Below are 144179 nucleotides of genomic sequence, written 5' to 3'. Positions count from 1 at the left end.
GTTCATGCAGCAATCGTCGAAGTCGTCCCTCGGCGTCCTCGTAACCGAGTGAACGAGCACAGCAAAAGTATGAAAGAGCGAACGAGGAGTGTGGATGAAATCAACGTCACCTAGAGGAAATTCGTCTAGGTGGCGTTGATTAGAGACAGCGATAGCGAAGAGAGCACGAGGGGGAACGCGGAGGAGGAGGGTGAGGCGACAGCGTAAGAAGGAAGCCGCAGCGCTGCGCACGACGGGCTTCGTTGCGACGACGGCTACGAGATGGCGCCAGAGTAGCGCGCTTCGTCTGTGTGGAAACAAAGCGCTGCATGAGCTGAGGTCTGTCTGCGGTGGCTGCTGGGAATCGCGCCCACGCGTCGCGATTAGCGAGGCAGTCGCGCCACACTTCGCTCCTTTAGCAACATGCCGCACATGACAGAGTGTCCCGCGCAAGTCAATGCACGGAAAAATGCAAACACCTATACAACTGCGCTCAAGTTTTGCATTAGGGAGTATCGTAATGATCTGTGGACTTTTTTTAAGTTTTGCATTGTTTTTTGTTAGTCCTCTTCCGCATAGGCTGAGCCACTAGCTGCAATTCAGGAGCTTTTTTTTTTTTACTGTAGCCTGGGCGTTCCTTCTAGCAATTCATGTTTGTGTATGTGTATAGCTGTTCGTCACTCACATTAGACTGCTAAAATGTAAATTTGTATATCCTGCGACGGCCTTAACATGGGCACTAGTACTCTGTATGAAATGAATAAACAAATCTGAGACTGCTGTGATCGTCGCAACACATGGAATATGAGGCACGCCGAGTGGTGGTGCCATTCCGGGTAAATGTTGTTCGTTAGTTCGCATGAGAATCGCGCATGGTGCATGAGCGCTCATTGCATTCCCATTCCTTCGGGATGCCGCCGCAGCCCGCCATTGAATCCAACATCATTGCAATGCTCCGGATCGCCTACATACGTCATCTACTTGTAATGCTGTAATTACTTCCCACTTTTGAACTTCGCCTACACTTTACCGATAAAGTGCCGCGAACTGCAAGCAATATAAACAAGATGCCTTGTTTAGTTCACTGAGGACCCGGGGAAGCATCCCGAACCTTGTATAGCGCCTAAAGATTCAATAATTACTTGCTGAGTTTGTAATTAGCTAGGAACGCGAAAGTTTCGCCACAATGCACTTAACACCTCCACCATTTCCACGAAAGACAAACTTGAACTTTCAAGTTTATACACAGTCCTATAAAAACTCACATATATTTCTCTCGATTTAACTCACAGCCGTAAAGGCTAGTGCGGGTACAAGGATATAAACGAAACAATGCAAGTATATATATCTATATATATATATATATATATATATATATATATATATATATATATATATATATATATATATATATATATATATATATATATATATATATATATATATATATGATAACAATAATTTCATATATAAAAAAACACACAACGAAACGATTGTAAATTTGCAAGCACTCAATAATGCACATGTGATATCATTTCACAAACGCAACTTTATACTTTAAATTTTTATATATGTTTATAAGCGAAATAATTTCTTTTTTTAGTTCTTGGATTAGTAACTATACAATTCCAGATGAGAGCTCCGGCAAATTCTAACGATATTCTGCCCTATGTCTTTCTGCCAAGAGGCATGTTCAAACACATATTACCTGCAGCTCTTGTACTACGGGCCGGCAGCGTAAATATACTGATGAGTAGCGGTTCATTATTCATCATTATTCCATGTATAAGATGAGATGTCTTGAAGGTGTCAGATGAGCCTAACGGAAGAAAGCGAATATATTGTAATAGAGGTGAGAATTCTTTGCGCCTGTTTCTGCAATCGAGTTATTGTTAATAAATATCTAGTATGTGTATTGCCCCCTGATTGGGGGGAGTAATGCAAGTGACAATGTATAAATGTGAAGTAGAGAGTGCGTAAAATATGTGTATCAAATCGCTCACGCGCTTTGAGTATAATGTGACACTCGTACGCTAATTAGTAGGATACCCTGACGTCCATTAGCTTTTGCCAGTGCATGTACGAGTGGTATTGTTACGTTAAACTTTTTAACCAAAGCTGCACGGTGAAGTTGTGTATTTCCTAAATGAATGCACAAGTTGTCATAATTTACATCTTTCTTTTTAGAATGAAAAACCGCGCAATTCGTTTTCTGCACATTAATTCCCTCTTCCTAAACCATGACAGCCCTGTTCATTTCATCACCAACAATAGTTTCTAGCTCTGTAATGTCATCGTCAGCAGATATCAATGTTGTGTCGTCTACATAACTGAAGGTTTCTGAACGCATCAATACCGAAGAAACATCATTAACGCACAGTGTAAACAAGACAGATGCGTTAACTGAACCCTGACATAAACTAGTAATGACAGTGCACACAGAAGACATGACGTCGTTCATCACAGCACGCTCTTGCCTAATTGAAAGATATCTTTTAAGAAGTTCAAAAATCTTATTCCTAAATCCATAACAAGTTTGGTCAAAAAGGTGCCTGAAAGAAGTCCCTTGCCCCGTGTTCAGGCTAAAATGACCTCTTTCCAATGTTCGGGGAGTGGGGAGCGAAGCAGATGGCATACTCTGGCCCTCCACTTCTGACAGAGGAGGTGGGGGGGGGGGAGGCAGTGCCCCCCTATCGAGCCCCCCCCCCCGGTAAATCCGCATGTGGCTTGTTATCATGTAGAGAGCCATTTTTACAAGTTTGACTGGTCGAATTTGTATAATTGTGCCAGGGCAGCGTGCTCAACTTTGCGCCGCTCCTATTATGCACGGCTAACGCTTCGGAGCACTTGCACAGGTAATTAAATGCCAAATGGTGCAATTAAGCCACGCACTTCGAACTTTACCTACGCATTACTTTTAGCGTGTCTCCTATGTTCGCTAAATATAGTGCGCACGATTTTTGCTCACCGCGGACACCAGCTACGAACCCGAATAAGAAGGAAACGATGTTCATTATTTATTCACATTTCTGCTTCAACCAGGAAGAAGACAATTTTTTCACTGACTACACCTAACATTTTCACTCTTTTAACCGAATTTGAAGTTGGTGTGTTGTGCAGTTGGCGTAGGAATACGGGTAATATTTTGAATAACGGTACGGTTGACACTCTGGAAAGCTCGAATTAGTAACTTTATACAAAAGCTGTAATTACCCTTCGTAACTTAAGCACTTATCGTCCGTAACTTACAACATACTTCCTACTTTAACAAAATATTGATATTACCCAGTCTTCTTCGGCAGGGGCGTAGCCAAGGGTGGGGGAGGGGGGGGGGGGGGGGCTCTTATGGGGCTTATGGGGCTTCAGCCCCACCCTCGAAATTTTTTCGGGTTGTCATGCACCACCGACCCAACACCTCTGGCGCCGGAAATCATTCTGAATTTTGTCTAGAATGTCTAATTCACGCTCGAAGAGACATTTCAGCGTGAACATTGCAAACTCGGGCTCGATTTTGTGGCAGCGCCCACGCACCGGGAGTCACATGACGTAAGGAGCGCCATCGGATCAAAAAATTTCAAGGGCGTTTTGTTGGCGAGCAGGCTCTTCGCGGTACCTCGCGGAGGCCGCAGAATCTACGGAGCGCATGAATTTCAATTCCGAAACTTTATGGCTACAAAGTTCTCATAAACATTTGATGTGAAAGGTGCATTGACACTTCCAAAGTCGTGCTTTAGATATACAATGCCGGAACTTCGTGGGTTTAATGTTGTTATAAAAATTTGTGTTTTTTTCTAAATTCATGCATCGGACCATAAAACAAGACAAGCCAAATTAACACACTATCAGACAAGTTGACAAAGCACGCAGCGAGGTCCGATGAGACGAAGTGTTGCGGTTGTTCCTTTGCGCCCTCATGTCAGAGAAAAGAATATCAACATTTTTTCACCTGCTCCAAAGCATCCATGTCAGGACACTATAGCCAGTAAAGGTAACTGCGTACCTAATTATTTTTCTACTTCGACTTTTAGTCGCGAGGACACGTTGAGCCTCTTCAATTTTCTTGTTCTCGCTACCCGCGGGCTGCCAGAGCCAGCCCGAGCGCTGTCAAAAGCGTGGCACTTTGAGCGAGTTGGTATGTCACGACTTTTTTAGGCTTGTAGCGCAGCTCAGAACGAGCAAATAAGTAAGGTGGAAGGGGTAATGAATTGGAATGGAGAACAGTTTGAGTACTAACTTCCAACTGACGGTGTCATAGGTCTTGGTCATGCATGTGTAAGCTCACCTTCATTATCGGTATCAAGCAATGAATCGGCGTATCTCGGACTGCCGCCACAGGCTGTTTGAATATGTTTTTTTTTTCACGTGGTTACTTTTGCTTTTGTTGCTTGGTTTTGTGTTGTTGTCTCTTCATGTCACATGGTTCGCTGAATGTATAAGTATAGCATTCTGAGTCACGAAATAAACCATCAGTTGGAACTTAGCGCTCGCCCCGTTCTCCGTTCCTATTCATTACCCCTTCCAGTTTCCTTTCTTGCTCGTTCTGAGCTGCGCTACAAGCCTAACAAAGCTGTGAATCTGTGATTGCCCAACATATTTATTTGCCTTGTTAGACGCATTATATACAGTGACTTTTTCTTAGATACGTAGATTCATTGGAGACTTATACGTGTACTTATATACCTTTTTGCGAGGTTTTGAGTATACGTGCAGTGAACTTCGTTTCCAGTGACACTTTTCTTTCCCTTTATCAAGTTGTATCTTTACATTCGTATATTCTATTGCATCTTCTCATTGCTAATGTACGAGGGCGAGTCAAAAGAAAGTAAGCCAACCCACCCCGCGCAATAATGGTTCGCTTCATTATCTGCGAAGCATGCGCGTAGCACACAGGTACCTCGCATTTACAAAAGGTACACGCAGGTTTAAGGATATATGTTCTATAATGCTATCATACACTGGGTTGAAAAGCGTTGCGGGACATAATGGACGCTCCAAAAGTTGAACAGTGTGGTGTCGTGGGGTTTTTGACAGCTGAAGGTGCTTCCCAAAAATATAGTTAAAGGCCGTATGGATGCCGTGTACGTTGAACATTGCATGTCATTGGCCACTGTGAAGCGTTGGAAGAAACGGTTAAATGAAGGACATTAAATTTTCAAAGACGATCGAAGACCGGACTAAAGCCACCATGCAATCATCCCCCAACGCAATTGCAAAGGTTGATGAGCTGATTGGACAAGAACGAAGGATAAGCATTAGGGAACTGGCAGAGAGTATGAACATTAGTCACGGCTCGGTTCACACCATAATTCGTGAAGGTCTTGGGCATCCATTGCGCACCCAAGAGCCGATGCTCTTGGGTGTGCAATGGATGCCCAAGATTTTGAACCATCGCCACAAGACGGAGAGGTTCGGCGCTGCCTTGAATCTGATACGGTATCAGAATGAGGGTGACGACTCCTTGTCTGCAATTGTCACCGGGGACGAATCATGGTGCCACTACTACGAGCCTGAAACACGAAAGCAATGCTTACAGTGGAAACATTCGAATTCACCCCCAACCACCCCTCCTATAAAGCAAAGGCCGTCATTTCCGCCGGAACGGTGTTGTTGGCTTTTGTTTTTTGATCGTCCGGTGCCATTACTCATTGAATTTGCTAAACCTGGAGAGACTATCAATCGTTTCCGATATTGTGATACGCCAGATGTGCTGCGTGTTGCAATCAAGAACAACCGACGTGGAAAATTGAGGAATGGGGTCATCTTGCTCCAGGACAACGCCCGTCCCCAGGTCGCTGATGTGGTTAACACAAAACTGGCAAATTTCAAGTGGGAAACGCTGCAACATCCGCCATATAGCCCAGACTAACAGCCCACTAACAAATAGCAAGCTACGACAATCGCCTAACCCGCTGCTTCCTTACGATTTCACGCAATATCTCATGTCTTTCCAGGCCGCTGCACTGGTTGACCTGTTCAAGGTGAGAAGGACAATACAAGCTTCTTGTATCGAATCAACATTCCTTGAATTTTTGGTATAACACATGAATAGCCAGCTACGAAAGCCACGTAACCCGCTTTTCTTTCTGGGCCTTGGCCCTGAGGAACCTGTTCAAAGCGAGAAATCCCATTGAAACTCGTCCCGGTGTGATCTCTGAGAATAGCCAGAGAAAGCTATTAACTAAAAAAATTATTAAGATCCCACGACTTGTGGAAATCACTGTTATCTGAAGCATTTCGCAAGTAGCTGGCCATCCAGGACCGTTTCAGATTCGGCTAAGCATTACGTTACCGAATGGACCAACATGTTTGTGCAGGGCGAGCAATTCTGTATGTGTGTGTGGGGGGGGGGGGGGGGGAGGCGTGACGGGCCGTACAGCGCAGCAGAGACAACGGCTGCGACGATGGTATGGCGACAATAGCTTGACGAGTGATTAGTTGTACTCCGGCCAAGAAAACGTTTCAACCTGTTTCGTTGTGACCTTGGCCGATCCCGAAGTCGGTCACACAGTACCTATAAAGAAAGAACAAGGACCGCTAGTTGAATGCCGTGACAGTACACTTAACACAAGGCGGCCCGCACTATAGATCTTAGCTCTCTGAACGAATGGCTCACTCCAGGAACCCATCTACATTTCCTCCATACCCTCACTCAGCAGGTTCTGGACATGCTGGGCATGGTCTGGTATGACAATGGCAATCCCAAAGTAAGATTTTGTGTGGGTGCGATGAGACTCCAGAGCCCCCTCTCTGTGTCGTTGCCCATCCTTTGACACTCAACGACGCGCTCTACAAGCTAAACTGAGCCTATTAGATAACAGAGCGCTCTCGAAGGAAAATGTTCTGGGACCATGGCCTATGCTTTCTTGCATGGGAAAGGCAAGGAAAGCGCTTCTGCACTTCGTGAAAGATACTGGATTGTGCGAACGCTTGTGACAGCGAAAATTGCTCTGCGACTGACTCTGTGAATGACTGACTCCTTATTATTTTTCTTCTTTCTCCTTACCTATTGTTCCCCCCTTTCCCTATTCCCAAGTTCAGGGTAGCTAAGCGGACACGTCCTTGGTCAACATTCCTACATGTCCCTCTTCGTTTCTATCTCTCTCTGCAACGGCAGATCTCGGTACTAGGGGATGCGTTACATTAAGGTTTATTCTATTTGTTTCTCTGCTACGAACAAAGAACTGGAATGTGAAATGATGTCGAAGGAAGGGCAGCGTAGCACAGCGCTTCAATATGATACCTGCGACGAGCGGTGAATGAAATAAATTGAAGCATTCTTGCTTCTATGGGCAAAATTAATGGAAACTGACAAAAATACAAACTGCAATATATATTGTTCCCAAAAGCTAGTTAGTCTTGCACGTACTTCACGTACACTTCACGTAAGCACGTACTTCTCCTGTACACGTTAGAGAAGCACATGTTACGCCACGATGTTTATGAAAGCAAAGGAAACTACAGTTCTCAAATTTTTTGCAACTAAATACACTAGAATTGCAGATAGTTGTTTCACTGTCAGGGCCATATTCATCTGAACCAGTGCTCAATAGGCGAGACAGTGCCATCAAAATTTATTGAAAATGGGCCAACAGGCAATGTTTCCTCACTTGTCCATATGTTAATGAGGTGCTTCGCTCCTCTAGTGTTATATGTAAGTCCAGATGTTTTACAGCGTAAGCTCTCGTGGGCTCTGTTCTAATAGCCATTTCGGTTGGCGATGGTGCGCGTACCACTGCCAGTGTCCGTGGCAGCTGTCGCCGAAAATGAGAAAAACAAAAATTTCCAGTTCCCGCTGGGATCGAATCCGGGCCCGCTGCGCGGAAGTCAGCTACTCTATATCACCGAGCCGCGCCAGCTTTTTTTTTCTTTATTGCCGGCTTTGACATACACAAACAATACAGAAAAAGGAAAAACATGTCAACAAGGATTTTGGTCCATGGCACGACATATCAAAATTTTTTCAATGCTGCGAGTTTATCTAGCATGGCAATCCATGTTGGTTATTCAGGGAGTGCCCGATGGACATCCCTGAACCGTACTACAGATTCAATGAAGTGATCACGTGTAGGTCGCGAATTGACATCAGCATCGTTGAACTGCGCTCTAGCTTTCCACAAACTGTGGAGGCCCAGGAGCATTATAGCGTCATACGGAAAAGCCTCCGTTTCTACCGGTAAGAAACCAGCGCTTGCTAACTTGTAGCTGAAAAAATTCCCTATGCACACGCCCTCGCGCCCCGTGAGACGCACGTTGTGAGATGCGCGCCGGGTAGCGTCGATCGTCACCGCCATCAGATCACCATCGCAATCATCAAATGATCGTCATCACCATCAGCAGCAGCATAGTATCGTACCACGGGTCACGGGATGTGACATGTGAGCCGCGTAATCTCTCTGTTTACTCCACGAAGGTACGAACCCTCTAGTGCGTGCTGCCCAAAATCGAGCTCCTATGGACGCGCTCCTCCAGCTAATGCTGCGACTGGGCTGTGTGTGCGGCACAGGCCTGTGGCATATTTAATTAACTGAGCCATAATGAGACACGCCGACAAAGGCAGATTAGCGAGTGAACATTTACATGCATATGTTTTGTTGTTGTTCAGAAGATTCGAGTACCTACCCTTGCATTAGAGTTGTTTGTTGTCCATCAACGTTGAAAGAATGATAAATTCATTCCGCTCGTCTTGAAGCTCATGAGACTAGTCCCACATAGCTCACTAGCGTAAATGTCTCCTCCAGGCCAAACTGCATGTTCTAAGTCGGATACCACGTCGATTGATTGTTCCCTGTGACCAATATCTTTTTTTTGTTTTTCTATAAACGACGCTTTCTGCATAGCAAGCACATCACAAAAGCCAATTCCATAGAGTCCATGATACACTCGTTCCACAGTGTCGAACGTTGTATTCTTTACAATAATATAAGGTTCTTTTGTCGCTCTATGCGATGCGTTAGCTTTATGTCCACAGCTTTTCCACAAAATCCTTAGTAAATGAGCTACGCTCTCTCGCTGGCTTTCCTTCTGAGTCAGTTCATACGGTGTTTCGAGTTCAAAATTCGGTTCATTGTTCATATTGCGCTGCCTACGATTAAGAAAGCAGCGGCGAAATACGTGGATATGCACGCCTCACGCCGATGTTTCTCGGCGCCGTTTCATCACTTTACGATTCATTTTGTTGCAGGGTGAATGAAAGGCGTGCAGCTTGCACGTTCAAGAAAGGGCTCTACAGTTGCACCAGCATGGACGATCGCTTGTGGCCATGGTTTGAACCACTCAACACATAACACGTCACTCGTAACCGTATTTGCTTGAACGAATAAAAATACATAAATACGAAGCATCCGCAACGTACTTTTTTTGAACGGGGGCGTGAACCATGTCACATCCAAGAAATGCGATGACCAAAGGCACGACTTAGTATTAGTAGGTTATGTATGGATTGCCTACACCATTTCAAGACAAACGCTATGGAAAGTTCCACTGGAAAGCTCCAGAATTATTGACCAAAGCGAATTTCTCTTTGATCTAACACACCATAACTGCAACGTTAAAAACAGCATCGCCCTTACTTGTAGCAAACTGGCCTTGTTAGATTAGCGGAAATGTTTACAAAATAATTTCCCGCACGCTTGGAATATTCTTTCGCGCTTTCCATGCAGACGCTTCTATTGATATCTTGTAATGCGCCGCCAACAGGCGAGGCACGGTCCGAATGTCGAGGAAAGCAACGTTCACACCAGCGACTGCGAAAGCGAAATCGCACGTTATATTCGCGAAGACAGCAAGATTCGCGCATGATGAGAAACGCTTGAGCCGCGCGACATACATATAAACTAAAGCGTGCTTATGGCAACCTGAAAGTAAGGTTGCATTCGTAGCAAAACAACCGGCCCCCGTAAACTACACTTTTCCCCCGTTCCATGATTTCGTGTCCTCCAAATAATGGTGCGACGAAGCCCTGTCGAGGCCTAGACAAAAAGGATTACATAGCACACGCATACGACTTTTGTTCCAATGAGGTACGCGACTCACCACCACGATGCACACGGTTTGTTGCAACACATTCGTTTTAGAAGGGCCACAACTGCAAAGCTAAGGCGTAACCTTTGTAGCAATCGATGGGCAAGCGTTATTTATCAGGTAACAATCTAGTCTGCGACTCACCTGCCTACCTTGAACACGCGTAAAATTCTTTAGGTTTTTTTTTTGTTCTGTATTGTTGTTCTTTCTTATTTTTCTTCCTCAAACTGGCTGGCCCAAGAAGGCTACACTTGTGTAATGTTCTATATGCGGTTCTTTGCTGTAGCCATGGGCATTCCTTACGTCAATTTATGGGTGTGCGTATGTGTATGGCCGTTTTTCACTCTCACTCGTAGACTGCTAAAATGTAAATGTGTATGTCCTGCGACCGCCCTCGAATTGAGATTATTACAGCATGTATGAAATGAACGAAATAAATAAACGAACGCGCGTTCGCTACGACCGTCGTAACACATGGAATGTGAGGGACGCCAGAGTGGAGGTGCAATTTCGGCTAAATGTACAGTTCGTCAGTTCGCCCGGGAAGCTTAATTCCTTCAAATAAAAGACCCGAGTGCGGAGCAGTGGGAGAGGGTGCTCTCCAGCAGCGACCCGAAAGTCCAGCATGGACTAGTAAGGCACGCTCGCCGAGTAGCCACCCTCAGTGGTGCCCTGGAATGGGGGCGTCGACCCTGCGCAGATGGGGAAGAAGACCGTGAAGATGGCCGACCACATCTGCCACCGCTAATTTCTACCCAATTAGAGCAAATAAAGTTTTTCCTCCTCCTCCTCCTCCTCCTTGGTGCACGAGTGTCGGTTGTGTGGCCATCCCATCGCAATGCGGCCGCCCATGTGCGGCATGGAATCCGAGACGTCGCCTGCTCTGCAGGAGAACGGCCATATCGTCGCTCAGCCATCGACCCGCCATTACGGCGCCGTGAGCGCGAATCGGCCGGGTGTATAACTTCGGGGACGGCATATACCGCCCCAAAACGGCGAGAATCGAAGACAACGACACACGTATACGCGTGAGCAAGGATGAATGAGAAGAGGGCGAATACCAGTTTTTCCTTTAATGAGTAAGTAAGGTGTTGCACGTTTATTTAGTTTGTCCGAACCGCCAATTATCTCGCGTGATGATATTCAACATGCCAGAGGCGTCTTCGGCCAATCTCTTTTACCTCAAATCGCAATTCACATTGGCGTATTTCCTCCACTCCTAGTTGTCGTGATGCTTCTGCCTCCCTGCGTAAAAATAATAAAAGTAATATTTTTTTAAATACTGCAGGTAGGAAAATATTTCGAATTTCGGAAGATACGAGATGCGTTTCGGTGCAACATAAAGAAGATAATTAACATTGGAAACTGACTTACACATTTAGGTATGAGTTCTTGCACTGAGTCGCCACTGATACCTTTTTCCTTTCTCAGTAAGAAATGAATTAGCCGAGATAATACGCCTTTGACCAAAGTTATTCAGCCTTACCACTTTGCTTCTGTGATGATGCGTGCACGCGCTTCAAATCTTTTGCGACAATCACTACAGAGAAAACGTGTTTTACACAATACTATAGCTCTGCAGCGCATAGTACTCAGTAAAGAAAGAGACTCTCCCCGGTCACCCTGATCTTATTTATTTATTTATTTGATACCTGCTTCGCCTTGGCAGGCATTACAGCATGGGGATACATAAAAAGAAGCATCATATTTCAGACCAATAAAGAAACTAATTACACAAAGCGCGGTAAAAAGCATCATTCGACACATTGGATACAATCGTAGGCGGAAGATCATTCCACTCTCTTATACATCTAACAAAAAATGAATAGCGGAAGACGTCACCTTTAAAGGAAAATTCATTTACTTTAAGACTGTGGTCCCTTCTTTGGACGGCTCTTGAATGTAGTTCTCCTTATTGATTCCAGTTTTAGAATGGTAGATATTATGGAAAAATTTCAACCTGAGGTTTCGTCTACGATCTTTCAATTCTTCTCATTGAAGTTTACGTTTGCTTTCTCTCATGCTAAGTTGACGATCCCAATTACCTAGAATGAATCGCACTGCCCTATTCTGTATTTTTTCAAGCGTATCGGTCAGCTCTTTGGTATACAGATCCCAGCAAACGCATGCGTACTCCAGCAATGAGCGCACATGAGTGAAACACAGTTGTTCTTTTAAATTCAATGGAAGTTCACTGAAATTTCGTCTTAAGAAACCCAAAACAAGTGCAGCCTTTACTTTGATGTGGTGAACGTGCTTAGTCCACCTCAAATCACTCGTTAAATAAACTCCTAGATATTTATATTCCCTGGCCGTGCTTAAAGTAGCGCTATTTATGGTATACGTATTCAACTGGTATGAACGTTTCCTCGTAAAGGTGACGTGAACACACTTTTTAACATTCAACGACATTTCTGAATGGGCACACCCAGAGGAAATCCGTGATACCGATGGTGACGATCAGGGAGACCTAGAAAGCAAAGTGCAAAAGCGTTGGCGTATATGACAACTCCCCTCCCCCCCCCCCCCCCAAAAAAAAAATTATTCTGCGGGTCAAACTACAATACTTTTGCAGGGATTACTACTCATGCCGTTGCACGCTATACCTGACGAGCTGACAAGCGTGCACTTGAAAGCCGCATGCAAAGTATCAACGAACTTCTTTCAATTGGCATCCAAATATTTATGGACTGCTGTAGAACCACAGCTTGCCTGTGACATTGACAATTTGTGATATTGTTGCGGGAAGAAAGCAGGCCCACGAGTGTAAAATAACTTATATTTACAAATGATGGATATGGCGTTCAGGCAACCGCCAGACTTCGTCTTTCCCTAGTCCAATTCAACGTCTTCCTTCACTTCACCGTAACATCACCCTCCCGGTGGGGGAGCTCCGTCCCGGTGCAAGTTAAACAGCCTCACTTATTGGGGGGACATAGGGCTTGAGCCTGGTGACGTGAACAACATCACTGGTTAAGTTGGGAGGCACGGAAGGCTGACCGAGTGGGGCGATCTCGTAGGTCACGTCGGACAGTTGGCGTAAGATCTGGTACGGACCAGAAAAACGGGACAGTAATTTTTCCGACAAGCCGACACGACGTGAAGGCGTCCAGAGAAGGACAAGGGAACCAGGTGAAAAATGGTGGTCTCGGTGCCGAAGGTCGTAGCGTCGCTTTTGAGAAGCTTGCGAGACTGTGAGGCGATGACGGGCGACATCTCGGGCCTGGGCGGCTAAGTCAATAGCATCGCGAGCGTAAGCAGTGCTGGGTGACTGTACTGCGGAAGGTAGCAACGTGTCAAAAGGCAAGGTGGGGTCGCGGCCGTACAAAAGGAAAAATGGTGAAAATCCGGCAGTGTCGTGACGGGACGAGTTGTATGCGAAAGTGACGTATGGTAAAGCGACGTCCCAGTCGCGGTGATCGTTGGAAACGTACATGGCGAGCATTTCAGTGAGTGTGCGGTTGAGTCGCTCGGTGAGGCCGTTCGTTTGAGGGTGGTACGCGGTAGCAATCCGATGTTCTGTAGAACAGGAGCGGAGCAGATCATCAACGATCTTCGATAGAAAGTAGCGGCCGCGATCCGTCAGCAACTGGCGAGGGGCGCCGTGGTGCAGGATGACGTCTTTTAGTAAGAAGTCGGCGACATCTGTAGCGCAGCTGGTTGGCAGGGCTCGTGCGATGGCATATCTAGTGGCATAATCGGTTGCTACAGCAATCCATTTGTTTCCTTTGATGGAAATTGGAAACGGACCAAGGAGGTCGAGGCCCACACGGAAGAAGGGCTCTGTAGGTATATCAATGGGTTGAAGCAAACCAGCGGGAGGCATAGCAGGCGTCTTCCGGCGCTGACACAGGTCGCAAGAAGCGACATAACGGCGCACAGAGCGATAAATGCCAGGCCAGAAGAAGCGGCGCCGCAGGTGGTCGTAAGTACGAGTGACGCCCAGATGTCCAGCAGTAGGAGCGTCATGAAGTTGCTGGAGCACGGTGAGTCGAAGGTGCTTGGGGACGACTAGGAGGAGCTCCGGGCCGTCAGGACGAACGCTACGACGGTATAAAGTTCCATCGCGCAAGGTGAACATCCGAAGGGACGGGTGATTGGGCGAGGAGCTTAGGCGTTCCATAAGTGTTCGAAGAACAGGATCCTTGCGCTGCTCGTCGCCAATGTGGAGGAAGCCGGAGAGGGACAGAATACTGATGTCCGAGTCTGCATCGGTATCGTCCGGTTGATCCACGGGATTGCGGGACAGGCAGTCAGCGTCTTTATGCAGGCGTCCTGACTTATATATAATAGAAAATGTATATTCTTGTAGGCGCAATGCCCAACGTGCAAGTCGTCCAGTTGGGTCCTTCAAAGAGGAGAGCCAGCAGAGGGCGTGATGGTCGGTGACAACGCAGAAGCTCCGACCGAAAAGGTACGGGCGAAACTTCGCGACCGCCCATACGAGCGCGAGACATTCTCTCTCAGTAATGGAGTAATTTCGCTCGGGCGTGGAAAGGCGGCGGCTAGCGTAAGCGATGACACGGTCTTGGCCCTGTTGACGCTGAGCGAGGACAGCGCCGATGCCATGACCACTCGCGTCAGTTCGTACTTCAGTGGGCGCAGAAGGGTCAAAGTGGGAGAGAATCGGGGAAGTGGTAAGCCGCTCAATCAGGGTAGAGAAGGCTTTCTCCTGTAGCGGTCCCCAAGAGAAAGAGGCGTCTTTCTTAAGAAGGTCAGTGAGAGGGTGAGCGATGTCCGCAAAATTTTTCACAAATCGCCGAAAATAAGAGCATAAGCCCAGAAAACTACGGACATCGTTCGTTGAACAAGGTACAGGAAAATTTCGCACGGCGTGAACTTTCTGTGGATCAGGTTGGATTCCGGCGGCGTTGACGAGATGACCAAGCATGTTAATTTCACGGCGACCGAAATGGCACTTGGAGGAGTTTAGCTGAAGGCCAGCCCTGCGAAATACGGAGAGTATGGTTGTGAGGCGCCGCAGGTGGCTCTCAAAGTTCGGCGAAAACACAATCACATCGTCGAGGTAACACAGGCATGTAGACCACTTCAAGCCGCGCAAGAGAGAGTCCATCATGCGCTCGAATGTAGCTGGCGCATTGCATAATCCAAAGGGCATGACTTTAAATTGGTACAGACCGTCCGGTGTGACAAAGGCGGTTTTCTCGCGGTCCATCTCATCGACGCTAATCTGCCAATAGCCGGAGCGGAGGTCAATTGATGAAAAGTATTGGGATCCGTGAAGGCAGTCAAGAGCGTCATCAATGCGAGGCAAGGGATAAACATCCTTCTTTGTTATCCGGTTGAGGTGACGGTAGTCAACGCAGAAGCGCCACGAGTTATCTTTTTTCTTTACTAAGACAACCGGTGATGCCCACGGGCTACTGGAGGGTTCAATGATGTCCTTGTCGATCATCCTGTCTACTTCTTTCTGTATGATGGCCCTTTCTGTTGCCGAGACACGATATGGCCGCCTATGAATGGGGCTGGCGTCACCGGTGTTGATGCGATGCGTGACAACAGATGTCTGGCCAAGTGGACGGTCGTCCAAATCAAAGATGTCCCGATAGGATGACAGGAGATGACGAAGAGCTGTTGTTTGCTCGGAAGGAAGGTCGGGGGCGATCATCTTAGAAACATCGTCCGCAGGCGTCGAGTACGAAGGAGTGGATGACAAAGGTCCGTTCGTACTGAGGAAGGATTCAGAGGTCAAAAAAGAAATCTGAAATTCTTCCAAAGGAGTGATATGCGCTATGGCGATACCGTGTGGCAAAACATGTGACGAGAACCCAAAATTGAGGATGGGCACGCGAGCGCAGTTTTCGCGGATCCGAATTAAGGTGCTCGGTAGGGCAATATTACGCGACAAAACCACGTCAGTAAGCGGCGACAGGACGTACTCGCCATCAGGTACGGGAGGACAGGGCGTCAGCAGGACATTTGTAGCAGCCTGTGGAGACAGCCTTGCAAATTCAGCAGCACATAAGCGGTGTGGAGCACAAGTGGTTGCGTCGGCAGGAAGCGGCAGGTCCAACTGTACAACACCTGCGGAGCAGTCAATTTGGGCAGAGTGTTTCGAAAGGAAGTCGAGGCCGAGAATTAGGTCGTGTGGGCAGTGTTCAAGGACGATAAATAGAACAACGGTATAATGGCCCCCAATGGTCACACGTGCTGTGCACATTCCAAGGACAGGTGACGTACTCCCATCGGCGACTCGCACGGTGCAGGGTACGGCGGGGGTCAGAACCTTTTTGAGCCGGCGGCGGAGAGCAGCGCTCATAACTGAAAGCTGCGCTCCTGTATCAACGAGAGATCTAACAGGAACGCCATCGACTTCAATGTCCAGCAGGTTTCCACATGTAGGCAGGGTCAATAGAGGATTTGTGGGCCGGGTCGGAGTTGCAGCTTCACCTCCGGGAGCTGCACCGCCTAGTTTCCCGAAGCGAAGCGACCGGTTGCAGAAGGGGACGAAGAGCGGTGAACGAGAGGCGAACGGGACCTACGACCTTGCGGAGACGGGGATCGGCTGGATCTTGGTGGAGCACTGTCGGCGTTGATGTTCCTAGTCGGCGTATAGGGCGAGAAAGTGCGATTGTCGGGTACTTGGCTGTAGTGACTCGGAGACGACCACCGAGGAGGCGACGACCAGTGGTTGCGGCAATGACGGGCGATGTGTCCAATACCGGAACAATTAAAACAGATGGGTTTATCATCCGCTGTGCGCCATTCAGCTGGGTTGCGACGGAGTGGTGGAAAGCTTTGCGTCCGGGAGCGAGCGGTCGGAGAAATTTGGTAGGTGTTGGTATGGCGGACTGAGCAGAGAGATGGAATGTCCAAACTTGCTATTTCCTTCCGAACGACCGCTTGTATAAGGGAGATAGCGGGTACGCTTTCCCGACAGTCTGAACGAACGGGAGCCGGGGCCATGGCCTCAAGCTCACGGCGAACGATGCGCGTTATTTCTTCCGGTCCTGCGGGCTGAACGAACCGCGGCGGGTCTTCGCAAGAAGATGTCGCGGCGGTATTGGGCAACCGGTCGAAAGTTTGAGTGACGCGGCGGCCCTTCGCTTGTTCGAAGCGCCGGCACTCCTTAATAATTGCATCCACAGTGGCACAATCCTTACACATCAAGAGATTGAAGGCATCGTCTGCAATACCTTTCAATATATGGCCAATCTTGTCTGCCTCGGTCATGTTGTCATCAGCCTTGCGACAGAGGGCCAGCACATCCTGTATGTACACGACATAGGATTCTGTGGACGTCTGAGCGCGGCACGCAAGTTCTTTTTTAGCTGCCAGCTGACGACCGACAGGTCTGCCGAACAGGTCTCGCATTTTTTCTTTGCAAACATCCCAGCTCGTTAGGTCAGCTTCATGTGTGTCATACCATTGCTTCGCAGTTCCCTTCAGATAAAATATTACGTTTGCAAGCATCATTGCAGGATCCCACCTGTTGTTGTCGCACACTCGCTCGTACATCGTAAGCCAGTCCTCGACGTCGACGTTGTCCGTGCCACAAAATGTTCCCGGGTCCCGTGGGTGAGTGAGGATGACCGTGGGCACGGGCTGCCGAGGCGTTGTCGCTTGTGTCGGTTGATTTGCCATTGTGGCAGCAGGTAGATGACGTCCGCTGCGAAGTTCCGTGGTGGTACCCCGCACCTTCCACCAAAATGTTGCGGGAAGAAAGCAGGCCCACGAGTGTAAAATAACTTATATTTACAAATGATGGATATGGCGTTCAGGCAACCGCCAGACTTCGTCTTTCCCTAGTCCAATTCAACGTCTTCCTTCACTTCACCGTAACAATATTGTCAATCTGTGATGTTGGCAATTTTCACATTTTTGTCCACCGACTAGGTCGTAATATTGCCCTTCATTGAGGAATACGCTAACACAATATACGGGGTGTCTTGTTTTATTTCTTATCGCTAACAAACTTTAAAAAAGTACGTGTGGCATATATCGAAATTCTACTTCTTAAACTATATTTCTATAAGCGAACTTTATCTGGACGTAAAATGAAAATGAATGGTTTTGTAGTTAACGGATGTCCGCTAATTACCTTATTAAACATTACTTTACGGCACGTATTGCAATTTACAAATTGTATCCGGTGACTGCCACATACAATTGGTACTAATTCTGAGGGAGACACCAGTTTCAAAATATGCGCCCCCAAAGCTTGCAACGAAATGAACTGCTGGTCCAGTAACTTTTTGAGCTTCAATGTACAGAACGGCGTTTTGTCAAAGAGTAAGTGGAACAACATTGTATTTTTACCGCAAGTTTGACTGCACTTATCTCAAAACTTGCGCTATAGTTTCAAAGTTTGTTCCAAGTGTATGGGCCTTGTCAAATCACTGGCTTCAATCCGCATGTCGCAATATGCGCACTGAAGTAATTCGTGAAAAGTTTATTAAAGAAATTTTGTCAATTAGTTAATATGCATTTTTGGCTTCCTGTGTAAGTACTGTCCGCCTCCTAGAGTTCCAGAGACCTGTGAAGTCCACTCGTATTTAAGATTGTCGCTGCAAACATAGGCGAGGATCGCGATCTGTATTCGCTGCATGAAGTCACCTTAGAACTTTTGTCTTGGGCATTCCATACCAAGGCTATTTTTAACGGGTGATAAAATAGAATATTTAGATTTATTTATTTATTATTTGCTGAGAAAGTGGCTGTTCAGGCCTTACCTCGCAGTCCCGTGCTGTGACACTGGGCTGAAGAGCAGAATCCAAGAAATGATAGACCATCCATACACTTTACGATTCGACTATTCACCGAATGGAGGTATAGCGCCCACCAACACACTCTATTTTGGTAATCAAGGCGCGATTTTCAATGTCTGCTTGACATTTACTACGGCAATATACTACGCACACTTGGCTTCTTCGATTTAATGAACGTATCAGGACTTACAGACGGCGACCAAAGCAGCCAGCAAGACGGCGACAGGCAGATTCATCTTGAATAGGTTTGAAACGATCTCAGCGGACGATACGCGCGAAGGCCAATATGGTGATGACGAGGTGAGCACCGCAAAAATTCTAGCTAATCACACACTCGTTACCTGATCGTTTCACCCTAACCTCACTCTTGTCCACCAGCTAACGCGGCTCTATACTAGAGGGCAATGGGGGGCGGGAGGATGGGGACCATACAAACTCTGCCAAGGAACGCATCAGGATGTAGCGCAACGAAATGACAACAAACACGGACACGTAGACAAACGTCACATGCCCTTGAGCGAGCTCCAACCAGCAAACCATCACGTGCTCCAGCCAATGAAAGCAGCCGTAGAGAAATCCCCCAGTCACAAACGTTGGCTCAGGGATTAAAATAAAACTAATTACTTTTATTCTGGGCTCTTACGTGCCGAAACCAAGCACCTCTGGGCAAAGCCGGAGTCATTTTGACCACCCGGGATTCTGTAATGGTCACCTAATTCTGAGCACGGAGGCGTCATTGCATTTCGCCCGCAGCGATATGCAGCCGCCGCCGCCGCCGCCGCCGCCACCTGAACCGAACCCGCCACCTCGAGCTGAGCAGTGCAATGCTATAGCCACTGCGCTACCGCAGCAGCTTTGGCTCCAAGGCTGAGGGATCCCTTGTTCGACCAGTGCTGGTCTCTTCTGCTAATTCCATATGTGTTAGCGTTTGATTTCGGTTGCATGGCGCAGAAAGACAGCTAGCACGTACTAGTCCATGATACTAATAATTAATTAGTAATATACCTTAATGATCCATTCAACCGTTATATACGATAACCTGCCTGTGTACTACTTGAATAACGTTGCTTTAAAATCGACAAGTTCATATAAGTACTTAGGCCTGCATATAGCATCTAAATTAACGTGGCATCATCACTTGGGACATATAATTAACCAAGCCAACAGCATGCTGGGATACTTACGCCGTAACTTTTCTCGTGCTCCCTCTCCTTTAAAATTGCTACTTTATAAAACCCTGTTACGGCCAAAATTAGAATACGCTGCAGCTATAAGGGACCCTTTCCACAAAAACCTAATACATTCACTTGAACTGATAAAAAAAAAACGCCACTCATTTTATACTTTGGAACTACAACCGTGGTGCGAGCATGTCTTCAATGAAATCGAATCTGGGTGTTCAACCGCTAGCAACACATCGAAGAATTTCCCGGCTTTCATTTTTTCATAAGCCGTATCACCACCCTACACTTTATCCAAAATTCATGTCCCGACCATATTACTTATCTCTTCCTAACCCCTATCCCCCATCCCCAGTGTAGGGTATCAAACCGGAGACTCATATCTGGTTAACCTCCCTGCCTTTCCTCTTCATTCTCTCTCTCTCTCTCACCGTACTGACCATCAGCATTAAAAAAATAGTTAGAATCGGTGCATGTAACACGACATATTTTTTGCACTCACTTTTGCCACGCACGTCAAAAGATTGGACTGAACTTCCTTCTGACATTGTTTCCATTAATAACAATGATAATTCTCGAAGAGCACTAGCTAACACTGTATAATATGAAACATGTGTACGAACTACTGTTGGTGTTTTCCTTTCTTAATGTTTAATGTTACTTTTATATGTCATGTTCTATTAGTGTACTTAACATAATTTCAGTTAACATTGTATAATTAGCAAATATTGTGCATAAGCTCGTAATTTATTTTCTTATTTGTTGTACAACCCAGTCCCACCTCTGATGCCGAAATTCCCTGAGGGTAAATAAATAAATAAATAAATTTATGGGAGAGCGCGAGGTAGCGTACTGAAAGTTTCCGAATTAAGGGGGAATTTCCCATCTTCTTAGCGCTTTGTATACTGTACTGTGTAGTATACTGAACAGAATCTCAAAGTCGTCATCGAAACTACGTGAGTCAACTGCCTCGTCGAAACACCTTGCTCGGTTCGTTTAAATCGAAACAAACAAAAAAAACTGCCTTCCCAGTAAGCTCCGGTATTCTGGGATGGAAAGAAAATGCTAACATAAACTATTAGTACACCAATCGCTGTCGAAGCCGACCTGAAGGCAGATCACTCCTCGCTCGGCGTGGCGTCAGCCACCGGCGAGAACGCTAAGCGGTCGCAACTATATTTATGCAGGCTTTCAGGCTTTCGAGCGCGGTCACTGAACTGTCGGGCTGCAGCCCGGGCATCAAACCAGGAAGACAGATGTGCTCCCGATATTCGCGCGTCGCACGTGCTGATATCGTGACACGATTTTACGGTACCGTCGACAGCACGATCGAGCTTGATGAGCGTCGCTTATTGGCGCGGCAACAGAGTGCGACCCACCGACATCATTCGACGCGACGCCGTTGAACCTACTGAAAAGAGGCCTGCGAACCGTAGACTGTTGGACTGTTAGGCTAGTTGGTGCATTGTATGTAGTGTCGAGCGGAAATGCAGGCGGGAAGAAGCGAAGCGCCTGTCCCGTACACTTCGTTTCTTCCCGTCCGTATTTCCGCTCAATGGCACTGCATGGCCTGCGAACCCTACACATTCATCAGCACTTCGAAAAGAAAAGCGATAAATTGCGCGACCAGCTTCCTCGACCACACCGTGGCACAGGTGCGATCTCAAACGAACGCTCTCAAGCGATCTCAAACTACTGAAAAATGCAAAAGCAGACGTTGCGCTTTATCGAGCGTACGCACATACGTGCGTCCGTTCATATGTATGTATGTATGTATGTATGTATGTATGTATGTATGTATGTATGTATGTATGTATGTATGTATGTATGTATGTATGTATGTATGTATGTATGTATGAACGTACGCACATACATACATACATACATACATACATACATACATACATACATACATACATACATACATACATACATACATACATACATACATACATACATACATACATACATACATACATACATACATACATACATACATACATACATACATACATACATACATACATACATACATACATACATACATACATACATACATACATACATACATACATACATACATACATACATACATACATACATACATACATACATACATACATACATACATACATACATACATACATACATACATAGAAGCAAAAAAGGAAAGCAACATGCCCGGAAAAAGAAAATGGAAAAAGAAACGATCCGCGTCCCAGTCAGCGGTTGATGAACCGCTCAGCACGTAGGAAAAAGAGTTAGACTTCGCTAAAATGAAATAATTATGTAGGTGTGACGCAGATGTTGGATTTTATGCGAAGCGAAGCTTTAGTGAAGCGGTTCAACGGATGCTACACAATTACTGGATGGATGGATGGATAGAGTAACTTTATAGAAAGGTCCTGCGAGCTACGGGGCGCAAGGTCCCATAGAGCGGGCTACTCCCACGTTGGGACCGGGAGTTGTAACTCCCTGGCCGCATCGTGGGCTCGCTGGACGGCCCAGAGCATAGGATGAAAGTAAACACAATTCTATGCGTCCCCAGTAATTGTGTAGAGCAGCACGGACCTGGCGGAGCAGCTCTACACAATTACTGGGGATAGAATTGTGTTTACTTTCATCCTATATGGAACATGCGATCTCATGCATACTTCAAGCTTATAAGCTACAACGCTCACAAACCGTGCCGCAACGCAAGCACCAAATCGAGCGGGCGCACAGCGTGAGGCGTCTACACACTGCGAATTCTATATGGGGTTTTACGTGACAAAACCACTTTCTGATAATGAGGCACGTCGTAGTGGGGTACTCCGGAAATTTGAACCACCTGGGGTTCTTTAACGTGCACCTCATAGTCCATCATAGACCCGCATAGTGCGAAATAAACATAGCAGACACGTTAAGGAAAATCGATTTCACCAAGCATTGCTACAATTACTCATTCTTCCTTTCGACAGCACGTGACCGGAATTGTCTCCCTGCAAACATTGTAAACGCAGGGACCCGCGAGCCGTTTTCCGAACTTTGTCCGAATATTTTCAACAATAGGGCATATATTGCTGTAACACTGTATTCTATTGTTCCGTTTACTGCTTGCTGTCTGTTGATATATTGTTACCACTCCTGTCTTGGTCCTGATGTAGACCGACAGTATTTGTAAATAAAGAAAATCTAAGTACAAGGGTTTTTTCGCATTTCGCTCCTATCGAAATGCGGCCGCCATGGCCGGGATTCGATCCCGCGACCTCAGAGAAGACGATGCAAGATACAACTATAAGACCTGGGTTGTTCGGTTGCAGACCTCTGACGAGCGAACATCGTAAATCATATAATTATACCTTGATCCATGCTTTTTAAACATTTTTTTTTTCGTTGAACAGCCTGGCTAACCGCAGAGACACACGGTATACTTCGGAAGTATTACTAGTGTGTCCATTTTGTATCTGGAGCCTGCAGTAGCTATTCGCTTTTGACAATCATCTTCGATGGTTTCTATACAATACAGCAATTGTATTGCGCCACCAAATGCAGAAATTGCTGCCCCGACGTAACCCTGGCGTTTGGAAATATAGAAATGACTTTGTGTGTCATGGTCCCAGAATAACGTCTTCAGTCCACCACGGTTGTCGCTCAATAATATGTGAGCGGGCCTGCATTTTCGTGATGGGTAATGGTCGGACAGCTTGTGACTTGTAGTTCTGAAAAGTAGCAGTCGAAAATGCGATGAGCATAGTCTTACTGCCGTGATTTCTAGAACCAGCATCACGTTCCTCTTCTGTGTCAACATGATGCTACGTCACGCGACTTCGCCATCTCTATGACTTCGCACTGTCATTATTTTCAACAATTGGCTCATGAACAGCCTTTGATAACTCAGGATATAAATTCGGAACGCGTTCAGCGGCTTGCGAAAACATAAATATTGCTTGTCTGTAAAACTGCTTGCATTAGACGAGAGCACTGGTTTGATGCACAGACACCTTGTGCGACAGGCCCCCGAAATGACCAGCTGGCATCTCGACTACAACAGCAGTTTTTAAAAGCATTTTCGAGAACTGTTCCCGTACGAATCGTAGAAAGTCAGCCCTATGCCCAAGGCAAAAACATTTAATCTCTACATTTTGCTATCTTACCGTGTCTGGTTAGTAGAGGGAAAAAAAACATGCAGTTCGTAAAGCGCGTGCAATGCCAATGGTCGTCGTCATGCGGCTTTCAGACGACCACGGAGATGAGTCGCCGTACACTAAAAAGAACGTTGTACTGTATGATTTGTAATTTCGTAGCAAGGCCCAAGGCCTAATTTGGGAGAAGAAAGGCTATATATAGTTCACGCGGAAGTATCAGGACAAAGTATCACAGATCAAGATGTTGTGTTCTGTTGAAGTAGCACAATGTGGGAGGGGAACGGTGGAGCCGAGTAAAGAGAGGACTTCGTCCCGTAGTGGGCTTAAATCAAATAAAACACGGCTCGCATCCTGCCTCACATGCTAGCGAGTTAGCATTAATTGTCGCAAGCCATGGCAGGAGTGATGATGAGAGCAAATTGGTAAGACAGGTTACGCAAGACAGTACTTTAGTAGTAATGAAAGGGGCATTTGTTTGTTTGTTTGTTTGTTCGCTTGTTTGCCTTTTTGTTTGTCATTTACAGTCACTTAACGACTGCGGGAGACCGCTGCTTCGCACCTCAAGCGAGCGAAGCTTCAGTCCATGGCACTGTGGGGGAACAGTGCAAAACAAAAAAAAACAAACAAACAAACAGGGTGCTCGTCATGTTACACTTATGTTACGTCATGTTAGACGTATCCAAAAGCATATGGAATGTTCCCTTTGGTGGCTCTATATGTGGCTCCGAATTACTCTGTTGCTTGTCATGGTCGTTGCATCTATGTTACGTCTTCTCATTATGCTTCATCCTTAAGCGCCATATTGAGTGACCACCGACTGCTGCGCTTGCCATCCAATCAAGCGCCACAAGAGACCGGCCGCAAGAGCATTGCTGTAGCTGAATCCGCCCCTCCAAGTCAACCCCTCCCCCCCCACCGCAAGAACGATTTACTTCCCTCGCACACATAAACGAACTGCCGAGAGGAGAATAGTGGAGAACGCAACGCTCGACGTCAAACGTTGAGAAGAGGCTCTGACGTCATTCGCAGGCCAACCAGATACGGGAGAAGGACGGAGGGAAATGAGGTATGGCTAGGGAAGAAGGAGCTGCGCGGGAGAGAGCAGACGCGCAGCGCGTTTGGCTGTGAAAACGACAACGCCAAGTGAGTGCAGCGTCAGGCTTAACTCATTCGCCGGCACAGCATAGCCATGCAGGGCAGGGCGTTGCGCGAACTGACACTATGTGGCGTTCCAGCTGAAACATGGCTATAGACTAAAGCCCCTCCATCAGCTGACGTATTGCGGTAGTAAAAGGGAGGGGCTTTAGGATAGACCGCTGGATACTCCCGCAGGAGTAGACAGAGCACATAAAGTTTTGAAATCTATGTTGAGTTACATTCAGATAGCAGGGTTTGAAGGAGAGGGGGAGCAGGGGGGAGGGGGGGGCAATCTGACACAACACCACCTCAAGGGGCGCTCATTCCATAGCTGATACTGTGGATCCTGCGCCCCACATCATTCTTACCCTACCCAAGACTCTATTATTCTTTTATTTGTTATTTGTTTATGCAAAGCATTCACGCATGCGATACCTCGTTCACCAGACTTTTCTCGCACGGAATAAAACCCCGTGAATGGCTCTCAATTGTCACAGGTCTGATGGGGCGAAGTGCCATTCGCGACCATCTGACACGTTGATCCAAGATTGTTCTTGGATGCGAAAACTACTGGTACTACGGCGCGTTCTGCCGCCTTCTTCAGTTTGTGGGAAACGCCACGAATATACAACGTTACTACAAGCTTTGACTAAACAATTTCATTTTTCGACCTGGCAAATCATTGGCGTAATTAGTGCAAGAGTGTGTTCACCAACAACGTTTGCCAACAGAGACGCTTTCCAGTGGCGTAACAACTACTTTTGAGTGGGGGGAGGGGGCATACCCTCTCTCTGTCTCTCTGTCGACCTTCACCGAGCGCACGCTTGACAGCAGCACAATACGACTGCGCAAACGCTCCGTCGTGGGCTGGTATCTCACCTGCGGCCAGTTGTTTTGCAGCGAAGCTGTTAGCCTCTAGTTGGTCGAGATTCTCTTACGTGGAAACTTAAAAACAAACCCCTTTTCCAACTGCCATTCTTTTTGGGGGGTGGGCACGCCACGAAACATCCCGACGAACTAGAGACTAACAGCTTCGCTGTAAAATTAAGATTTTTCACTGATTTAGTGTACATCTTGAATATTTCAGTTCTGGTACGAAGCCTCAGTTAGTGTTTTCCTCGCAGGCTGTCCAAATATTTCATGTACAGCACGAGCCCAAGAGTTCGCCTTCAGCAGCGAATGAGGGATCATGTCTGGTGGTGTAGCCCAACCCATCACTGCCAGTACCGATAACAAAGTTTTATTACTGACTGCATGTGATGTCCATTCCCACCCTTTCGCTGTTTTCTATGCGTACGTCCCCATGGACCCTCTGCTAGCCTTGTGGCCATGAGCAGACACTTTCATGTGCTGGTTTTGTGCAAAAAATGAACAACGCTAAACTCTAAAAAAAGTGAGACAATGTTGCTAAAGCTTTCGCTAAGACTGTCAAGGGTATGTTTAAAAACGCAGGCGTTTTGGAACACTATAATATAAGCTGACGTGACGTAAATGATAATTTATGTAGCAGTCACATGTTTGTCTATACTGTGCGTGCAGGTGACGAAAAAGCAGTGAACCTAACAGCAGGGTGCAGAGAGCTTTTACTTTGCTGATATATTTTGATAACGGATGATGACAGCCTAAATTCTGCGTTTGCCTCTATATTCTAAGGTTACAGTTGTAACACGATGCAAAAGAACACTAATAATCTAATTTTCTCAGCACAAGAAAGCATGCAGTCTACATTATGCCTCCATTTTTCTGGAGGCATATGTCAACTAAATTCTGCGGAACAAGCTTGGCCGCTTGTTGTTAATAAAGTGATGACGACTACCCGAGTTCTATACAGGTAGAATACTACGTCTCTGTCATTGATATACCTGAAAGCCGCCGTAAAGTACTGATTGGTCCGAAAGCCCAGGGAAAAGCAAACTTTCGTTCGGGATTACGAGCAGAAAACAGCGCTAAACAACGTACAGGACGAAGAGAGGGGCACAAACCACAGCGCTCTCTCCCTCTGTTCGCCCTGTTGTTCAGCGCTGCAGGTTCTCCGCTCGTAATCATGAAACAACCAGCTCAAATGCGTACTCTTTTGTTCATATTCGCGTAAACGAGCTAAGCCACTCCGATATCTATACACGCCTTTCCATGCACTCGATCGGTATTATTCACCTGATGTGTTCTAAATTTGAACGTAAAGTTTATTCCAATTGGGTTCGGTCAATGAATTTGCTCATACGCTTGCGATCGATCGCCAATCGACTGATTTTAGTGATACCGCAGTACCCGCAGCGCTTAGGCCCATTAAAATCGGATTTGCAAAGAACAAAAACAGCACAAATTTTGTGATCACAATGTGAAGTCGGTGATGACCACTGCGTTGTGATGCGCAACAATGTGAAGACTTCCAATGTGAACGCAACCGTTGCTTCATCATGCACGGAGTCTATGCGATTGTGTTGGCATATTCGTTTAAGGCTAAGCCTTTGTGACCTGTCACCATGCGATATCTCCGAACGTCGCTTTCTTTAGACGACCCATTCAATGTCATTGAGGCTACCTACCTTGAATTGTAATTTTCTTAGTAAGAATGAGTTTCGTTTTTGAATTTGAGTACAATTAGTTACGATCGTAACGCGCATGCAAATTTGAACGCACCTTTTTTTCAAAAAAGCTGCGCGTTAGGATCGTGCGAATACGTTACCCACCCTGGGGAATTGGCTAAGAACCGGCTAGTTGAATGTAACAATTAAAAAAAAAAAGGAAACAATATATCGTAAGCAAAATTTGTGAATAGGAATATGGGAATTATTACAAAGATTCTAGCGTATAATTTTAATAGAATGAAGGAATAAATGATCAAAAACACTTCCCTGATTCTTCGCCAATCCCTCATAGTGCGTATGAGTCACCCGCAGAGGAAAACCAACCAACCAATCGAACAATGGAGGTAAATACTAGTGTCACAAGGGGAATAACATGTTAATCCATCTGATTCAAATTTGCATAATGCATCAAATCGCCGTCGAAATTCTGCTAATACCATCAAATAATTTGCTGTTTATATATCTAACTATTCCTTCGTTAATTTAGGCTCACACAAATTAGTTTTTCCTAATTATTAAGATTTCTACCTTAACCTGCCTTACTTTCTTTTTCAATTAAGCTTTCTTTCCTCCCTCATCCCCCACTCCTTTTTTCCCCCTTTAACCACCAGCTTCTTGGGTAAGCGCCATGAAATGAGCACAAGAGCAAGCAAGCCAGTCGGCTGGAGCCAACATTTTGACAAGGGGATTTGTCTTTGCCATAGTAACGATTGTCTTTCCTGGCAACTTTCACTTACGTAGTTCACTCACTCCACGGAAGCAAAAATGGGTACAAAATAGTAAGGTCAGCTCGAAGTGTAAGGTCGAAGTGTTGAAGAGTAAGGCCAGCTTGAGGGACTTTGAATCGTTCATCGATTTTCAGATTTTGCTGTATACCATCGGTGCTGTTTTTCTCCGGAAATAAATTTTTGGACCTTTGTACGCACGTTGTGCATTTTGTTCGTTTAGAATGCAATGCAATGAGCTTACCCGTGCAGGCACGTACCCAGGATTTTTTTTCGGGGGGGGCCCACCACCACCTCCATCATCATCATCATCATCATCATCATCATCATCATCATCCTGTTTTATGTCAACTGCAAGACGAAGGCCTCTCCCTGCGATCTCCAATTACCCCTGTCCTGCGCCAACCGATTCCAACTAGCGCCCGCGAATTTCCTAATTTCATCGCTCCACCTAGTGTTTTGTCGTCCTCGATTGCGTTTCCCTTCTCTTGGTACCCATTCTGTAACCCTAATGGTCCAACGGTTATCTAACCGGCGCATTACATGACCTGCCCAGCTACATTTTTTCCTCTTGATGTCAATTAAAATATCGTCTATACCCGTTCGCTCTCTGATCCAAACCGCTCTCTTTCTCTCTTAACGTTATGCCTAGCAATCTTCGTTCGATCGCTCTTTGCGCTGTCCTTAACTTGCCCTCAAGTCTCTGCCCCATATTTCAGCACTGGCAAAATGAACTGATTGCACACCTTACTTTTCAATAATAATGGTAAGCTTCCAGTCAGCAGCTGGCAATGTCTGCCGTATGCGATCCGAACTATTTTTATTCTTCTGTGAATTGCCTTCTCATGATCAGGGTTCCCTGTGATTAATTGACGTAGGTAAACGTACTCCTTCACAGTCTCTAGTGGCCGACTGGCGATCCTGATATCTTGTTCCTTTGTCCGGCTATTTATCATTATCTTCATCTTCTGCATATTAATATTCAACCCCACGCTTACACTCTCTCTGTTAAGATCTCCAATCACTTGTTGTAACTCGTCTGCATTGTTGTTGAATAGAACAATGTCATCGGCAAACCGAAGGTTGCTGAGATATTTGCCGTCGATCTTTTCTCCTAAGCCTTCCCAGTTTAATAGCTTGAATTCTTCTAAGCACGGAGTGAATAGCTTTGTAGAAATTGTGCCTCCCTGTCTGACCCCTTTCTCTATAGGTATCTCCCTGCTTTTCTTGCGTAGAATTATGGTAGCTGTAGAACCTCTGTAGATATTCTTACGCGAAGGACGAATCAGTAAGACGAGAAACTATTTACAGATTATATTTGCAATAACGGTTGCAGCGCTGACCGGTTAGATTCACAGCGCGAGCCCAGTTCGTTCTTCCTCCTCTTTTCTGGAGTGATGGCGCCTACGCGCCTCGTTCAAACAAACAAATACCACACCTATGTACCAATATTTTCCAAGCTTTTTACGTAAGCGTTCTGTACTCCTTGATTACGTAGTGCCTCTACAATTGCTGGTATCTCTACTGAGTCAAATGTCTTTTCATAATCTATATAAGCCACATAGAGAGGCTTATTGTACTCTGTAGATTTCGCGATAACCTGATTGATGACATGGATGTGATCTATTGCAAAGTATCTCTTCCTGAAGCCAGCCTGTTCCCTTGGTTGACTAAAGTCCAGTGTTTGGAGATTATTTTGGTAAAGATTTTATATAATACTGGGAGTAAGCTAATGGTCCCATAATTGTTCAATTCTTTAACGCCTCCTTTTTTGTGGATTAGTATAATATCTGCATTCTTCCAGTTTTCTGGGACCCTTGCAGTCGATAGACACTTCGTATAAAGAGCCGCCAGTTTTCCAAGCATTATGTCTCCTCCATCTTTGGTTAAATCGACTGTTATTCCACCTTCTCATCCCACTCTTCATCGTTTCATGTCTTGCAGGGCCCTTCTGACCTCATCGCTAGTTATAGGAGAGTTTCTGTATCCTGTTCATTACTGTTTCTAAGTGAGGTATCGTGACTCCTCTGGGTACTGTATACAGGTCAGCTTAGAATTTTTCCGCTGCTTTTACTATATCTTCGAGATTGCTAATGATATTATCCTTCTTATCTTTTAGTGCATACATCATGGTTTGTCCTACGCCAGGTTTCTTTTTCACTGATTTCAGGCTGCGTTCTTTTTTTACGGCTTCTTCACTCTTTCTCATGTTATAGTTTCGAATATCAGTTATTTTCGCCTTGTTGATCAGTTTTGACAGTTCCGCGAATTGCGTAACGCTGTGTGGCCGCCAGTCCCATACAACCGCGTAGAGCGCAGGACTCTGCGATTCTAGACGTACTGCGCTCACCGCGAAAGGTTAGAAAAACACCCACATAAGCACAGCAGAGAAGTGGCTACGTGAGGCGATTCGACCGATAACTGTAGAAGCGTCATTCAAAGCAAGCAATTATTCTCCACTTCCGGCGGCGTTTTCTCTACTTACTTTTTAAATGATGAATAAAAAGATGTTGATCAATAAATATTCTCATAAACAACGGTTAACTTTTTTATTATTCGCTTTTGCTTGCAGTTTGGTTGTTGCCTTGGCTCTCTACCTTAGTAGATCGCTTAATTTCTCAACTCCTTGCAATGTTTGCTTCCAGTTGCCAATTCTGCACGAAAATAGCTATACAATTAAGAAAAAACAAACGAGGTAACGGGCGACAGTCATCTTGCTTATGGGTTTAAGGGTTATTGCAGCGTTTCATGATGGACGCTCTTTCACATTATTTTATTTCCCACGTTATCTAACCCATATCACGTGTATATGGTTCCGGGCATCTGCCAGCGCCGCGGCGAGCCGTAACTCAAGGAAATAATGAAGCAAAGGGATGAGTTACACGCAATTGGCGTTTTCTCCCGCCGCAACTAGTTCCATGAGAGTACAGACAAGCTGAGTAACAGCCGCATCCCTCTCCTGGTCCCAGGATCAGCCTAAACAAAGAAGGTTGAACCAACAAATGCAACAGCTATGCGCGTGACGGTTGAATAGATGGTGACAACTGAACGCATCTCGAGTTAATCGCGCGGGTTCAGAATCTATGAGAAAACTGCCCTTCACAATACAAGAGATGCCGATAACTACCGCCATCTAAAAGGAGTGAAAAAGGCAGCATAATGCTGACCGACGAACAGCTGCCAAGTCTCAACATTGATCTGGCGGCGCTTTAGGAATGTGTTAGGAGTGGTGGCGTGGGTGGGGAGGGGGGGGGGGGTATGCCACTTGATTTCGGGGGGGGGGGGGGCCCGGGCCCCCCCAGGCCCCCCCCTTGGGTACGTGCCTGTACCCGTGTAAGGCCAGTGCTTTCTTTTTCTGGAATTTTTGCAGGATGCGGGCTTTACACGAGGAATGCTTTAGCGCCTCACCGAAGCCTCAAACTGCCCTCAGTCTCAGATTGCTATGCAGAATATACGCGACCACTGATAGCTGGTTATGAACGCGTTGAGGCAGCCGACAGATTTTTCGTACACGGCAGTGCCGCGAAAATATCCGAATAAAGCAGTCCGAAAAGGCTATGCTGCCTGGTTTGGCTTTGCTGCGCGATATCAGTCTAGTACTTCATTTGTTTACGCCCAGTCGAAAAATTTAGAGCACGCTTAAGTTTCTCCTTTAAGAGTTGAACGCGATAGCATTCAAAGATCATTGAGTGAGTCTCACGATTCCGAAGAGGAGCGTATTTAACCGTAATATTTACCGGGAAACTCTGACCGCGAACGCTACGCACGAAGGCGGGCTTTCTGGTAGAAACGCGGCCTCTTGCGTGGGCCGCCATGCGGTAGAATCCCTGTATATGCCCGCGCAGGGAGCAGAGTTGCGCATAGGTCCGCCGTTGTGTTCCAGCTCTGCAGCGAAGCAACTCCTCGAGCGCGCAGGAGGCAAATGCCGCGCGGTGTTGCAATTGCTTTTTAGAGCGCAGCTCTTTGGCGTCCGTTCCTGGGTTTCGCGTCGTCGTCGGCGTTGTCGTCGGCCTCGTAACCAGCTCCGCCCCCCTTTCATCCCCCCAGCGCTAGCAGCGACCGACTGATACCGCTGGATGCCGCTGACGCCGCTAGAGAGTCAAGATAACGTGACTGCATAGAACACCGTCGCCGCCATGCAGAAAGAGGAGGAAAGCGTCCCCCCCCCCCCTGTTCTTGTGTGGCGGATAGGGTGCTCTTCAGTTGCCGACGCGCCGGTTATTTCACGTAGGCCCCGGCACGTCGACGAATACGTGACCACCTTCCCACGGCTAGACCTGGTTCTTAGCGCTGCGGAAGCGAGGGTATCATATTGTTTGTGTCGGCATCGGCGGCGTTGTCCCTGAAACCAACTCCGCAGCTGGGGTTGACTCACTATCGGCGTCAGCGGCATCAGTCAGTCGCTGCTATCTCTTCCCTCCTCCCTTTATCGTGTTGTCCGCTTGCTGCGCGCGCTTCTGCCCCCATCGTTTGCCGCTGGGTGTACACGCCGCCCCCCTCCCCCCTCTTCCTGCGAGTCTCCGGTTGTCGAAGTGCCGGCTCGAACTTAATTCCTTTCTTCGCTCCTCCTCCAATGCAACCCCTGTGCGGTGGCAATCAGAGAGCCAGATCGGTGGCGGCGGATCTGTATATGTGCACCGCCCGAGCCGAAATTGCCGCTGCCGTTCGCCCTGTGTACTGCTCACGAAAGACGTCGTGCACTTCCTGCAACTCGCATTAACTGTCCATCGATCCACGCCGATGTTAGTAGTGGGGGACTTTAATGTTGACATAAAGACAAACAGCAATTTCCTAACACTTATGCGGGAGAACATCCCGTTCCTCTCGCTCGTAACGCGTCCCACGGCTGTGACAACCTCGCGAGGCACTTGTATAGATCTCGTCTTTGAGAATCAAGCATTGGTGTACCAAGTCGAACATATATCAGTCTATTTCTCCGACCACAAAGCTTCCTTCATGACTGTCAAGAACTGTTAGTGGAGTCTTTGTTAAAGGAATACGTGTGAAAAATAAAAAAAAATTCTGTGATAGCGCATACATGTGTTGCTCGATTTCTTTGCCTCAATCTATCGAAAAGGTGAAACAGCTTATTTGCTGCGCTCAAATTTCGCATTAGGAAGTAACGTAATCGTCGGTAATTTTTTTTGTCTGCTCGTCGCGAGCAACACGCGGCAATTGTTCGCAAGCGTTGATTAAAATGACACTTTTTAATGCGGGCTAAGCTTGAACGATTGGCGTAGCCGGAGAGGTTCCAACCCCCCGAAATCTTTAGTTTCTGTGTACATATATACACGCACATATACAAACACACGCACGAACGTACATATAAGGAGTAGGACCCCCCTTGATACTTCGAAATGCTGACCACGCTTGTGGCTCGAACAACTCGAAAGTTCACGTGCAAACGCGCATTACCTTGCAACAAAAAGCGGTGCAATGTTTTTTCAGCAACCCGCCGCGGTTGCTCAGTGGCTATGGTGTTAGGCTGCTGAGCACAAGGTCGCGGGATCGAATCCCGGCCACGGCGGCCGCATTTCGATGGGGGCGAAAAGACCCATGTACTTACATTTAGGTACACGTTAAAGAACCCCAGCTGGTCGAAATTTCCGGAGTCCTCCACTACGGCGTGCCTCATAACCAGAAAGTGGTTTTGGCACGTAAAACCCCATAATTTAATTTAATGTTTTTCAGCATGCATATGAAGTTTTCTCGCGCAGGCCGGAAGGCAAGAAATCTTTTAAAGGGTGTTTGGAGAAAACTTCGCACACGTGTGGTGTACAATTATGTGAGCACGTTTTGCCTGCCGAAACCAGGCGAATAATGATCGTGGCCAAGAGAACTATGGTGCCTGCAGTTATGTCAGTGACCGTTAACCGTCATTCTAAGCTGCTGCACGTTTTCGAGATATGCGGTACAGACACGTAGATTTAAACGCATTTCAAATGTTGACATGCGCACATTTTATGCAAAGGTTATTTTTACGATTCATACCGCAAACTTAACAGCTGCTTTGTAGCAGCAAATCTGCGACTTGAAAAGGATTCAAGATGCACGAGCTTCTAGATCAAATTTATTTCGTACAAAGGAACGGATGAGCAATGGCTGGTGGCAGCAGGGGATGAGTGCTGATTCTTGGAGCCTTTGGGGCAGAATTCAAAGCCACTGGAAAGGCAACAAGTTATTAACAGTAACAAGAGGTTATTTTTAATGCACTAATCACATACGATGGCAAACTTGCAAACTAATTATTCAGACATTGCAGACTGTAATATGACATTTTTCTTTATTTCTTCATACTACTCAGGTTAATTTACTATAACAGAGCGCTTATTAAACGTACAAAAATAATTCCACATTCCTCACGTCAACTAAGGCTGATTGAACAAACAAAATATTGCGGGCGGTATGTGCTGAAGCTATCACAGCTGTCTCATCAGCGGGAGCGCCCGATGTTTTCGCATACCACAAAACAACGTACACGACTACATTAATCGACCTTACATGAAAAATCAAAGCGCCGACGAAAAAGAAAACAGTAGAGGAAAGCCAGGATGCAGCGGGCAAATCGTATCTGCCAGTATTTACTCTGTTTTGAACACACTGTTATAGAGCCGCATAGTCAGAACAATCGTACAAGGGACATGACGCATTGGGCGAGTTGGTAAGTTAACATACTAGGCGTATATGTGCAGCGCGACACAGACGTGTCGTCCATTTTCTGTCCCGCGTCTGGGTCGCGCTGCACATATACTCCAAACATTGCACAAGTGAACACCCTCTCATGCCTGACGCACGCATTTCAGCGTGTACAGGAGTACTGTTACTCGATATAAATGCTACTTTGGTGTAAACAAGCGGAACTCTGTAAACAAGGAAAACGCACCTCGCCTATCCTGGTCCCTTTCGGAGCTGGCCGGTCTCGTGCGTCCGCACGGCACCGCGTAAAAAGCTTTGCCACCTTCCGTGCGATTTGTGCAGTTTGGTGCGCTGCACCCCGTCACACTGGAATAAAAGTTCGAAAATGATGGGTTTCGTACCAATTCACCAAAGTTATTACCTTAATATCGTCGAACACCGTACCTGCGACCCGAAGCCGATCGGTGCAACGCACGCTCAACGGTCCGCTCATTGCAATTTCGATGGCACTGACGGAAACGAGTCGACGCCGAGCCCGTAAAGTTGGTTTCAAAGTGGCGCAGTTAAACATTTGACGTCATTTTTGTACCACGTGATGGCACTTGGCGAATAGCGGTGCGAGCAGCGCTCGGAAAAGTTACGTGCAACTCGGCTCCCTGCGGTAGCATATACAGGAACACTACGATGCGGCGGAGGCGAGCGCCATCAGGAGGTATTGCAAGGAACCAGCCGCGCCGTGCCCCCCCCCCCCCCCCGAGATAATCGCGCGCAAATGGCGGATGCCGTGGCCGGTCTATGCATGGTAGAAACGCTGGAAAAGTGGTTTCTTTGAATTTTCGCATGAAATTACGTTTCCTCGCATAGTCAAATTGCAATCCGACGCCATCATGTTTATATGTTGTCTGCAAGTCACACTTCACAATTTTTTCACGTATTTTAGCTTCGGAAAGTCCATTAGTTAAGTCAATTCCTTGTGTCAGATGGAAGGCCTGGGTATGTGCGGTTCGAAAATCTTTTTGCCGGAACAACGCCAGATGCCGAGACCGGATTTTCGGCGACACGGGCTCCTCAGCGCTATCGCGTTGGAACTAGTGCAGGAACTTTCAGCGCTTCTTTTCTGGCTTGCAAAGATGTCATTTGTGGTAATTAAGACCCCACATTTATGGCATTAGAAATGTGCTAATTACAAACCCAGCCTAACCCTGTAAGTGTTCTGATGACCTCACCTCATCAAGGGTGACTGCCATTTTTCCGCTTACAATTTCACCTCTTCAAGAGTATTTCACCAGTTTTTGAATGGTGATGAAAAAAAGTCCGTCAAAAGGTTGTTTTGCCCTTTTCATAAGGTAGATGGCAACACCCAACTATTTTATCACATTGTCTGGGTTTGCGATTTTTTCCCTTCCCCCTCATATTTCTCATTTAGAAATAAAGGTTCCTTTGATTACTTAGATTAAGATATTCCACATCAGACGGCAGTTAGTGATTCTAACATGGACATGCTGTTCCATCATCTGCTACCTGAAATGAGCAGCAGCGGGTAGAACATTCTTAAGGAAATCGTAACCTGCTGTAAATGGCCTGATGAGGAAGCACAATTTCAGAGTACAATGTTTTGAGCGCCATCATACCGCTGGCAGTCAGCAGTATTTCCACAGCATCGGGACAAGAACGCTACAATGCCATACCTTTCACAAAGTTCTGAGGCATACAAGTGGGGGAGTCACAATAGTAAACAAATATTCTCTGCTATACAAAGTTTTCAGTTTCGTTCACTCTTTAATTATTCTTTTTATGGGAGGGAGGTCAGTAAACAAAAGAACTAACTAAAGTAACTCACTTCTAAAACAATTTTTTTAAGGAAGAAAAGAAAGAGGCCATTCAGGGGTTAAATGTTCCTTTAGAGTTTTCATCCCACACTAGACAGTGAGAAGGAGAACCAAGGGGCTCGATTTTGTTAGTCATGACCACATAAAGCCAACAGACAATGAAGCCAAGGTAAGCATCTGGGAAATTAGCTGTAGTTGAAATTGAAATGTAGAAAATAATGAGCAAAAGGGAAATGAAAGTGGACGGAAAGATAACTTGTTGCCAGTGGAAGCCGAACCTATAAACTCCGCATTATGCGTGCACTGCACTACCAATTGTGCTGCACAATTGACAGTGCCACTTGCCGCAGATGTCCGATTTAGAGATAGTCATATCAAAACAAGAATGTCAGATGGACATATGACAACCACTGTCGATCACTGAACACAAAAGCTGCAGAGCTGTCACAACTTCAAACGAGTTTTCTCGATCCGAAAGAAAAAATACAGTAATTGGATCAGCTGCAAGCAGAATTACAGTTCATGTACGAACAGTGTCGGGGTAAACAAAAAAAGCTTGGCAACAACTGCATTTGACAAATGTTGACTTATTTGTGAAAGGTTGGACCGCAATTACGAGTTGTCTCGGCAAGGCAAAGTGTAGTTACAATGGGAACACTTCACACATGACACATTTTCCAGAGGCTGTACAATCTGAACACAGAGCAAACATGCTTTAAAGGTGTACTGACATGGTTCCGAACCCGCAGAAACTGTAGCACAAGCTTCTCGTACGTAAAAGAATGACACACAGCAAGCACAAAGATTGGGAAACTTGTACAATAACCTGATGATAACGTAGGTCTCTGAAGGCCACGTCTGGAATCATCGATCTTAAAACACGCATTACGAGAAAAGACATGTGAATTCCATGGGCTGTGGGGGATCAGCTCAAGTGAAGCTTTTATTGGCGTTTCTAAAGAATTGCAAGTTATCGTTTAGCGACCATTTGCCAGTGTAGAATGCCTACGTTCAGAAATTCATAGATGTGTTTCAACCCAAGGAAGTCGCACACTGAGATCAGCAAAGCTGCATGGTGAATTTCTCACACCTTTCGAAAGTCCTAGGGAGTCTGTATTGCCACTGCCCCCAATCTAACCAAGGCATTGCAAACGCTTCGCCATACCCATGCCATTTCAAACGCGTTGCTACATCCAAGCTTAGTACTTCTGTACTCCTCATTTTATCAGACACCTGTTCCTGCATGCAGCACCGGCCTTGCCGACGCCAGCTGAGCATTCCAACGGCCTGGTAAGCATTGTGTTACTAGCTGTTTTTAGTGAAAGCTCATCATCAACCCTAGCTCTGCGTTCACGCCAATGTCCTAGTGATATGGCTGCTGCTTCAGGGGTACAATGCAGGCCACGTTGCTGGCTGCTCGACATTTGATACTGACCACGGTGTTGCAAGCAGCACTGATACTGCCACGCATGAACCGTTGTGGAACATTCTTTAACAGCTTTGCTGGAAAATTAACAGGTGTGCGTTTCTTCAAGCTGTGCTCACGGGAGCAAAGCAAGCGCATCAGGACACATACAGCTCCTGGGTACCGAAACTGGTACGGATTTTCGCACAAAAATAACTAGAGGGAACTCGAACACAATCATTCAACTACAGTGGGAATTGTCGTTAGCATAGACCGTCTAATCTACATACTTCCAGCGTCAGATGTCGTGGCTATACTTACTATGCTTCATCTGCCCTTTTATTAATCCAAATTTCAAGTCAACCCCATCTTTTCTAAACACAGAAAGAAATGACTGCACATGTGGAATTAATGCAAACCATAGCATCTAACAATGCAACATATTGTTCAAGACTGGTTTGTAAAGAAACAAAGGCACTCGAAGCCAGGACGAACTTAGGTAGTATTAACCATCAATCCTTTGATGGCTGAACCATCCTGTTTGCAGCTCCCATAGACATGTCCTGTTCAGCAACACTTGGGACGAGTTACAACAAATGATTGAGGACCTTAACAGTGATAGTATAAGAGTGGGGTTGAAGATTACTATGCAGATGACAAACATAATGATCAATAGCCGGGCAAGAAAACAAGAGTTCAGGATCACCAGTCAGCCTCTAGAGTTGTGGAAGAGTACGTTCACCTAGGTAAATTATTCACAGGGGACCCTGATGATAAGAAGGAAATTTACACAATAAAAATGGGCTGGAGTGCATTCGGCAGACATTGTCAGATTCCGACTGTAAGCTTACCATTATCATTAGAGGAAAGGTGTACAATCAATGCATTTTACCGGTGCTGACATACGGGGCAGAAACTTGGAGACTGACAAAGAATCTTGAAAACAAGTCAAGGACCACGCAAAGAGTGATGCAACAAAGAATGTTAGGCATAACATTAAGAGACAGGAAGAGAGCAGTGTGGATCAGAGAGCAAATGGGGATAGCCGATATGACTTAAGAGAATGAAATGGAGCTGGGCAGGTCATGTAATTCATAGGTTAGATAACAGGTGGACCATTAGGGCTACAGAATGGGTACCATGAGAAGAGAAGTGCAGTCGAGGACGGCAGAAGACTAGGTAGGTTCATTATATTAAGAAATTTGCAGGCGCTAGTTTGAATCGGTTGGCGCAGGACAGGGGTAATTGGAGATTGCAGGGAGAGGCCTTCGTCCTGCAGTGGACATAAAAATTGGCCGATTATGATGAGACACAAGAGCCCGAGTCCGCTTGAGTAAGTTTTGTAGCAAACTCTATGAAAACTGGTTCACCAAAACGGGCATGAGTAATTTAGGTCGCTCGGGTGCTTTCCAGTGCTTTCACTAGTTCAGAGGGCCTTCACCTTCGTTCAGCATAAAAAACTAAGTCATAAATGTGTCACTATTACTCTACAGAACTCTAAATGCAAATCCCAAGGCAGATGTATGACAATGCTTGAAAGTTCGCCAAGCCTACTCTGGAAGTACTCGAAGTACAGAGCGTCGAAGGGAGAGTAGGAGCAGACTGGCACGCCCGAGGTTATCGGAGTACAAATCACAATGGCAGACAGACGTGTGCTGGCAACATGGTTGCCAATGGAAGTGCATGCTGTTATCCGGTATGAATGGGCACCTGTTCCCTGCATTGAAAGCCACACTCTCGGGACATCACTTCCTAAACAATGCTCAGGTGGAGCAGGCTGTGCGACAATTCCTTGCATTGCAGGGCACCGAGTTTTGCCAGACCGGTTTCTTCAAACTGATTGCACGCTACGACAACTGACTCGATATCTGTAGCGACTACTTATGTGGAAAAAATAGTGCAAGATGTATAGTTCATGATGCCATGGTGTATATTTTTTTTGGCAATAAAGGTTCCGTGTGAAAATAAATGATGAAACTTACTTTCGGAACGTCCCTCATAGATTCAATTTAACTAGCGTTTCTTTTCAGGAGACCAGGATGATTCATGCTTAGCACGATTCGATTCCATGCGGTTGTGGGCTGTGCAACATTGTCAGGAGCACCTTGCCCTGGGCACAATGTAGAACAAACCAGGATTTATTTGTCTACTGTACACAGAAAAAAATGAAAAGGTGTGCACTATCTTCCTTCGACGACGGTTCAGATAGACAGGCCCATGCCAAGCCCGTACAAAACTTTCGGCAACCTGGAAAGAAAAAGAAACGAACAAAAGACATTTTCATAACATAGCTTTTGGGCTTTCTATTCCTTGTTCTGAAAAAAGATACTTGGTGTACTCCAAGAAAAGCTCGCACATTATTGGACTTAACTTGTCTTCAAACAACAGTCGTCACCTATTCAGTGTGCTTTTCTGGCACTTCAAGGTCACATATGGCATGCACATTATCAGATGACATACAATTCATGGCAGGAAAGTAGCAAGCACAAAGCATTATGAAGGAAATGCAAGATAGACCTATGACAATTTTTTTGGGGGAAAAGATACACCCCAAGGGTTGCAAACAAACAGCGCAATGCTTTAAGGGGAGACGCAGGTAAAAGTAAAGAGTAAAAGAATCCCCAAAAAATCTACTCTCAGCAAAATGCCATTTATGCTACATTTATACATTCAAGAATCTCTCTGCAATATCTGCAAGTCAAATTCAATCTTGAAATATTGGAAAAGAGGCACTATAAGTGCCGGGGTGGATGCGAAATTATAGAAAATTTGCCAAACATGTTCAGAGTGTACATGCTTGCAACATGCGAAGGCAGCAACTGGCCGCCGCCACTTTGGGTTTGTCTTGAAGCCGATTTCTTTGTGCATATTTTGCTTATACAGTATTCAAAATGGTGTTGCCGTAGAGAAGATGATGTTATCGCACCTTTCTCAAAAGACACTTGCGTGCCGCTGATTGGCCATTTTTTTTTTTTCCTCTCGCGCGCATCTTGCTGTCGCCTCAATCAAATTGCCTGCATCAGTGTGCTGCATCACGTTCGTTCAGCCACTTGCTTCGCGACCACGTTGAATGACTGGCTGACATTTCACTCAGGGCCCCAATGAGTGAAGATAGTCATCTCAAGAGGACTATGTGTGGAGTGTTTGGTAAGAAACGAAGGCAAGCGTGGAATTCATAACATAAGGTGGCAAGACATGCCATACTCCAGGAATCGCCAGATAGAGTACGAAGCCGTAACCTAGCACATCCAGCATGCATGCCTCCAGTGCCGACACAGACTGCGTCATACTCATGGAATCGGTAGTTGCCGATTCAAGTATGGAACTGCAACATAGCAGGTCACAGCTCGTCGAGCATGCAGCAAGTGACAACAACTTGAAAAATACGCTTGGCATTGCATCACAGTGCACAACAAAACACAAGTTCAGTCTGCTGGCTGTCGACACAGAGGAAGAGAATGTCAACGACAGCAGGATGCACCACTTTCTCACACAAAGTGCAGCACAAGAGTGGTGATGCTGTATAAGGAACAAGGCACAGAGTATGGGCTCTGTGTGAAGCTTGTGTCAACGTTTTACGAAACATTTGAGAGGTTAGGCAGGTATGCAGACCCTAAACCAAAGAGCAGCAGCTTGACACAACTTTAACAAATTCCTAAATGACAATATGAAATAAGTAGCGCAGCACCACCACGCTGAGACTGCTTACCTCTTATAGTAGCAGCCACCACCTATTTGTATACGTCCTCTTTGTCGGCCACGTACTGAATGATGTCCGAAGGCTTCACCAACTTCTCTGCATCCGTGTCTGGAATCTCAAAACCTGTTGCAGCAACAAGAAGACCCAAGGTGAGACAGAACACAACTTGCCAGGAAATTACCTTACACGCTACTTGCAGAGAAGTTTACACATCATCATCATCAGCCTATTTTATGTCCACTGAGGGAAGAAGACATCACCCAGCGATCTACAATTACGTCTTGCGCCAGCTGACCCCCTGTGTCCTATGTCTGCAAATTTCCAAATTTCATCACACCATATCTGCCAGCCTCAATTGTGCTTCCTTTCTCTTGACACCCGTTCTGCAACTCTAACGGACCAGCAGCTATGTGCCCTACGCATTACCTGGCCAGCCCAACTGCAGTTAAGCCTTTTAAATCTTATTAGGAATATTGACTATGCTCGATTTCTCTCAAATATACACCACTGTCTTGCTGTCTCACAATGTTACACCTATCACATTTTGTTCCATTGCTCACTGCGGCGACACCTATCGACAAATCTTGCTGCCTTCTCCGCCGATTTAAAAAAAATTCACAATTTCTTTTTTTTCTCAGCCACAGCACCATAAGACACAGGTCTGAATGACTGCCAGTAAAGTTATTAGACATCCTGGTGCTCGTGCTGTTACTGGAGACAGCACATGTGTATGTGGATAATTAAGGAACACATACTATGCCTCATGGCAGTGACTCCTTTCTGCTCCTAATATGCTTCACTGCATCACGCAGCTATATGGCAGCAAGGCTAGCTTAGGGAAAAGCCCATTATGCAGTGCATGTTCAACCTTTTTCTCACGTACCATTCTTAATGCATGTCTCAATTTGAAACAAACTGAGTTAGGCCAACACGACTAGCTTGAATCTAAATCTGACTTGACGAGGCAAAATCTTGTTTTTGTTTTTTAGCACAAGGCTGGGGCAGTTGTTTGGGAGTTTTATGGCCATGTCCATACAATCGAGAAGATTGGTTCGAATTCAGAAGTCTCCTGGATGAATCAGGAGAGTTGGCAGGTATGCACATTGTGCTGACAGCACATAGCACTAAGTTCAGTGAAGCTGCTATCCTATCACTGGTCAATGAACTCATTTATAGATTGAGTGATTTAAAAGTGAACCATCAAAATGTAACCCTGGCAGAAGGCCTATGGTATACAATGCCATATTTCATGCAAACCAATTAACCTACGTGTGTTTTGTCTTGTGCCACTAAGGTCAGTTTCCGATTCAACAATAAAAACACTTGCAGAATTTTGCCAAGGCTTCATGCCACACTGTGCAAAGGTTAAATGACAAACTGTAGGACCTGGAATGCTAAACATAAAATCTTTCAACAATAAAAAAATCTATCTGCAGCCCACAAGAACACATGTAAGCATGGTTGGCTTTACATTTACAGATGGCTAGTATTTGTCACAGAGCTTTTGTTCAAAGCATACGGACAGCAAAGTCGTGGGCACTGACCAAACTCATCTTCGATGGCCATGATGACTTCGACACAGTCCAGGCTGTCTAGGCCCAGGTCGTAGATGAAATGCGATTCAAGCGTGAGCTGCAGGAAAGGTCAAGAGGAGGAGGACAGCTTTACTTCACGCCTCAGATGATGGGCCACTATTTCGACAAAACCCTTGAGGACCCTTCGCACAAATCCACAAAATGAAGTCCACAAAGGGTAGCTTACAGGCCATGATTTGATACACAACCATTTTTTTTTTTGTCCATGAGCAGCTTGCATGTGGACACCGCAGAGACAAATCAGTTTAAATTAACCAAATTCTGAGGTTTTACGTGCCAAAACTGCAACCTCACTTTGAGGCATGCTGTAGTTGGGAACTCCGGATTAATTTTAACCACCTGGGGTGTTTTAACATGCACCTAAATCTAAGTGTGCAAATGTCTGCATTTTGCCTCTATCGAAATGCAACTGCTATGACTGGGATCGCACCCACAACCTTGAGCTCAGCAGTGCAATCCCACACGCACTAAACTACCACGGCAAGTAAAGAAAGAAAGACAAATATTTCATATTTCTCCACAAATATGCTAACTTACTCACAAAACTATACAAAACAGTCAGAACATAGTTAGTCTTGGAAAGTTTATGAACCGACCTTCTCAGGGTCAATCTTGTCGTACAGCTTCAACACGAGCATGGTTCTGTCGCGGATAGATTCTACCGTCAGCGGCGCCTTCTCGCTGTATGACCGTGACGGGAGGAACTGTGTTGGTGCCTGCACCTGCAAGAAAGCCAACGACCGTGAAATTAATCCCATGGCACCAAAACAGTTTCACGTGCCTGTGATCAAAGCAAACATGTACAAAGAGGAGAGTATTTTGGGTAAACAAATTTTGCAGCACTCTGTTAAAAGTGCTCTGCCCTCCTCCGGAACGTACATCACCCCTAATGGAAACCACAATGCAACTAAATGTTTACCGAGAGTCTCCTTCTATACACAGATACTACAAAAAGGCTATCCCTTATAGAGTTTAATCTCGTAAAAGTAACTATGGCCATGACTTATTATTTTATATATTTTAACCTCTCAAGATAACCAATGACACATAGGCACCACAGCTGAAGGCTCTTGGATAATCTGGATTTCCACGGTTTCTTTACCGTACATTCAATACTCGGTGAATTCTTCACCAATATGAGAGGAAACACATAACTCGTTTCTAACTCTAATCTGAATTTACCAATGACGAGAAAATTTTACATTATGTGCATCTGGACAGACAAAAGGGAAGAGAAATTAAGGGAAAATTCACACAGTTGACAACGAACCGAAGGTTGTTCTCATGAACTGTCAAAAGCTATCCGTATTGTAAGCAGCGTGCAGTTCAGGTTTCTTAGTTCACAACCATAATGGCATAAAACTTGGCCACAGATTACTGGAGGACCACTTTTATGCCACCCAAGGCAGGTGATATGCATTAGGCAGCAGGCTCCAAATAGAGAGCAGAGGCCTAACCTCACTGCCATGCAAGGCATGGACGTATGTGAAATTTCAGGGAGGAACACTGACCTGCAGCACAAAGTTGACAATAAGTAATTAGCATTGCTTGTACTGATATTTCTCAAGAGCTTGTCTATTCCAGATATTTCCTGTAATAACGCAATGATTCCTACGGGGTATCATTGGACTATAAAGAGTTAATGAACAATTACTCGTGATACGTTAATTCGAATCTAATGTGTTAAAATTTAGCAAGTAGCCATCCCACTGAACATTAGGTCTCAATGAATACAGTTAAGCAAGGCATGTGTGTTATGTCACTAAGGGCTCTTGGAAGCAATCTGATTTTTTCCACTACTTGCGGGGCTTCATGTGTGCTTTTGCAATGTGCCCCCATCGGAAAGCAGCAACTGCAGCCAGAATAATTGGAAAAACAGAAAAAAAAATGACAGACTGTTATACAGATGCTAGGAGACCTAACAGTTGCCGTCATCCCCAAATTATTTATGCCTACTGCAGACCAAAGGCCCCCCCCCCACCACCCCATCCCTTTCCAGCAGTATTCAGGGGTGCGATCGGAGATGGTTGTTCGGCGCGTTCGTTCGGTTACCGGCGCGCGCGATTGGCCTACTCCGCGCCGACGTCGCCTGCCGCGGGGCGCCGCCCCGTTTTTGGTGACGTCAAAATGACGACACGCTCCTGTCAATCATCCACCCACCGAGCATTTCGTCCGAACGCGACGGGAGCTGAGAAGTTTGGAGCGATCATACGGCTTCGCATGGTGTGTCTCGTGGATTGGATTGGATCCAACAGGTGGCCTTTTCGGCTGCGGCATGGCACGAATGGCACGTTTGAATCCGATCCATAGTTTAATTCTAGAAAATGGCGCTTCCGTTGGAAACTTCGGTTGTTTCGCTGGCGTTTCTAGAGGAAGGAGGAGAGTGGGTGGGGGTGCGAAACGCGTTTGAAGAAATGGCAGAAAGTGAATTCCGGCGTCGTTTTTGTTTCTCGAAACAAATAATTCGTTGGTTGTACAGAGAAATCGACAACATCATCGGTGCCAGCGAGCCACTGGGATGTTGTGGCTGCCTCTTGAAAAGTGCGCCACTCTTCCCGTCGTTTTTTTTTTTCTTTTTCCTTCTCGCTGTGAGTGACACCACCTAGGGACGACGCAAAGAACCTAATAGTTATAAATTGCAGTAGTCACACGTACTGCTATTTGAAAACGTGTTTGGGCTTGAGAAGAAAAAATGCGTTTTTTTAGACAAAGATTTCATTCAATTGGAAGACGAGAAACATTTGGCTTTGTAGTATACTGTTTGCAAGCAGACGACAAACGACGGAGGTAAACTTCCGGGGAGGTGACCGCTTCCTGATTGGCTGCTCTCTCCGCCCCGCTGTCACAAATTTTGCATGCTGCAACTTTGTGACGTTGCAGCAACTGAACAGAACGCGTATCGAACAAAATATCTCCGATCGCGCCCCAGTTCCCACTTTCCTACATAACTTGATAAGCATAATACAACATACACCTGCAAATTTTCCAATTTCATCACGCCGCATAACCTTCACCCATCCTGGACTGCATTTCCATTCTCTTCGAACCCCCTTCTGTAACTATCATGCGGTTATCTGGTTCTTTCATTACATGACCTTCCAAACTACACTTTTTCTTCCTCACCTCAACTAACATTACAACTCCTTAGGTTCACTCTCTAAATCATGTTGTGTTTTTGTCTCTTAATGTTACGCCTATCATTTTCCTTAAAATTTTGTTGACTTTCTTAATTTCCCTTTTACCTTTTAGGTATGAACGTTGCCTACAGCAACACACCAGAAAAAGTTTTCCTCGTCGTGTTTTGGCATTGAGTACCAAGTTTCTGTCTAGATGTCTCAGGTCAACACTGAATGGCAGGCAGCATGCTTCATTTGTTGGACTAGGTTTGGAACACAAGACAAGGATGAACAAGTTTGGTGTGCAACTCGCTTTCTTTTAAAAGCACAATTGGAAGAGACAGACCGATGCAAGGTCACCGGCTGCAGTGGCAATGTAAAGAAAATGAAATGTGCATCTCTGCTTCACATCTGGCAAGAACTGCTGGCACAAGTTCCACACAAAGCCATAGGTGGCTTGGGATAAAGCTCGCTTCCAGTGCTCTGCCTGGTGTTGCCCCTCCACTGGTGAAAAAGTTTCCACAAAACATTTTTTGCCGTTTCGTTGAATACACTCATTCTCTGTGCACTTTGCACATTTAGATTAGAAAATACATCTTCTTCCAGTATTTACCTGTCTTGTCCTTAAACAGATCAAGGAAATAATGATATGACATTTTCAAATTGCCATTTCTTTGCATGAAAGGGAGGTCTAAGCCCTAGAAATAATACTGGCAAAGCGTCTGCACACCAGTTTTGGTAACAAGCGGGTGGATGCGTCACAATAAATTGACTTTCTCTGTTCCTGCTATCACTGCGACTGTTGCACATGAACGCAGCCAAAAGGCATGCAGCATTTGTTTATTACTTTTACGAGCAACATCACAATACCTAGCCTTAGTGCTAATAACATCAACAAATTTCGCTCTGTAATGATATCATGACGTCAATGATACCTGGTCCAGCATTTCGAGATCAACTTCAGTACGAAATAAAAGTATACAATAAGTTCCCAACTTTCATACTTGCTAAGTGTCATCCCTTTACAAGCAAGAAGTGTTTTCGTACCTTACAAAATATATTTGCCAAGTACTCCTTTAAGTTTCAGCCCCGCAGTATTAATGCCGGCCAAAAAGCTGTAAAGAGGCCTAACCTTTTCTTTCTTTATTTATATATAAAACATGGAGAGAGCTAAGCTACAAGGTGGCACGTGTGTGCTAAAGTAGACTGTTTCACGTCAAAATAAAATACTGAAAGTCGGACGACAATATCTCGATACTAAAATTACTGAGCAGCAGCCTTGCCAGTGCAAAGGCAGAAACATTCCACTGTAGTCTGCACACTCATCCCTAGTACTCGGCCGGATGGAGAGCTCGGCAATGACCGATGAGGTACGTAATTGAGTCTGCAAGCAGGATGGCACAGCCATCAGATCCGAATAAGCAAGTTCCACCATGTACTGTCACTAAGTGCTTACTACGAGAAAGCAGCTGCACGTTGTCAGGTGCAACAAAAAAAAAAAATTACAGGAAACGCAATAGACACAATACCTACATGTGTGTTTTTACATTAGAACTCAAGCTTTGGGACATCCTTATCTCTAGCAGCCCACAACGAAATAGCACTGTACAGCCTTTCCAAGTAATTACTTGTCATTTTTTTTTCTTTTGCCCATTTCAGTTCAATAACACTACCAGCTGTGAAAAACACAGCAATTGTAGAAAAGGTAGTGGTACTAGGTTCACCCTCAATTTCCCTAGCCATAAAATCCTGCAAACAGGTGTTGTGCCGTTTTAGACTCGCCAATGAGATTACTATGCCACGATGCACTGGCGGATTCCTTGTTTGAAATCGTCTTCCCATTTCAGTGAAGAGTGCTTATTAGCCAAGAAAATTAAGGCTCAAAATGGCTCTTACTAAATCTTGCACACAAATTAATGACAGTTGGAGATAACAATTTCCCAGCAACACACACAATATGAGAATGGACGAATCTGGATTAACCTAAGTCATCTGGATTTCTTTAACGCACTAACGTTCATCATATGAGCGCTCTTGCATCCTTCCCCAATTGAGATGCAGCAACCATGGCTAAGAATGAAATCCTCAATCTCAAGCTACACCCAGAAACACCATAGCCACTGAACTACTACAATGGGCATTTCACGTACAAATAAAGGCCCTCCTGACAAAACTGTGAAATCGACTATTTCTTAATTCTCTCCCACATTTGTGTCACTTTCGAGTAAGGAAGAGACCCAAAAGTCTGCTGGGCTGACTCAATTTCTAATGTATTTATTTCATATTTTTATGGTAATATTCCTCCAAAGGAGCGTCAATGAAGAAGACGCTTTTGATCTGGCACGTGCATTCGAACGTATGCTTCAGTGCTTGCTCTACTTGCAAATATATTGTAACTACATTTCCCAGTTGTGTCCGACTCTACGTAACAATATCATCTGAGCAATATGCTAGCCTTAGCTCAACCCTAAAAATCTAACAAGAGAGCTAATGCAGAAATTCCAAGGAGGAAATGCCACCTATCTGTAGGTTTTGTTGAAAGAATGCCGCAACTTAGCAGTATGACTGAACTATTTGCAGTTCCAGCAGTGTCATCTACCAATCTATTCTAATAATAGTGTCATCTTGAAGTTTTTCTTATTGGCAACTGAAAGGGACCAAATGCTGGTGATGGCCACTTCAAGCAATTTCATCATTGATGATTGAGCTATAGCAGCATGTTAAACAACATGCTTCACGATGACACAGAAGCGATAATTCTTCAATTGAAACATTACTTGAAAGAAATTTGACTAAGCAGTCCACGCCGAAAACATGGCAACTTAAGGACGCTGCTTTCTCCCTTGTAGCCTACGAAAGTTTAATACACTCACTAAATAACTGAATAGGGTGCCACATTGTACAACAGTATCAGGAAACGCAGTAGACACGTTAAGAATATACGTTACGTGCTAATATCGTTTCTAGCAAATACTAAATCCCTAATGCTTAATTTTGGGACATGAATGCGCTCACACACCAACGCACCCCATAGAAATAGAATATACAACTGGCAGAGGACTAAGGGGTGAGCGGCAATTTATAAATTAAACCAAATAAGGGGGGAAAAAAAACTTAAGAGACGCGGTCGCTCTAGTTAGAAGAACCTAACAGTACATGATTACGTCGGCGTTATCGGGAGCCAAACCCTATCCGTAGATTGCGACAATGCTCGAGTACGGAGGCGATAAAACAACATTGCTCGTAGATTTTCTTTTTGTTTATCTGTTTGTTCTTTGGCGTCTCTAGCAGACACATTTACACACAATGCCGACGTACCGCGTTAGAAAGTGGATAGCGCGAACCCGCAACTTAAGAACTTTTTTCCTGCGATAAACTCGTCGCCTCACCAAGCAAGTAGGGCAAGTTTTGCTGAAGTTTGCCAAACGATCCAAAACTGCAATAAGTGCGTTGACCCCAGGACATCCATTGAAAGAACCCGGCCGCAACACGGTCCGAAACAGCTACCCTGCCTGGCGCTCGCGCGCCGCTATTAAAAGATCGATGTTTTTTCCTCAGACGAGTCAGATATGTTGCGCAATCACGTAACCAACAGATGCGATAATCCCAAGAAAAACCGCACGAATGCCGGCGATCGCTGGAGTCACGTTTTTGAGCCGCAAGGTCAAGCGGCGATACTGCGGCGCGGAGAAGACGACGTCGAAAACAGTTGGCGAAAGAAAGTTTGTGCGTACGCACAGAGTATCGCGAGAGACAGCGCAGCAGCTTCTAAGCGCGTGCCACCAGGCTCACACTTTCCCGGCGGGCCCCTTAACCCAGTGTCCCCTAGAACTACTCGTTTTTTTTTAGTTGCAAACAGACACACTGCCTCTTAGGCCTCCACTGTATTACCTGAAATAGCAGTTGCGTTTGTTGTGCAGGCTGTGGCGCCGCCGACGGGGCCTGACATGGTGCTCGATGCTTGACGACCGACGACAAAAAGCGGGCCTGCGGAGGTCCGACGGCCCACAATTTCTCGAGTTTCAGGCTCAACCTGCCTAGCCGTGTGATCGCCGCCATGTTGAACGAGCACGGAGAGGGGAGACCCCACAATGGCACCGCCAGGTGGATGGCAGCAGTCGTTGTATCGGAGATGCGCCTAGCCGATTATTTCCGGTTATTGTTCTTGTCAGCTCGCTATGCGGGCTAGGATGGTACTGATGAAGAGCGCAAATTTGCGGCGAATGTGCACGTTGCCGAGTTTGGCCCCGCTAGCATCCACTAGGCGCTGGCCACCACACCACAATTAGTAATCTAGAGCTAGACTAGAGCTATGGTGGCTAGAGGGGGGTAGTGTGACGGGCGAGAGCGGAGGGGTGCACAAATTTGTGATGAAAGATGGCGGCCCCGGTAGACGGCGCTGGCTGCGCGGCAGGTGCCAGCGGCGCTGGCCGGTTTCGCGTTGGGCCACATGTGTTTACTTTCACCTTGTTTTCAATAATTACAGGCCGCGTTAACAGGGCATGAACTAGTCATTTTGTTAGTTCGTTGAAACAGATGCGTTTGAAATTTTAAATGGTGCTGCTTAACGTAAACAAAAACCACGTTTCTGATAGACGCAACTGGCATTTAGTTTATAATTGAATGTTTCTCAGCATTGACCGGTTTTGACATGTTTAACCAAATTCATCTGAATTAATCCACTAATCTGAGCGCGTAGTCAAACTGTTTTGAGTGTTTCTTTCTCTGCGCGCTTTGTTTGGAGTGTAAACTGCTTAATATTTTCTCTTATAAGAAGCAATGGTTCGCGTGTAGCGTTTATTTTCGCTCACAAAGGTTTTGTTCAGTGTTCAAATCATTTAAACCTGATTTTCTCTTTCCCTTTTGCTTGGAGAGCTATTGAAATGCTATAGTCAGGTGTCTGCTACACCAAACATCTTCATTTATTATCTTTTAACTGTTTCTATCCTTTATACACTATCCTTCACTTTATATGCACACTCAATACACGCAAGGGAAGTTGAAAAACATGTTTATTCATCACACATTTCTCTTCACATGTTTTTTTCATCACATTCGGGGGAGGTCAAATTACCTGCACCTCCTCAACTTCAAATGCTTCTGTCACTCCCTTTGGGCAGTACTGTCTTTATTTAAAGCCTTTGTCAAGAAGTGCATACGTGTGAGTATGTAAAACTGCACTATTTTTGCCGTCAGTTCTTTGCTGTGAACATCACAGCCAACTCGACCCAGTTTGATGCCTGCTAAGAACTGCATGAAATCATGGATGCTGAAGGAATGCAGTTTTTCAGCAGAAGAAAAGAAAGTAAACGCATCCTCTAGGGTCTCTACCAGTTTGGCCAGATTTTCACAAGGATACAACAATCCTCCCTTGTCAAAGTGGTTGACCAGTTCACTGTTTGGTTTCACTCCGGCTTCTGGTTTCTTTCTGGCAAGGGTAGAAATGCACTCAGTGCAGCAGCTTTTTTTGTTGAGCTTTCTCTCAACATAGCCAGCAATGTAAAAAATAAGACGGCTATCGCTTTTCTCAATTACGTAGCTACTGTGGTCAGAGTTCAGACACTGCAGTGTAGACCTAGCCCCATCAAGATCCCCAATTTCTAACATATCTTCAATGACGTCTCGTATACAACTGGGCAAGATAATAACTTTTTGCTTACGGAGCTGTTCATACCGTTCAGGGCTTCTCATCCGCAGAAGCACACATTCTAATATCCATTCTTTCTCGTACAACATCCCAGATGTTGATTTTCTTGTAGCTGCCTGGAAGCAGGCCCTGACAGCCATTTGTTGCTTTTCAGGCAAGCTTTTAATGCGGGCGCTAAGCACCTCATCGGCGATTTGTTGATTTGCCTGACGCATCGCTGCTAGGTCCCGTTCTGCATTCAGCAGTTTTTTCAGAGCAGTACGCAAGCTGCGGCGTGTGTCAGCATGCTTCTTCAGACGCTTGGATATTCCCCCGTTCCGCCGCTTTCGTGAAAGTTGATTCTGCAGCAGTTTTCTCAGGTATTTGCAATGAATGCAGGGGCCGGCCTTTGCTTTCACATACGTAAGTGCACTTGATGGAAAAGTAACACCCAGCAAACGATATATATCGTCCTTGCTTCTCTGATTTCATGCCGCAGTCTCCACACAACACAAGTGCGTGTATGCTGTCGAGCACTGACTGCGCTTCCTCCGGCGAAGAAACAGCGCACTGTGAGCGCAGTTGGCGTCAACGCAGCCGGCGAAGCCTAGTCAGTGGCCGGCCGTCGCAAACGTGGCACCTGTGAATACAGAAGCGCCCCTAGCGGTGGATAAATTTTCACCGCGTTCCGCGCGCTCCTCCTCCACGGCGCGGATAAGGCGCCCGTCACACTACCCAACGTTCTTAGACATACTTCAGTTTCGCAGCTCCCTATGCGAGCCCATTGGCCGACGTGGCCGAAACGGGTGTCACTGAAACTACCGGCGCTGCAGTCGCGTCTTTCGTCATGCGCCGCGCGTCGTCTGCTCCTGCTGCGATGCGTCGTTTGCACCAACAGGCCTGTAGGCGCTTACCCGTCGGTAAATGTAGTTTAGATACGCAGTATAAGTTTTGTGACAAACCTGCCGGGCGTAAGTAACGGGGACTTCACGGTGTCTGTGCACTATCGGCGCTGCAGTGACATATCTCTCACGCAGCGCGCATCGTCTACTCCTACGATGTCATCTCTGCGGTGGGTCGTTTTCCCCAACTGGCCTGTGCCGTTCGCTCTTCGACGACTGTGTTTTGGCTGCCCGAACAGTATTTTATGCCAAGGACCTTTGAATGACATGTCTAGCTAGTCTTTAGAAGCTGCAACTACACCGCAAATGAGAGGTCGTGCACTTCGATTCCGCTTTTAAACCAATTTTTTTTTTTTCTGTAAAAGCGCCACGGTGCTCCCTTCAGCGGGGGCTTTGTTTTTTGCTGTTTATTCTTAATATGTGTATTCATTAAAGACGGCGAGCGCCTGTGCAGACGTAGGGACGTTAACGCATCACGCCCATGCTGCAGTCGCTTGAGATAACGCTGTGGCGAATTGATCCACCCGCGTCAACGCTTCTTCGCCTAATAAATTTAATTGACACATGTATTTTTTATAGTTGTCTGCGGATATTATGGGACGTGCAAATGAGTTGGAAGTGATCTGTGAGCAGTACGTGACAAGGACGAAGGCAAATACTATGAACATATATTTATGTCAAAGTTTAATTCATTTTAATTTCTTTTTGGCGAACAAAACAAACAACAAACACAGGGGCACTTTTTATTTACTTTGTGCACAAAAAAAGTAATTTTGAGCTACTTTTGCTCAAAGCAATTTTGCCCTCTTTCTGGCTGCTTGCACCTGCTATGTCAGCGAGTTATCGACGCCAATCAGCACAGGTTATATATGAAATAACCTACTAGCTCACCTGTCCATATTTGTGCTTCAGCAAATGGTTGCGTACACACTTCAGGGCATGTGGCACATCACACTGGAAATAAAGGTACGCGCGCTCAGGCAGGCATGTATGTGGAATCTTGTGAGAAGGTGAGGTTACGCTGCCGCTGATTCCCATCTGCTGCCACATCGAGCGATTGTTCGCAGCTCCGTCACTGACTACGGCGATCACCACAGCACCACGTTTATGCAATTGCATTATTTCTTGCAACACCAGCTCTGCTAAAATCCTGCCAGGCGCAGCACCTTTCGTGGCAAAGCTATAGGTGGCACCCGGTTGCACCCAGCTCTCCAGAAGTGGTACGAACATCAGCACGAGCCCATGATCGGCAAGTTGGTCAGTTCCTTCATTTGAAATACCATCGTAGTCCACAAAACCATCAAGTTTGGAGGTTGACTTGATGAAATTGTTGAAATTGCACGTACGCCTGGCGTAACTTTTTAATTTCAACCAAAATCAGTGTGCCGAATTTCTTCCCATCTGCTCTGTTGCCAGCTGTTTTCCAATAGCTTCGCCCGTGTGCTGAGATTTAGGTGCACGTTAAAGAACCCCAGGTGGTGGAAATTTCCGGAGTCCTCCACTACGGCGTGCCTCATAATCAGAAAGTGGTTTTGGCACGTAAAACCCCATAATTTAATTTTTTCTAATAGCTTCCATACAGAGAGGATTGAAACCATACTTGCATGGTATTCCTTTCATTATTTGTGTGACACGGCTCATGGAGGGCAAGGGCAGCATATTTATGCCAGATAGAAGCTTATATATGCTCGAGGGCTCGCTAATATCCTGAGCATTAAACAATTAAGAAGCCAGTCCGCATTGTACCGCGCGCCACACGGAGACTTTGCTTTCAACTGTTTAAACGATGTCATAAATGCAAGGAAGTTCGGCCAACACTTCCTCGATTCTGTTATCGGACATTTCAGAAAGCCTTCTTCAGAGCCAAGATTTCATTCTTTTGCTTTTGATGCGCAGCAGCTGGCCTAGGCAACCTCTTCTTCGCATGCGTAGCTTCTGATATTGCTTGGGCGTTGCGCTCGGAGCCTTAATGCTCAGTCGAAGTTTCCTCTGTAGACGGAGACAACGCGCGTAGACTAGTTGCTTTGTAAGTACATTGCACTGCTTGTGGTGCATATTATCTGATGTCACCGTGTCACGCTTGCCTGCTTTCACGCCCGCACACATGTTCAAGCTCTCTGCTTCTCTCAGGATTCTTTCCACACTTGCAATGCTAGTCGCAGCTCGAAATAGCTTCCTGTGAATTTTGCTGTAGCCGTTTATGCAGCAAGTACCATACTCTTCAAGCACAACAGTTTTCATTACTCGCAGATGCCTCGCTACCAGTTGCCTCTATATAAAATATTCCGCATCGCTTCTGTGTTGCGTCGTCCTCAACAATTTCGAACTTCCAGAGCGCAGAAGGCAGTGTCACGTTCGTGAGCTCGCTGAGCACCAAGTGTGTAGCGCATATTGCTCAAGTTCCTTCTTCCAAGCCAAACAGCAGGTTAGTTGAAGCTGTCACTACAAGCTTCGCCCGATGTACTTGCCGGCACTTGCGCTCGTTCTTTTGGTGGACGTCGCTTTCGCTTCACATTTTTGGCTTCGAGATGTCCTCAGGCAGCCCAGAAAAGAGCCGAAGAAGTGGGCCAGGAACAAGCATCCATTTCCCGCGAGCAATCAATATTTCTTTGTTACCCACAACATGCTTGTATAGTGTTTCAAAATGTCGTCGTCCTCAAAGTGGAGTTCACACACTTTTGATTTGTTTGTGACGCGTTTGTCTTTTCGGTGTAGCATGCGTTCCCAACTTTTAAACTCTCCAGCGTCTCGCGGCGGTGCGAAAAAATGGTGACCAGCGGCATCATGTCTTGGCTGCTGGTGCAGCCGGGGGCAAAGGGCACGGCATAGGGAACTTTTTGCTGTCATGAGACGCGGAAACGCTTCTTCAAGAAGCTTTTCAAGAGAGCAAATCACGACACATCACACAACCCCTACAAAACGGAGAAGGATAACGGCAGACGACGCAGCGCAACCAACATGAAACCAGAAGTGAAAGCAGAAGTCATGTTTCAAGTTCATTACCAGAAACGCATTTACAATACCTAGCTCAGATATGACAAATTTTCACAAAGAGGCTCAATATTAAGAACTGTGAAATAACAACTTCTCAAAATTTAAACCGGAAATCTACCAGAAATGGAGCAACTTCTATTAGAAACGAAACAAAAAACTGACGAAAGATGCGATCGCAGCGCCGCTAGTTCGCGTGACCACCACTTCGGCCATCTCCCGAGCGGAGCTGTGGAACTGAAGTATGTCTAAGAACGTTGACACTACCCCCCTCTAGCCACCATACTAGAGCTAACGAGAAGCGTCTGCTTGCTTCGCTACCCTTTAAAGTAACGATGCAGAATTCAGACTCCTGGGGCTCTATTCTGGACACGCATGGCGGCTGCACAGCCGCCATTATCCGCCATGTTTAATCTCTTATTGGCTGTGGCGAGCTCACGTGCCTTGAAATTTTTGTCGGGAAACGGAAGTTTTGCGAAATGTCATTTTGCGTTTTCATCAAGATGACGAAACGTGACGTGGAGCTGCAAATTTTATGGACTAATACATTTTTTTGGTCCTTGGCAGATATATTGTGATGTTAGCGCTTCAAAAAGAATCTGAGCGGTAGCGTGCAGAAGCCAGTGCAATGCATCTGCAATTGCGCGAATATGTGGTGGCGATTCAAGATATGCGCCATGCCAGCTTGCTGATTGGCTGAAGGAATATCTTGTGAGGAGCGTCACAGGAAGGGCTGTTTCGTAATCGTCAGTTTGACGATGCGTGACGTTGCACTGGGCCGCCATTGCTGAGATTTTCCGCCATAATTTTCGCTGCGACGAGCCGCGCGAATTATGCTAATGAGCAGCCATATGCAATGGCAGCCGAGAGGAATGCGTATCGCCACATTTTCCCCGTCGTTTGGCGCCACGAAAATCTTTTGTTCATAACGCGTGCTCATAGTATTTGCATCGCTCTCGGGTGGTGTTGGCATTTGTGTTTCGGGCCATCGTTTTTTAAAAGAACGCGTTTATACGAAATAATATTGGTTGAATATAGCAAACTTTCAGCAATGTTGTCCACTTTTCACTGCTGCATTTCTATTGTAATCGAGATTAATGCCTTTTCGCACAATCAGACGTTATGACAACGGCCTCTTTCTAATTTATAAAAAGAAATGTACGCAAGGTGGCGCCTTGAAGTTTCCTCCCGCGGTGCGAGTAACTAGCGAAATGAACAAGAGATGGCAGCGCCGGCGCTTGCGTCGCGCTAGTGGTTATCTCTGGCGCCCGCAACGCTATCGGTGATGTTCGGCCGTTTCTGAGCCAGCCGAGTCGGGCTGAGTCACTTGCGTTTCACGAAATAGCGATAACGTGGCCTAGAACGTGCGCGCATCACCACTGGTAGGTCGCGTATGTTGTCTCAAGCAAGAAAGCAAGGGCATTGGCGCCAACATGCGATGACTCATTGCATTTTCCGGGGACACGCATCATAGCTATTGAAGCAGACGACGGCTTGTACGCAGCAGACGACGGAAGCGCGAAGCGTTTTCGACGGAACAATCATACGCTTTGAGATAGCTGCTTTATTTTTACTGCGGAGGAAAACTGTTTCGCTCTACCGATAACGCTACATTCAGTGCCTTCATTTCAGTTTCTTAGGCGAAACGTCAAGTTGGCGTCACGTTACGTAAGCAAAACTGGGCCACCGGCGCCATTTTGTTTGCGTCGCGCCTACGTCACGCACCGAAGAAAATGGCGGAATGTCCAGAATAGCGCCCCTGAAAACCTGGAAGTTAAGGTTGCTTAAGAGAAGTGTGATAAACAGCCAAATAATACATTAGTTTCTTAATAACAAGGTAAGCTGTCCTTTCAGAATAGAGGTTAGAGGCGGTTAGAGGCGACAGCCATCATCATCTATTCAAAAAAGACGCTTTTATTATCTATCCATTTGCTCAAAATATTTTGACTAGTTTCTTTGAAAATTGTCCATATATATACTTTTTTTTTCAAATCAAATACGTGAGAAATTAAAAATTAAGACTTCAATAATAGTATTTTATGCACCCTAAGCGATAAGCATGCATAAGCTGCGTTGTCAAGGGCAACCGCGGCGAAGCGTTGAAAGATGGCGGCGGACGACTTCCGAGACGTGCTGCTCGAGCTTGAGCGGCTCGAATCGGGGGACAAGCACGTCAGGAAACGGGCGCTGGAAAACATCTGCTCGGCCGTGAACGCGATGCATGGCGACCTGCCCGAAAACAAGCGCAAGGTGCTCGTGTCGGTCATCATCCGTCCCGTAATCGGCGCGCTCACCGACCCCACCGAGCGGTGTCGCGAACTCGGCGCTCAGTTGCTCCTCGACATCACGTCGGTGCTGCCTCTCTCCGACGACGTAGTGGCCCTGATTGTGCCGGCGCTGCGCCGACGTCTGCTCGCCGGCAGTGAGCCGATCACGAGCTGCGCGGGCGAAGTGGCCGAGGAAGTGCGCCTTCTCGAAGCTCAGGCGCTCACGCGGACGGTCATGGGCGCCGGGTCGAGGTGCGCGTCTCACCTGAACGACATCGTCATAACGCTGTGCGCCTGTCTCGTGGACCCATTCGTGGAAGTGAAAAAGGAAGCGTGCCGCTGCGCCGTGCAGTTGGAAAAGGCCGTGCCCAACCACTTCCACCTGCAGTGCGACTCCATGCTACCAGCGCTCGTTCAAGCGCTGCGACATCAGCATTCGGCGCTTCGGACGCTTGCGGTACAAGCGTTAGGTAAGAAGCGCGATCTGAACAGTTGGGGACATAGGCACAAACAGTCGTTCACATGTTGGTGGGATAGCTAACGGCAGATACACATATTACTTCTTTCCAAAGTTGCGCTGATTGTTTCGAGCGAGACCTAGCTACGCTCAGACCTAGCTCGCTTAATTCTCCACACAAGAAAAGCGGGAAAATGCCTATCAAGAAAAGGGTCAGACAAGGGGACACAATTTCTCCAACGCTTATCACTGCATGCTCAGAAGTGTTCAAGTTGTTAGACTGGGAAGGATTAGGGCTGAGGATCGGCAGAGAACGTCTCAGCAAACTGTAGTTTGCAGTTGACATTGCCCTGTTCGACAACACTGGAGATTAGTTGCGACAAATGATTAAGGGTCTCGGCAGACAAAGTACGGTTGATGATTAATACGCAGAAGACAGACCTAATTGTCAACAGCCAGGCAAGATAATGAGAATTCCTAATTTGCAGTCAGACTAAATTGTGCGCAGGAGTACATTTACCTAGGCCAATTACTCACAGGAGGATCCAGATCATAAGTAAATTTACAGAATAAAAATGGGTTGGAGGGCATTACCAAATTACGACCGGCTGCTTACCGCTATCCGTGAAAATAAAAGTGTACAGTCGTTAGCAAATGGGGCAGAGACTTGGAATTTAACAAAGAAGCTTAAGAAGTCAACTGTGCAGCAAGTGATGGAACAAAAATGATATGCACAACTTTAAGAAGTGGGAAGACAGTAATGTGGATTAGAGAGCAAATGGGCATAGCCAATATTCTAGTTAAATTTAAGAGCAAAAGATGGAGCTGGGCTGCACATGTAACACATAGGGCAGATAAGTGGTAGTGTGTTGAGGGTTACGCAGTAGGTGCTAAGGCAAAGAAAGCGCAGCCAAGCATGGCATAGGATTAGGTGTAGGTATGAATTAGCAAATTTGCAGCCATAAAATAGGGTCAGCTGGCACATCAGCCTATAAGCAGGCTGATGGGCCAGACAAGTAGGCTGATGATGATGACAACAAGATGCCACATCACATGTTAAAGTACTCACACATCGCATGCCCTCTAATTCGTTCCTTAGCACTTGTATGTAATTCTGGCTTGCCTCTTACTGACTCACAAACATCCTTCCACTGCCTAGCATTGGATGATCATACAGAAATTTTATTCAATTCTTGCAGGCCCAATTCTTGAGCAGAATGACTGCAACTCACTCACGCCTACTGTCATCTCATCAGTGGCAGAGCTCCTTGATGATCGCTCTCCTGCCGTCCGGATAGCTCTGGCCACGGCAGCGGCTAGATGGGTGGCTAAAACTTTTGGACCGGTGGCGCTGCCCATTGTGCTTATAGCACTTGCAGATCCTGTTGAAAGGTTGGTATGCACACCTTAAGGGCCTTACATTTTGACTCCCAAATACTTTCCAGAAAAAAAAAAAAATGCCGATTCAACTAACATCTTACAATCTATGTGAAGCGAAGCTTTCGTGAAGTGGACAATTAAATGCTATAAATTTGCCCATTTATTTCTTGTGGCTTTGGCGTAAAGGAAATTGGCACGCGCACCCGTGCTGCTCAGTCTAATGCATACGGCAGTCCTCTGAAAGAGCTAGTTCTTGTAGGCACGATAAAAGTGTATGTGTGACCGTGGCTTAAGCGTTTGAGCATTGGGATGCTCTGCTGGGAGCCTGAGGTTTGATCCCACCATTGGGTGCATAATGACATTTCTTTAATGCGTGAACTATTCGTCACTCAGCAGCCATGGTCAGAAAAGTTCGGGACGGTTCACAAAGAAAGCCTTAAAAACTGTTCGGGACTTCTGAATTGCCTTTTATCTTCCCAAACTTGCGCATGTTAGTCACACCTCAATATTAAAAACGCAGATATAATGGATTATTGGACCTAACAAAGTAAATCAAATTTTCCTCCCCAATATTAGCCTGTAATGAATGTATGTTTACAATGACTATTGGATATAATGAAGCTATTTTATGTTCGATGCAAGACTGTATATGATTATTTAAAAAAGGGGGTCACTCATGCAGCTTGTATTTTGTATTTACCCCAAGTATTCACGGTAGATGCTTCTTCCAAAAAAGAAGGTTTTCCTCAGCACACATGTAAGTTGTTACCATATTAACCTGACTGAATTGATAACGAAAAAAATAAAATTTGAAGCACTGAAGAGAATGTATCGCCACTGAAACTAAAATACAAGGTGAAATGCAAGTTGACAAGCACAACTCATTTTCAAGAAGGAAGCTCAGTGTAGTAGTCATCTCTCGGCGACGTTGGTTCTACAGCATGAGTTTTGGCACTATAGAAGGTTAAGCATTGCGGAAGCATGTTTGAATGTGTGTTGTTTCTTACTTGGCATGTGCATGTAAGTGCCAAGACATTGCAAACTAGCTGAATGTGCATTTCATCTTCCCACGATTATGGAATATTTTAGACTTTCTAGATAATACGTAACACACTTGCCACACATGGGTCACCGTGGTATTTTTGTGACACTTTAAGATACTGTGAAGGTCAGAGACAAGGAAACAAGTTGCCATCCCTGGTGAAACTCTCTGTCCACTTCTTGCGCCCCACTAGCTGCACCCAACCACCATACTTCGTTATTCGTTAACCCCTGAGGAAGGAACTGAGTTGGCTCCGAAAGGTTGGGTTTTAATAAGCCCACTATTGGTTAGAAACATTCCTAAATGTGGTTCCCAGCTTTATTTTGATGTACAAAAGTTAATTTGAGATTTACTTCTGCTTGAGAAGTAAACATTGGTACTGTTCCTAGTGCATTAAGTTTTTCATTGGTTACTGGGTGCGGTGCTTCAGTACTTTAGATGTTACCGCAGATAGAAGCATACATTTTAATTATTGTAGCTAATGACGTTAATGCAGGAGCAGTGACTGCAGTGTTTTAAGTAGCAGCTTTGCTGACAAAAAAAAATACATTTAATTTTTCAGTGTTAGTGCCAAAGCAAGTGACCTCTGGAATGCGGTCGGAAAACTGTATGCAACTGATCAGTCATTGAGGCCTGGTGAGTACTAATCACTTTAAGCATTGTTCTTTAAAACGCCTCATTTTCAGCATTATTCTCTCAAGAACTTAGTTTTTTCTCTGGAGAGCGCAGGTTTAGCTAGTGATTCACTGGCAAACCTTAGGTTAATGTCTTCTTTAGAAAACTTTCCTTTCATAAGGCTCTAAAGTACTGTCGAATGTCAATTTAAGTGAACATGTATGTAACAAATTATCGGGTCAGATAAAATAAATCTAAAATACATTTTTGTTTTGTATAACTCTCAGTGCCTAAGTAACTTATTACGTTTTTGGTTAGCAGAAGATTATGCTTACATGGTGATTAAAAAACTTGCCCTCTGGTGGGAAAAGCCAGCTACAAGACTTATTGTGTCTTTCGCCGACTCCTTCGTGCAGCTGTCGAGAGCGAGGGCTGTCGACTTCTGGTCCAAAAGCACCTTCCATACCTTATGGGCGTGACACATGACTCCTTACAAGGCTGGCGGCTGGAAGAGCAGCTACGCGCAGCTAAGCTCCTGTGCGAAGCCTTCCGACATGCCGGGGCGCACGCAGCGCCTCACCTGTGCTCGTTGCTGCCCACGCTCACAACTGTGCTCTGCCGGGATGAACAGGATCTCAGGCACTGGGTGAGGTTTAACTCCAATTTAACCAAAGTCGACACAACCCAACAAATATTTAGTGACATTGAAGACTTCATTAAATTGAAAACTCTTACAACGCTGATGCAAATATGATTATTTCATTCAAGAGCAAAAAAGATATAAACTTTTGTCTGCTTGTGCACTTATTATAGAGAGTGCGCTAGTGGTGCAAAACTGTCGACAGTACTACCAGTGGTTGAGTCATTACCAAACTATTAATAGTATCATTTTCGAACTGTAGACGGTAATCTGCTTAGCACTGAAGCAATATAGCAATACAATGTATTGCCACCATTGAAACGCCTTATGTATTAGGTGTGTACTGCAGCAGGGCTTTTCTCTCAGGCTTCCCTATGAACATTCTGCACCATCTAGCAATGGTGCCACGAAGCCTGCCCATGGCGTTCGAAATGCATGGCACACCGGTGCATGCACTGAGAAATGCATCAGATGGCAGCCGAGCTCCTCTCTCACGCTTTTTTCTGCACACACTGCGCCATCTAGTGGCGCTGTCAAAAAGTCTACATGTGGCATTCGAAATGACGTGCGTCGTGCGCCGATGCACGCGAACACTGACAGTTGTTTCCTCTCTGACCGCACGCCCACTGGCACATACTTGGTGACCCAAGTTGACGAGAGATTCATTGAAGACAAGGCACATACCCAGTGCATTCATTGCACAGCTTGCTAAAAATGTTGGCATGAAGGACGTTCATTGAAAAGTGGCAAAAATACCCATTGCATTTGTTGCACAGCTTCCTAAAGCATTGGGCTGCTGTTCTTGAGGAGCTTTTGTGCCGTGAGTTCAAGTCCATCCAGCAAGAGAGAAACTTCAGGTGTTTTCTAATGTAGTACATTCGCCTGGTCTAAATGCCGCTAGGCTCTTCTTCCGCTCCACAACTGCTACTGCACGGTGCTGCTCAGGACAAGCACCAGTCAGTGCCACCATAAAGTCTGCACTCGGCATGGGTTCGATTCCGCCGTGCATTGGAGAAATTAAGGCAATCATTTTTATCAATATAAATCATTATCATTCCCAGTGGCAATTACTATCTAGTTACCGAAGCTGGCGCCAAAGAGGTTCATTGAAGAGCTGTGCACAACTATACTGGCACATGCCCAGTGACCCCAATTGCTATCAAAGAGGCTCGTTGAAGAGCATCACAGACCGTGCAGCACATGCACGATGCTCCAACTCAACATGAAAGAGAGTCATTGAAGTACATAGCGATGCCCCGTACTCAGTTCCGCATGCCCAGTGAATCCCGTGAATACGCGCAAAATTGCCGTGCAACTGGCCACTCGAGGCACTTTGCGTGTACATGCGGGCTTCTTTTGCTCTCGGAAAAACACTTATGTTGCACGTATTGAGCAACAAAGAGCTGTATGAGGAGTATTTCATGTTGCTCGACAATTTTCTCACTGACACTTTTCATCTAATTATAATATTTGAGAAGTTTATTAATTTTGACTGATAACATAATTAGGCAGAATGCAAAAAATAATCTGAGTATCTCCAAGCGACGGCAAACAATGTTACCTTCGTTCTGTCCGGCTACGTGGTATTTGCATATTTTAAAATCTTGGTGCATCATAGTTGTGACATTGTGTGTGCACGCATGCCCACGTGTGTGTGTGTGCGTGTGTGTGTGTGTGTGTTATTAAAAAAAATGGCATTGAAAGAGTATGGGCACCGAGACTGAAAACTCATCCCTTTCCCAGCAAGCACAATGTATACATAGTTGAACCCTCCATTTGACCCGCAGTTTGAGAAACACTGAGTTAGACATGGATGGGTAAATGGAATGAAATAGGTGAATGGAATGAAATATATGGATGGATAGAATGGAAGGTACAAGGATGGGATATAGGAAGCAGTGAATCGAATGGAATGACTAAGTTGATGGATGGAATGGAATAGAATATATGCATAGATGGGGTAGATGGAATAAGTGGATAGATAGAATTGATGGAATGGATGCAATAGATGAGTGAAATAATATAGATGGGTGGATGGAATGGGATGGATTGGAATAGAACAGATGGATAAATGGAACGGATGGATGGATCGAATGAAATAGACTGATGGAATGATATATGTGTGTAAATGGAATGAAAGAGGTGGGTGGGATGAATGGAACAGGTGGATAGATGGGTGGATGGAATGTATGGATGCAGTGGAATACATGGATTGGTGGCTGGACTGGAATAGATAGGTTAGTAGATGGATGGATCAAATGGAATAGATACATTAGCGAAAGCTCTTGGGCCAGTTGGTGCATGATGAACTTGAAAAAGGGAGTACCAGCGAAACACAAAGGATGCGCACGCAAGAAAAAGGCATTGGACACGAACGGACGCTGGACTTTCAACTGCACTGAAATTTACATTGCCACACATAACTAGATAGATAGATAGCAGCAACAGATAGATAGGAGCAGCAACGAGTTGTCAGTCAGTCCACGCCTCTGTTATCCACACAAGCAGGTAGCAGTTGCACCAGAACACTTACGCCATCTCTTGTGGATGCTGCGTAACTATGACACCAACACTTACCATTGCGTGTGTAGCATGTGGGGAAGCAGAATGTCACGGGAAGCAGGAAAGCTGAGAGCGTCCCCACAATTTTTGTGACCAATTAACGAAGCAAGTACTACTAGATTCATTTTCTGTTTTTCACCTGCAGCTCACAAAGAGCCTGGAAACATGCGCCCGGTGGGTGGACCCCGAGAGCTGGCTGGAAGCTGTGTCGGTTCCCTTCTCAACAGGCGCACTGCACGCTTTGGCTGCACTTGTACGACCCTGCCCGCCCGACCGACTGAGGCCTTACGCACAGCAGTTTTTTCCCATTCTGTTTGAGTACTCGGGTGCTGCGGCTGATACAGTGAGTAGATGCTAACAGAGTAGCCATTTGGCAGTGAAATTGTTTGCGTTTTGTGCTTCCTGCCTGTGTTACTTCAGCCGTTGTGCATTGGGCAAGTGATCAATCCTTGTGCCGCCACGGTATTAAGTTGCCTTTGCAGACTGCCTTTCTTGCTGTACGAGATAGCCACTGATAAATATACTGTGAACGTGTTATTCCCAATTATTCGAAGTGTTGAAGTACTGTGATTTTCCTCGCCGAGAAGCGTCACACAAGAGAATGGGTTTTCAGGACATTCTTTTTTGAACACAGCACAGCCAGATGTCGAAACCAGTACTGCTGTTTGCGTCTCTATCACATTATTTCCCTTTAAAGGGACTGGCAACTAATTTTGATGGTACCCATTTTTTTTTAGTGCTACAGAAAGCTTACCAGTCAGTGTCCGATCCTAAAGTGGTAACATGGAAAATGTTTAATCTGAATTTTTTATCTGTTGTTGCCATTGAAATCATGACATCGTACGCTGGAACCACGCTGGAAACAGCGATAATGGGGCGCGATAGCGATTGTATGCCAGCATTGGTGGAAAGCAGACGACACGTTTGGCCCTAGCTGTAAGAAAATTATATGTTGTGTATCGAGCTGACGTTCATGTGGGTAATGTTTTCTGAAGTGTTGAATTATTTCTGCAATAATAGCCACATGCTTTCGTCATTTCCTGTCCAACTTCTTCTGTCAGACACAAGTCAAGGTGTTCTTCTTAAAGAAGCCAAGCCAAGTTTTCGAAATCGAAACAATGCTTTTGCACCAGTAGTGCTGTTCAGGTAGCACTGACACCCATTTACGGCACAATTGGTCAATGTCAATTTGTATTTCACAGAGAAATCACAGAACTCTGGGTACTCACTCACAAAGTCGCATGCATACAAAAAGCGCTCGTACACCATCAAGTAGTGAGGGACGCCACAGCTCCCCTTTGGTCTGCCAGTCCACTCATTGCCGCGAAGTCACTATCACTTGTTTGCGTAAACTGTTATAAAATAAAGTCCATACACCTATGTGATATTAAGACTATTATTTCAAACAGTAAATATGCTGCACATAACAGCTGACTTATATACACTAATCTAAGTGCATCCATAGGCTTGCACCGAGGTCTCACTGCCAGATGGCATAACATGCCTTTTTCACGATTTTCTGTTGCAATTTAAAATGATGCTAATTCCTGCTTAAATCAAGAACAGCATGCCCAATTCTATCACTATAAGTTATGGTCTTTTCATTTCCACCGGCACCTCATGACAGATTTTGAGCTGTTGTTAGTCTCTTTAAAATACCGGTCGAACTTCAACATAACGACCATTGATATAACAAAATAAATGTTAAATTTTGCTGAGTAACATGCGCATGCAATGAATACATGCCTATAAAAAACATCTTATAATACAACAAATGTGTTTTCGTGTTGGACACGACTTCATTATAATGTGTTTCAGCTGTAACGCTAAAACATACGCAGAAGCACATACGTACCAGTTGAAAACTATTGTGAAACTCCTGCCATGCAGAGGAGCCAACTTGAGGTGCTGGGAATCATGGATGCTCTGCTGTCATGTGTGTGTGACCCCATGGACCTGTCGGTGAAAGAGCTGCTGTCCTGCTGCCTGAGTATTCGGGCCTGCTCTTCTCAGGACGAATGTGTTGCCGAAAAGGTTTGTCTGGCAGTATGCGTGCGAGGAGGAACAGGCATGCATCTTTGTGGTGTGGATTCTGTAGAAGCTTATTTTCTATCATTGCATAAACGAGCAGGGTGTCGCCTTCTCAGTTGTTCATAAGTTTTGTGCTAACGAGTCAAACAACAGGACGTGTACAGGAACACTAAGTGATAGGGCAGAGCAAATATGGCGAATCAAACAACTCAGTTTGAGTAGAACTTATACTTCAGCTAATTGGTGCACGTTTCTTTACGATAAGTTTAGCAAGGCAAGGGATCAAACATGTGAGGGTTGTTCAATAAAGACTGAGACTAACGCTCTGAAATCTTTATTTCTGGAAATTATTCTTCGGCACCTTTATCCCTTTCTATATGCTCCTCAGTAAGTGAAATGCACGCGTCCCACCGTTTCCACCAGCCTAGATAACGTGAGTGAAGCCATCGTTTGGCACCTGCTTAAATATCGCCTATCATGTCTTAAGGGGAGACATGGATCTTTTGGCCTAAAAATTACCAAAAAATAGATTTGCCTTTGTAAAATTCCTTTTCTGGATCCTGCATCTTTTATTCTCTTGATCTGCCAAGTTTATTATCTCCTATGTCCATATTTCAAGCATACTATGTTAACTTTAAAACTGTAGGGTGGGTGATTATTTTGTCTTCTTCATTTTCTCAAAACACTAATTCTGCACACCCAGCATGTGTTTTACTGTGACACATCAGTACTTATACCAAATAGAAGAATAATTTTCCTTGCAGCATGAAGCTAGTTGTTTGGAGCTCACAAAATAGGGAGCAGATTAAAAAAAATTGCTTTACAGTTCTTAAAATTTGCCTTGTGTGATTATTGCATGGCCGTGTTCAAAACACTGGAGTTCAATCTGATATGAAACAAGTAATGATGACCCAATCATAAAAGTGCTTCCGTCATTGTGAGTCTTATGCTTTCTAATATTGATCCATGCACCATATGTATATTTTTGTGCAGTGTTTATTTCTCCATTGTTCTAGAAAAAAAAAATTTGCTTTTAGTTATCTCACTAAATAATGACTGTACAGAAAAAAATTGCATTTTAAAAATCGAAAAAAGAAACTAATGCATACAAACGTTTATCAAATTTGGTTCAATAGCTTTAAAACCCATGTCTCTTGTTCCATGTCGAAGCAATTTTTGCTGTGAGATACTTAACGAAGTCGGAGAGTGCCACCTCTGGACTGTAGGACGGGTAAGGGGAATGTGTCGGGAACGGAAAAAAAAAAGGAACATTACTTTAACATGGAGCAAGGCATAGTTAGCACATAGGGGACGATGTTTAGAAAGGTGGAAAAAGATGGTTTGGCTCACGTTGTCTAGGTTTGAGGCCTCAGTCTCATCATCAGTATCAGCCTTTATCTAACAACCGTTGTACAAAGAGAGATGGGACAATTGCTTGTATTATCTCTTGTTGTATGCGTGGCTGATTGCCTCGCACTAAACTTGTTGTAACTAGCAATTCAGTTGCATAAACTAACAAGTCAGCTAGGCAGGAGCTGTGGGGGAATAAGCGGGCATCTCAAGGACAGCAATAAACCTTTTTTTCTTCTTTCTTTTCTTCTGGCATCTTCGTGCTCGACTTTGATGTAGTCGTTACTGATCACGTAAACATTGAAGTGCATTTGCACCTCGTGTGCAGGTGTCGATGCTGCTGAGGCAGCTTGCGGACATGCTCAACCTCCCCTGCGTGGAGGACATGTGTGTCGGCTATGGCAAGGACATGATCCAGGACCTGTCAGAAAACCGGCCACACACCAAGACAACACAGTGGGATGCCGTGCGGGAGCTCGTCTCACTTGCAGGTGTGTTAGTCTTTTTCCTGTCTGGCTCTCTTAAGTTCTAGTGTGAAGAACTTTAGCCTTAATGAAGCTGGAAGTTATGATCATGTGTGCACCTGAAAAGTGCTGAGACAGAGTCAGGATAAGTTGATGTTCTGGAAGCCATGGTGGGAGGTCATTATAGCTTGTGTAGTATATTGGGGTCAGTTTTGCAATGCCCTCACCATTTGCATTACTGTCCAAAGAGGAGTAAACAGTGAAATTAAGATCACATAACTTTTAAAGTAAATAGCTTTCTTTGGCTCCTTCGGCTGTTTTTGTGGTTGGTAGTCGATAGTTAGGTTTGGCAAGAAGAGCGTTCGTTTGATTACTTTTTCTGGCTCTCTCTCACCCTCTCATTTGCTCGCTTGTTCGTTCTTGCTATTCGCTTACATTGACATTCATCGTCAATGGTTTCTGCACAATTTTTTTTTGTCCTTTCAGTTTTAGTGCTCCCTTTCTACCAAGCATTTCTCTCCCTCTGGCTTGCATAGCAGCATGTTAATGAATAGTTATACACCAGCAAGCCTCTTCACTACGTATTTAATAACAAACTTTCTTTCCCATAATTACATATCATGAAAAAAAAAAAACTTGCCAATATCGTCCTGTTATGTCCTAATGTACCTTTCCTTCTCCTTACTAAAACCTCAGGCCATCCTTACTCAGTTAAAGATTCATTCATTCATGCAGTTGTGGCAACACTTTTCTTAAGTAGGTCATGCTTTCTTAGCGTGCTACCATTGCCTTCAGGGCCAGTTCAGCCTAATTTATAATAATCCAATGTAGTGGCCTTTCAATACAGTGTACTTGTGTTTCACACGCATGCACAGCTGCCAGCTAATGCCAGAAACAAAAAAAACGGGATTCTTAACCAGATGAACCACTGCAGGTCCACAGAGTGGAGACCTGGTTCCTTCGCTCGTCGCGCTGCTCAATGCAGTCCAGCGGCGGCCGGAGTGGCAGCCCCAGGCAGCCACGGTGCTCCAGCAGGCACTCTCCTTTGGCCGGATGCCCCCTCAGTGCACCAATGCGGCGCTGCAGGCCTTGCTTCCGTTGCTGACCGCTGCGGGACGGCCAAGTGTTCCAGCACGGACCTCTGGGCTGCGATGCCTCCTCCAGCTTCTGGAGTGCATACCATCCCTGCAGGTCAGCCGACTGCTGTGGCATTACACCATGTTGCATCATGTAACCGTGCTATCCACATGGAATGTTTTTGACATGCCGATCTTGGTCACCTGAACCCTACTTAGTCTCCTATACGGACTAATTTTGGCTTTTTAATGTGATTAGCATTGTTAGGCTATTTTTCAGTGTATGTGTACGAATAATGTTTGTTTCCCCGCTCCTTGAATTATGGTCTTTGGAAATTCTTGAAATCCTTGAATAGTCCTTGAATTTTGAGTCAGATGTTCTGTACAAACCTAGTTTCACCCTCCAGCGGCATATTGGCTCGGGCACATAACATTAAACAAATCTTTATCGATGCTCTCAATAATGAATCTCCCACCACCAAATTACATGTACACCACCACTTGAATGAGAAGCCCATTAACAAGGATAAACATTCCCAAGGGATGGGTTCTGTCTGAATTTTTTTATGGCTATGACTTGGAGTAGCTTTTACTAAAGCTTTATCGGAATGTTTGGCAGTGCTTCATTGTGATGACTGAGGCAGCGATAAAGTTATAAAGCACATTCTTTGCCACTGTCTTTGCAACTCCGGGTGGTGAACTCCCTCCAAAGCTTGCTCAGTTAGGCTCACACATGAGTTTGAGAGAGGCCTAAGTTAAATGTACTTTATGACTAAGGCAGAATGAGCTGTGTTCATTTTACCAGCCTGTGGCTGCAAGCCTTAGCGCACGCACTAGTGCGCAAGCTATCACTGCCACTGCCCACACTAGGGGTGAAACATGTGCAACTTCTCCGGGCAGGTGTCGGGCGAGGTGGTGACTGCCGTACTGGGTCTGCTGGAGGATAGTCAACCACAGGTGCGCATGCTAGCATGCCAGGCTGCTGCAGCTTGTGTCCCCGAGCAGCTGGCCGTGCGGGCCCTGGCAGCACGGCTCGAGGACGACTCGCGCCAAGTACGCATGGCCGCTGCTCGTGCCCTCGAGAACCTCGCCCTGGACGGCCTCGAGGAGGCGCTCGACGCACTCGCCCTGCATGCCACCAGTGCCGGCAACGACGCAGCAACAGGAGGCAGCGGAGGACGGGAGAGCGCCGCTTCCTATCATGGTGAGCAGATAAAATTTAACGGGAATGGCGCAGAAGTACTTAAAGGTACTTAACATTCAGCGGGATGGGACACAGACAGAGAAGACCACGGGTCAGCATACTCACTCACGAGTGCGGTGACTCCTAGTTTCTCCACATTTATTTCTCAGCTCTGTCTGAGATAGATAGAGCATTGGCGAGTGACGAAGGGTGTGGGTGGACATGAGCATGAACAAGAGTGGGTGCCAATTAACGTGAGGATGAACAAAGGTAACTGATGGTGAGCTTGAACGGACTGTCATGCGAGTGACTTGGCGAGTGTGAGTGGACATATGTGTGTATGTGAGTGAGAGCTAGTGAGTGGGAGCAAACGCAAGTATGAGCTTGAGTGGGGGCCAGAAAATGTGATTGGAAGCGACTACGAATGCGAGTTTCGGTGAGCATGAGTAGGAATGCAGGTGAATGTCAACAAGAGTGAGTACACGTGAGTTCAGGTGAGTACGGAGCCTGAAAAAATATTGGCGAGTGAGTGTGAACAGGCATCCACTTATTCTGACGACGTATTGACAGGACATACGATGAAGTGCTGCGTTATGGCGTTCCTTCACTTTGTGTCACGTCTTTGCACAGTTTCTTTTTTTTTTCTTAGTTCTAATTCAACGTTCGGCTGAAATCGGTGGAACTTTTTTAAGTGATCGGAGCTTCCCCAAGTTACTCCTGATGAATGAATCAAAGTAGCTATGGAATGTTGGTTTGAACATAGTAAATGTGGTCGGTTTGTGCCTTTTATAATCAGTCCAATTTCAAGCTCAGAGATAGGATGGAACATATGACACCACAGAATGCTGTCACCTGTTCAATCCCTACATCTCATTTCTGTACCATTCTCATTGAAGACGCATAGCCAACTGGCCAAGACCTTCACAGTTCTAAATGTTTAAACTGCCTACCATTATGTCTACCAAACTGCCTACCATGTGCAGCAGGAGATTAGCAACCACGTGACATTGACTTGCCATGTGGAATGAAGAAAGAGAACTACACAGAAATAGACACTGCTTCGTTTTTTTTTTTTTGATGTAGCTGTGTTTGTTCTGCAGTGTAATTCGATGATGCATCACAAATGAACTCAAAACAGCGCCATGTTGGCTGTTCATAGTTTCGCAAACATCTTATAGGGTGCTGTCTTGTAACAGCCCGAATTTCAATTTCCAGGTGACATAACTTTTCACGGCCATTTGCACCCTTCTGTCTTTTTCAGAGGCTCTCAGCCGATTCTCCGACACGAGTTCGCAGCTGGAAATGGAGGAAGGTTTGCCCGGCTGAACAAGCATGCTTCCAAACCTTGTTTAGGAAGCACATCGTACTACATGGCAACCAGGTCCGCAACTCTCATAAAAACTGCCCCATTTCATCCACCTGTCAGCTACCAGTATTGAAAAAAACAAAAAGCAAAGGAAACTGTTTGTTCCACTGTCAAACTGCTGTTGCAACAGAATCCCCCCCTTTATTTTTAATTGTCATGCTTTGGCACATGTACACGGTCGTCCACTTCCAATTTGAACACAGCTCCGGGCGGCCGGCGAGGCCGGCGCTCCGCGGAGCGCCGCTCGTGGGCGCCGGGGTAACTAACGCGCCGGCGCACTGGCAGCCACAGGCCTGGCCTCAGCCGCCAGCACACACTAGTGCAGACGCGCTGTAGCAGACGACGCGGCTCCGGCCACGCTTGTGGCGGCCAGTGCGCCGGCGCGTTAGTTACCCTGGCGCCCACGAGCGGCGCTCCGCGGAGCGCCGGCGTCGCCGGCCGCCCGGAGCCGTGTTCAAATTGGAAGTGGACGACCGTGTACATAGCTCAGCATTGAATAATGCTTTCTTTTAGTTCCATCTGTCGTGGCATTGCGTTGTGAACTGGAGACTTCCACAGTTCCCGGTTGAGTCCGTTGTTTAAGTTAATGAGAGAGAGAAAATATGTGTTTAATGTTGCTGCCAAGATCCGGTATTTTTCAGCACCCTTTAAAGCAGTCAGCAGTTTCATTACACGTGCATTGTACAACTCCCAGAGTTTCTTGAACTGTCTCAATTGTTCAGCTGTCTGCTAGTGGCCTCTGAAAGATGACTCTGTTGACATAATGTGTTTACAAGGTTGATGGCATCTCCCTTGTTTGCCCCTAAAAGTGCTCCGCAGTAGAAGATAGTGCAAATAACGCACACGATACTGATCGTGACACTTTATCAGTGTGGTAGTTAACTTACAGTTCTCTCTTATGAGTAAAAAAGAAAGCAGAAATGGACTGGTAGCCGTCACAGACTGAGCGTACTCATGAATGCTGTGCATTAGGTTCCACAAGGAATGAACTTAGAACAGTCAAAAATGAGTACATTGTGTACCTGCAGTTAGGAACTGTGAGTGGCATGTTAGGTTAGGCTAGGCATTAGAAAAACTGCTGGCCACAACAATGTTAATAGTTGCTGTTAAACATAGACAGTGCTCAGAAGCAGCAGCCATGGGGCATTCTGTATACAAGGTGCAGCAATATGAATGGGAACACCCCAATTTGTGCTCCAGACTGTTAAACGTCCTTGCCTTTTTTGTGGCCAAATGACAAGGTGCCATGAAGTACTTACGGCGTTTTTCACTTGTCGATTCGGAGCAGGATTTCTTTGCTCTGTGGCAATGAATCCGAATTTCACTGGTCGATCTGGAGCAGGTTCGCGCTTTCCGCTGGTCGTTTCAGATCAACTCGCTCCGCGCTGGATCGCTCTCACTTGCTCCGCCACCGAGGCACGGATTCAGGCAGAAATAACTCGCATCACTTCCGTCTTAAAGCAAAATCGGTACCCGGTTGGTACGCACAACATTGTGTTGCTTCGCAAAATGGCTGCGTTCGGTGCAGCTGCAGAAGCCGCGTTTAGTGATGAGAGCTCGGACGACAGCGATTATGAGGCGACGCAGGTGCTGTACGAAGCTTTTTATGCATGTTGTCCACGCAAAATCCTTGCGGGTGTGACATGGAAATGACGGACTCTGCGACTTCCGCAGTCAAATTACTCACGGGGGACTGCGGGGGACGGCGACTTTGGCTGCCGTGGAAACGAACGGAGCGGAAGTCAGGCATGGCTTCCGGATCCGGTTTGTGTCACATGTACGCAGACTTCCTGTGTGATCCTCCGCGGAGTGTTTTTGCGCTTCACTGGCCGATTCGGATTTGTGAAACCCGAACGCTCACTCAAGGATTTCGGTGGCCACTCCAGATCGACCAGTGAAAAACGCCAATACTTGAATGAGGTGTCATTAGCATACGCCTGCAAGTGGTATTCTAACTCTTGCTTCTGCAGTACCTGTTCACTGAGTATTGAGTAGACGTTCCATTTCATATATATGGCCCCTGTAAATGAACAGAGCTCGACCCCGATAGCACAGACGATACCCTTGACCTATAGACTTCTCTTCTGGCGTCAGTTCCCTTTGATGAACTGCATGCATTCTTGCATTTGGTCTCCCATACCAGCCCACTTTAGCTCAAACCTATTCAAAGCTGTTGGAGTTGCAAAGGAAACAGATCTTGCTGGTTCTTTGTAGAGGCCGGCCCCGGTAGTGCTGTGAAGTCAATAGCTCCAGCGTTGAGCCTACTGTCTGTACAGTAGAAGGCTGATCCATTGATCCGTGCCACAAAGTCCATTGCATTACCGTGAACAATCGGGGCACTGCTCAGTGCAGTCTGCTACGTTAGATTAGCGCAGTGCAGCAAACCTGTGCCAACTTAACTCATTTGTTGTGCAGGGTTATCACGTGCAGTAAACATCAATTCACTGCACTCAGAGGACTGAGGACTAGCCAGTCAGGCTTTTATCTTAGTGCAATCCTTTACTACTGCAGTGTTGCTCTAGACACAGAGTGTAACAGCAGTCTACAGCGAAATGTTGGCAATAAAGAGAAGTGTTTAAAAAGCCTTGATCGCCATTTTGTGTTGTCTTTTAGTTCAGTCAACCGTGACGATGGTGTTGAACTGTTTTTGGAATATTATGATAGTATGCATTGAAATGCTGACACTCAAAACAAGTACCCAGCAAGTGTCACTGTTCTTACTGATGTTACAGGCTCCAGAAAGCTAGAGAAAACAAACACTGGAACCTGAAAGACACAGATGCCAACTAGCAACAGCTCATCATATTTAACATACCCATTTTCTCAACTATTTTTGCCACATTTTGGATGACAAGTTGATATACATATGTCATAAGCACAGCAGTGAAGAAAGCAACTCAAGCAAACGTATAGGGTTATGTGCCATACAAAAAATTAAATAGCAAAAGCACACTGACATGGCACTGGGTGCAGTGTTGCCCATCCCTGAAGAAAGCCATTGTTTGCAGTGTGCCTGGAAATAAGGAACGACGACCTCAGACCTGCCAAAGATGAACTTGGTTCTTGATAACTTCAAGAATTGTAGATGTTCACTCACATGAAAACTAGAATGTCACATGAAATCATGGTAGCTTCCAGTTGATGATGGAGTGACGACAATGACAGCATGACGGCTCACAAATTTTGGACACAGGCTCAAATTTTGGTTAGGACAAATAGCACAGCTTCCTGTTCTCTCGACATCCTATGGGAAGATAGAGTGATAAGGGAAACCACACGAAAGTTTGCTGAAGCATCTGTAGCAGCTACAGCTGTAAATTACAGTAGAACCTCGTGGAGATATTCGCAATCGAGAACACAAAAAATGACCCGTTAGAGTTACATTTATGTTTTACTGGTTCATACATTCCCGGGAAACACAATCTTTTGGCACTTGCGGTCCGTACATTTCAAAACGCAATCGTATTGTAGCGCTCAACGCTGCAATGTAAGGATGCTAAAGTTGGCGCTCTCGGCGAGCACCTTGGTGTCGGCAGCACATAGTCGATGTGCAAGCACGGCACAAGCAATTCTGTTCTAGAAGCCGGCTACGCTTGTCCTCTTGTTCTGGTGCTCCGCAGCCACCCCTACAGTTCCCGACAGTATGTATGACACATTTTCCGGCCGCTGGATTCCATGTAAACAAGAAAATGTGCAAAGCATGTGCGGTCAAGAATAGTAGCTGCCCACCGCATCAGCTTCCCTACAATACTCGCCCACTCATATGGCGTGAAAACGCCAGAACACACTCAGTTTCTTATTCCGGTACCAGCAAATATCGTCCTAGGTTGTCACTCGCTGCCAAACCTATTGTGATAAGCATCTTCACCTACTCGTTTTACAGGGATACAGTGACATTGGAAGCATACTGTGTGCTTCTTGTAGGTGATAACCCAAACATGCCACCGTTTCCTGGTGCAGGCGGCGTGATGCGAGCGTCGTGTTTCGCTCCAGTGGCATTTGGAATCGCTCACCAGGTCAATTTTGTTTCAGTTTGGCATCGCCCTTTTAAAACACTATGCAATGAGAAAACAACACAACATGTCTCAGGCCGCCTAGCAGAGCCTTACCAGCTCGACAAGCGTCGGCGTCTCGAGCCACAATGATTCGTGCAACTCTTTGCATTACGTCTGTCAAATTTTGCAGTTGCTTCAGATCATACACTTTCCCGGTTAGTACGTTTTTTTTCTCGCAGCTTTTCTTTCTCAACACATGTGAACAAGGTTCTACTGTATCTTTAACTTGTAGCTATGAAAAATGCTCTTTTCATTCACACATGACAAATTGCAGGATATGCTTGAAAACCACATGGAAGCATCTATTTAGATGTTCTGTGCCCAGTTGCAACAAAACACTGAGCAGATTTAATAGTCATGCACAGACCATAAAATATAGCACTGAGAAAACATACTTAGTAGATAGAGATTAATCATTGACACAAGTATACGCTAACAAACTTTATATGATTTGGTCAGACAATTTTCTGGGGATATAGTGCATTAGTACATATTATTATCTATGAGGCCCACAAAACAGCTTTTCTTTGGTAACATTGTTCCAAGTGCATGCTTAATGAAGCATTCATTTCCATTTTCTTTAAATACTATTCATGATATTAACCGCACATGCCCCAAAATTATCATGTTCTCTACAGTTAACTCTCCAAATTTGTGTGTATAGATACACTGAAATTACAGAGTAGCTGAATGAGAAACATATTAAAAATATATGAGAAATCTTTTGGAGCATCCAGCCATGTTAGTGTACTGGATTGGTGTACAGTGCAATATCACTGCACGCAAAATTTAATTGACGGCAAAAATACCTTTTGCAGGCAACACACATAAATGTATTAACATATGTAAATATATATCTTGCAGGTACTGCGAAGTTTGTTTAGAGGTGCACTACACATTATGTAACCAAAGTATCATAATCTGAATACTACAGCTACACTGCAGTAACAGATTAGAGACACCTCCAGGCCAGACAAAAACCTCTACATGCTCAATATGTTCGTCACTTAAGTTAATTAGTAACTTATGCTTCTTTGTGAAGAAAAGCAACAAGCATTTTCCAAACATCCTAGAGGATTACATAAGCAAGGTACAAACATGTGAAATATATTTTGCGAAGAGTGTTTTTCATTTATCAATGCTCAGCTTCACAATTCAGTCGAAAAATTTCAATCTGTCCATACTTTGGAAGACATGCAACGCTTAATAATTATGTTAAGCCTGACATATGTTTGTCATTTTCATTAAATTTATAATTTGGACTGTGTTCCAAAACAGCAACAGCAGCTAAGAAACAAGTCAGTCATATGTAATGGCTAAATAGGTTTTGAGCCAGGACAACACACCCACTGATATGGTATCGTTAGTTAATGAGTTTTCAGTTTTAAAACAAATGCCTTCTTCAAGACACAGATGCACGAAGTGACAAAGGCCAAAAAAGGAGACTGAAAAAGTGCACAAGGTGCAACTTAGACCTAAATGCAAAAGAAAGGTCTTAACATGAGTACAATTTCATCCTTTCACACTTGCACAATCATATACACACAGATACACAAGCATTAGGGGTGTGCGAATAGCTATTTTTGAGACCGAATTGAATACAAATCGAATAGTGCCGAAAGCAAATTGAATACAGAATACTTTTCAAACATTTTTTGAGTAATAAACAGCTGTTATCACAATTGATACAAAATGGTGTTCACTTCCTAGTATTCTTAAAGTTAGCGAGTTTCTGCCCTTACATAGCACGTTACGAAGTTTAGTTTATTAAAAGCATAAATGGAGCTTCAGAAGCCAACAAGTAGTTTCTTCGCATATACAGAGCTTTTCGAGTGTGTGAATGATCGCTGTATAGCCTGTAAAGTATGGCTACCTAAGGACGTAGCCTGCTCCACTACACAAGTTCTCATGGTTTATGTCCATAATATGCTCATGGGAGAGAAAATGTAGCATACGATCGCTCTAATATTATGCTTATTTGGGCACAGTTGACATTTTGAAATGTTCTAAAAGTACTAGAAAAATATTTGCATTTACGAATAGTGACTATTCGATTTGAAAACCGAATTGAAAAGGACCCTATTAAATTGGTATTAGAAAGTTTTGAATATTCACACACCCCTAACAAGCATACATGCACTTGTATACTGAGCGCCGCATAAATAGGAGTGCTCCTGCTAAATTGCTAGGCCGTTTGTATGCAAATTTTTAGCGTGAAAGTGAGTTTAATGCCATTTTTATGAGTATTACTAATCAATTTCGTCCACAGTAAGTTCGAAGTGGCTGTATGTGGCTATGTTGTTCAAAAATCTTCTGATTCCACTGCCATGGCATAGTGCCACCATCTGTCATGGCTTAGGAGAAAACAAGGTTCAATAGAAAAATGACAGATGGCGCCACCATTACACTGCAGTGAAATCAACACATCTTGAGTGGTGTTTAGATTTATTCTGAAGATTATTCAAAACTGATAAGTAATACCCACAAACATAATATATTAAGCTGAACTCGCCTCAGAATGGTACCTGTGCAAATTTTGAGCTTGAATGAGCCTGCTGCTTAGCAAGATGTGGAAGTCTTATTTATGCAACACACATTATGTACAGTACAGTCCACCCCTAACCCTTTGAGGGTCACGATTGTACTATGCACGGCGGTGAAAACAAATCCCAAATTTTGTGAGTTGCGTCGCACCCACCAACCACCAGGTGCATGCATCATCTGTTAAGATGGTATTTAAAGGCTGTTAATAAGCAAATTGGACAACTATTAGCCCTGCAACTTTGCCTGATTGCTTCATTGGTATATACAGTTAATCTATAACCAATTTAGCACAAGTTCTTTGCATTTGGCCTTTAAAATGGACACCTAATTACATAGTGTTCAAATCAACATGACTTGAAGGTATCAACTTAAAATGAAAGAAACACACGGTGTGACGCATTAGGTACATTTGACCTGGTAAATGCATCCGTGTCAAAAGCGAAATTAATCAGTCCCAAAATACTAAATAATTTGGTTTTTCTTAATGAACCCTACTATATATGTACATTCAATGCCCTTTCAGTTTCCACCTCTTAACCTTGCCATAATGAACATTCATGTGCTGCATGTAATAATAATAATAATAATAATAATAATAATAAAGCTTGCTCCAGCTTCAACCCCAGCATAAAGGAAGGCTTATAGGCCCTTTATAGCTGTTGCTTCCTGAGATAGAGGCAGCAGTGAAAACAACACGCCTTGACATCAATAAGGATATTCAGAAGAATGCAAGAATGACTCCAAAAGCAGTTCTACAAAAAAAACTGCGTAAGTACATTGGTGCACAAACACAGCAGCACTGTAAATGTACAAATTCTAAGCGAGGCTTCTTTGAAGGCCACTGCCGCATTCATAAAGGATATAGTAGAATGCAGAAAGTCCAGCACCGCAAGTTTTGTGAACTTCAAAGTTAGACTCTGCACATGTCGAGCACAGCTCCAACAGTAGAAGCTAGAGGCTCAAAAACAAGAACTGCGTTCATGCAGAGTACCTCGCTTCATCCTGACGTTTTTGATGTTTCATGCTGTCCCAAAGCCAATCTACGGTAACGATCTTCACTGAACGTGCACATTGTTTAGTACCCACATTCGGTGACGACAACATGTGGGTCACACTGTCAGTTTCACTCTTCGCAAGCGTGCCATCGTAGGCAACGAAGTACCTCCTCAACAGCCTACTCTGAGGAAGACACATTCTAACACCCGTGAAGACGTCGGGAAAGTCACAAAGCTTCTTCTTCGTTCCTGTAGACGCCTCCGATTTGGTGTCGTTTTTCGGTGCTCTTTCTGCTTGATGCTTCCTGGCGGGCGAAGGCTGTTGTTTTGAAACCGACAAGGGGGTCTGTTTTGGAGAATCAGACTTTCTTGAAGAATTGTTTTTTCTTGGGGAACTGGATTTCTCTGGCGAGGAAGACTTATCTGTTGAGCTAAACGAAGCATTTGCAACACCGCCGTCATCTTCGTCCTCGCCAAGGCCCAGGTCAAACGGCTTTGCCCTGGAGTTCTGAAACATCTTGCGCAGCTCGGGCAGTGTCGTCGCCTCCTTCGGCGTCTTGTCCGTCCGGATCCGCGTGACTCGGGGGAAGCGGATGGAGATGCCATCTGCGGTGTGCACCTCGGCCCGAGTGAACTCGGCGCCGGCAATCTCCCAAACCTGAGTGCTGTCCGGGTCCTTAGCGACAAAATCCGGCACCAGGACCTTCTCGACATCAAGCCACGCTGGCACCCGCTCCATCTGCCGCGATATTTTCTTCATTTCAAGCTCTGTCTGGAGCCGCTCCAGCGTCTTGTCATCGTGGCCGCCGTGTACTTTGGTGACGGTACACCAGCGACCGGTCGCCGGATTCCAGCAGCCCATTAGGAAGATGGACATGATGCCACCATTGCTTCCAGTGCCGAAGTATGCTCCGAGCACTGCGAGGTCAGCTGAGTCCGCCATGCTACCACCCTGCAGGTTGCAATAAGGTCATGAGCTTGAAGGAAAACAAAAGTGAGCTAGACTAAAAGCTTTCCCTTGTAAAGAAGCAATTATGCCCCTTTTACCAAAACAAGGTGAATAGTAAAAGAAATTCATGTATAGAGAAGAGGCCCATAGCACAATTGCCTTAATTCATACATCAGCCTGTTGTGATGGCACAGTTTGTGGAAACTATCAAGCCATGGACAGGGGCAAGGTCCTTTGTGGCAGACCTTGACACATAAGAAAGGGAGCATAATTTGTAAACTTTGTTAAGTTTTACTTTGTTAAGTTTTTTTTTGTTAAGTCACAGCACACAGTGCAGGTGACCAAGCATGGTGACTGATTTTGTGCCAAGAAGTGCACAGACTGGGAGGTCACAGCAATTTCACCATTTCATCCCTATCATATATCCACAAAGGTAACTTCTTGCATTGAAATGTAATTTTTTTTGCTGATAATCACTTTCTGTTGTACAGGTGCTGCAATGGTGCCAGAATAATGGTTTATCTTAAAAGTCCACATGAAAAACCTGCTTCAATGTCATAGACATGCGGTCAGAACACCACTTGCTTCTGTGCCAGAACCATGGCAGTATCGGCTGTACCAATGTGCAAGACGCACATGGACACACCTTCTCACCATAGTGGCCCTCTAAAGTGGTAGCTAGAATAATGTCAGTGCAAGCGATCTCTACGTAATTGATTGTTCCTGCTGATGCTTTTGCACTAGCACATAACTAGAAAACGTCATTGTAATTATAATGTGCCCTAGCTGATTTCGGTGTAATAAGATGGTGCCACCAGTGCTGCTGGTGCTTGCATCAGTGCATTCAGTACTCTATTATTCACTTACTCTCGTGGATATGCACATGCTAGAATTGCAATATTCAATGCTCACCTTAAGATAGTCCTTCTTAACCTTGAGCCAATGGCGCTTTCCTGGTTCATAAATGCCATCAGGATTTTTGAGCACAAGCCCTTCCAGGCCCTGAGACAGGACATCATTGATGAGGTTCCGCAACTTCTCATGTGTTGTGATCACATGCTGCTCGCTGAACACGACGTGATTCTTGATGGGGGTCATGTTGGCCTGTAGGATTTCTCTGCGCTCACGCAGAGTTCGGTCCAGTAGGCTTTTGCCATTGTAGTGAAGACAATCAAAGACGAAAAGACACACAGATGCATCTTTGAAGGCTGCCCGCTTGTGGATTCCTAGTGTTCCAAAGGGCAGTGGCTTCTGCGTGTGTGTGTCTACCATAAGAATTTCGCTGTCAAGGACCAGGTCATGGCCGTGCTTAAAAGCCTGCAGGCAAGGACATCCAAAGAAACAGGTGAAGTTGGTAAACAGTGGGGTGGGGGGGGGGGAAGAATTTAAATAAATGCAATGGTCATGGCTTACAATGTAACTTGCCACATGCATCAGGAGCGCTATTATGCAAGGGTCCACCTAGTGGACATGTCCACTTCGTCTGCTGCTGGAGTTCTGATTGGCTGGGCTGGGGTACGCTTCAGTAGGAGACAGGTGCCCCCAGCCAATTGGCACTTAAGCAGCAGACAAAATGGAAATATCCATTAGGTGGACGCTTACAGAATGGCTCCCCTGGTCTACAATCACTTCACATGTGAACAGAACTGTAGCTGTCTATCAGAAAAAGGCAGTTGTGCCCTGTCCAGACTATGACCTGTCCAGACATTGCAAAAAGTCTAAATGCACCTGCTTTCCCTGATAAAAATCAAATGCATACACTTGCAGAATGTAGTTAAATAGCGAATGAAAACATTCTTGAGCAATGGTGTCCAAGCATTTCATTTTGTTGGCATCTTGTCTAATAAACTAATAATAGTGCACCTACTGCTTTTACAAAGCACGAGCAAGTTCACAGTGCGAATGGCTTTGTAATGATAAGAGCTTTAGCACACATTTTTTTTTTCAGCATGTATCACAATGGCTTGACTATGGATGCCTTTGAATTACACCGAGCAACTCGGCATTTCATACCTTTGGAATGAAGTCCTTAAGATGTTGGACCTTGTGTGCCGACACCGGCTTCAGACTTCTGCTGAAGAACAAGAACTCCGAGCCCTTCTTGTGTAACTGGACCCGTTCGCCGTCGTACTTGATTTCCGCGTACAAGCCGTTCGGGCACTTGGCGAAGGCGTCGTCCACGGAGCCGCAGGGCTCCGCCAGCATCGGTATCATCGGCGTCATCAGGCTCGCCGAGACACTGACGTTGCCTTCCTTCGAGGTCCTCACGACGTCCTCCAGGTTCCGAGAGGCCTGGAACGCCTGGTATGCGTCCGGGTGCAGCGCCTCGAGGATGTGCTTGGGCCCCGAGTTTATGCGGATGTCGTGCTTGATGAGCCTGACGACCATGACCAAGTCGTTCGCAGTGCAGCGAGCGCTCAGGTGCCTCAGGAGCTGCACCTGATCGTCTTCGCGGGTGAGCCGTGACAGGCGCTCCAGGTAGGCGTCAACGTCTTGCATCGTCAGCGTGCTCTTGTCGGCCGGGGAGCCGTACTTCTCGAAGAACGCGCCGACGGTACGCGCCACGTCGCCCTGTTCCAGGTCCTCGATCATCTCCTCGTGGCAGCCATTGCCGAAGATTCGGCTGAACACCTTGACGAGCTGCTTGCTTTGCAGGTTGTAGACGCGCTTGTTGACCATGGGCAAGAGGAACTTGACCCAGAGGCAGAGGTCGCCCGTGAAACCCTTGCGCGTGCTGCCTCCTTTGAAAAACTTCGCCACGATCGCCGTCTTGCCCGTGTAGGTCGATTCTTCCGCGATGGCGGCGCACAGCTTGCGGAACTCCTTGAAGGCGTCGTCCTTACTTGACTTCTTCGTCAGCGGCGACGCTTCCAGCTCCTCCAGATCGAGCTTTTCCTCGGTATCGTCCGACCCCTGAGGAGTCAGGGTCGTCTGCAGTTTCTGCTTCTTGGCAGGAGTTCCTCCGCCGCCGGCGTTGTTCCCCTTTCGCTTGCCGGGGCTTCCAGCGCCGAACTTCTCCGACAGCTCGTCGATATGCTTGAGGACTACCTTTCGGTCCTCCTGGCCGATCTCGCTCCATCCCTCAAGGTCGCCGGCATCCTCGATCTTCTTCGTGGTCGCACGAGCCCGCGAGAGCTGCTCGAAGATGCAGTCGACGTGAAACCACTGCTTCATCTCTCCGCCGCTGTCGGTGAACGGATTCGGCACTATCTTGCCGATGCGCAGCACCTCCTTTTCGATCTTCTGCTTGCACTTCTTGCACCCCGCAGTTCCCCGCTTGGCGTACTCGATGCAGAAGCGAGCCTCCGACATTTCTCTATGGGAGAGCGCGCACTGTCGCTGGTAGGAAATATTTGTCGGAGATCGCACTTTGGAGTGAGACGGTCGCAAACCGCGGACGTTAGTGTTACATTTTGCCGTCGGTGACCATATTTTCCGTTGCAGAGGTAGACGATAACCGTCTTCCCATGAGCGAGAAACAATTGTAACGATTCTTCGTGAAGCACCACAACAAATCGTAACAAGAAGCACTTTGACGCGCGCGCAACGAGTTACGGCACGTAGCGACTTGGTTTACGGATTGTTGTGGGCTTCTTCGATTTTCCACTTCTGGCTACCCGCGGGCTGCCAGAGCCAGCCAGAGCGTCTTCGTTTTTCTCGGGTTGCTCCGCCCACCGCGCTACGCACTTCCGCCGGGCGTTCGTTTTGCTCGCGCTGGACGGTTCTGGCTACCCGTGGGCTGCCAGAACCTGCCAGGACGATTTTGGTCTGGCTGCTCTCTGGAAGTTCTCTGGCTAGCAGACGACTAAAAGAGGCGATGGGCGCTCGCCGCCATCTTTACGGGGACTTCACGGATTGCTACACGGGCGCTTGAGGACTTAAACTTACCTCGCTCAGCCAACTGTCTACGGTCATCTTCGGATTTCCTTACTTCTAGCGTTATCGTTTTAGGTGCTAACGCTCCGCTCCGCATCGCGAAGCGGTGTGAAACGAGCCGTGGTGAACCGTTTGAAGCTTGTGTGTGTGTGTGTGTCCCCTGATTGCTTCTTCGCGGCGGTGATCAGCACGCCGCGCTCTCATGCGTGCATGTTATCTGCATCGTGTTCCACGCAAGTTGTAGACGCTCATTCACGCATTGCGGTACATCTTAGTTTCGTCTTTCTCTGGTGGCGTTCCTTTTCACATATTTCGTGTATGTATATCTCTCCTTTCTCTGCAGTTAGCGAAGGCTTTGCAGTTAGCCCGTGTTCGCTCCGTCTCTCCGTCGTATGCTTAGGTGGCAGCTCGAAACCGATATGTGTTCGAACTGCAGGCCGTTGATCTAATAATACACTGATTGCACTCGGTACATTTAGACACACGTACATTGGCTTATTGCTCTAATGATTGCGACCAATGTTGTTTTTCGTGTAAAACGTTTCGCTGGTCACAGGCGACGTGCATTTTCACGCACCAGCTCCTTAAATGAGAAGCACCATCAGCCACAACAAACTTTCTGAAATCGAAGCCCAAGCAGGTCGGCGCGAAATTTTATGCGTATGAGACGTACCCGATAACCTGCTTTCTCATGTCTTGTGATGATACAGCGCCAACTCATCAATGTCGCCGGTGGGCGACGTGATCGCTGCGAACAGGGATCTTCCAGCTAGGCTTTCGAGTATACAATCACGATTTCGCGTCTTGTCATCTGCCGCGTCGGAGGCCATCTGTTGCGCTGCGCAAGGCGAGGTTGTCACAGTACGCGTCCTGCGACGAGTCGCGCGAATGCGATCGTATTCCTGAATGCAACTATACATTTTCAAGGTGGCAACGCATAAATGAGCCGACTACGCCGAGCGCGCGTCGGCCTCGACGGGCGCTGCCATGCTGGTAGCATGTTTACATTTGGCCAGCTGTACCGGCGTTCGATTTTGCAAACTTCGGGCAGGTTCGGGTTGTCTTGGGATCCCAGCCCACGTGACTTCCTGTCAGAACCGGAACTAGCTGGCTGCCGTCTGGCTACCAGCGGGCTGCCAGGACTGTGAAAATCGAAGAGGCCCACAACAGTGTTTTGGTTCTCTCAGTACTCTCGTCCCTTGCTTAATGAGCAAGGGTTAAGCGAGGCATTAGTTAAGTGCTAACAACGCTTTTTTGTGATTAAAAAAATAAAATTAGTTTTATAAGTTTTCCTGCTATAGACAAATGCTTGTGGGTTTGTTTTAACAGTTTTTGCTTAGGAGTGCTATCGATGCTAGCGGCCTCCCACGCTTTTTTCATGAACGACGCTGTCTTCTGCTGGTAGAAGCGTGCTCGCTCCGGCACCTCTCGTGTAAGTTCATCGTTTTACTTCATTTTCAGTGTATCGTGGGTTGAATCAAACGTAGCGCTCAGTAAAAATATAGTTAGGCACTCAGCTGATAACAGACTGAAGGAAACACTACGTTTTGCGTGTTGGAACACGGTCCATAGCTTCTTAGCACTCGGAAACTGCGGCGCTATGCAATTGCGTCATTTCACTATGCTTCCACAATTCGTAACACTGCTCCTGACAAGGTAATCAGGACGCATCTTTGCTTGATGTTGTTTCACGTTATCGTATCTAGAATGCGGATCGCAGGCTTGAACTTCCTGGATCAGCGCTTTAACTGCGACGGACGTTTCAGCTGAGCTAAGCGAAAGTGATCGTGCTTGTGGTGCAGCAAAAGCTAGGCGCCCACTTACAGCTCACCCTTTCGAGAGGAAAACCTGAAAGCTCCACAAAGGTCTTGGTTCCAAATTGACATTCGTTGTCAGGCCTGGCGTTGATTGAGTCGTGATTTATGTGGCATAATTTGTATTAATTCCCAGTTAAATGGTGAAAATCAGATGAGCTTGCTTAATTATGTGAGCACTAATCTAGTTGATATAGACGAGGCTAGATCATTGAACAATGTGGTCTTTATTGGCACTTAAACCGCGGGCAAAAAAAACAATTTTTTTTTCTTGCATATAGATCACATTGACAAACTGGCTCCGATTTTACACGCATGTATAATATATAGAGTAGCAGTTCCAGCCAGAGCGGATTCCTAGCTCAAGACCAGTAGCACTGCACTCGGACTACGTTAAACCAGTGGCACGCCAATTGGTTTTCAACTGGCACTGTTTATTCCAGTTAAAAAACAGCAAGATTTTCACTTGGGTAACTGCGTGCAGTTCATAGCCGTGGAACTCAGAAATGACCTGCTATTGTAGTGATTAAACATGAGCTAACAATGGCGCTTAAATGTTGCCAACCCCTTTCTTTTATACATATAGTTAGCTTTATTTATGCATCGATTCATCTGCAAGAAATATAATTCGATTAAAGGTTTGATTTTAATTTCAGCCTGGACTGCAACTATAGCCATCGATGGAGTCGTCGGGGACCATGGAGGACTTCCACTGGCTATGGAAGTTCGGCCCCGGTTTCACCATTTCGGGCGAGAGCGTCACCGTTCTGCATGAACCAAACCAGTTCTATGAGCACCTTAAGGTATGTGGGGTGCTGCTAACTATTAGAAGTAAGACAGTACAAATGCCAGACTTCCTTCTCGTTCCTCCCGTGTGTGCATTGTTTTGTATACCTGCCTTTCTGTACCATCAATTCCTGCTGTCTTGCACAGCTTTTGCTGGCGGTGTAGGTCTTAGTTCAGTTTACCCTTGGTCAGAATTCTACAGCATCTGGATCCCTAACTGTGGGCTAGTTGGTACCCATACAAGAACACAGTGCAACATAAGTTAGCAATGAAAGCTCAAATTAATGCATACTTTGAGTAATTCAGTCAAAACAGTATGACTATATACAGGGTCACAGTACAAAATAATCAACTACCATATGCATATATTCCATGTAGGTATCAGAGCGGTGAGATTGTAAAGGTGCGAGCACAAGATAACCACAATGTGTAAATCTCTTTATAAATGTATTAATTATGCAAGTTGAGGACCAATGCTAGCCTGAAGATGTCTTTTCAAAGCTCAAGGAACATTTTTGTCTTAATTTTGAGCAAGGAGGTAAATTCCAGAGGATCGGTGCATCTCAACCACAATCAGTTAGCTGATAATGTAATTAATGGTTGCATGCATGCAAAGTATGTCTTCTTGACATACAGTTGTCCTCCAGTGTTCTAGGTGACCAATATTGTTAAGCTTGGTGTGGCTTTGCATTGGCAATTACTGTGATGAAGCATCAGTGCAAGAAGTGGTTCAGCTATAGGAGGTCCTTCTTTTCCCTTCTGTTTCAAGTGAGATGAGTCATACATTAGAAAACAGAATGTCGGAGCACCAGATGCACCCTTTCTCCCATTCCTTCCAACATTTCAGAAGCTGACAGCATCTGCAAGTAAACGGATCGTACTGGCCTCTCTCTACCTTGGCAATGGGGAACTCGAGAAAGCCCTGGTGAGTATACTCTGAAACACTTTGCCACCTGATGGGCATTACAAAAATGTAAGCATGTTTGCTATTATCTTGAATAGTATCAATACCTGCGTTTATGCCACTGTGTTGGTATTTCTGCGCTATGCATCATGGTGTAATAATAATAATAATAATAATAATAATAATAATAATAATAATACGTTTATTTTGGTTCATTGGTTACAAGCCAAAAAAGGGAGGCGGGCAGAACACCACCTGACTAAGACGTGGCCTTCCTATACACACACAAAAAAAGATCATGGTGAATGGACATATCACAGCAATGTCACCTGCCGTGATGACGTAAACCTCTATTTTATGCTTCTTTTTATTGTTTAAATGGTATGTGCTTTTATTGATTTATTTATTTATTTATTTATTGATAACTGCCTCCATCACACTGTACTCGTTCTATGTACTATTGCACAGTTGTTGCTATGCAAGGAAAGTTTCGATTATCACATTGTTATGTAGTGTATCTGATGTGTATACTTTTAATTTGTGTTGCATTTCTCTAGATTTGATACATTCTTATTCTAATTGCCATTTTTTTACTTGTAAACTGATGTACATGACCTTTTTTATATGTTATGTCAAGCAGATATGTGGCGTCCTTTTTTCCTTTTTTTTTTCTGAATTCATGTTCCGGACATGTACCAATGTGTCTATGGCTATGTGAATTAAAAAACGTAATAGGTTTCAATGTCATATGCATTGTGTAAAGGAGGCTGTGGTGAAGCCAGAAAATTATTGCCTTGCCTCCTCTTATGCCTTGTCTGAGAATAAAATATTGGACAAAAAATGTCAGCTGACTATAGTGCAGCACATAAAATTAATGCAAGGCAAAATAAACCAGTTATATTAATATTCACAGATACAATAAAACCTGGAATTAAAACGGGAATATAGCAAGTAGAAGAAAATTGTGCAGAAACCATCAACGATGAAAATCAGTGTAAGCGAATAGCCAGAACAAGCGAGTAAGTGACTGAACAAATGAACAAACATTTTCATTGTCAAGTCCGACTAGAGAAGAAAATGGGTGAGAGGCATAGAAAGCTGTTCGCTTTAGATAACCTAAACAAACCGTCTTTGAAACCAAGACTGTTAATTAACCCCATAATGCCCAAGCACAGTTCCCTGTGAAGGGAATAACTCGTTCACCATTGTTTCTGGCCATAGAGAGCACATCTTTACAAAAAACATGACATGTTATTTGAATAAAATAGCCTAGTGAAAAGTTTATTAGTAATTGGTTTACTGAACTATGCTCAACTGAAAAACTCGCTACATCATATAAAGAAATGGCACTATAGGCTATGAGTTAAGTTTCTCGTGCTTAAATAACCATTTCGATGTATCAAATTCAGCCTGGCATAAATGACACATTGGGCATTACAGGGTTAAATGCAATGTCGTGAACACACTTGTATTGATTTGGAGTGCAGCTGTCATGTGTGAGCTCAAGGATTACTAAGAGAGTTCAGTCCCTAAAGTATTTTAAATGTGAGCTTTTGGATACCACGATTCGTCCGTGGTCTGTTATAAGTAGCGAACATTATCAGGCTCCTTGGAGTTAGAGCTTTAAGAACTCTTGACACAGGTCTCGGAACTGCATGCGGCAGCCAGGCGCAACGTGGAGATTCGCGTGCTCTTGGACTACACCAGGGGATCGAGGGGCGAGATAAACTCGCGTACGCTTTTGATGCCCCTGCTTCAAGAGTTCGGTGGCCCGTCGAGCAGTAGTGGCAGCCACGGGGAGCCTGCAGAATCCCCGGGCCAAGTTCAGGTTTGTGGTCTGCCTGTGATGTGAACACTTCAGTTGAAGAAAGCAGTGGGTAAAAAATTGAGACTGTCCATTTTGTTAGTCTCTGGCAATTGAAAAATTCTGGTAGCAAAAAACATAGTAAAGCCTGATTATAACTAAGTTACATGCAGCATGAACGTATCTTCATTATATCCGATATTCATTGTAAGCATATATTCAGTACCCGCTGATATGTTACCAGCGAGAAAAGGTTATGTTCACTTCCTTATATCTGATAATTCATTTGACTGTTTCAGAATATGTGTCGACTATAAGTGATAGAGCAATTAGAGCAGGTATAATTAAGTTACAGTTTACATAAAATAATTACTTTTGTTGCATATAGTTTGCAAAAGTATGATTCACAATTTGTGGTGCTCTCCAAGAGCCACATACGTGCTGATTTCATTCTACTTTAGGCATGGTGTAATCACTACAATATATAGCATTACTGTATGTATTTTTTTTTTCTGGAACTATGTTTCTTGAATAGTGAGAAAATTTATTGTAATGCACTCCGGATAAAGGAAACTCTCTTAAATGAAAATACGGGATAAACAGAACAATGATATCAGCTTTGGTTGGCCACCCATAGGCACAATGTCAATAAACCTGGATTAAATGGAACCCATATTTTCCCGAAATTTGTATAGAACTTTGACCAACACTGCCATCTACGTTATTCGTGCATGGAACAGGAAAAGTACAAGAACATGCCAAATGATGATGCTATAAATAGTGAAGAAAATTAAATCCATTAAGTGCGGTGTTTGTTAGCCTTTGGGACCAGATGGCAAGAGGTGCAATTGAGAGTCTTCAGCGCTATTTTGAATCTAAAGACTTTGCCGAAACTTTTGGAATCCTTTGCACATGAACAAAACCCTACGCAAAAGAAGCTACAATGTTACGAGTAGATCATAGTGAAATCTCCTCTTTTCATGAAAGTAATCTCAAAACACTTAGACGCTCTTCAAATAAAGCAGTCTGCGATTTTTTGTGTTCTTCTCTTGAAGGAAACTTCAGATAAACGGAACAGGTTTTCTGTCCATTTCAGTTCCGTTTAATGATTCTAGTGTATTTTCATCAGCTCCTGTTGATGCAATATGTGTGATGCACAACTTGATCCTGGATGCTGTACAGCCAACTGTCACAACAGCGAAGCATCAGCCGACAAAAAAATGTCTGTGTTATATCTAGTATTTGTTACAAACATATATTTGTTATGTGCTGATATTGGCAATTTTTTTTTGTATTTTCTCTGTTATATCCGATAAATCATTATGTACATGTTTGTTAAATCAAGGTTTGACTCTACTCAAGTTTCATCTATTGAGAGCGCGAATTGGATTGAGCAGGCAAGCATTTCTAGTACTGACAGGAACCTGCACATCGGCACTCATCTTTCACAGGTGGCGCTCTACCACAGTCCACGGCTCCGCGGCCTCATACGCTGGCTCCTACCAGCACGTTGGAATGAGACGCTTGGACTGAGTCACCTCAAGGTCTACCTGTTCGATGACACCCTCATCCTGAGTGGGTGAGCAGGTCATTTATACCTGCTGTTGTCTGCTAATTTTCATTTATCTTTTTTTATGCTTGTTGCCACACTCGTTAGTAACGTCTGAGTACATGAAAAGGAATACTGAGGATTGTGGATACTAAAGTTTATTGCATATCTTGCAGCCCTCCTGGTTTCCGTTTTTTTTTTCTTTCTGACAATACTCTGCAGGCTGATGTGCATTTAATGCTAACCCTACTATAAAGCAAATTCTTTGCTAAACTGAATGAGTATAGCCCCAATAGGCACATCTCTGCACGTCTCGTTTGACCCATACATCGGGGCAGACGCCATCCTAGAACTGGAAATAAATCAGGAACACCCAAGTTGGCGCCAATATCCTTGCAACCATCTCTTCCTTACTAAATTCTCTCGGCACATTTTCTAGCATGAGCGAAAAGCCAGCCATTTTGTGTAGGGCAATCTAATGTAGTATAAAAGCCTACTTCTAGTATTTTCCACCTAGCCCGATCAGTTTCTCCTTGGTTCTGTATAGCAGAGCTTCTTGTAAGATGAGATTCAGGTTCATCTTATAAGGGCTCCATATTCTTAATTGTATCTTACAGTGACAATGATTCAGGCATGAACATCATTATGTGCAGTATTAGTGATGCAAAACTATCAATAGTTCTATCAGTATATAGTTAGATAATTATCCACCAATTAGTACAGAAATTATAAATAGTACCATTGATGTATATCACCGATAGTACAATTGATAGCATGTTATTAATATCTGTGGCACTATCAAGTATGCTATTGACAGTGTAAAATCACGTGACATACTATGCACCTAAACACTGCGATGTAAACTTTGTGATATTTCCCTGTTTACATTTGCATCAATTGAGCATTATTGGTGGTCAGTTATTGCAGCATTTCTGGTAATATCACTATTGAACAATTGTAAAACTATCGATCACATTTTCACTACCTAACTGGGGCAATATTTTACCCATATGTAGTACCACTGTCAAAGCTTTTGTTACATTATTTATATGTCATATAAAAATATTGTAATGCTCTGAATAGTGTTGTTGATACTATCGAGAATCTTCTTTACACTATCGAATTCTATTGATAATCAATTTACCAATAGTTGTGCATCACTATTGTGTGTAGAAATTGAATTTGTAATAAACAGTGTTCTCTTCACAGTCACCTTAGAAGGGCTTCAATGTATTCTCTGTACCTCAGTCTGCTGAAGGTTCAAGTATGGGTGTCATTTGATGTGCCAACTGCATTAGCATAACATTTACACCTTCCCCTCTCTCTCTTCTTTATCTTTTTCTTTCTTCCTTCCTCACAGGGCCAATTTGAGTGACCAGTACTTCAGGAACCGGCAGGACCGCTACGTGGTCTTCCGCAACTGTCCGCACCTTGCCGACTACTTTTCTCATGTCGTGCAAACGGTGTCGTCGTTCTCCCTGCAGCTCCAAGGGGACGACTCTGTTTGCGTTCATACCAGTTTCAAAGTTCATCCTTTCAAAGGTAGTGAAAAAGACAAAGACGAATGTGAAAAAATATATAGAGACAGGAAATAAATCTGCAATATAGTCATTACACATCTTCCGCGTGTGAAAAAAATTGCTACCCACTGTGGAGAGGTTCAATGGCTGTGGTGTTCTACTACAGAGCATGAGGTCACAGGTTGTCCCCACTCGCAGCTGCGGCATTCCAATGGGGGTGGAACCCAACAACGCTTGTATACCATGATATAGCTAGACATTAAATAGATACTAATGAGGTACACTGAGTCAATTTAGAATGACAGAGTATTCTTTGAAAACTGCATTTTTGTTAATTTAATGGAATTACATTGCTTATTAGCACCAAAATGTTGGGTCATAACTTCGTTCATTAAACCTGATTCTTTACATTTAAGCCCCAGTGCTGGCACATCAGTGTGATGTCATGGATTTCAAGTTATTTTTCTGTATGTTGGGTCATTGTACTCGAAAATGTTTTCAAAATCTCTTTGTTTTCATAAGCTTTCTTGAAACTTGCTAATTTCAGTAATTGGCTGTTTTAGGATGCAATAGGGCACTTTAGGTAATATATTCTTGTTGCTGGGATAGTTGGTTCATCTTATTACGCCAAGTTAAGATGCAACCAAGGGCGGAAAAAAGAGATTTGAGGACAGGAAAGGCACCTAAAACCTTGTTTCCATCCTTGGTTGTGTCTTAAAATTGCGTAATAAGCTTTAGGTTAGGGGACGCAAGCATTTCTTGTGGGCTCTTCATGTCCTTTTGTGCTTGCTTTGGGTTCTTTTGTACTCCCAGCCAGCATTTTGCGTCCCTCAACACATGGGTACAGCTTACGTCCCCTAATCTAAAACTCTCTAACGTATTGATACGTTACTAATAAAAAATTGACTAGACCTGGGCAGATGCCTTAAAAATTCATGGTGTCATGGTGAGCTCCTGCAAGATATTCAGAGTGGCATTGCCATGTCTCTTTCATTCTTGCATCTTTTCTAGCTTGCCAAGCCCCTTCTCGTGTTAAGAGTGGCAGTTCTTTTGGTATTGTAGAAGGGTAATTTACTAAGCTTAACTTACTTTTCTCTTTAATGTCCCTTTAAAGAACACCAGGTGGTCAAAATTACAGATCTGGAACCTTGCAGTGCAAGTTCCCTTATAGCCCATTGCACAGTCAAGAAAGGAACTGACATCAAAGAATAGAAAACAAAAGTTTGGACCGATTGGCAGTTGATGTGACAATTGTTCATGCTGTGAAGACCTTAGGTAGATATAAGCTTAGCACAGAAGCAAACTGGCGCAGCTCAGGGCAATAACGAATGGAACGTGACTTTCTGTGACGGCGTGCTAGAGTGAGGAAAACATGACAAAAGGCAGGAAAAATCATTTTGGGCTGCAGCTACAAATTTTGCCGCAGTTTTTTTAACTATTGAAATGCCGATCTGGCCGAGTTAGAATTGCAAACACATATTACCTATCAGCGCAGCATACACAGACGAGGACAAAAAACAACTAGAATGTAGGCAATGCGCTCTGTTTATGCTGTAGTCTTGCCTGTCCTTGCATCACTTTCTGTGCCGATAGCTTTAACCTATTCAGACACCAATTAGTATTGTCCATTAATAGAAAACTTCTTTGGACTATATACATTTCTTGCACCTTCAGAATCACAAAAAGTGTAGAGCTGCAGAACGGATTAGGAATTTTTAATCCTTCAGTGAGTTTTGTCAAGTTTGCAGCAAGTGGACTCTCCATGCGACAACTAACCACAGGAACGCCAGATGTGAGAACACCAACTATTGTATCTATGCCATGCTAGGAAAGCGCGCAACCAGCCACTAGACATATATGCGTGATGTAAAAAGATTCTGAAAAACAATGAGAGAAATTAACCTCCTATACATGACGACCTACTGGCACCGAGGTTATGTCTATCTTCCCAGTCGTTTTACTACAAAACTTCGCACATATTATTCTCACTTGCAGCACAGACCCAACAGAAAGCGTTCCAAGACGTACACAACACGTCTTAAATTTTATTTTTCGTCAACACTTTTGCTTTTCATGCGATGTCTTGGTGTGCACAGTTGTGCCCACGGTGCCTGAAGGAATGAGCAAATGGTTCCACTGCAGCACTCAAGTATTCTTTTGTAAACCTCTGTTTCAGGTGACCAACAAGCATTTGTGTCTGCTGCGAACCAGCGGTTGTCTAAGCTCATCAAGCCAAACAGGGAGACAGCTCCGGCACCAAGTCGAGGTGGTGCTTCGGCTGACACTTGGGTCTTTCCACTGCTCCAGATGGCACCACTAGGCATCACTCAGGTATGCAGAGCAGTTCTTGGAAATGTACAGAGCATGAGAGCCATGGAAGAAATCGCAAGCCCAGAATTTATGCGTGCCCCTCAGCGATCATGCAAGCTAGGTGCATATTGTATGCCTCACTTTCAGACTGCATGCTGAGATTGTGAAGAATTGTTTCTTTAATCTCACCTATTGTTTACGGAACCTTTATCTGTGATTGTACTGCAGCTTACATTTCCTTTTCACGACGTCGCACATTTCCGGTCATTGAAGGCAGTGTACAGAAATTTTATAAAACCAGCTAAGTAAACCTGCCATTGCTATTTTAGGCTTTTGTTAATATAGCGGTAATTGCTGTTTACATGAGTGATAATTGACTGTTGTTTTATGCTTAACATGTCTTTTAGGCCTTTCAGACAACCAGAGGAGGAAATGAAAAATGCGGTTCATATACAGCATAGAGTTCAATTGCAAACAGCTTGGTATTAAAGTCCCAATAGAAACCAGTGCAGAGTGCGGTCGCTGAACAGGGACATTTGGTGCAAGAAGCTCAGAGCAAGCACGAAAAATTTCTTCGGGATAGTTTTTGGTGCATTCGCTCGTAACACATGGCTTCAAGTTTAAAAAAAGAAGAAAGGCAGAAAACTTATACAGTATTGCTTCTTTGCAGGACCAAGTTGTTACTGAGCGATTGCTCGCCCATGCCCCAGCGAGATCAACGTTGCGGCTTGCAACAGGCTACTTCAACCTTACGGAGCGCTACTCTAACATCATTCTCAACAATCAAAGTTCACGCTTCGACCTCCTCGTTGCCTCACCCAAGGTGACCTATAGCTCCAGCGCTTGTCTAACTATATGGTAGTATGTCAGCTTTGCATTTGGTTGCAGCAATCACTTAGCTGGCAGCATTCGTATATGATGGCTTTTCCATAACAAAAGGTGTGGAGAATTTAGGTAGATAATTACTGCTTGCTGTAGTAAGGGTTCACTGTTAGTTCACTGTTTGTTAATATTCTGACTTATGGCTTAAGGTTTAGATATTCACTGCTAGTGTTAAATCAAAGCTACAATCGACATTAAGAGGCCCTCATTACATCTAATAGTTACTATAAAAGTACACATTGATAGCAAAAAAAAAGATCATAATCAGATCTCTGAAAAAAAATGCAGAAACAAAGCACTAGCACAGTGCAATACATTGGGATTGTAACCTAATAACTGCCATTCCAAGATGTAGTCACAAGTTGCTGTTTCTGGGGGTTGCGAATTTTTGCTACCAGAATACACATTCTGAGCTGTCAGCTCAAAGTTCTCTTGTATTTTTTTCACACTGTAACTGATATTGCTATAGATGTTGTATTTCAAGTTTTGTTATAGCCATAGAAAACCAATTCAGTTAAAGTGTCATCAGCCAAATTTAAAACTTAATTCATGGTATTTGTAATATGAAGGTCCAGCTGTAGTCTCAAGTCTTATCTCAGGCTCTGATATTTTCATCACTTGCTCGACGACCAACACCACCAATGCATCTGGATTTGCAGGTGAACGGCTTCTATGGTGCCGAGGGCATCAGTGGCGTGATCCCGACTGTGTACACGCATTTACTGCGCCAGTTCTTCCTACGAGTCGGGCCGTCCCACGGTCATGTTCAGGTTGGCGAGTACGAGCGGCCCCAGTGGACTTTTCATGGCAAGGGACTGTGGCTGTGGAGAGACGGCCAGCCATGGCCATGCCTATCTCTCATTGGCTCGCCAAACTTTGGTGAGGGCTTTTTTACAGGCCTTGTTTTGAAACAGGAGACCAATAGACAGCACCGGAAACTCTTGTTTGCTTTCTTGTTTTAATGTGCACAATGGTCAGGACTATTGTACAGGCATTAGCAAGTTACAGCTGCCAATTTACTGTTAACCTTGAAAAGAAAATTCAGTGATCATGGCATTCTGTCAGCACCGACATAATGGGCAGAAACTTGGAGTTTAACAAAGAAGCTTGACATGTAGTTAAAGACTGCACAATGAGCAATAAAATGAAAAATGATAAGCATGAAATCAAGGAACAGGAAGAGTGGCGTGGATCAGAAAGCAAACAGGGATAACCAATTTCTAGTTGGCATTAAGAGAAAAAACATTTGGAGGACGCTTAAGCTTCACCTTTAAGAGTGGAACGTGATAGCATTCAAAGATCCCTCACTGCTTCTCACGGTTCCCGGCAGCTGCAGCTTATGTAACTGTAATGTTTACCAGGAAACACTGCTGGTGAACGCTGTACACGAAGGTGAGCAAGCGAACTTTCTGGTAGAATGGTAGAAATGTGGCCTCTTGTGTGGGCCACGGATGCGCGGAGGCAAGTGCCATCTGCATGGTGTTGTTGCAGGAAACCAAGCACAGCGCTCCGCTCTGTGAGTGGTAGAAATGCTGGAAAAGGGGGTTATGTTTGCGTTTCCACGTAACAGAATTATGTTTTCAGGTATAGTCAACTTACATTCCAATGCTATCAATTCTGTAGGTTGTTTTTAGGTTGTACTTTATGATTTTTCTGTCACATCTTACTTTGAGGAATTCATTTCGTTCACTAACGCCTCTGCACCACGTGGAGGGCCTGTGTGGTCGTGGTTCGGAATTATTTTACTTATTATTACGCAAGACGCCGACGCCGGATTTTATGCAACGAGGGGCCCTTAACGCTATTGCGCTAAAATGGAGCTAGGCAGGTCATGTAATGCATAGGGCAGATAGCCACTAGACCATTTGAGCTACAGAATGGATGCCAAGGGAAGGGAAGCGAAGTTGAGGATAGCGGAAAATTTGGTGGTGTGATGAAATTAGGAAATTTGCATGGCCTCTTGTGGTCTCCTAATGTAATCTTTCATTGTCCCCACAAACAATTATTCCATAAAACCTGTCTTTTTCTTTGCCTTCCTTGATGAACGTGCAGGTTTCCGGTCAGTCCACCAAGATCTCGAAGCACAAGTTGCCATTGTGACGACCAATGAGAAACTTCAGAGGCAGCTGAACCACGTAAGTAGTACTGTTTATAATATTTTTGTTAGTTTCCTATCATAATCTGATAGAGGTGTGCAAATATTCAGGGCTTTATATGCAAATAGAATAGTTCTTGGCGTTCAATTTGTGTTCCATTCAAAAGCATCATTTAATTATTACTTGAAAAACTCAGTTAGGCCCAACATTGGGTGCAGTATGATTGCAAGTTGGCAAGAGTTAATGATCTAGCCAATCAGTGGCTACGTTTCAGTAGCTTCAAATTGTCTGCTAATTCATAGTTGCGTCAAACTCAGCTGGATACATTCAGCTACTCCTGCAATCTGTGTTTCGAGTGACAGCACATTTTCCACTGCAACAACTCAATGCTGAAAAAAAATTTCTTTGTGGGAAATACAACCTTCTAATGCTTTAGAGAGAATACGGAGGTGCAGTAAGGTAGACTCTTAAATGGAACACCAATTTAGCATTCAATTTTGCATAACTGTGAGAAGTCTTCGTATTAAAAATAAATTGGTGGCTGATATGATGCATTAGGCAGACATTGATGGACATGTGATCATTCTAGACATCTCCTTATCTATTCTTAGTTGTAATTGGTGCTGGAATTCCAATTAGGTGTACGTACCCTTTAATAGAGTACCATACTATATGTGCATGGACAAAGCACGAATATATGAAGAAGCTGGAGCACAAAAATTTTAGAATAGGGCAGCAGCTCAGATACCCATTTGCACGATTATTCAACCCGAGGTCACTCTATCGCGGGCGACCTCATTTAGACACCAGAGCAGGTCTCATATCATGTGATGCTAAAATGTCATGCTTTTAGCAGACATATATACGTACATTGCTTCTCTCTCATTATTTCTGTTTTGTTTCCTCTGTATCTTTCTGGGTTATCAAAAAATGTGGTATTAGGGCAGCTGGCTAGGCTCTGTCACAGTCCTTTCTGAAGGCCCAAGAAGGCCAGTTAAAAAAAAATAGTCAGAAGAAGGGACAGAAATGATCACCCGCTTTTAATGAAAAATAATTTTATTTATATCTTCTATGCCTCAACATCACCGATGATATCTTCTTACTTTCACTGCTCTTTCCTTGAAAACAGACGTCCTACTGAGCATGCTGAAGGTGCACTAATTTGCACACATATGTTTCATTTAAATAAGCCTTTGTTGGAGATCAGTGTGTTGTCCTTTTTCATTCGGCTGGGTGTTAGTTTCTTTTTTGAATAGTCAAACCTTGATATAACGCACATGGTTATAGCGAATTGTCGGATATAACGAATTATTGCATATATCAAATTATTGGATATAGGGAAGCAAATATAAGACTTTTCTCGTCAATATCAGCATGCAATAAATGTATTTGCTTATAAAGGATATCAGGTATAACAAAATTGATTTTTTTGGTCACAACTTCATTGTAACAAGATTTGACTTTTGTACTGTCCTGCTGAAGTTAATGGATTACTGAAATGCCCAATTCTAAGCCTTCTCACTCAGTCCGTAAACATTTGTTTTGCTTGTTCTTTCGTTTGCAGGAGCAGCAGAGGCTGTACGACCTTGCAGCACCCGTCTCCCTCGCCACATTTCAAAACCCAAGCCGTCACGTGCCTTTCTGGGTCCGGCTTCTTATGCCACTGTTCCGGCCGCTCTTCTGAGCATATGCATCACACATAAGAATCAGACGCCACACCTGCATCATGTCTATAGGTTAATAAACTAATTGAATAAAATAAACATTTTAAATCACATGTCTTCAGAGTTGCAGTGCCTTACTGATGGGTGACATGCACTACAGTGTCATGTGACAGAGCTTTATACCATTGTAATTCAGGCATCAGATGTGTGCATGATGCCATTTGTGCTTGTTCTACATTATTCCTGTACTGTGCTGTGTATTTCCGATGTTATACATAAAATATTCTATCTTAATTCTGAATTGTCATCAGCTTTCTAACAATATACACAGTTAACTCTCATTAACTTTACATCAGTCAACTTAATTTTGGCAAATGCTTCCAACAAAATGCCTATATGTGAGCAACATTTCATTTAACACGAAATATGATAAATTGAACCGACTTTGTATCACCTGTAGGGGTCCATCAAATCAGTAAAATTTGACTGCGATACTGATTTGTAGTAGGTAGTAATGCGATTTCCACGATAGGCACAAGATCTTGCTCTTGCTCCTTTTTTATTATCTTTTAGTAGCTAACACGATTGGTTAGCTTCTATCAGTTTTTAAATGACGCACAAGACGCAGATGCGTTGCATTGTGTGCAATGAAGTGCTCTGCTATAGCCAGGCAAAACAATAGTTTTCCAATTAGCTTGATCCACAATTAACCTTCTTTATTTGCTTAAAGAACTGAACACCAAATAATTGATAATGGTGATGAAACATATCTTGTGTTGGTTCGAAACAGCTACGCTTGCATTAGAAGCATGGCTCTCGTACCGTAAATATCACTGCACCATATCTTCAAGAACAGCTTCAGCACGCTCCTGTTAAAAAAAGTAATAATAATAAGACGGCTAAATATGCGGAGCAGGGTCGTGTCTAATTGTTTACACCAGGTGACGCAGTAACACAGGGTCGGAGAAATGTCAAGGATCTGTTCCTTTCTTAACCGCAGCATTTTTCTGTTAGTTACGTAAGAGCCACTGAACTCTGTAATGCTGTCGCGAGATTCCTCTAGCGTGAGATGAATTCAAATCTCCCGCGTCGGCAACAGCACGACCATGCAACACCAGCACGCTTATGCGTGAATCGTAACGCTATTTATGTTTGTGTTTAAAAATGTTAAATTTGTAGAGTAACTATTTATACCGTGATTTTATTTTTAAATTATCTTTTTAACGTAATTATAATCTGGCAGTTACTGTCACCTAGCGGTCAGGTTACAAACTGGCCCACTGTGATGTCTTCGTGCGCTTGATGCGGCAGGGCTGCCAGATTTTACAGGCCGCTCCACTTCCTCGTCAGTGTGTGTATATGTTTGTGCGTGCAGAAAAATACGACAAGTTTGTTCGGTCTTGTCAAGTTTTAGAAGCGCCGACACAATGCCCGCCGAAGTCGAAAAAGCGCCGGGGGACCAGGCCAGTGAAACCAAGCCCACAGAGGAGCCTCCCAAGACCGTACTGACCCTCGAAAGTATCCTTGAACGCCGGCTTTCCCGACGTGACGGACGTCGAACCAGGGAAACCTCAACGTGGCATGGAATTAGCTGCTTAAATCTGGAGATTGCGTGCCAGCGATAACGTTAGATTGGTGCTCTCCCATCACCGTCTTTTCGCGAGCTCGCTGGGTGGAGGTAGTTTAGAAACCGAGCTCTGAAACTTGCACGTCGAACGGCGCGTGCTTTCGCCGGGCTGTACCGGCCATATGTTACCGCTGTGATAAATTATCCGGCTTGAATGCAGTTTCGGATAAAGGGCATCACCTGCCGGTGCCTTCGCTATACCACCCCAGAACGCCGCCAATTCGCCGCCTGCACAGTTTTCGGTCGCACACTCTGGCATCCGCAGACGTGCAAATGGATCGATTGTGTTATATGTCGCTTCTGAAAACAAGCCACAACGCGATAAATTTGCACTTGGAGGTTTTCACAGCTTTACTTAAAACCTTTTTTTCTTTTACTCCAGATATAATTCCGCGACTACACCTTTCGCAATAACTGGCATGCAAATATAGAGCCACCGTCGATAGCGTGTTCTCAGAATTATTTGCCAGAGGTTTCACCTTGTAGCAATCGCACTTACTTTACGCCGACAGCAAGTATGCACTGACCGTTGGCACCGTGTCAGCCACTTTTTTTCTTGACTTGCGCTCACAAGCTCATTTTACGATGGCGAAGCATGTGTCAAACCTGCCTCGTGAACGAACCTCATGATAATAGCTCTTCCCGTACAGCTTTCGTCTGTCAACAGCGACTTCTGCAGTTTCTGGTGTCCGTGAGGTTACAGGGACAGCAGACGCTGCATGTCAGATTGTCGCACTGTTACTGTAGTGCCAAAACTGTTCATGCAATATGTATATTTAAAAAAAAAAAAAGTTGTAACCATACTTTGTGCGCCTTGCTCCGCACAATAAGAAACTGCCCACTGACTTTGCCTGGTGCTCTTGTTTCATCGGAGACATACGTCACTCTTTCAACAGTGGAAGCAACTACCCTGGCTAGTGCTTGCTCTCCCATAAACACCATCTGGAAGCTACATATTGTGTAGTTCCAGCTTCACTCGCTATCTCTTAATGTCTCACATGCATGTACCTATATATATATATATATATATATATATATATATATATATATATATATATATGTATATATATATATGTATCTCCAAAACATGTGGTTCTTAGTACTGGGTCTTGCTGCAAAGTATTTAGCCGTATGGGGAACAGGACATCTCTTGTGTCAACACAATGTTTGCTGTTGCTATGCTGTTAGATGTTAGATGCTCCGTAGTGACGACTGGAGCAGTGAGAGAATAGACAAGTAGTATTGCCTTGAAAACTTGAAGAATGCAACTTTCCTTAGCCTTTGTTTCGCAGTCCTGCAGATAATAAAGGATGCTCAGCAGAAGCATGGGCTCAGGCATGGAGACTACCAGCGTTACAGGTACTACACTCGTACTATGTTCTCTGTTGCCAAACCTGTCAACTAAGAAGCTTTCTGTGTAGTTTGTTGAGCACAGGGTGAACTGAAAGGAATGGGAACAAGGCCGGCAGAAATAATGGTGGAGCCTCTGTCTATCCCCACTGTTTTGACAAACTGACAACTCCTCTAGAAGACAACAGTAATTGGATATCACTGAGGGGGTTAACATGCAATCTAAGAAAAGTTAGCACCTTTGGAGCTTGTTTCCAAACAATAATCGTCATCCATGCTTTGTGTACCTTCTTTATGCAGCGCTGCATTCCTGGTATGTTGTGCACATATCAGCACAACATAGTGTTTCTTACAGGAATGTATAGTGAGTGCAGCGTTTTGCTGCAATCTTTGCTAACTGTTTATTTTTTTCGAAAAGTAAACACGTGCCTCTTATCAGATGCATGGAATCAAAGATGTACTTATTTGCAATCAAGCTGTGATTCCATTATCGTAACATCCATGCTGTAAACATGTATCTATAGAATACAAATCAACATCTATTAATGCCTTGTATAGTTACACTGATGGTACATTTATTACTCAGAAAAGTTCTCAAAATCCAGTGTTACCAACTCAAATAACCAGTGAACACGAGCATGTATGCTTTGGGCACTACCAAGCATCAGACTTGAACGGATATTTTTGTGTCAGGTGGGGCCCGACGCCATGACCACAAAGAGTTCAATCTCTACACACTGTCATGGGTCACAGAACCTGCCTAGACTGCCACATCTGTTACACAAATTATTGGTTGGTTGCCTTGACCTTTTTGCATCCATATCTTTATTCTGTTGCTTGCCTTATTGTTCCTTGCACCAGTACTATACTGTTGGCATGAAGTTACATGGACATTAATTCATCCAATTTTGTCGCTTCACTAAGTCACTTATCTTTTGCTTTTTCTACAGTTCTATTGCAGTAATGCTTTTTTTTTATCGACCAGCTGATTTTGCCACACTGGTTTATCTGTCAGGTCAGCATTTATTGTGGCTATCGTGAAAGTGTATGTAGATATATATACATATATATAAATAAATGTTACAGGAGCATTGTGTCGGTGTAATGTTAGGATGCACCACACAGCATATCCCTGATGCTGCCACCTATTTACAGTTTACGTCTCTCAGATTAGCGTTCACAATGAAACGACTGAACTCTCAGCACAGTTCAATCCCCACTGGCCTAGCTCAGTGGCTACTGCATTCTGCTGGTAAGCGCGAGGTCGCAGGTTCGATTCTTGGACGCGTTCTGATGGAGGTGCAGTGTAAAAACGCTTGTGTACCATGCTTCAAATGCACGATTCAGAACCCCAAGTAGTCAAAACTAATTGTTTGCACCCCACCGCAGCATTTCTCATAAACCTATTGTTGTATGGCAATGTTAAACCCTTGAATCAATCAATCAGCACAGTTCAATTGCTTTTCTTCAGGGGCTACTGCAGCAGGCGTCTTCGTCGTCTGCGCAAGTCGCTGCACTTCCTGCAGGGCAACAAGCACCGGTACCAGGGACGTGAGGTGACGGATGAGCTCCTTGGGGGCGGTGACGCCCGGTACCTGCTCATGATCGTCGTCCAGTGTGAGCGGGCATGGGCGCATGCCATGCAGCTGCGTCAGGAGGCCAACACAGAGCCACGCAAGCGGTTCCACCTGTTCGGCCGTCTGCGCAAGGCTGTCAAGCATGCACAGGTGAGCACAGGCTTGACGATGGGCAGTCGCTTGGCACGGCCACATTGTAAACCATCATATCAGCGTACAAAACTCACGCATCATCCTCTACTAGTATTACGGTGTTAGCGAGTGCCTTACGTTTCTGTTACATCCTTATTTTGGAAGCTTTTGAACCAGTTTTGTGTTAAACAAACTTCACGGATAGTCCCAATAAGTAACAAGCCAATAGAGTTTGTAATTAGTTTAGCAATAATTGTTATAGCGAGGCACCGAACTCATTCTATAAAGATTACTTAAGATATTCAAGTGGTCAAGACATGCTCTTTCGAGCAACGTACCCTCATCGCTATGCACTATAACGAGAGAGAAAGAGAGGGGAGGAAGGAAAGGCAGGGAGATTAACCAGACTGAGTCCAGTTTGCTACCCTATACGTGGGGCGGGTGATGGGGGAGTGTAAGAGACAGAGAGAAAACATGAGTCTATGTCGTACTTTCAAACTAAAATTAGATGCAGTGTGCTAGCAGACAGGGCAAGAAAATAGGAAGGTTCCTTAATATAGCATCAAGAAAAGAGCGATATCGACATGCTGTGACAAAGACAGCAATTTCTGTCGCTAACCAGGTTAAATGGACAAAAGATTAAGTATTAGCATTTCAGAACTCTTATGATTTCTTGATTACAAATGTTGTATGCCTCTATATTTTTTTTTACTTTGGAGAAAATAAAAAGAAGTGTTTTAGGACATTAGCCCTTTGCTTTTCACCTCACTTTGTCAATAACCAGAGCTAATGCCTTTCGTCACAATATCTAACCAGATAAATATTTGTTTAAACCTAAAGTATGTTTCTGTAACACTCAGAGGATTTATGCTTGGCTTCACCAATGATGCATAGAAGTGACAGCAACCAAACTCCGTGAACGCCAGTACAACCGCATTTAAAGAACTGCCACAATTTCCGAGTCATTTTCCTATCGCATGTGTTTTCAAATGCAGGCCTTGGAAGCGCTGTGTACAGCATCGACACGATGTGATGCTCGTTGCAAGCTGGAAGCACAGGCCTACTGCGCTTATTTGGAGGGAACCCTGCACACCGAACTGCAGCAGTGGAAGGTGAGAGTTCCACACACCTGTTAGTGTTCACACTAACTGTTTGACAATTAGCGTTAACACTGTGTGTTCATTACACAAGCTTAACATGCAGTGTGATGCTCTCAGATGATATACAGCCATCGGCACCTGTAATCCTGGGATTTAAACCTAGACACTAAGTGTAGTGCGAAGTTTCTCCCATGTTCCAGTGCTTCGTGTAGTAAAGCTTGTAAGAAGGGGAGCATAGTTCTGTTTACTGTAGTACATAGGCTGCCAAATTTAATTACAATAGTCAAACTACTCACTAAAAGCAGTTGGTCAGGGGCTCTATGTAAACATGCTCTGAAAACAGTGAAGCTTTCCTGGGCAATATAATGTCCAGCCTCACTGTGCTTTAAATCCTATCTATAGCTCTTTTCCAACTACAAAGCAAGAATATGGAGTTGAATGCTAAATATGCCAACAGGCAAACCTCTCCGGTGTGCATTAAAACAATATCCGCCTTTAATTTAAAATGCAAGTCTTTCAGCACAGAAGACGCAGTTCTAGATTTGCCAGCAGTACTGACTTTAACTTTGCTTTCAGTTTTTTTTAAATAAAATTTAGGGCTGTTTACCACTCCGTTCTGTAGCATCCTCATGGACCTTGAAGGTATCCAAATAAAATGAACAAAATTCACAAAAAAGCAGAATGCCCATTTTGCTTGAGTGATGGCCAAGCAGAATGGGAACCAGTTTCTCCCGGCATGCTTGTTGTTTTGTTGATGCTAGCTGCACCCAACTGATAACTCTGCACTGGGCTTGCCTGAAGCACAAAATCTGCACTACTATGCAAGAGTTGAGTGCATCACTTTTGAGTTGACAAAGCTGCGAAAATACTGTGCTTGCACTTCATTTCCTTGTCTTGAGGTAAGGCCCTGAAACACTTTTTTTATAAAACCTGAATCGTGTGCTGGAGTGATTGCACTGTTTTTCCAAGCAGTGTGCCGTGTTCCTGAAAACATTTGTTAGAAGGACCAATAATGAACAGAGATGCAACAGGTGCATTATCTACTTGCTCTGTTCCCCCTTCAACTCATAAATTCCTCTTAGCTGAAGTGGTGCCATAGGCAGAAAAGAAATCAGATGGATGCCATGTTCATGCAGGAATCAGGATAAAATGAAGCTTTCCTTGATGTTTGTGCAAATGTAAAGCAACTGTTACACGTACGTAGCATTAGTGATGGAAATATTTGTACAAGACAGCACATATAGAATGTAATTTCATGCAAACATGATATACCAATGATGCAGATGAAGAGCAATGTTTATTTGAATGTAGCGCAACCATGTAGACGTTAGTACTCGGTTCCCATTTTGCTCGCTTTGCTCTTTCTCTACGCTCGGCTGCTTCTGTTGCCTTCTTTAACTTATCTGTGGCAAACTTGCCCAGTGACGAAAATTGTCTGCTTGGCAAGACAGCAACAGCCAGCACCCACAAATGTGGTGGGCTGGAGAAGAGGCAAAGAAAGCTTTGCATTAAAAATGCACCAGCCTCGAAAGCCGGGGGAGAGAACAAGTGATCTACTGTGCAAGATTGTGGGCTGCCTGCTGCATGGTGTGTAATACTAATATGTTTCACTTGCATCTTCATGGCAGCATTGTCTACAGACCTGGAATTTTTGTTTTCTTACCATATTCCAAAAAGTGTTTCAGCGCTTCTTTAGGGCATCGTTTGTCACTGCAACTGCCTTTTATGGTGCGTGCGATGTGAGCAATAGGTATCGTGAACTTTGTTCCGGCTCTGTTCTGCAGGAAGCCATGGAGAGCTTCAGCAAGGCACAGACCATCTACGAGAAGTTGGCCCAGGCTCTCGGAGAGATTCCGCGCGCCCTCTACCAGCAGCGGGTGGACGAGCTGAGCCCAAGCCTGCGCTACTGTGCGTACAACATCGGTGATGAGACGGCGATCTCGGACCTGAAGCGCATGAGGCTTCAGGGGAACGTTAACATGGGCAACGAGCTGGATGTAAGTATAGTTGCCTTCGTTGGCTTGGCCCATAAACAAGCAGTAGGCATACCGTGGAACTCCAATTACAGTATAACCTCGGTCGTACTTGTCGGAAAAACAAAAGTGATAACAAATGTACTGACCGGGAATACGTACAATCCAATGTCACTGAAAAATTTGGCAGACTCAACTGTAGTTAAAATCAACCTGATGCCTAGCGTTGCGTGAATCGTTGCCACGTGAGACGCCGACGTGTGGCGAACTGGCGGAGCCCGAGCGGCCCGAGATGTGCATTATCGTTTTTGCGGATTCGACATGGTTATGTTTGTGCTCCTCGAATTCAGTCTAGGTCAGCAGCTGCTTGGGTGGGGTATTTCAGCAAGCAGTTTTGGTGCGCCCACTTGGCAAGAACCATTGCTGCACAAGACACTGACGCAGGGTAGCCCCCAAGGTGCCCAAGACATGCATGGTGTTTAGCCTATTGTGTAGTGTTTTTAAGACAGTGACGGGAAACTGAAACGAAATCAAGCCGGTGGGCGACGCCGGAGTGCAGTGCTGCCAGAGCAAAACATGATGGTCACTTTGCAGTGCCTGCAGCATGGAACGGCGGCACGTTTGGATTATCACCAATTAAAAGCATGCAGTACGGTTCCAACGGCAGTACGCCACACGCGTTGTGAAACAGATAGGGAAAATACTTATCTCAGTAGGGTTGGCAGCGATAACAGTGAATGTGACATGCAGTGACGCATGAGATTTGCTGGTACCAGAAGAGGAAACAGTACCTGCCGGCATTTTCACATGACATGGGCGAACGAGCACTGTGGGGAAGCTGCCATGGCGGCTGCCTGTACTCCTCTCCATCGCGCATGCCTTACGTCTTTTCTTGTTCACATGGGTTCTAGCGACCGGAAAACATATCATGCGATCACTGTTTGGCTACGTACTGAACACTTGTGCGAAAAGATGGTGTTTTCCACAAACACATTAATCGGTAAAAATTAAGCATGATTCTTTGTGTTCTCGATTTTCAAACGCTGGTGCCAGGGTATTGTATGAAGCGGAATCGTTATGTTGAAAGGGATTTCACTGCGATCTCTGTCCTGAAAGGTCTAATCGCCCGTGTGACTAACCTCTTTAGAGAGGCGCAAACTGAGGAGTATAAAATGTGAAAAGATGTGAAACAACGTGCTGTAATGTAGTCGTCATGCTTGAACTGACAAACCAACATGCACTTTTCCGCAGCACCTGATCGAGCAGGCACGTGAGAAGCAAGCAAGTAGCCTGTCGGAGGTGACATGGCTGGGCCGCACGGTGCCTGTGCGACACGAGAAGGTGCGTCTGTTCCTGTTGGCTGCACAGGAGGCGCCCCGCGAGCTGGCGCAGGCACCCGACATAGAGGCCAAGATTGCCGTGCACGAGCGGCTGCTCTTTGACTGCAAGGATGCACTGCAGGTAATGTGGCGTTCCAGTGCTTCATCATGTTGTTATATCATGCATACATTGTTTTTGGCTATTGCTGTGTGTGAGCTTTGAATGTTGCTTGATTTTCTGTGTGCAAGCTTGCCCATTAATAAAGCACTGGCGTCACTACAACATGACAATATTGTACCTGCGTCTCATTTATACATGTGGTTGCTATCATTGATGAGCTTTTATTCATTGTGAGTTATCATTTTTTCTATTTAGTTCCTGAATCAGAGATAACCTAACGTTAAATACATGTACAGTCGAACCTCAACATAGCAAACACAGATATAACAGATCATTGGGTCTGGCAAATTCAATCTAAAATATGCTGTCTCACCGATATCAGCGTGCATGCTTCTAACAAATATCAGATATATTGAAAGTAATTTTGTGCCAGATGAGGCCTTGTTATGAGAAGGTTTTTACTGCACCAGGTTCACAGATGGAATTCTCAGTTTTTGATTGTTGGCGGATGTGAAAACATCAGTGCACTGAGATTTCAGAGCATGTTCAAGAACATTAAATGGACAAAGTAATCTGGAGACCTTCCACGACCTGACTTTCGTTTTTACTCGCGTTAGCTAGCGTATGCTCCTATTCATTCCCACATCCACTCACACCTTTCGTTATGTGCAAATGCTCTGTGAAATGAATGTGAAGCAAGCATAAGTCAGTATACTCGTGAGTATGCATACCTATGATATACCGTATTTACACGATTGTAAGTCGACTCGAATGTAAGTCGACCCCCCCATATCGCGTGACCGAAAAAAAAAAATAATAAGAGTGCATACCCGAAGGCGCATTCGATAACGAAAATTTATTAGTAGCTGACATGGTCACTGGACTACTCGTCTTCACTAGTGCTGCCATCGTCATCGTTGCTGTGGTCCCACAGCGCGTCGTGGTCCAGCGAAATTTCAAATTTGGCAAACATCTTGCAGAACAGCAGCCCACGCCAAATGCACCTAACCACATGCAGCCGTCAGGGAGGCTCTTCTGACAGGTCCGGCTGGCGTAATTTCGCAGTCTTCTGCCACCAGCCACTCGTTGTACTCACGGCGGAGCAGAACCTTAAAATTAAGGCGAAGGTCCGGGCTTTTTTCATGACCACGTCGCACTTCACTGGCAGGGACCGATCACGCATTTCAGCGACGTACGCTGCGAGCTTAGCATAAAGCTCCGGAAAGCGTCCAGACTTCGGCACGTGGGAAATTTCTCACTTGCCGTCACAGGTGAAAATTTCGCTTCGCTGCAGTCGCCACTCTCGCACCACCCGTTAACATCGAAATTGCGGCCCGCTGCGCAGTGATTTGTTTCTTCGGCGTAAAGGATGGCAGCCCTCTTGAACGCTGCTGTGAACAAGTCCCGAACGATTAGTGGGCCTGGAGCACTCATGACTACTGGGGAAGCATAGAAGTAGCACGTAGCCGGCAGTTAAGTGGAACGCATCTAGCCTTTAAACAGAAAAAAGAAACCCGCAAGCGCTGTCTGCTCTTCCATGAACTACCGATGCTCCCCGCAAGCGCCGCCGTTCTGAGGGTGCCGCCGCAAATGGGAACAGCGGCGCATCCATCAACTATCGACACCCCCTCACCCATCATTGTTGCATGCACTGTAAAACTCTCAAAAATGTTGAAAAACCCTTCCGAAAAGCGAACAAACACGCGGGATAGCGAAAAGATACGGGTAGGGCCATAGAGGAAACATAAAATTGTAACTACATTGTAGCTCCCGTTGGTATCGTTTTTTTTGGCGGCGCCATGTTTTGGTTTCGATTGTAAGTCGACCTCCCAACTTCAGACTTTCAAATTTAAAAAAAGGGGTCGACTTACAATCGTGTAAATACGGTAGGTACAATAGCTGCCACTGGTCGCGTCAACGTGCACTGCATTGTGTCCCGAACGTAAGCACATGATCTCCCTGCTTCGACTGACCAGCTCCTGCGTGAAGACTTGCGTGCCGAAGGAGGCGGCGGTCTTCAGGGCAAGGGCCCGGTGTCTGCACTGCAGCTGCTGCACTCGTACCTAATGTACCTGCGCCAGCGCACCACGGTCGAGCGCAACCTGCTGCTCATACGCCAGCTGGCAGAGAACGAGTCGGGCCCCAAGAAGCCCCAGGACCTCGTCCGGCCGTATGAGATCATCGTCCAGGTTAGTCTGCGGGACCATGTACAAAGGACATTCACAACAGAGGGCTGATAGTGAGTTGGACAGTTTGCCTTGCTTGTAGTACACGGCTAACTTAAAGTGTTTGAGAAGTGTACGGCCATGTAATATGAAAACTAGTCACACTTAATGGAAGTAGTAGGTAAGTTGCCTCAGTCCCCTGCAGTAGACAATACAAAACATCATCCATTTCTCCAACCTCTTCTTCCTCTGTTCGGTGTACTCTGCAGTCCTTTCACAGAGTCACCATCCACTGCCCCGGGAATCACGAGAGTCTCAACTGTGCTTTGACCATTTGCGTGACAGTTCTATTTGCATAATTTCTGATTGCTGTCTGCATTTCCCAATTAGTTTCTTTGAGTGAATGTTTGAACTTGACACAAAATTTAATGCAGATTTGCTAGTGTGCTCCTGTGTGATGAATGCTGCAGTTACACAGTACTCATTGTTATAGAGGTGTTAACAGGCACTTTGGTGACTGGTTTCATAAGTCACGCTGTTGTTTTACTGCACTTGTGTTTTATTTTACATTAACTATTGCACTTGCCTTTTCATTTACACCTACCCTCATTGTGCAAGGCTGTGCTAACACCATCACCATGCAGACTTTTCTCATGACGCAGTACATAGAACGTTGAAACATCTCAACGAAAAAAAGAAAAGACAAAAAAAAAAGGTGTTAAGTAGCATCCACTATTCTGAGAATATATTTACAATGTTTTTTGCCTCCAAAGGTATGAATTAAGAGACAGTGTTAACTGAGAACATGGCAGCATCAACCGACTGATTTCGTAACACATCGCATCATAACAATAACTGCCACTCATTGCTTAACTGTGCCCTCCTTCTCCACTGTTGTCGCAGTGCTTGGGTGAGATGCTGCAGCTGCCGGGCGTGGAAGAGGGCTCAGACTTTGCCGAGCAGGTCCAGGCTGAGCTGCTGCTGTACAAGGCGCACCGGGTCCGTCACATTGGGCAGGCACTGGCTGCGGCAGGCCGCTACCCAGAGGCAATGGCGCTGTACCGGCGCGGTCGCGACTATGTCCAGCAAGCCCTCGCCGTCTCATCTCATCTGAGCAAGGCAAGACCATGCAAATGCTTGCAATTTGTGCACGCATGACTATAAGGCTCGGGCTTCTTGGTAAGACACGTCGTACTCACGAAATCATACAATGAAAAACACATCATATGAAAAAACAGGCAATGTCAGCAGAAATGTTCAGCTGACATATTTTTTTTATATATATGTGATTGTGACTAACAAGAAGCTCAAGCCCCTCAGATCCACTTATTCTTCTCGCTTAAGGAATCACAGACGTAGAAAAGGACAAACAAGCAAAACACTTGTGTGTTTGTCCTTCACCATGCCCTCTCTTTGTGTACACCAGGAGTGTAAATCCACAAAGCTTTTGAAGATAGAACACGGAGAAGGACAAACACACAGAAGCACTTTGCGCATTTATCCTTTTCTGTGTCTGTGTTTTATTTCGTGCACGTTTTGCAAGTTTTTCAAGAGCATGAAATCGCAAGCTTTTGATGCTGTAGCATTCAGTAGCTGGAGATTAAGATAAGTAGATGATGACGTTGTGTAGATGAGCTTGTGCACACAGGTACGAACTTTCTTTTCAATCTTGTGACAATGAGAGGAAGCGGATTTTGTGTGTTCAAACTACTATTCTCGATAGAACACAATGCCAGTCCAGTCAGCCTGAAGCAGTTGTATGTGCTTGACATTAATAGACTCTTTGCAACTGCATCATTCCTAATGTACACATATAGTAACAGATGTGTGTTTGACAAAGAAAGTGAGAATGTTCATGCATGGTTTCAGAGGTCTTGCCTGCTTATTGGTTGGAACATGTTTAAGCTATCACATGCGGCATTTTATTGCCACTTGTTTACCTCTAGCTTTCACTTCACTTTCAAGCTTTCACAGCAACGTACTCATTGTGGAAAAAAGAGAAGGTTCAACTATCATTAGTGGAAGGCTGCTGCAATAATTTCAATTCAAGAAGAGTAGGATACCGTGATCATGGAAGCTGTACCGTGATAATGTTGATAGCGTAACAACCACGTCTTATCTCTTGTGCAGGAGGCAGTGGCTTCGCTGAAGGAGCTAGACGGCATCCTAGAGGGCCAGGTGTACTCAGTGCATGCTCAAAGCATTCTCGGATCAGAGGCTGAATCACCCACACCTGAGGACAATAAGGAGGTTCAGGTGAGTAGTAGGGTGTGCTGCACTCAACTGTGATGTCTCTATACAGTTAAGTGCCTCTACAACAAACGCCTTTACATCGAAATGACCTGTGTAACGAAGGTATCGCTCGTTCTGTCCCGGTTTTGTTGTGAGTGGTGCAATGCGTGGTCTTTATAACGAAGTGACCTGAATAGCAAATGATGCCTGAGGCTCCGAGCACATTGTTATAAAGGCATTCAACTGTATATCAAGAGGAGATGGAGGTTTTATTGAAGGAAAGGCAGAGAGGTCAGCTTGAGCTAGAGTGCTGTGTATAGTCGACCTCCACTAATTTGACCTTGACGGGACTGATGAAACTGATGGAATTATCTGGTGGTTCGAATTAGACAAGAAGCAGAGAAAATGCCAGAACACACTGCTGATTCATTTGATATTTCCCCCATTTTAACATGCCCCCGAATGAAACGCGCTCCCATTGTCTATTGTACAAAGTAGAACACCAGCGTAGCGATGACGTCAAAGCTTCGAAGCAAAATAGAAACCTAACGCTTACCCGACCTTTTAGCAATAAATATGGACAAGGGTCTAATACATGTTGCACAATGGCAACCGCTTTCCTAAGTCAGCTTCGCCGCACTATTCTTATTAAGCTTTGCCGCAGTATATTGGTGCTGTGCGGTAAAGCGTACTAACGGTAGAAGGAGGTTTTGTTATTGTGTCCCATTGTGCCGCGCAAGCAATTTCCGGCCCAGTTTTCATAAGAGAAAAAATGGCACATATTAGAATCTGGTAAATACTGCAATCAGACATTGTGAGCTGCGGTTATTGCTTGGAATTCGCTGAAAATAAGTTTTCGACAGGAGATGACGCGTCTTCAATGCATTCACCGTCCCCTAAACTCTGCCGAGACAGGCGCTGCCACTAAAGGCGTCACTATTCGGGTCACCATGGAGTTCAGGCATGTCTGTGCTTACTGGTCAAGTTCGAATTGTCCAGCAATGGCCAACCTTAGGATTGAAATAACAAAAGTTTGGGCTCATAGAAATGCATGGGTGTAGGCTGGGACCTTCAGCTTAGATCGATCTAACCGAAAAACCGAATTAACCGGGGTAAATTAATGGAAGTCTACTTTATATATCACGCTTTGTATGGTAAGGCACAAATTTGAAGTGATGACGTAGTCCAGTGGAATATTCTATCCGTAAAAGTAAAACGGGCAGCTAATTTAAAGAGATTGAAACTGTATTTTCATGATCTCCTCCCCTCCATTTGATGTTACATTCACCGCATGCTTTTTCTGGTGCATTCCATTTACATGTAGATGTGCAGTATTAGCTTTTGCTTGTTGTACATCCTGCATTGCGAAGATTTTTTCTACTGTATTTCTCTAGCTTGTCTGATGTAAAGGTACCTGCTTAGTCTCAGCATATGTATCTATGCCACCTGTATTTTGCACTGCTTCCTGTAGGGAATTTTATTTTAGATATCAACTAGCCTTAAGATAGGGATCCAAGTGCATTTTAACATGTTTTATTTGTATGCAAGAAAGAAACTTCAATTCTCATCTTGCTTCACCTATTTTTCCATTTTTCAGTGAATGTACTTTTGTGCACTCTTGGAGTCTTGTAAGATTTAGTGTGTTGTTTTCAACAATCTCTTGCAAAATTTGTGTCAGTTAACAAAATGCTAGCTACAATATTAGAAATGCATTTACTTCTGTATAAAGGAACCACCCCTAGACGGCAGCATTTTGAACAGGAATGTTACAACTTGGCATATAAAAATTTGATAAGGAACTGTTTGTGTAATTTAATGTTGCTTGACAGACCACTCTTTGTGGGAAATTAGTCTTTTCCTGGTTTCGGTTTCACAGCGAGAGCTGTATGTGACTTACCTTCCATAGTTTTTTCGGCGTCCGGCAACAGAAACGGACTTTGCGATTTCTAACAAACCCGTACGGGTGCAGATCATTGCCTCAGAGCTCACTTCAAGACTGCACCTTGGAATGCTTATGCTCTTGTGCTGCCAGTGCATTTTCTGTGCACAATTCAAAGGATGTGTAGTATTAACATGGTGGCATTTAGGATTGCTGAAATGCATGGCAATCAGAACCAGTGTACCTAAATGTTCTTTACTGTACTCTCCTGCTTGCTTTTCAGTTACTGGTAGACCGTCTGGACACTTACCTCGAGGACAAGACTCTGACATCCTCAAAGCCCAACATTGCTGCCTTTCCACCACCGTTTGAGCCCATTCCATGCAAACCGCTGTTCTTTGACCTCGCTCTCAACCACATCGAGTTCCCATCGCTTGACGACGTTGTCGACACAAAGAAGGGCCAAGGCTTGACAGGCTTTGTCAAGGGATGGCTGGGCGGATGGAAGAAGTAGCCTCTGGTGTTTGTTTAAGTACACAGTGTGCTTCATCTCTCGTTCTCAGAGTTTCACTTTGTTTGAAAGCACTGTGCCTGAATAAAATGACAGCCACCGTTCACTTGTATTTACTTACTGCTGCTTCTGCAGGTGTGCTAACTCGTTTTGGACATGATCTGCATAAAAGGACACTAGGAAGTTGCAGTCACTGACGAATGTCAAAATGAAAAAAGATGCAGGGCACTATAAATGGTAACATCCAGCTCTATAGCTGGAGTTGTTTCCTTTTGCTTACGCATTTGATTAAGGGGGTACGAGGCAGTTGAAAAAACCTTTATTTTTTGAACAATTGGAATAATATTTGCACAGTTAATGTATTTTCACCAGATGATCTTAAAAATGAAATGGTTTTCTTCTATAAATTTTTCGTATGACTTCCAAAACAGGATGTTCTTTGTGTAGGGCCTAATTAGCTAATTTACACCAATATGCCCAGCAATGTACAGCACACGGAATGGATTGTGAATGTTCATAATGTGTCATGAGCTATAAATGGTTTTAGGCTGTATTGTATCGAAGTTGCAGGTTATCAAAATTAGTCATAACAAATGCTGAACTTGATATTTTTGTATTATCAAGGTGGGCATTTTGACAACGTATAACATTGGTCAGAAATGGCCTAAAACAATTTATAGCTTGCGACACACTGTGAACATTCAGAATCGATTCAGTGTGCTGTACGTTACTGTGCAAGTTGCCTTTAATTAGCTCGTTAGGCCCTAAACAAAGAGCATCGTCTTTTGGATATCATAAAAAAATATTTATCATAGGAAAGAAATAATTGCATTTCTGAAATCAGCTGGTTAAAATGCATGAACTGTGCGAATTTCATTAATATTGTTTAAGAAAATAAGGTAATTTAAAGTGCCTTGTCCACTCTTAAGCAAAGAGATGACTTAAGTGTTCTAGAGAAAATGTGGGAAGGGTGCATCTCGAACCCCACTGTTCTGTCCTTCCCTGTGTGTCATTAATTTATAACCGCTTTGATATCATGGAGTTTAAATTAGTCAACTTCTGGGGTTTTGAGGGCCAAAACCATGATATGATAATGCGATATACTGTAATTGGGGACTGAATTTTGACCACCCGACTTCTTTTTAACCTGCACTTAAATCTAAGCAAACAAGTGTTTTTCTAATCTAAGCAAACGAGCTGACCTCCACCAAAATGCAGCCATTATGGCCTGGATTGAACCCGCTACCTTGAGATGAGCAATGTCAACGTCATAGCCACTGGGCTACCACAGCTGGGAATTGCGTTTGCTATGCCATCACTGAGTAAAAATGTGGCGCCGTTGGCACATTTGTTTGAATGGCTAAAGGAGTATGTTCCCTAAATAACCATTCAAAAAGACAATCTGAAAAGTTTACTGTGACATGACTATCTGAGTGTTGTGCACACAGCATAGATGTGCTACACCAACCTGAAGGAGTGTGTTGGCAATGCTGAGAAGAGGAAAACAGCTGGAGAAAAGCAAAATAAGTGGAAGTATTGTAAAACAAAAAAGCACACCTTTTCCTCCATCAATTTACTTTAGAAAGGTAGCATTCATTCAACCAAGAAGACAGTAAAGTTGTGATAATTCTTGTATGCCTTGAAAGTACAAGTACAAAAAATATAGAATGGAATATACGAGGCAATCAAGCACAGTGGAGAGTTTAGGAGTCCATTACTCTGGTATATGCAATGGCGTTCGCGGATTACTGGTTTACCAGAGGCATAAGCACTTGTGGTTGGGTGTGCACCACCTGCTGGTACAGCTATTGCAGTAACCAAATATATTCTGCTTCTTGTATAACCTGCTTCTACAGTAGCCAAAACTCTGCTTCTTCTATAAATTTTCGCCAACATTGTAATCAGGAACACGCTGCCCTTTTAAATATGTTTTCAAGGAAAGTTTGTATTGGCTCACAAATTTCGGCGGCGTTGTTATCATGCAAAAAGACCCCAGTTGCTCCCATAGCAGAGCAGCTGCAATAAAGGGGGGTTTGAAGAGTGAACGGCTGCGCCGGAGCGTGAGTCATTAGCGAGGATTCCAGCTGCATAGGCGCGCGCTCACGCCACGTGCGCAACCAATCAGAGCAGTTTCGCTTCGACCGGGAGGGAAAGGGCAGGAAAGGGTTTCGCTCGCGCTGCGCCGGCTTCGTTTCCGTTCAGCCCATTCTCAGAAAAACGGATGGGACGGCGGCGGGTTCCCCCGAGGAACTGGGAATCTTCGACGAGCTGCGGCGAGAACTCCCCCGTGAAAGGGCTCGCCGTCAGCGTGCCGATCCAGCCGTTAGAGCCACCCGAGCCCAGGCAATCCGACAGCGACGAGAACCCTAGCTTAGAGAGCGGGAGGCCGAAGCAATCCGGCACCGTTACCTGTGGGTTACTGAACGGTGACGAAGCTCAGGTGCACGCAGGTCAAGCTTCGCTTACCCCTATTCTCCGGTAGGGGAAGGGTTATTTTTTTTTTCTACAATAAAACTTATAAGACATAAGAAAGTATACAGTAAATGTATATAAATCATGGTACATTTTACACGTAAATCATAATCCATTGTCATTATCGAAATTTTTTATCGGACTAAAACATGCCGTACTAGTGTGGTCTACAGTGTTTGATATTCCGCATTTTTTGAGCGACAGCCACCATCGCGAACGGTAAAATGGTGTACAAACATGCGTGCAAACAACTTCGCCATGCGACGCATGCAAGACTCCGGAGGGCCAAAAACCCGTTACGCGACTCTTCTGACGTTAGCAATTGGCATCTAAAATAAGTTGTTTTTGAATTATCTTTCCTAATTACAGCCTGAAAGCGGCGCGCCATTGTTGTCATGCTACGCAAAAGCTTGTTTTGCCGCCTCTTTTTGATGACAGCGAGCTGTCATCAAAAAGATTTTTTGAGACAAAAAGATGTCTCAAAAAGATGTTTTTTGAGAGAGCGAGCTGTTAGCACCAATTAAGAACGCGGTTTCGATTTCGTGTCTGATTGTAACCCAAGCAAGCAGTTTTTGGACTATGTTCTTGTAAAAGACGCGCGCGTTAGAATGGGGTAAATTTTGATAAATATCTGTAAAGCTGCTGCATCGCTTCGAAATAGGACCAAGACATGTCGAGAACTGTCGGTAGGAGTCTCGTCCGTACGCAACTGTTGATCAATCCTTTCTATACGGTTGACCTCACAATTGCGCCATGTTGCGCCTATGTAATAACCAGGCGCATTGCTCGCTCTCATGATTTGCATGTTGACGGGCGTTTCTCTCGGCGTGCGTTGCCCCTGTTGCGCTCGTGATTTGAGATGTTACAAGAATGCCAATGAGTTACGTGGCCGTCAGCTGTGCTCGAATACGTACTTGAACACGAACAATGTCTATGCAGTACACAACGCCGAGCAGAGAATGGCCAAACACGTACTACACCTTTCCCGTCCCAGCTTTCAGAGCGAAAGCGTATGTGAACCGCGGCGCCGCAGACATGTACAACACGGACCAGCCAACGTGCACAAAGCCTGTAAACTGCAGTTGTCGAAACTGCACAAGCTACATTTATGGGGCTTCAGGCCCCCTTCCCTGAAATTTTTTCGGGCTGTCATGCACTGCCGAATAAAACAACCCCCGGCGCCGGAAATCGTTCCGGATTTTGTCTAGAATGTCTATTTCACGCTCGAAAAGACATTTCAGCGCGAACATTGCGAACACGGGCAGAATTTCACGGCAACGCCCATGCACCGGGAGCCACATGGCTCAAGGAGCTCCATCCGAGCACAAAGTTTCAAGGATGTTTTTGATGGCTAGCGGGCATGTCGCGGTATCTCGCGGAGGCCGCGGAATATACGGAGCGCATGGATTTCAATTCCGAAACATTGTGGGTATAAAGCTCTCATCAATTTTTGATGCAAAAGGTGCATTGATATTTCCAAAGTCGTGCGTTAGATTTTCAATTCCGGATCTTTGTGGGTTTAATGTTCTTATAAGCATTTGACGCCAAAGGTGCACTGACTTTTCTAAACTCGTACATAGGACTATACAATGAGACAAGCCAAATCAACACACTATCGGACAAGTTGACAAAGCACGCAGCGAGGTCCGATGAGACGAAGCGTTGTGGTGGTTCATTCGTGCCGTTATGCCACAGAAAAGACTATCACATGTTTTTTTCCTACGCCAAGGCATCGATGTCATGACACTAAAGGCACCAAAGGTAACTACGTTCTTATTTATTTTTCTACTTTGACTTTTATTCGCAAGGACACATTGAGCGTCTCCAGTTTTCTTGTTCTCGCTACCCGCGGACTGCCAGAGCCAGCCAAAGCGCATGCGTTTTTCTCGTGTTGCCCAGACCACCGCGCGGCGTACTTCGGTGCGCGTTCGTTGTTCTCTGGCCGAGTTGATTTTCGCCTGGCAGAACTAGTTCTGGACACTTTCCAGCTAGCAGACGAGAAAAAGAAACAATGGTCGCTCACCGGCATCAATATGGGGACTCGGCGGATTGCAAAGCGTTCGCTTGAGCGCGACCACTCAGGAAAGTCTTGTGTCGCCGGTGTAGGATACTGAGCAGTATGCGTATTCTTCTCTGTGGGCCAACCGTCTCACGTTTTCTTCGATATTCCTTCGGTAGCCACATTATAGGTGCCAAAAGTAGGCGTTCGATTGTGGCCAACATGCTTTCCTTTGCGCTTTTTTTCCCCTTTCGGTGCCCTCGCTCCATAAAAGAAAAGAAGACATTGTTGCGGCGCAGCGAATTACCGCATGTTGAGTCAACGATCTTGTTACTTTTCCTTTTGCGAAAAGTAATGGCCCACGGGACGTTCAGTTGCCAGATACTCTTATCATATTATTGCGATAGCAATTGTATGGACACTCCAGGCGCATTCCTGCCGTCGCCCTCATTATCCGTGTAAAGTCCTATACGATAACATCGTGACTGCGCGCCGCAAGCTGTATGTGCAAACGAAAGCGTGAGGGGGTGGAGGTCACACATAGCATAGGTGAGCATTGCGATGGTGGCTCAGTCTTGTGTGCGCAAGGTACAAAAGAGGGGAGGAAGCCCGCCGCCTTCCGTCGCGCGCGCTACATCAATGGAAGTGGAGGGAAGGGGGGGGGGGGATTCTGTGATCTGTGAATGCGCAACATATTTATTTGCCTTGTTTGACACATTATATACAGTGACTTTTTCTTAGATACGTAGATTCATTGGAGACTTATACGTATATTTCGATATTTTGTTGCGAGGTATTGTGTATACGTGCAGTAAACTTTGTTTCCAGTTACACTTTTTTTGCGTTTTGTCAAGGTGTATCTTCACATTTGTATATTCCATTGTATCTTCGCATTTCTAATGCATGAGGGCGAGTGAAATGAAAGTAAGCCAGCCCATCCCGTCCAATAATTGTTTGGTTCACTACCTGCGAGGCATACGCGAAGCACACTGGCATCTCTCATTTACAAAAGTGACACGCGGGTGTGAGGATAAATGTTCCTTGATGCTCTGATGGTTGCGTGACATAATGGACGCTCCAAAAGTTGTACAGTGTGGTGTCGTGAGGTTTTTGACAGCTGAAGGTGTTTCCCAAAAAGAAATTAGTCGCCGTATGGCTGCCGTGTATACGTTGAACATTTAATTTCATTGGCCACTGTGAAGCGTTGGAGCAAACAGTTTAAAAAAGGACGTGAAAGTTGCAAAGACAATCCAAGACCGGGCCAAAGCCACCGTGCAATCACCCCCAACAGAATTGCAAAGGTTGATGAGCTGATTAGACAAGAACGGTGGCTAAGTATTGATGAACTGGCAGAGCGTGTGAGCTTCAGTCACGGTTCGGTTCACACCATAATTCATGAATATCTCGGTCATCGGCTCTTGTGTACGCAATGGATGCCCAAGATGTTGAACCACCGCCAGAAGACGGAGAAGTTTGGCGTTGCCTTGACTCATCTGATCCGGTATCACAATGAGGGTGACGACTTCTTGTCTGCAATTGTGACCCGCTACAAATCATGGCGCCACTACTGCGAGCCTGAAACACGGCGGCAAGGCTGATTGTGGAAACTTTTGAATTCACCAGCCCCAAATAAAGAAAGGCCTTCATTTCCGCCGGAAAGGTGTTTACTTTTTTTTTTCGATCGTCAGGGGCCATTAATGATCGAATTTGATAAACCTGGAGAGGCTATCAATCGTTTCCGATATTGTGAAACGCCGGATGCATGAAGAACAAACGACGTGGGAAATTGACAGATGGGGTCATCTTGCTCCATGACTGTTGTAGCGGGTGACAGAGTGACGGAGACGGCCCAAGAGCAAACGCACAACAACGTTTATTTCAGAGACAACGAACTATATATAAAGGCTGCTTGCCCATGACAGAACACAAAAGAACGAATAATGTTTGACACGTGTAGCACAGCACTTTCAAGCACTCCATATCACTGACAATGCCAGTCACCATGACGTTGACGTGATTAACACAAAACAGGCAACGTTCAAGTGGGAAACGCTGCAACATCCGCCATACATCCCAAACCTGTTGCCTTGCGACTTCTGCATTTTGGGGCAACTGAAAAAACAGCTCAAGGGAACCACATTCGTGTCGGACGATGACTTGAAAGGGTAAGTTACACACTTCATGAAGCAGCCAAAGGGGGGAGAGGTGCAACTCTCAATGGCAACCCAAAGAGTTTTATGAGACGCGAATCACGCGACTCGTTAGTCAGTGGGACTAATGTCTAAATGCTCATGGAGACTATTTTTAAATAATGTGTCCCGTTTGTCGTATATTCGCATTTGCTCGCTTTCATTTGTGTCACGCCTGTATATTTTGGAGAACTGCTTTTTATATGTACTCTCTGTTGCGACTGTATAGCGTCGGTGCCATTACTCACAATACACGACCGGTGACAGCTGCTCCTGCGCAGACATCAATCACTACCTTGCACAACATAAACCTTTAGAAAACTCGAAATGTACATTTTGAACACAAGGCCACATGCAATAAGCCTGCAAATATAAGCTCTACATGTACAAAATTTCTTGATATTCATAGGAAAACATTAGCCCTTGTGAACCGCCACGCGGTACTGCGGATCATGCCAAGGTCCTCCACCGGCCGTCTTTGTGCACAAAAGCCCACTCTGTGCGACCGCTGGCCGTTAATATTGGTCATTCGGTGCCGCCCAAACGACGCTGACATCATGCAGGTGAGAACAGTGACCTTTAGTACACGGAGGATATACTCAGGTCAGTGCGCGACAGCGATGAAACGGTCCGAGAAGAAAGAAAATAACCGGCGGATGTCTGTTGACGTTCCCGGGCGGTTTGACGTACTTTCGCCGTCCGTACCAAAGTCTGATGAATCGAAGTGGCCTTCCAAATCTGTTTAGCAGGATGCGTCGTTGGGTAAGTTGGTTCATTGTATTTGGAAAGATTGGATCTGCTTAGTAGACGATCACAAGGAAGAAGACGGGACAGGCGCAAACTAACAACTGAGGTTTATTCGAGGGAAACATTTAAATATCAGTTCATGCCAGCGCAGGCACATCAGCGTATCAGCAGCAGATAAGGAGAAAAACACAAGATCAGAAAAAAAACAATGGCGTGACTCAGCTAATATTTTCTAGGAAACGTGCCTCCCTATTGTAAAGTATGATCGATGTGTCACTGATGCATGCTTGTCCCTTCTTTTTTATATAATATGCCTCTAGAAGTTCCCGTGCTTTTTCGTTACTGCACTTGCGCAGGATCTTAACCTGGTTGAGCGGAGGCCTGCATTTATGACCTAGGCAATGCATGGGCAAATGACGTTGCTCCCGGTTTTTAATAGACCTTTCGTGTTCACGGATTCGCACATTCAAACAACGGCCCGTCTGGCCTATGTAGGTTTCGCCACATGTCAGGGGAATCTGATAAATAACGCCAATTTGGCAATCTACATGGGGGTTCTTGCGTTTCACACCACAGCCACCTTGCTTCTTTCTGGCGTGAAGTCTCTCAATGCGGGCGCAAAAGTGACTCAGCTTGCAGGGAGCCGAGAAAACGAGTGGGACAGCGTGCTTGGTTGCCATCTTCTTCAAATTGTGTGCAGTTCTACGAAAATAAGGAATTACGACTGGCTTTGAAGCTTTGTTGGCAACATCAGCGTTTTCTTTTTGATGCGCTTTTAGGCGCTTTTCGAGCGTTTCAACAACTGCCAGCGCAACCACATCAGGGAAGCCAGCCTCTTTCAGCCTAGAAATTTGCACGTCGAAGCTGGCTTGCATGGTATGTGTACATGACTTTTTCAGAGATTGCTCGATAATCTGTTTAGCAATGGCCCTTTTGGTGATATTAGAGTGAGCTGAATCATAGGGTAACAGTTGCTTTTGTGTGCGGGGACAGAAACAGCAACAAACGTGCACATTAGCAAAGGCAAGCTTGAGCTCTGGGAACTGCAGAATGTTATTGACAGGGAGCTCATGTGTAAAAGTTAGACCTAAGGCATTATGCTCAAAGAGATTTAAAATGTCTGCAATGGGGCATCGTCATACATAGAATTATTTCGTTCCTTCAGCAACACAAGAAAATCGTCAACATACCTAAAAACATGTACTACTTTGTCTTTGTCAAGTACACCAAACAAGGTGCAGTCAATACTCGATAAAAAAATATTGCATAAAACTGGTGCTACGCACGACCCAATACACACTGATTGATTAGCTGAGCCACGCCATTGTTTTTATTTTGTGTTTCCTTCTCCTCTTATCTGCTGCTGATACCCTGATGTGCCTGCGCTGGCATGAACTGATATTTAAGTGTTTCCCTCGAATAAACCTCAGTTGTTAGTTTGCGCCTGTCCTGTCTTCTTCCTTGTGATCGTCTACTAAGCGCATCCTATCTTTCCAAATTCCATATCTGTGTTGTTACCATTGATACGGAAATTCGAGCGCATGCAGATGCATCGGAATTCGTCGAAATTTGTCGTTTCCGTGGAGTAGCGACTTTGACGCCATCTTCGAAACTACGAGCGCTCGTCACTGCTTGTCACCCCGACTACGATGTCGCTTTAAAAATTTCCGCGCGGTGAAAAAAAAAAGGAACTCATAAGATAGTTTCTCTTTCACCCATTAGATGACGCTGACTGTCCAGAAGTGCTCGGAGAGCCACAAAACTAATTTGTAACCATCGATAGCATGCTATCGATGGGTATAGGCGCGGTCACGAAAGTGCTAAACTCTACAGGGGAGAACTAAAGCGAGAAAACCAGATGCAAGCGGAGGCTGCCCCGAATGATTCTGCCGCAGGTAGCCGCAGTTACCGCCAAGAGGCACCAGAATTGCTAAGAGCGCATAGGTAAATATACTCTGGTCAAGAATTCGCAGTCCTTCAATAAGGATGCCGCAACTTCACAGCTCTTGTTCTGTCCCTCTTTACCTGGACCGTACAGTTAACGCTGTTTTTGTAAGCTGTACAGCCATATACCAACTCGCTCAGTTTTCTCTTTTGCTCAACTTTAGGCAGCCTACGAGTCGTTCTATCGGCTTAGCCAAATCAATTTATTATTTGGACGACCTCACCATATGTTCGCATCCCTGTAAAACGATGTGCGGTGCTGTAGTTTTATAATTTGCTCCCTTAACATAAGGTGCTGTGTTTTTCCAATGTTTCATTACTGTCATTGTCGTAGTGCCCCAGACATCGTCACCTTTCAGTTTCAGATTTAGAAGTTCCTCAAATGACTGGAAGTTTCGTTGCGAACGGCCTTACATGTGTCAAATAGTGTATTGCAAATAATAGTTTGTACTTTTTTTTTTAACCCGCCGACGGATTACACGCAACCTTTTCATATTTGACGATTGTGCAGAAATGGGAAAATATTCGGTGTTCGAGTCGATATTAGAAGGTCGTGTTTCTCGACTGTTTGTACCCGATTCGAAAATAACGTGGAAGTAGCGCAGACACCATCGATACCATGTCGCAGCACTCACCCAGAGGCAATTGAAGGTTTTGTTACCTTACAGAAGGCTCCGAGACGTAGGGTTTTAAACAAGGAAACTTCTAAATAAACAGCTGTAGGTAAAGTTGTCAGGCTAGGCAACGCGATAGCCGCAATCCCATTTCAATGGGATTGCTCATATACGTTCCACTCGTTGTCCTGGTGGTGTTATATCGAGTGGTAAGTCGCTCTACGTCCTTTCCGAAGTGCCGACTTAGCCGCCTGTTTCACCTACAAGATGAAACGCCCATGGTGGACGTGATGGTTCGGTTACCAGCATGGTCAGTGGCGTAGCCAGGGGGTAACGCACTGGGCACGAGACTACCCCCCTCCCTCGGCATTTCTATGTTAGTATGTGGCCTCCCCCCAAAAATTCCGCATACGCCACTAAGCAAGGTTTCACCACAGTTAGCGATAGTCGGTCGATATGAAGGCTCACACAGCTTTGGCGCAGAACGGGCCATTTCCAGGCAGGGAAACTCCGAAAATGACGGTGGGTTTTCTGTCATGATTATGGCGGCTCTCTCTAGGTGACAAAAAATTCACGGACGAATACAATACTACTCAATGTAAAATTTGGGCGCAGTTCCATAGGCGTTTTCATCTTTCCATATATTGGCTGGCGCGGACAATGTCTAGTGCGGCACGTTTCAAACGGAGCGAAGTAGGGCGCGACTGGATCGCTAATCGAGAGATCGCGAGAGGCAGCGCGTGGGTGACGCGTGGGCGCGATTCACAGTAGCCGCCGCACACAGACATCCGCTCATGCAGCGCTTTGTTTCCATAGGCAACGCGCGCTACTCTGGCGCCATCTCTTAGCCATCATCGCCGTAAAGCCTGTCTTGCGCTACTCAACGCTTTCCTTCTCACGCTTTCGCCACACCTTCCTCCTCCGCTTTCCTCCGCTATTGCCTTCTTTCATCCTTCACTGTGCTCGCTCACTTGCTCGGTTACGAGGGACAACGCCGACGCTCGTAGCAGGAACGGGCGCCTAAGAACTGTGCTCTATAAAAAAATATGCAGACTTCTGCTGCACTTCGCGATGACTGATATCTGCAACGGTGAAGAGTTGCCGTTACAGGAACACTGGACGAAGATACTGAGCCGACCCAAGGGTCTAAATCCCCAACATACAACAATGCGCAGTACGGTACACTGTAAAAGGGGTCTCGCCCTTATCGCTGAGATAACATAAGCGCCCACAGATATCAGCGTATTCTTCCCAATAAAGTTGAAGGTTATTTTCCGCTTGTATTGTCTTTAGTAATGTTTTTATTGAGTAGCTGTTCCCTTCAACAACTACGCTGTACACCGACCAGCTATGCGATAAATACATGATCACAATCAAAGGCGACTTACATCGATGAGATTGAGCGCTCCATTGTTGCTTGAAGGTTTCTCTGCGAAAAATTAAAATTATGTTTTACGTGCCAAAACAACTTTGATTATGAGGACACATATGTTAAAAGACAAAATATATGAAAGGCAAAACACACCACTGAAAGCTATTTTGCGGCTTTTCCCTTCCGCGTCTAGGCAAATGCGAAACTGTCGCACGCGGAAGCTGCGCCGATTCAGCGTCTGTTCCGATCAACCGAAATCACTGTCAAACGTTGGCGGACTACTTGGCGCGGTAACGCGTGTGCAGAAGCTCCGCCCCCGCAGCTTTCCCTTCATAGCGACAGAAAGTTGCGAGCATGACACGGCAATCTCGGGTGAGGGAATGGGGAGAGAAACAGGCGGTTGAAGAGTTCCACTTCTTCTCCGTCGTTCCTTTACACCACGCCCACAAATCAACGGTGCCTTTTTCTGTACAAGACGCCTATTCTACGCAAAAAATGTGGTCGCTGTCCCGCGTACTGGTATATAATTTAACATTCCGTGCAAAAGCATTCCACAGGGGATGCTTCGCAAATTGAACAGGGGGAAAAAAAAGAGAAAAAACGTCCTCCATCACGCGTGGAGCCAACAGGGACAATGAAAGTGTCACTGGTGTTACGTGTTACAGTGGTGGAGGGCGCTGTCGCGTACCATATATTTGTAAAGTTTTGAGTTCTGTACTTTCCCAAAGCGATAGTTTTATGAACGTTGCAATATTTCCGTCCCAACAGAAGATGCTCCCGAAAGAAAATTAAGAAGAAAAACAGATAAGTACACAATGCTGTTAGCAAAAATTTATTTCGTAACTAGTTTCGCAACTATGTTGCGCATGAAACGCCAACGTAAAAAAAAAGAAATGATGTCACGTCATTTTAAGTAACACATAAATATGGCAGGAGTCACGGCCAGCTGCCACAACAAAACTTGGCGCCTCTTTTTCTTTGATGCGGTTGAGAAATTATATATATATATATATATATATATATATATATATATATATATATATATATATATATATATATATATATATATATATATATGTATATATATATATATATATATATATATATTGTGACTGATGCGAAGTCAGTGCTCGGTATGTCCCCTTTGCAGTCGTCTTACCTGTTTCTCAAGGGTACTAGAATATTTTGTAGTACAATACACTGCCACGTATAATTTCCAGCACATGTGACATCACATAACCAATTGCAGCGTCTCCCAACGGCCTCCGACAGCGAGGACGAATAATGCGAAAACATGAGAGCTCCTGCCTTAAGAGGCTACGCCTCGACACCTTATTGGTGCAGAACTGGCACTAGAGGTACAAGACCGCAAGACCCTCTAAGGTACATTCTGATCGAAGCGTGCGTGGTATCGTCGGCGATCGCTGAGCCATGTGAATGGTGTAAAGCTGATTGCCACATTGATTCAGTTGACGTGTCATAGTCCACCTATGTTTCGCAACAGTTGCAAAACAGCTTGATTACGGCAGCCTTCAGCGTTGGGCTTTGTCATCATCTTATACGAAATTCTCTGCAAGGTCTGCCGCTGCTATAACGGGACGTTATACATACTTAGGTATGAACAAAGCATCGCATATATGTTGGTCGCAAACTGCGTAAGAGATTCAGTTACTAAAAAAAAAATGAATGTTGTCTTCTCGATTCAAAGAAATGCATGATACTCGCCTTAGAGTGTAGCAATAAACGTAGCGTCTCGACATCTTGCGGCAGTCTTCCTAGAAGTATGTACATGGCTGACTTGTGTCTTCTTGTGAGTAGCAGTTTTCCAGCTGCATCCGCACGCTTCCGAGGACACCCCGGTACGGCCTCGTACCAGGGCGCAAACAAAACGTCATGTTCTGCCTCGGTCGCTCACTTCGTGCAAATCCGTTTTCGACGAGAATAACTTAAGCTGCTCTTATTTCTAGGTGATCGTAGGAAATGTCTGTTCCTCGTAGTCCCTCGAAGTTTCATTATTCATCGGAGCTTCCGCCAGGCAGTAGCAGTACTTCCGCAAGACCGCGTGACGGATGCAGTGGGATTGATTGCCGTACTTGTTGATGCGACTGATGTCCCCTAAGACGTCGAATTGTTCCTCCCCGTTGACGACCATCAGGCCTTCCAACATGGCGGCGCTGGGAAGAACCTCGACGGTGACCCTGAGGCGCCGCGCGCCGCCAGCGGTCTCCTTGACGTTGTCCACGACGAACAGTTCCTGGGCGTCGTGGACATGACGCAGGCTAAGCCTGGCGCATCGTCGCCTCCTCGCGAACGGTTCGTCCAGTTCGTCGGAGTTCAAGAGGTCGTTGACCTTTTCCACGAGCGCCGTGGCCGCCTTCCTGACGAGAGGGCTGTCCAGTTCGACGGGAACCTCCGACCCGCAGGAGCAGTACTCGGAAGGGATGCCCGCTCGCTCGCAAGTTCTGTCTCGCGCAACCTCACCGAACAGGCTGATGCCGTAGTGCGAGTCGTCTTGGCTGACGATCGCCGATCCACCGCTTGCGAATGACGCGATGTCCCGAAGTGTGGCGTACGTGTCGAACGGCGTCGTCAAGCGACCCGCGTTGGTCTCCAGGTTGGACGCGATCTGGGAGACGTTTAGGCGCGTCAGCGTCGACTTCGATGCGACACCACGTGCTTGCGAATCTAGCCAATCCATTCTTGCGGGAAGCCCGAGGGCGAAGAATGGCAGTCGCTCTTCGATTCGACCCACGAAGGTTGATCGGATCGAATCGAAGCGATGTCCGTGGTCCGAGAGGAAAAAGAGGAACGTGTTGTCCAGGTGGCCGTTGGAGCGAAGGTAGTCGAGAAACTCGACGAAGTCGTCGTCGGCGGCTCCGACTTGCTGCGAGAAGTCGTGACTGATCTCGACCAGGTAGGAGAAGGCGAAGAAAGGCCTATTGGAATTGCTAGTGTTGCGGCCGTCGAAGTAGCGTTTGACGTATTCGAGTTGCAGCATGTGCTTCGGCCCGTTTCCCAAGCACAGCGCCGAGCTAGACATTAGCAGGAACGACTCGTAGACGGCGAGCCAGAAAGGACGCAGGTAATAGTCCGTGGGCGGTTTCGTGAATCCGCGGGCGAGGTAGTTGAACAAGGCGAAGGCCGGGAAGTCCTCGGCAAAGAGCGTCTCGTAACCGGCTTCCCGAAAGTCCTTCCATACGATGTGGACGTCGTCATAGACCTTGTCCCTCTGTCCGGGTTTCACGACGTCCTCGACTTGCCGGCCTGTCAGCAGCGCCAGCAAGTTCGGAAACGTGTTGTCCCCGACCTTGTTCATCCCTCGGAAGACGACGGCGTTGAGCTGGGTGACGAGGTAGTCGTAGGTATTGGGCAGGAACCGCATCATGGACAGTCTCGAGACTGAGTCCAAGCCGAAGATTAGCACGTTTGGTGGCTGCCTCGGTGTTCTCCGCGGGTTTCTACTCGCATGCCCGGAACCTCTGAAGTTGGCGTTGCTTCTTGGTCCTCGTGTTCGCTTGTTCGGAGCTGTCACGCTGGGACGAACGCGAGAGCTACGCCGCGCCGCCACAGCATGGATGTTGCTGTAGATGGGCCACTTCAGCGCGTTGCTACAACTGACGGTGATGACGTCGTCATTGAGAGGCACTTTGTCTCTGGTGAAAGGCACTGCATCGCTGTACGTTATCTCGTTGTCAGTGACGCGCTGGACGGACTTGTAGCTGCACCGGAGGTTTGAGAGTGAGTAGCTCGATGACGCATTGAACCGCAGGTTGCCGTACGAGTCGATGAACGTCAGCCAGGGTTGTCGAACCTTGCAAAAAGTGAGAGAGAGAGAGAAAAAAAATAGATTATGCTGGCACTCACGCTACGATCGCTCAGTGGTTCTGCTGCTGAGTAGAAGATCGCGGTTTCAACTCCCTACCGCGTGGCGGCCGCATTTCGCTAGTGGCAAGTGCAGGAGCGCTCGTGCAACGCGCTTTATGTACACATTAATAAAGCAGGCGGTCGAAATTAATCCAACGATTCCCCCCCCCCCATAACGGGGTCATTCAAAACTCGCTGTGCTGCTTTTGGGACGTTAAAATCAATCAATCAATCAATCAATCAATCAATCAATCAATCAATCAATCAATCAATCAATCAATCAATCAATCAATCAATCAATCAATCAATCAATCGATCGATCGATCTGTTTGTTTGCTAACTTCGCAGAACAAAATGAGAATTCGTCTTCTAGAACGCACTTCCATTGCATCGCTGCTACATTTAAGCCTATCAGACTTGTGACTACAGTCACACACACACACACCTTGCAGACGATGGGCGTGACAGGGTTCAAGTATGGCCACACCGCGGGATGGAACGGGTGCAGGGCGGGTAGCGAGCAGCTCTGGCGCGGATCCCTGGGCTCCTGGACGTCGGGGTCGTAGTTCCAGTAGCGGTGCCTGAGGTACTCCGCGGGCACCTGGCCGCTACCGCGGCCCGTCAGCAGGCCCCAGGGAGGCGACGTCATCAGCAGCAAGGTGGCCAGGAACGGCAGCGCGATCAGGACCGCGGGGTGGACCTTGTTTCGCCGGAGCATGCCCACGCTTCCTGGTCAGAAAACGTATCGGTCGGGAAACGTGTTGCGTGCGCATTGCACCGAGTTTGTTGTCACGTCCACTGCGCGCACATTGCTCACTGATTCAAGCGTGTCGACGCTAAATGCTCACCCGTCAAGGTGACTCGGTGGCTGTGGCATTGCGCTGCTGAATCCCGAGGTGGTGGGTTCGATTCCCGTCCACCCTGGATGCATTTCGACGTGGGCGGAATTCCGAGACGCTCGCGTACTTATATTTAGGCCCACGTTAAAGAACAGGCGGGTCAAATTTATCGGCGCTCTCTTATAATCAGATCGTGGTTCTGGCACGTTGAACCCCAGAATTTTCTTTTGATGCTCAATGCTCGTCATTGTATGTGCGTGTGTGCGTGTTTGTGCTTGTTATTGCGATAGCAATTACACGGATTCTCGAGGTCCGTTCGCAACGTTGGCCCCGTCACCGCCATGCTGTTCACGGTATCGGCTCGCGCGTGGAAGGCTAGAGGGCCTCCTGCGAAGCGCAGTGCGTTTGGCTGCAAAAGCGACGAAGCCAAGTCGACGCGCCCGCCATGCCGCGCTGCGCTGCGCTGAATCAGCGCTGCCGGAACCACGCAGGCAGCGTTCTGACCTCCACTGGTGGCACGAGCGTCACTGCGCATGCACACGTTCCTATCGAGTTGCGGTGCGCGTACCACACCGCAGTGCGTGCAATCAATCAATCAATCAATCAATCAATCAATCAATCAATCAATCAATCAATCAATCAATCAATCAATCAATCAATCAATCAATCAAAGCTGTTTATTAAAGTGCCCAGAAACAATCTCGAGTGTCGGTGCTGGCGCACTCGGTTAATAATAATAATAATAATAATAATAATAATAATAATAATAATAATAATAATAATAATAATAATAATAATAATAATAATAATAATAATAATAATAATAATAATAATAATAATAATAATAATGTATTAGTTCACGTGTATATATACAATTGCATCACAGTCACTATATTTTAAGTTTTCTTTTAAATGCTGCGAACCTCGCCAAATTTGGTGCAGTGGTTGCCGATAAAGACGAATTCTCGTTTTACATATGTTGAGATAGGAGCACCCGAGTTAAAGCTTCCTCTTAACGATCTACTTGACTGCGTCACGTTTCCATCAATAAATCTTTTTTGCCGATGATTGCATCCTCTGTAAAAACCTAGCCCAACCAACTGATCAGCAGCAACTTCAAAAAGATCTTAACCACTTGTCCTCATGGTGCAGTAAGTGGATGATGCAGCTCAATATAGAGAAGCGTAATGACATGCGAATATCTAGCTACGAGACCACACTGTTAGCAGCGCGTATTTTCTTGATGGCATCCTACTATATCTTGTGACTACATGCAACTACCTCGGCATCCACATCAGTTGCGATCTTTCTTGGCGCATACGTGTTAACTATATCACTAACAACGCAAACGACATGCTAGGTTACTTCCCGATCACCTTCGTCAGTAAAACTAAATCTATATAAAACACTTGTTCTCCCTAAATTATATTACGCATGCACTATCTGGGACCCCAAGAACACTAAATTTTACCAAATTTTTGAATCCGTCCAGAATCGCGCAGCCAGTTTCATTCTATCAGATTACTCTCGGCATGCTAGCGTATCAACAATGAAAGCAACACTTGCCTTACCTAAACTATCTTTGCACCGTAAATGCTTTCGCCTTTCATTGTTCCACATAATTTATTATAATACGATTCTAAAAGACGTTCGTTTTTCCGTTCCCGTCTACGTGTCGTCGCGTTCAGAACACAACTACAAAGTTGAACTTTGCGTTTAGCCTAAAGCCCCTGCGTGGATGCAGGGGCTTTAGTTTAGCCCACTGTTGCCGTAAAACGAACGAAACCTGTAAATGTCGCTTTTCCTGAGAAAGACGCATATTGCGGAGAAGCCAACTCCTACGAACATCTGTTTGCTGTGGTGAAGCTAGAGAAACGACGGAGCATCTTTTACTAGAATGTGAAGATATCTGCCAGGCGGTCAATTTAGGCCCCACTGGACTCCTTCAAGCGCTTGGGTTCAGCGAGAGTTGGGGGAAAGCAAGCATGTCCGCAATATATATTAGTAAAAGGCGATTGGAAGATCGGTGGAAGTAGGGAAACTACGAAAAACGGAGACTTACAAAAAACAAAGTTCACAATAGGGAGCCGGAAAAATTGGTTACGGGAATTCATCGTGCTTGTTTTCTTGTGTTCTTTTTTCTTTTTTAGCCGAGGCAGAACATTAGGCAGTATAATAGCAAGAGATTGGTGGCGCAACCCACCGCCCCGTTCCAAAGAGGACGCTCATAACATCCATCCATTCATCTACTACTTTAGCGGGTTATGTATGCAGGCATGGACACCTTAGAAGCGTCGCGAGTACCATATATCGTATGTATTCACTATAAATATCTCCTTACGCACGTTATCCATTTAGTACTGTAGCGTCCAAAGACGCTGCCACGCGCGCACGCTAACAGTCGGCGCCCTCGGTCGGCATGGCAAAAGATGACACGCGCTAGCCCCTTCTAAGATCCTTCAACAATTTCGATTGGTTGTCAACCCCTAGAAATGAGTCTTTGGGTCTTCAGAGCTCGAGCTCCTGGGCCATCGCACCTCGGCGCTGGGAATTCGTCCGTTGCCCTCCCACGTCCAGGCCGTGCAAGACTTGCCAACACGCACTACCCTACGCCAACTGCGCGAGTTCCTGGGCCTAGTGAATTTCTCTCGACGCTTTATCCCGCACTGCGCTGAACTTATGCACCCACTGACTGACCTTGTTCGCAGGACCAAGAGCTCCTCACCCGCAATGTCCTGGTCTCCCGAAGCTCAAGCTGCTTTCAGGGCTGCTAAACAAGCCGTGGAAGATTCGGTGCTTCTCATCCACTCGAGAACTAACGTGCCTACTGGCATCATGGTGAATGCTTTCGGCGTGGCCATCGGCGCTCGACTCTGAGTGGCGTCCACAGGGTTTCTTCTCTCGGAAGCTTCAACATGTCGAGACTCGCTACAGCGTTTTTGGCCGCGAGCTGCTCGTTATCTACTCCACCATCCAGCACTTCCGACACTTCCCGGAGGGCCAGCTATTTTATGTTCTAACGGATCATAAGTCTCTGGTGTATTGTGTTTCGTACAAACTCTTCGAAGTACTACGTTGCACGTGAACTTCAACTTCATGACCTATATATCGGAATTCACTACCAATATCCGGCAAATCAAGGGCACCGACGAGGAGGCAGCTGATGCACTCTCCCGCATCACCTACCTCGGCACTTCGACGTCAACTGTGGACTGGGAACGTCTAGCTCGGGCGCAGATGACGACCCTGAGCTGCAAGCGCTGCATGACCATCCGCGCTTCCTCCGACAACTGGTTCCTCACACTTTTGTGCCTGGCTCACTCTGGTGTGATGTATCAGCGGCTGCACCTAGCTCCTTCGTTCCCGCTGCCTTCCGTCGTGCGCTATTCCAGTCCCTTCACGATATCTCACATACCAGCATCCGAGCCACACAGCACATCGTTACACAGCGCTACATCTGGCCAAGCATTAACACCGATGTTCGCCAGTGGGCACGTTCGTGCCTCGCGTGCCATACCGCCAAAGTGAACCGCCACATGAATTCAGCCACGCAATTTTTCTTGCCACGTGGCTGTCGATTTGACCCCGCCCATCTTGATTTGGTTGGGCCGCTTCCTTCTCTCACGACTGCTGGTATATTCGAACAATGATTGACCATTTCACCCGTTGGCCTCAAGCCGTGCCCATTCCAGACATAACTGCAGCTATTGCATCTCTGACTCACCTAGCCTTTCCTCCTCTCCACTTCCATTTGCATAGCTGCGCCGAGTTTTGAGCGGTCGCCGGGCACGACCGGAAATCAAGCTTAAACAGCTCCGTTGTTAAAACAATGCGGTCAGAGCTCTCTTGCAATTCTTTTGCCGTTTCTGAGCCGCTTTGCTCACTTGCACGCAATAGGAAGCAGTGATTTCACAGGAAAAAGTTTATTCCTTTCGTTTACATAAAGAATTGGACAGTCAAAACTCTGGATCGCACGTTTGATACAGCCACAAACTAGAAGAATGTTTCAACCTCGACAAGAAAAGCGTAAAGTAAAAATGATATTGCGAACCGGGCCAGGCGCACGTAGCGTGCATTTGCAGTGAGGTAAACATCCTGTACAACACGATCCCAAATGCGCATTACGCTGCTTGAGCCATGCCAAATGAAACGCTTGTGTGATGGTACAAGTGAGCACAGAAACACAACTTCTGTGCTTTAAACCCAAGGTCTCGCGACGGACTCATAGAAAGTTACGCGCTTGAAGTGATTGATACACATGCTCTACCGGAAAAGACAGGTGCAAGAACAAACGTACGGCTGCACGGTTAACGGGTGCCGTGGCTCAGATTCTGTGCTACACGTGCAAACTACACTCACCCAGCATAACAAACGTCTTCCTAACTATGTTTTTAACGCAAGAAATAGCAAAATTATCTCTGCAAAGAAAAGGAAACACCGCACGAGCGAGGCAACGCGTGGAAGAGCGCGGCGGGGTGGGCGTAACCAGCGGTGCATGACCGGCGCAGCATCAACGTCTCTATGGAAACGGGATGCGTGGACGTAACCTCGTAGACGTATGATAAGCTATCTACCTTTGAGGTAAAGTAGAAGTGCGAATCGCTACGCCGCCTGGCGGGTGATCAGACCCTTATTGGCTCGGCCACGAAACGCTTCGAGTGTTCACTCTTTACGTACCGTTACATGTTTCTCTATGACGATACGTTCCGTCATCTGCCTTGCTAGCGTTTCCGTTCTTGAAGACGCCGCGCTCGCTACTTTCCTGTCGAGAATGCTGTGCCACATTGCTGTGCCACATTGACGTTAAATTGTAGCGTTAAACGAAAGGAAATGAGCGCCAGACAGACGACGATTATTGTTGCGAGACATGATACGTCCCGTCAAATGGCCTTGCTTGCGTTTCCGCTCCTGAAAACGCTGCGATCGCTACTTTGCTGCCGGAAACGCTACGTCACGTTGATAACGCGCATGCTATTCGTGACTTGTAAATTGATTTGCAAGTGCCGAGCTCGCGGCGTTAAAGGATGGAAATCGGGCAAGACAGACGTCGATTATGGTTGTGAGACAATATACGCCCCGTCATGTGCTTTGCTTGCGTTTCCGTTCTTGAAGACGCTGCGCTCGCTACTCTCCTGTCGAGAATGCTATGCCACGTTGACAACGCGCATGCTGTTGGTGACTTGCAAGTGCCGAGATCGCAGCGTTAAGCGGAAGTTTTAACTCGGGCCGAACTCCGACGCGGCCTATTCAAATACATGTAAAACGCAAAAACGCTCTTCTGAGAACCGCTGGACAGATTTTTAATAAAATTCGCTGCATTTGTGAGATAAAGCTAAATTCTAGTGACTGTTGTCAATTTGGATTTAGGGCCTCAATTTAAATGAAGAAATTTCCAAAAATAGAAGGACGAAGTTTACAAATTAATAGTTCTGCATCGAGAACAGATATCGCGGTTATGTAAACGGAATCCATTAGATCATTCAAAGCGGTCAAATTCTGTATGTCAATTTATATTTTACGTGAATTTGTTACGTTGTGTACAAGAGTTCTGCAAAAACTGTATTTCCATATTACTAAATTGTTTTTGAGGTTCATGTTTAACATGTCAATTTTGTCCGCTTTAGATATACTATGAGAGGCAATTCACAGAATTGTATTATCACTTTTCATTGCCGAGTTAAAATTAAAATTAAATTATGGAGTTTTACGCGCCAAAACCACTTTCTGATTATGAGGCACGCCGTAGTGGAGGACTCTGGAAATTTAGGTCACCTGGGGTTCTTTAACTTGCACCTAAATCTAAGTACATGGGTGTTCTCGCATTTAGCCCCCATAGAAATGCGGCCTCCGCGGCCGGGATTCGATCCCGCGACCTCGTGCTCATCATTGCTGAGTTGCAGAGTGGTAAACTTCGTAGTTTCGTTTTCCGAAAATTTTTGATTTTTGCCAATTTTTAGTAAAAAATTGACAATTCGAAACCACCACCAACAACAAACCTCGCCAAGTTTGGTGCAGTGGTTGCCGAGAAAAACGAATTCTCCTTTAACATGTATTTAGGTAGGAGCACTCGAAAGGAAATGCGGGCAACACAGACGTCGATTAGTGTTGTGAGACATGATATGCCCCGTCATCTGCCTTGCTTGCGTTTCCGTTCCTGAAAACGCTCCGCTCGCTACTTTCCTGTCGACAATGCTATGTCACGTTGATAACGCGCATGATGTCCGTGACTTGGAAGTGCCGAGGGTGCCGAGCTCGCAGTGTTAGAGAAAGGAAATGCAGGCGAGACAGATGACTGTTGTAGTGGGACACGATATGCCCCAAAGGGTGCAAACATTTTTAAGAGTGCAGGGCATCCCTTCACGGAACAGTTCATTACGGGCAGGCGATTTGTTCGTTCGGGTGTTCTTATACAGGTCTGAAGAGGTGACCATTGAGCGAGACAACTCGGTAAGGCCAAAGGGAGGCGATGACTTAGCGCTTCGGAATCGCGCCTTTACAGTGCGATTGCGCAGCCGTAATGCCCCGGATAATCCCGCCAAGACGAGAGGTCTTGCAGCTGGGCGCGTTACGCCGCCGCAGTGTTGGTAAGTGTTCGTTTTCGCTCACTCACGACGTTAAGTGTCACGCCACGGCGCTCTCGGACAAGTTATGCGATACGCCGGCTTTTTCTTGGCGCAGCGTCGCTGTAACCATTGCGCCTGCAACGTCTCAGGCGTCCGGTGCAGTGCTATTCTGGGTCCGTGTTCTGTGACGCGTTATGCGAACTTGCAATTTGGTCAGCTCCGATTGGCCCAGAGGGCTGCTATGCTGCCGTTCCGATTGGCTCAAAATGTCGCCATTACCAAATTCGACAATACGGCGTAACTTTACAATGTCCACGAACAGCTACCCCGCGGATCGTGCAGAGTTGATCTCGGCCTTCGAAATCAGTCGCGATGGCCGGCTTTGCATGGCTTATCACCTAACGCGTTTATCGTGCGGGTCCTTTACGTTCCTTTACGCTGTGCTAGAAGTGCACACAACGCCATCTAGCGTTGCATGCTTTAAATTCAAGACGCGTCCAGCCTGTCCGCGATATTTTAATTCACAGTATACTCTTTTCACTTTTTTTTTCGTGCAATCCGTAGTCGTCAGTGTTTATTTTGGATGACTGTAGGGATTGGCCGGCAGTCGCCTATTATTGGGTCGCCTATTCTGGCACTTGCCCATCGTTTAATAAACGACAAACCACACAGTCACCTTATCCCGGAAGCAATTTATCTTCCAGGTGGTCGAGTCTGAGGTAACGCGTGCCAATTGGCCAATCGATTGCTTCGATAAATACTCAGTACTTCGATACTCAGTCGAAAATTTCCTTTGACAAGGCTGTGTACACGTCTTTCCCTCTTCGTGTGTTCTTTTTCTTCCTCATCATTGCGAAGAACGACGTTCTGCAAGAGCCAGATACCCAAAGCCATCTAGGCCTCTTTCTCTTCTATTACACCTCCAGATCGGCATGTATATTGTCACGTAGTATAGTGACGGCGAAGAAAGCAGCAGAGCTGTGAATGACGGAACTTGCGTTTTATTGGCCGAACCTGTGCCCTCGAAAACGGGCTACACTCAAAGGACAACGACAGCGGCGAACATAGTCGGTGATCGTCGAAAGTCTGATCAGCGGGTCAAGCGCATCGACATGCATCGGCTTTTATACATATATAAGTCATCCAAGGTTACAGAGTAGTCGCTGGTGCCCGCGTGTCTTCCAGAAAGTACTACACAATTCGCGTCGCGCATACATGCAGGTTGCGCAAGGTTCGATGACAACAGACAGCGGATAGAAACAACAATAACATTCGAGAAACTTCCGATGCACGCAGGTGCATACCTCGCTGAGCGATAACATAGACGGTGAAACGCGGTCACCCGATAAAGAAACAAGCAAACGTGTCGACATGAATCGGAAAGCTCGCGTGAAAGATAGTGCACTTGCATTCTCACAAAGTAACTATAGTCCTAGTTCCTCTATTTAGCAGCTAGACGACTTGTTCCGACGTCGTTTCAACGCAGACATTATACTATAAATACCCCCCCCCCCCATTTCTCCTAATCTTATCAATTGTGCCTATTGAGCCACGTTGGCAATAACGGCGGCGTTGGAGCACAATAACTAGAAACAAAGAACGAAGAAAAACACACAGGAAAATTAGAATAAACGCAAACCTGGTTCCTGCATTGTTATTTCCGGCAGACACAAGTACCGTTATCTCGTAGCACGACCTGCCGTTATCTAACCCTCCTCATTTCCCTATAATCTGCGACGGCAGTATGACACCGAGGTCGAGATCTGAATGTTGCAAGCCAACTCGCAGGACCTGTTCGCTGTCCCAAATCAACTGCACAGGTCTTTTGCAGCATATGGCCTGTCCATGTCGTCAAGCAAGTCGCAAAGGCACGCCCATCGCCACGGTCAAAATCAAAATTGTGAGGTTTACCGTAGTTCGCTCCAAACGCATGGACCTACAAGAATCCGGATTAAGTTCGACCATCTGAGGTTATTTAACGAGCGCCGAAATTCAAATGCACGAGACTTTTTTATTTCGGCCGCCAAGCCAATGCAATTGAGCACATCGACATGCCAAACTGCTCCGTTAAATTCTGCCCACTAGATGGTAGCGCGCTTCTACTTTGACGAAGCTACCCGTTGATTCGTCCGTCGTCAGCCTCTGGCCCAAGACGGTGCAGGGTAACCAGAGAACAACTGCCAAATTAAAAAATATATATAAATTATGGGGTTTTACGTACTAAAACCACTTTCTGATTATGAGGCACGCCGTAGTGGAGGACTCCGGAAATTTTGACTACCTGGGGTTCTTTAACGCGCACCTAAATCTAACTACACGGGTGTGTTCGCATTTCGCCCCCATCGAAATGCGGCCGCCGTGGCCGGGATTCGATCCCGCGACCTCGTGCTCAGCAGCCCAACACCATAGCCACTGAGCAACCACGGTGGGTAGCTGCCAAATTGGAACAAATTAATTAACCCTGTAGTGCCCGAACGCAGTTTCATATAAGTTATAACTTAATTATGCACCATGATTTGTTGCCTTGTAGAGTGCATGTGTACCGAAATAATGAAAGTTGCTACTTTAGTGAAATCTTAATTAGTATAGCATTTGGTTTACTGAACATCGGGAACTGAAAGCTCGCCCTCCAGCCTATAGAGACAACCACCGTTATAGGCTACGTGCTTAGTTTTCCAGGCTTGAGAATTTCGACAAAGCAAGCCCAGCACGGCACAAATGATTTAGGAGCGACTCGAACCAAAAATAAAGTGGATTTATTAATGTCAACGCTTCGGAGCCAACCCGGCTACTTCCTGCAGGCGGTTGATACCACTGACGGTGGCGAGGTGCAGCTTTTAAGATATTCTTCCCAGGCATCCCGTTGTCTCATCCGTCCGTCAGCAGCGAAACTGACTGGACAGCCTTGCTCAGTTCAGGGGACGTCGACCGACAGCTTGGTCGGTGGACTGGGCGGAGAAGGCCAAGCAGGCCCAGGGCCTTACTTGAGCCCGATCCCTCAGCCACGTCCCCCTTTACCCTTCCCCCTTTCAATGAAGTTAACCACCACCACCAGGCATTGCGTGGGTCAACATCTCCCGAACGGCTACTCAATTCCCCCGAATTCCAACGAACTAATCGAGATCCGCTACAACACGCGATTCACAAATTCAACAACGTATAGTACCATACCTCAAGTAGTCTCGTGTTTTTTCTTTTCCTCCGCCGCTCCGGTTCACCGGTGAAGCACGAACCCCGCGGGCTTGTCTTCCTTATTTCCGTGGCGCACTTTGGTGCAACAGCCGCCCGCTCGCTGGCTGCTACTGTCACCGCTGTTCCCGCCGCCGCTACGCCGGGACAACATGCGCTTCTGGGCGAGCGAGGCCGCGGCAAGCGACTCGGTCACGTGACTCTGCCGAACGTTGCTCGGGGTATCGGCATCGTTCGCGGCCCGCGGTTTCGCCGCGGATGAGGCGGCAGCGACGGTGCCGGAATCACCCCCGACATGCGATTGTTTCGTGCGGTGTTTTTTTTTTCTTTTTGCGCGTGTATCCGTCCGTGAGCTGCAGGTGACGATTGACTAGAGGCCTCCGTGCCACCATCATGCTCGTCGCAGATCAAGCGACGAGAGCATTGTGCGAAACTATGCTTTGACTCGGCCCTGTCATCGTATACGTGGCCAGTGTTTCATCTCGCATGTGCAGTAGGAATCGCAAGTTTACGGGACGCAGGATTTGAGACATAAGGCTGAATATTTGCCGAGTCTGCAGGCGCACGCGCAGCCTGGAATTGCAGATATTTCGCTTTCCGTGTGCTATATATAGCAGTCGACCGCAGAGGTTTAACGAACGCGAATTTCGTGCTGCAAGCGTGAATTTCTGCCCAGTCTAGCCAGTGGTTAAATTTAAATTCCGTAGTTTTACGCTGCAAAACTGAGATTTGATCCTGCGGATTAATATTTATAGCCTGGTGCTTTTGTCTTATTTATTTAACGTGCGCCCCAATGTATAAGCGCACGGGCGCTTTTTTGAATTTCGCGCCCATCGAAATGCGGCCGACACCGAACCCGCGACATCGAGCTCAGAAGCGCAACGCCGCTGGACTACCGCGGCGGGTGGTCACAACGCGGGCTTCCCGCCAAATGTGAATTTCTGTTCTGCCGGGGCATGGCGCTTCTAATTTCATAAATCACTGCGTATACGCTAGAACAGGCTATAAACTACTCAATGAAGCTCTTAATTTGACGCTGTGTGCCGCGGAAATTCAGCTTTCTTTCTTTCTTCCTTCCTTTCTTTCTTTCTTTCTTGTTTGCAGAGCCTGCAGTGCCCCGTAAGCTTTCGTGGCCCACTGTACACTACCGACATTGCGCTGTACTGTTTACTGCGCAGCTGCAAGCAAACGTTGCTCTGAACCGACATGTGTGCACAGCGTAAAAGACGAGGACTGTAGAAAGAACACGACACAGGCGCTGACTTCAACTGACCTTTATTTGCGAAATCGCCAGAACTATATACACGAGCAAAAGTAATGAAAAACAACTTCTGCATTATGTCACGCATGAACCCTTATTGCATCACCGCTAGATACTTGATTTCGTTTTAGATAAGGGCAATAGACGGCATGCCGATGCAAAGGTCACCCAGCCGCTCTATCTTGCCAGCCTCTATGATTTCACGTGTGAGCTGTTCTCGCTGTTTGGGGATAACGACTTAGTTTTCAAATTCAGGGTCACAAGGGCAATCCCTGCAAGATACAGCGGCTGGTTGGCCTTTGCATCAGCATGCCGTCTATTGTCCTCGCCAAAAACGAAATCAAGTATCATGACTGCAATGCAATAGGGGTTCATGCGTGACATAATGCAAAAGCTGTTTTTCATTACTTTTGCTCACGTACATAGTTCTGGCGATTTCGCAAATAAAGATCAGTTGAAGACGGCGCCTGTGTTGCGTTCTTCCTTCAGTCCTCGTCTTTTGCGTTGTGCACGCATGTCGATATTGAATCACCAACTCGCCCAAGCTTCCACCTTGTCAAGTTATCGTTCTGAAATGTAGCTTCGTCGCGGAACCCGCATCCCACAATCTTTTGGCGCCGACTGTACGCTTTTTGCAGGACGCGCCATAAAAGACGGGGACGGCATAAAAAAG

The 144179-nt window shown here is 45.5% G+C and overlaps 6 protein-coding genes and 1 pseudogene across 11 annotated transcripts; 3 read left to right on the top strand and 4 right to left on the bottom strand.

Annotated features, from left to right (window-relative positions):
* Positions 1-40478: 40478 nt before the first annotated feature.
* On the bottom strand, positions 40479-51042 carry ND-ACP (NADH dehydrogenase (ubiquinone) acyl carrier protein). Of its 2 annotated transcripts, none has more exons than XM_070524407.1 (5): positions 50659-51042; positions 44248-44373; positions 43601-43688; positions 42066-42179; positions 40479-40603 (listed from the first exon to the last, which is right to left on the bottom strand). In XM_070524407.1, exons 1-4 carry the CDS (start codon positions 50824-50826, stop codon positions 42088-42090), a joined length of 474 nt encoding a protein of 157 aa, XP_070380508.1. In that variant the 5' UTR covers positions 50827-51042; the 3' UTR covers positions 40479-40603; positions 42066-42087. The 2 variants fall into 2 exon arrangements, with proteins under 2 accessions (XP_070380508.1, XP_065308089.1); XM_065452017.2 differs by having other exon boundaries at positions 44248-44367.
* Positions 51043-51659: 617 nt separating this feature from the next.
* Positions 51660-54345, bottom strand: LOC139049324 (uncharacterized; annotated as a pseudogene).
* A 4014-nt stretch (positions 54346-58359) lies between these two features.
* LOC135918342 (dynein axonemal assembly factor 5-like) lies at positions 58360-72888 on the top strand. The gene is made up of 10 exons (XM_065452016.2): positions 58360-59023; positions 60210-60402; positions 61995-62068; positions 62464-62693; positions 65395-65592; positions 67140-67283; positions 68959-69121; positions 70029-70285; positions 71071-71374; positions 72615-72888. Exons 1-10 carry the CDS (start codon positions 58393-58395, stop codon positions 72677-72679), a joined length of 2259 nt encoding a protein of 752 aa, XP_065308088.2. The 5' UTR covers positions 58360-58392; the 3' UTR covers positions 72680-72888.
* A 7019-nt stretch (positions 72889-79907) lies between these two features.
* DNAlig3 (DNA ligase 3) lies at positions 79908-84930 on the bottom strand. The gene is made up of 3 exons (XM_065451999.2): positions 83276-84930; positions 82175-82579; positions 79908-81265 (listed from the first exon to the last, which is right to left on the bottom strand). Exons 1-3 carry the CDS (start codon positions 84572-84574, stop codon positions 80297-80299), a joined length of 2673 nt encoding a protein of 890 aa, XP_065308071.2. The 5' UTR covers positions 84575-84930; the 3' UTR covers positions 79908-80296.
* Positions 84931-86386: 1456 nt separating this feature from the next.
* Positions 86387-100580, top strand: PGS1 (Phosphatidylglycerophosphate synthase 1). 4 transcript variants are annotated; one of them, XM_065452001.2, is made up of 11 exons: positions 86387-86570; positions 87609-87755; positions 88586-88663; positions 90285-90470; positions 91898-92025; positions 93356-93537; positions 95692-95846; positions 96496-96648; positions 97367-97586; positions 98760-98842; positions 100368-100580. In XM_065452001.2, the coding sequence occupies exons 2-11, from the start codon at positions 87633-87635 to the stop codon at positions 100485-100487; spliced, it is 1428 nt and encodes a 475-aa protein (XP_065308073.2). In that variant the 5' UTR covers positions 86387-86570; positions 87609-87632; the 3' UTR covers positions 100488-100580. The 4 variants fall into 4 exon arrangements, with proteins under 4 accessions (XP_065308073.2, XP_065308075.2, XP_065308076.2 ...); XM_065452003.2 differs by lacking the exon at positions 86387-86570 and adding an exon at positions 86672-86794; XM_065452004.2 differs by lacking the exon at positions 86387-86570 and adding an exon at positions 86905-87003.
* Positions 100581-101747: 1167 nt separating this feature from the next.
* On the top strand, positions 101748-116559 carry Srp68 (signal recognition particle 68). Its single transcript, XM_065451955.2, has 10 exons — positions 101748-101985; positions 103387-103453; positions 104916-105171; positions 106149-106265; positions 108038-108250; positions 109478-109687; positions 111643-111855; positions 112735-112950; positions 113962-114087; positions 116226-116559. The coding sequence occupies exons 1-10, from the start codon at positions 101895-101897 to the stop codon at positions 116454-116456; spliced, it is 1740 nt and encodes a 579-aa protein (XP_065308027.2). The 5' UTR covers positions 101748-101894; the 3' UTR covers positions 116457-116559.
* A 12335-nt stretch (positions 116560-128894) lies between these two features.
* LOC135918300 (uncharacterized) lies at positions 128895-142648 on the bottom strand. 2 transcript variants are annotated; one of them, XM_065451959.2, is made up of 3 exons: positions 142228-142648; positions 132100-132383; positions 128895-131601 (listed from the first exon to the last, which is right to left on the bottom strand). In XM_065451959.2, exons 2-3 carry the CDS (start codon positions 132370-132372, stop codon positions 129754-129756), a joined length of 2121 nt encoding a protein of 706 aa, XP_065308031.2. In that variant the 5' UTR covers positions 132373-132383; positions 142228-142648; the 3' UTR covers positions 128895-129753. The 2 variants fall into 2 exon arrangements, with proteins under 2 accessions (XP_065308031.2, XP_065308033.2); XM_065451961.2 differs by lacking the exon at positions 142228-142648 and adding an exon at positions 135680-136026.
* Positions 142649-144179: the final 1531 nt, after the last annotated feature.

This window comes from Dermacentor albipictus, chromosome 8 (genome assembly GCF_038994185.2).
Source record: "Dermacentor albipictus isolate Rhodes 1998 colony chromosome 8, USDA_Dalb.pri_finalv2, whole genome shotgun sequence".
In the NCBI taxonomy this organism is placed as follows: domain Eukaryota; kingdom Metazoa; phylum Arthropoda; class Arachnida; order Ixodida; family Ixodidae; genus Dermacentor; species Dermacentor albipictus.
The sequence above is the reverse complement of the archived record's forward strand: the minus strand, read 5'-3'. Positions and strand labels throughout refer to the sequence as shown.

Coding starts and splice junctions, on each gene's coding strand:
- ND-ACP (XM_070524407.1), bottom strand. CDS start 50,826: ATGGCGGCGATCACACGGCTAGGCAGGTTGAGCCTGAAACTCGAGAAA. Junction 43,689..44,247: donor ACAAGATTGACCCTGAGAAG/GTCGGTTCATAA, acceptor CCTTTCCTGCAG/CTCACGCTTGAATCGCATTT. Junction 42,180..43,600: donor GGCCATCGAAGATGAGTTTG/GTCAGTGCCCAC, acceptor TTGCTGCAACAG/GTTTTGAGATTCCAGACACG.
- LOC135918342 (XM_065452016.2), top strand. CDS start 58,393: ATGGCGGCGGACGACTTCCGAGACGTGCTGCTCGAGCTTGAGCGGCTC. Junction 67,284..68,958: donor ACGAATGTGTTGCCGAAAAG/GTTTGTCTGGCA, acceptor CCTCGTGTGCAG/GTGTCGATGCTGCTGAGGCA. Junction 71,375..72,614: donor GAGCGCCGCTTCCTATCATG/GTGAGCAGATAA, acceptor TGTCTTTTTCAG/AGGCTCTCAGCCGATTCTCC.
- DNAlig3 (XM_065451999.2), bottom strand. CDS start 84,574: ATGTCGGAGGCTCGCTTCTGCATCGAGTACGCCAAGCGGGGAACTGCG. Junction 82,580..83,275: donor TTAAGGACTTCATTCCAAAG/GTATGAAATGCC, acceptor CCTTGCCTGCAG/GCTTTTAAGCACGGCCATGA. Junction 81,266..82,174: donor TTAAGAAGGACTATCTTAAG/GTGAGCATTGAA, acceptor TGCAACCTGCAG/GGTGGTAGCATGGCGGACTC.
- PGS1 (XM_065452001.2), top strand. CDS start 87,633: ATGGAGTCGTCGGGGACCATGGAGGACTTCCACTGGCTATGGAAGTTC. Junction 92,026..93,355: donor GACACCCTCATCCTGAGTGG/GTGAGCAGGTCA, acceptor CCTTCCTCACAG/GGCCAATTTGAGTGACCAGT. Junction 96,649..97,366: donor TCCTCGTTGCCTCACCCAAG/GTGACCTATAGC, acceptor CTGGATTTGCAG/GTGAACGGCTTCTATGGTGC.
- Srp68 (XM_065451955.2), top strand. CDS start 101,895: ATGCCCGCCGAAGTCGAAAAAGCGCCGGGGGACCAGGCCAGTGAAACC. Junction 109,688..111,642: donor ACTGCAAGGATGCACTGCAG/GTAATGTGGCGT, acceptor TCGACTGACCAG/CTCCTGCGTGAAGACTTGCG. Junction 111,856..112,734: donor CGTATGAGATCATCGTCCAG/GTTAGTCTGCGG, acceptor CTGTTGTCGCAG/TGCTTGGGTGAGATGCTGCA.
- LOC135918300 (XM_065451959.2), bottom strand. CDS start 132,372: ATGCTCCGGCGAAACAAGGTCCACCCCGCGGTCCTGATCGCGCTGCCG. Junction 131,602..132,099: donor TCACGCCCATCGTCTGCAAG/GTGTGTGTGTGT, acceptor ACTTTTTGCAAG/GTTCGACAACCCTGGCTGAC.